This window comes from Aulonocara sp. 'chitande type north' Nkhata Bay, linkage group LG9, assembly GCF_057382095.1.
Source record: "Aulonocara sp. 'chitande type north' Nkhata Bay isolate Kocher_YH1m ecotype deep benthic linkage group LG9, A_spYH_male_GT1.1, whole genome shotgun sequence".
NCBI classification, from domain to species: Eukaryota; Metazoa; Chordata; class Actinopteri; order Cichliformes; family Cichlidae; genus Aulonocara; species Aulonocara sp. 'chitande type north' Nkhata Bay.
In genome coordinates this window covers 35,690,827-35,822,994 of record NC_141352.1, presented here as the reverse complement: position 1 = coordinate 35,822,994, position 132,168 = coordinate 35,690,827, and the positions used below count along the sequence as shown (strand labels likewise).

Below are 132,168 nucleotides of genomic sequence, written 5' to 3'. Positions count from 1 at the left end.
CCTCGAGTAGAAAGTAATATTAAATAAATTCTAACAACAGCTTATCAAGCTTAAACGTTCTGCTGTTGTTCAGCCGCTGGTTTCCTCTTTCTGGTGCAAAGTGGGCCAAAAGCAAACAAGAGAGACGTACTCCCGACAGAAAAGCCGATCAGCTGATCGTTAAGCAGTTTCATGATTGAAGTAGCAGCAAGAAGAGGCAGTCGTTTGTTAAGCTTAACGCAGGAATGCTTTACAAACATTCAGAGATGGACTTACACACTTGCTTTACTTCTCTCGGGGATAACTTTGTCGGAGATGAAATGCCGGGTTGCTAGCGAAGCTCCACATGCTATCCAGACCACCGACAGGTCCCGCATGCCACAGCCGCTCTATCACGTGATGCATACTGCTCGACGTGCTAACGTTCTGAGGTGAGTTACGGCGTGTTGCAAGTTTTGTGAGGTGCTTTCGTGATATTTAATGGATCGGATTACATTTTTTATTTTTCTCCGATATCCGATCCAGTAATTTAGGTCAGTATCGGACCGATACCGATACGTAATATCGGATCGGTCCATCTCTAGTTACTGGTTCACTAACGAACTTAATACCAAGCAACAACTTCCACGGGTGAAAATTAAGCCAATGTGGAAGTTCCTGTAACCTTCCTCATTTGGCCAATTGAGGCCCTCTGTTTCGCAGACAGGTATCTGTTTGTGCTGATAGGGCGATTAACTGTGATAAATAGAAGAGGAATCACAAATCTGCTGTTGTCTGCATACACAACAAAAATTGCACCAAATGGAATTTCACATTAGCTTGCAGGTCAAGCCAGAAGCTCATAGGTTTGAAAAGAAAACAAGAGTACAACCTTTTAAGTTGAGCCTCCTATTGCAAAGAGATGCATGTTGTGCAAGCTGACTCTGACTGATTGCAACCCGTTGGCAATCTGTCCACATTTTGAAATTAGTTGGCAATGATTTGCAAACCTTCAACAATCTGTCTGACAGTGATTGCAGTCAGACTGTTGTTGTTTGGAGACAGGTCACTGTAACTACTTGCAATCAGCTGCTGAAAGTAAAAACAAGTAAGAAGAAAAAAAACAAGAAACCAACAATTTTTCCTAGTGGTAAGTAGGCTGCCATTCTATTTTCACTCTAGTGTGACTGAGCTGTGATATTACTTACAACTACGTGCATCTGGCCTTGTTAACCAAGCTTCCTAGTGTTAACTGATAACTTAGCACTCCACCCTCTGATCCTTTAACACACCCCAAAAAACAAAAAGGCAATTCTCAAATCAAGGCTTTAAAACAGGCTATTACAAGCTACAGGTGGTTAAGGTGGGTACATGCATATACAATTAAAGCTTAAATGTTAAAAAATTGCTAACATGTTAAACTGTTAGCAATATCAGCAATCACCGGAAGTGACGCTTTCATCGTAGATGTAAAGAACATTGGTGAGAAATGTGATTGTTGGGTTTTTCTCTGTATCTATGAAGCGCCTTGAGGCGACTTTTGTTGTGATTTGGCGCTATATAAATAAAATTGAATTGAATTGAAATTGAAAAATGTGCGATCAAATGTAGGGTTTCTACATGTAAAAAAAAGAAGAAACACAAAAACGTATATAGCCTGTGTGGAACTGAGGAGATTTGTAATAAATCTATTTGGGTTTACAACAATAAGCGAAACCTCTAATAGTACGTTCAGTTACTTTATTCAGTTATAGTCCAGATTTAAACACAAACTGAAGAAATTTTACATGGTAAGAGTATTTAGAGAGAATGAAAGTGCCGCAAATTACACACAGGAGTGTTATTTTTTATCATTTCAAACGTTTTGATGAGTGAAGAACATGCAAACACAAATTCTGTAAACAGTCACTTTGGGCAACTTTAGCCTTCTTTTGTATATGTAAGGAGGCCAAAGTTTTAATTCCATCTACGGGCCACGGCTCGACACTAAATGTAATATAGGAGATGTTTGTTTATGACACAAAAGGCGTGGTGGTTTTTAAGAGCTAAACAAACTAATCATGACAAACCATTGGGAGAGCTGAATGTACACAGCAGTTAGCTGCGTCAACCGCATACCACACATTAGTGGTTTGGGCCCCAGCGTTTGCTATCTCATGTGTATTTTTGCTACCTTAACGAGAATGTTTGACTTTATTTGTTCAACTTGGGATCACATCAAAATCTGTCTCTTTGCAGTTGAAGAGAGCAGAAGGAGATAAATGGCTTTGAATATAGGTTTCATAAAGTTTTGGTTTTCTATATCCTCTGTCATGATGTGGATACCTACTATAGTCTGCGACTATAATTTGAACATTTGCGGTACGGTGGATTCTGCATGATAAAGCCAACAGACAAAGCAACAAGCTTTTATACAGTGATGTGGCACCTCAGGAAGTCCAGGGGAAAGACTGAATTTATGCCTCACACTTCCGAGGTGTGTCCTTTTCCTTGGGGCTCAGTCCTTCCTGTATATTAATGGCTCTACCATGCCACTGCGTTTCCCAAACCTGAGCTCTGCCACGGAGCTGAGGCCAAGACCTCTCTCTTGGCAGGAGAGGTAACAAGCTAGAGGAAACAAGGCTGCAAGGGTTTTGTAAGATGGTGACAGAGCTTTTACCAAACTGAAGGGAGTGAACACCACAATCTGGCTAGTGTTGCAAGAGGCATCCTGTGGTTTCATTACGAATCAGAACCAATCAGGATGTCCCCTCGGTTTTCCTGTTACACAGCTGTCTCTGGACCTGCGAGATGGCTCTCGCTGACACTTCCTGAAAGAATCCTTTCAGCTTTTTTGACCTCTCATCCCTCACTGCACTTAGCTGGCCAAACCCCAGATTCCCTGAGCAACATTTTCCATTGAAAACCTAAGTGATATTCCACTCTGCCTATAGCTTTCCCAGTCACCTTTTTATCTGTGGCTTCTCTGCATTTGCTGGTGAAGGACTTGACAGGAGGCATGGAAGTGCACGGTTATCTCAGCGCATGAGACAGACTTCTCTGGACTTCACCTTCGCCATTTTGCTGCAAACTAAACTCTCGCTGACACCAGGTAAAACCACACAGAGGGAAATCTAAGAAAGCAGACGTTCTGAAAACCATTTCCCCATTCGATGAAGAAACACGACTCCAGTGGCATGCTGAAGTAATTAGTTACCTTGCTGCGAAGGATGCTTCGAGGAGCCTCTGTTCATTCAAACCAGGACTTTGTCTTTTGGATGCAAATACAAGGGAACCGCTGGGCCTAATTGTTAGATTCCTGAAAGAATTGACTGATTAAAAAATTCATCCGGCCTTGCAATCATTTCAGGTTTGGGACTGTTTTGGATCAACTGGAACTTCATGGGTGTTTGAGAAGGCGAGACATTAAGGCCACCGCTTAGATCACGGACACTGTGTGAACAGAACTAATCACATGGGAGGGAAAAAGGGTCAGCGAAGCCTTATTATTACAAATTAGACCCTATAAATTATTATGTTTTCCCAATGGGCACATCTGTACTGTAGATCAGTTTCACTTTAAGTTTGCATTAGTCTGGGAGCTTTGAGTAGACATGCAAGAATGAGCTGAACTGCACTGCACAGTGAGCGCATAGATAACAAACTAAAAGGATTACTTTCATTATTTCAGATTTTTGTTTTACCTGTAGATATTTCATTTTCACAGTGAAGACAACATTTTTTTCACCCAAGAAGGAATCCGACTCCTGCCTTTCACGCTTCATTTGTCTTGTCTTACGTTCTCTTTCATTATGTATCATTTCCTCAAATCACTCACATTCCGCCTTTCTCTTCTTGATTCCATTATTATATTAAAGCCACATTTCTCTGCACTTCTTCTGCGTTGCGCTTTATTGTGGTGTGGTTTCTGACTCCCTCTCCTTGTTGAGCTAACCTAAGGCAGTTGAAAAATATTTCCTGTCTTCGTTTCTCATAATAAACGTCTTCGCAAACCACCGAGAACAAGACGGAGAGAGCCGTGCTTACACGGAACCGCAAGTAAACACTGGTTTTGGCCAAACGAGGACACGCTGGGTGTTATTACAGGTGGACATCATCTCCGTTTTGTTTTGAGAGAGGGTCGGAGGGAAAATTGTGACACATGCCAGTTTGAAACAAAAAAGGTCAGTTGCACTTGTAAGAACAGCATGTGGAGGCATGCACATTGTTCTGACCTGAGAGCACTAGGAAATGGATAAGTGTAGGTGGTTGAGTTGCCAGAGTAAACTCCTCTCACAGAAAAGAGAGACATGCTCTTCGTGAAACGGAACACGAACGGGTCTTCGGGGGCAGGAAATCTATGCTTTGATACCTGGTGTCAAGTTTTTCAGCTTTCATTCACATGATTTCATTGACCGCAGGCGCTCCTACATGTGCCGCGCCGTGTTGTCGGCAAGAAAATGCTTACACAAAGTCCAACCACGCAAATCGTGTGTTCCTCTCCTCCGTAAACTGACATAATCCCAGTCGCAGTCTCACCGCAAAGCCCTGCAACACAACAGCTCTCATGTTCAGCGCTGTTGTCCAGAGGTTAGTCAGATCTTTTACTGTTTCCCTCTACCATCCAAACAAGCCCACCATGAACCGCCACATGAAGTAGAGCTCCCTGTTTGTTTATTGGAGGACAATGCTTGTGAATTTCCTCCCTGGATCCCTCTTTTCAGTCCATCCAAGTGTCACACACGCACACAGTGATAGTAACAATGCTGCACAAGCAGTTAAGCTGCCTGCACCTCAGCTGTTTCCCAACAGCCTAAATCCTGGTAATTGGCCTTCCCCTGAGCTCCTGAGACAGGCCGACTAAACAGCTGCTACAAACAATGACACCCCTTCCAGAGGTGTTGTGTTCCCAAGCCAACATACAGCTGCCAACAAGGGATCAGGGACAGGCAGGATGACATGCAAGCCAAGGGGTGAGAACTGGTACTTTTACTTGTGTTGGTGCAAACAAAAGTCAAGAAGACATATCTATTTTCATATACACATGAAATCCCCCAATGGGAGTCGGTATGTCCATATTTCAGCACTTAAAATTACCCTGAGAATGTTTTGAACTCAGTTTCTCTTTTGAGTTGGACTTGAGATTATTCACAGTCATTGTTTTGGAATTGATGAACTCCAAACTTGCTGCTGGCCTTCCAGCATCCGGCCTCATCAAAGTACAATGCATCTCGTTTCAGATCCAAAGGGGAACCGTGGAAGGATTTGAAATGCCTCAGGACTCAATGTTCGCCCCAAGTTTGTACTTACTTTCACAATGCGTTACTAACAAACACGATTTTCTAGATCTGCTGCTCCATAGATTAGCACCATTATGATCAGCAGTCTAAATGCTAGGACACTGGTTCCCAGCCTGGGAGTCAAAATTGGCAAAGGGGAGAGATTAGAATAAAAAAAAAGTTCTCTCTCCCGTCTAACCCCTCCAACCAGACCAGCATGTGCATAGAAACACCCTATAAATAGTAACGCCAAACACTACATAGACATTTGGCTTTACAAATGACAGGAACTCCACTTTCTTTAGTAAAACTGCTCTGTTTAACCCATTCATCCACCACATCCCACTGCCAATGTGGACACTTTTTCTGAAGCCTGAAACCAGATCCCACAGGAGGTGCACAAGTCAAATTTCCTCTCAGACAACTTTAATCACAGTTTGCTGAAAGGTTATTACTGCATGTTTCCCCAGTGATGCCTACCCCAGCTTTAAGTGTCATTTGTTCAGCTGTGTACTTTTTAATGCAAAGCTGCCATTATTTTGTGTGTGTGTTATGACAACCTGACATCAATCAAGGTTTAAGGTTAAGGTTAGACTAGTCTAAATTCAGCTACTGTAGTTAAGGACACAATAGCACAATTATCGCTGTCTTATCAAAGGCACTGTCAATGTCATGTCACCTAAAACAGTGTCAGCTACTGTCGAAAACAACTTTTTTCTAGGCCTTAATATAGCAGTCGTATTGGAACATGGAAGAGTTAGAAAATTTGGTGTACAGGCAAAGGACATGGTCATGAGGTTTCATAACTTTCATTACAAACAGGCCTTATTGTTCCGCAGGAAGAAACCTTTCATTTAAGTCTTATTTCGGTTCCTGTGAATGAACTTTGGGTGTTGCCAGTTAGCGAGGCAGCATAATTCAAAAATAACACTCATGGCGGCACGATAAGCCATGATTGCATGATTGTTGTTTTCGCATTCTGTGGTGTCACCAGCAGCCACTTTGCCCTCCAATGCTGATATGGCTCCCCATTCCATGTGGGGTAAAACCTCAGCCAGGCACTGAAATGTGGGTTTTAGCCTGATGTATTGAGCAGTTGAGGAAAGTGGAATCTTGCAAGGTTTGCAATTTGCACACAGAGTGCCTCATTGAGGTGGGTGCATCATGGTCCCACTTTCCACATGTAAAAAAAAAAGGAGTTCTTGGATTTTTTACTCAGATGGGCACACAACTTTAACTTTTCTCTCTCTCTCTCTCTCTCTCTCTTTATTTTTGCTTAGATATAGTTAATAAATACATTCTGTTGTAAGGTAATGTCGAAAAGTCTTGAGCCACACTAATGTCTTTATATTTTGGTAGAAAAACAGGAAACAGGTGCTATTAAGCATACAAACATACATGAAAATACAGTATATAGAGTTTGCACAGAGGGTTTGTGCAATTCTAACAAGCCTGAAATTCTCAGTACAGCCTTTAACAATGTTGAGGCTCTGGTGAGGCCAATCTACGACTGATACTGTTTCATTGTGTCTTCTTCTATCCAGGTATTCTTTTACCGATATGACCGTGTCTTTGGGATGATTGTCATGCTGAATAATTGGGCCCGTGTGTATCTGTGGTATTTTTCACAGAGTCTGCTGAAGAAATAGGAATAAATTATATGTTTAATGGCAGCTGCTAGTAACAAAGTGTCTAAAGATACACTTTAAGACACAAGTTGTCTGTTATGTGTGGACACAACACCAGCTCATCATTTAAGTTAGATGGGGATTTTTATACTTATGCATTGCCGTTCATTATAAATCTGGGATAAAATGATCTCATCTTGAGGTGCTAGTGTTTTATACTGGCCAAAACATTACAGTCATTTTTTGCCACTGATCCACTGGATGTACCATTAACTGATATTTTTAGGTTGTTGATGGCATTTTTTGTTTTTTTGTTTACTCTTTATGTATGATTATTGTGAGCATAATTAGAATTCAAAAGCATTTTTACAAGTTTTTTAACCACAAGTTGCTGTATAAAAAATAACAAAAAGACTCGTTTAGTGATAATAAATGTACAAAATACTCATAAAGGCTTACGTTGACTTATGTTGTTTCACTCCAGAGTAAAACAGAAGCCACAACCACCCATAACATAATGACAACTGGGGGATCACAAATAAGACATAGAGGAGAGCACGGCCTGGTGTCTCTGTGTAATATTTCATCATAGAAAATCTAAATAAATTCCTTACTACAGTCAAGTGTAACCACGTCAATGCAGCAGATGTAAGAAATGGCAGCTGCTGGAGGAATGTGGTTTGGCAGCAAGTGAGGCCTGGAGAGAGACTGGAAGGTCCTGTCACGTTAACACTTTCTGTGTTTGGGAACACAAAAATACATTGTTGATAGACTGAGCAGGATTCAGTCAGGTCTGCCGGGGGGGGGGGTGTTGGTTGTGGGTCTCATCTTTGTGGTCACATTGAAAGAAATCCCACACAGTCCTGATCTAGTGAAACATACAAACCCAATTCCAAAAAAGTTGGGATATTGTGCCCATAAGTGTAAATAATCAAATCCAATGATTTGCAAATCTCATAATCTTATATTTTAATCACAATGGATCATAGAACATATATCAAATGTTTAAACTGAGAAGATGGACGATTTAAGAAAAAAAATATTGGCTCATTTTAAATTTGATAACAGCTTTTCTCTAAAAAGTTGGGACAGGGAAACATCTGCTCTGTTTTTTACCAACAGTCATTTCTCTCCCAAAAGAGCAGTTTCTGTTCTTTTGGGAGAGGAGTGTTGTCCCACTGTTCTCTGATAGAGGATAGTTAAATTTTTCATTTCATGATATGCCAAATTTTGCACGCAGGCTAGTTCAGCACTGGAGTCTTCTACCACAAAACCATGCTATTGCAATAGCTGCAGTAGGTGGTTTAGCATTGTCTTGCTCAAATATGCAAGGCTTTCCCTGAAGAAAAATATATATAAGCTCTTCTGTCTGGAGGATGCAGTGTCCAAAAATAACTTCAAATTTCAATTCGTCTGACCACCTTGGGCAAGATACTAACCCCAAATTGCTCTCCGATGCATCCATCGAAGTATGAATGTGTGTGTGAATGTTACTTAGAAAGCACTTAGAAAAATGTGCTTGTGCAAATGGGTGTGAATGGGTGAATATACAAGTTGTGTACAGCGCTTTGAGTGCTCAGAAAGAGTAAAAGGTCTATATAAGAACCAGTCCATTTACCATTTACCAAAGATCACAGTCATCAATTATCGTTTTTCAGTCTTATCCTTTGTGCAGATTCTCAGAGTCTTTGGCTGATATTATGTACTGTAGATGACAACAGTTTCAAAGTCTTCAGAATTTCATTTTTAACAGCATCGTTCTGAAATTGTTCCACAATTTGTTGATGCAGTTTTTTACATCTGAGAAACTCTGGCTCACTAAGATGCTCTTTTTATACCCAATCATGTTACTGACCTGTCGCCAGTTAACCTAGTAGCTGCAAAATGTTCTTCCAGCTTTTTCTTTTTAGTACTTTAGTTACTTTTCCAGCCTTTTGATCGCCTCATCACAACTTTTTTGTTACTGTCATCAAATTCAAAATGAGCTAATACTTTTCAAAAAATAGTAAAAAGCTTAGTTTAAGCATCTGACATGTTTACTATGTTCTGTTGAGAACAAAATATGGGTTTATGAGATTTGCAAAATCATTGCATTCTGTTTTTTATTTCGGTTTTACACAGCATCCCATTGGAATTGGGTTTGTATTTTAAAACGATGGCATTACAGAACAATCAGAGTGGTATTTAAAAGGTCTTAAACACAGATGCTAAAACATATTTTACCATTTTATAAGAACATATTGTGATTTTTAAACATTCTGGGAGGTTGGAGGAGAGACATAGCGACAGTGTGTGAGGCAGCAGACCTGGCAAACTGCATGAGTGTGGCAGGCAGTTTCGAAGGCCAGCAAATAAATAGGCTTCACATTGCTCAAGCACATACCCGGAGCCAAAGCTGTAATGTTACCATAAATCTGGAATTGAGTGGGCACACTCGGCCAATGCAGGAGCTCATTCTTCCAGATGTTAGTTATGGATCCCCTTTGTTTTCTCCCCCTACTCAGATAAATGTGTACACATGTTAGGCATGAAATTGCACAGAGAAGCTGTCTGGATTCAGAATTTCATCAGTTTGATGAAGTCAGGTTACAAACAACCGTTCTGCTTAAGCAGACTGCTGACATTTATCAGATATCTAGCCTAGTCCAAAAAATGTGAGCATGTGACTTCTGGCTATAGATAAGCCCATTAGCATTGTTTTTCTATGTTTATGCAGGGATAACATATAGAAATGCATCTGTGTTCCTTGGCTGTTGTTTGATACGCCATGGACTTACTTATCATTACTTTTTTGATTACTTCTTATTATTAATAATGTTTAAGCTATCTAGTACATTTAAAAAGCAGAGCTAAGACTTCCAGTTCAGTGTTGATATTTCTTAAAAGAATCTTTTATTTGTGTTTAAAACTGAATGATTCTTTTAATCTTCTGGTGATGTGTGACTTGCTATCTTTAATTGGAGACTGTAGAGACGGTTGCTGGTGTTTAGCAACTAAAACATTAACCGTAACACCGTAATTTATAAACCCTGTTTATGTGTTTAAACATACTTAACACTGCTTGTATATTTGTGCTATTCTTATTTTTTAGGAATCATCCAAAAGACTATTATTTATATCACAAACCATATGTAGAGATCACAATTAGCTATTTAAGTAACAAAGTGGGTTCATTCATGACTCCAGTCTTACATTTATAGTTGCTGTTGTGATATTTTTAATCATAAAAGATGTTTTCAACTTTCCACCTTCTTTGATTTTCTTACATGAACTGAAAGTTGTGCAGGGTAAAGGAATAGATGCATTTTAATATTATAGGCTTTGAATTGAATTGAATTGAATTGATTGTATTGCAATTTGTTTTGTCTATTTACAGTAAAAGAAAACAGATGTCATAAATGACCCCAATGAATGAGGGCCACGTACAATCACCTGAGGGTTAAAAGCCTGATTTCTTTTTCTTTTCTCACAAATACTGTTGTTTGGTTAAACAAAAAAAGAAGACCTACATGGACTAATCACTATTTAGACTGCATAAACCCAATGTACACAGTATTCCAGGACAGAAGTCTGAATTCATGGGGGGAAAGCAATCAAAGTTATTCTAAAATCTTGGACCAACCTGACTCATTGGAAATCCAGCGGTAGCCAAGGTAGACGTTTCAAAACCAAGACCAGTTTCTTAAGTGGACATCTGCATGGTTTCTATCTTCAGCTGTGGTTCATCTGCCTCTAAGGAGACCTCAGTTACTGTGTACAGTAGCGCTTTATAGCCTGCTGCGTGACTTTAGCACCATTTGGCAAGGACTGTACAAGACCTCCTGAGGCCTTTGGAAAATATGATCCTTTCACTGCTACAGAGGACACTCTGTAACAATTCTTCTTTCCGAGTTCAATCAACATGCTTATAATGCTTATTATAATTTTTGGGTGCAGATGGCCACGGGACCACTGCTATGGGACATATATGGTCACAGACAGTATCGCTTTTATTCGGAGCAGTCTGGCTGTGATTTTTATGGGCTTCTTGTTAGTGATTGTGAAAAGACAGATAGGAGATACTTCCCTGAGTCGGCATTACAAAGAAGGGACATTCAGAAATGAGGTTGTATTTACACTGCAGCAGAATGTGCACAAAGTCTTACCTCACAGCTTTTTTTTTTCACCCAGTGCATTCGTGGTACCAGGCCACAACCAGCATTAGCTTAAACGCTTCTTGTCAGCGTTGCCATGACAGAAGGTAAATATGATAACTGTCAGGTTCCTTGCAGCTGAAATAGCTTGGCTGAGCAATGTTAGAATGAAGACCAGTAAAATATTGAATTAAAGCCTAATGGCCTGTTTGGTTTGTATTTAGGGAGACAGATCTGTCAGTTAATAGGCTACTGAAGCAAAAATGTGTCTGAATGGCACATTGTCTGATTTGAAGGGGTATATGGATACTTTGGTAAATGTGCTCATCTGCTTTGTTGCCAAGAGTTAGATAAGGAGTGCTTCTGCACATTTTTACCTTAGTATTTTGAGTGGAAACAGCTAGTCTGGCAAGTGTTTATTAGTGAACTCTAAATATGCTGGTAGGATTGTGTTACCTTTGGAGCCGGGCAAGCTGTTTGCCCCCTGCTTCCAGTTCTAGGCTGACGTTTATGATATACCTATGTTTACATTTTAAGCTAACTAGCTGTTGGCAGTAGCTTCATACATGCCTGAGAGGTGTATCCCTATTCTCATACCATTCAGCGAGAAAGTGAAATAAAGGAGTCAGACTTTGATCTCCACACAGTGGAGGTGGTAATGGCTGGCAGCTCATGAGCTCAATGAAATATATATACGTGCTACTGTCTGACACTTGATTGGATGAATGTAAATATCTGAGTGCAGGACTGCTGCCTCCTGGGAAAACGAGCCCAGAAATCCATCTCCATAAGTGAATTTGGGAGTTGCTCTGAGCCCTGTGAAGAAGTCAAGGTTATAGCTGTGGGGAAGCAAGAGGCTACCCCTCCACCAATCCCATACACACTATTGTTACAATATCAGTTCACAGCCCCAGGGGAGGCACAAGGTATTAGTAGGGTGTGGTGCTGGTGGGGGGTCTGTTTTTTTATTACAACCTGCTCTGGGCACAGTGTTTGTGAAAGCTGATGTAAAGCAAGACATGCAGACGGTACTGCTCTGCGTTAACACAAGCTGGAGCTCAGCAGGTAATAACATGAGCCATATTGCAACTGGGGGATCCCGAAGTAGCCAATCTAGCACTACAGCTTCCTTTATACCTCACTACGCTCACACACCAACACAGCCACAAAGATATTGCAGGCAGGCATACAGGAATGTCCACATGTATGCACATCTGGTTACCAAGTCTATGGCATCTGAAGGTGTCGGTTTCATCTGACATCTGAAACAAACAATCAAAAACAGTTCCTTTCCAAATTCCAAGAAATTCACAGCCACCTAAAGCTGAAACACAAGATGAAATTCATCAAACGTGAGTGAAAACCAAATATGGCTTCTTGGCAGTAGAATAGGCAACAGAAATGTGTGCTCAAAAGAAAATAAAAATTGCATCTATAAGTTATAGAACTCACTAGAAGTCAAAATCCAGAAGCAGAACCTTTAGTATATGCTCACCTCACACAATCAATCCAAAGAAAGTTGGCTCAAAGTAACATAGAATTGAGCTTAAAAGGGTTTTTAGTTCCTATAAGGATTAATTTGAACTGTGAATCATGCAAAACAACTCTAGAAGTGTCCAGAAAAACTGTAGTGTTGGAAATAACATATCAGGCCCACTAGCTGGTGTAAATCTACCATAGGGTAAGAGGGGAGTACACACTGGACGGGTCATCAATCTGATGCAGGGCTAACACAGAGAAAGATAACCATTTACACTTACAGGCCATTTAGAATCACCCACTAACCACATGTCTGTGGAAGGAAGCACAGTACCAAGAGAGAACCCACACAGACACGGGGAGAGCATGCAGACTCTACACAGAAAGGCCCCGGCCAAATAGTGGAGTCAAATCCAAGACTTTTTGCTGTGAGGCAACAGTGCTAAACCCCACACCCCTAGTTGTCAGGTTCAAAAAATTAAGCCAATGCAGAAGTTTCTTAAACCTGCATTCTGTCTGATATGCAACTGTGACTGTGAGAAATCTGCCAGGGAGAGGCAGCCATCTGCCGCCCTGGTTCTGCTGGAGTTGTCTTCCTGTTAAAGGGGAGGGTTTTTTTCCCACTGTCTCCAAAGCGCTTGCTCATAGGGGTTTATATGATTGTTTTCTCTGTATGTATTATTGTAATATCTACCTTACAATATAAAGCGCTTTGAGGTGACTGTTGTTATGATTTGGCACTATATAAAAATGGTAAATGGCCTGCATTTGTATAGCGCTTTTCTAGTCCATAGGACCCCAAAGTGCTTTACACTACATTCAGTCATTCACACATTGGCGATGGCAAGCTACATTGTAGCCACAGCTGCCCTGGGGCGCACTGACAGAGGCGAGGCTGCCGGACATAGGCGCCACCAGGCCCTCTGACCACCACCAGTAGGCAAACATGGGGTTAGTATCTTGCCCAAGGATATTTGACATGCAGCCAGGAGGCAGCCTGGGATCGAACCACCGACCTTCTGATTAGTGGCTGACCTGCTCTGCCACCTGAGCTACAGCCACCCCACCCATAAATAAAATAAAATTGAATTAAAAAGAATTAAATGTGCTAGTCAAAAAACATTTATTGTGAATCAAATTTGTGGAGATTGCTAACGCTTATCAAATGTAACTTCAAAATATTTCCATTAAAATGTAAATTTTTTCATAACTGGTAGTTTCTTAATGTTTTGTTTTTTGCAGGTTTTTTTCTCCTCAGTATAACAAAGCTGCTAAAATGTGGTGTACTCCCCAGGAGGAGTGAAGTGGCAGATCTCCACCCAAAGACCTGCTTAATTATGATCGCTATAGCCTTAGGTAACATAAGATCAAACCACGAATTCTGTCAGGCCATTGAACGGACAGACATACCTGTACTTGAACCCGCTAAATGACTCTTGTAAGCTATGTGGTTACAAAACAACTGTCATGTCTCTGTTATTCCATATAATCTGATTGAAAGGAACTCCTGCAACAAAGTGGATCGCGGAAGACACACAACCAGAATGAAATGAAAGTATTTTGTGTTTGCATGACCTGGCTGCGATTTCCCTGGAGAGAGCTTTATTTGACTAAAGGGTGCTGGTAGGAGGGTGGGAGATGTAGGTTGGCTTTGTGTCTTCAAATTCAATTGTCCACTATACAGTTAAGGAGCCCAGGTTTCCTGTGGCGTGTAGTAATAAACTTAGGCTCAGGTTTCATCCAAGGCGTAAAGGACAGCAAATGGTCAGAAAAAAAAACAAAGTGATCTGGACTTCTATATAAGGTTAGGGACGTAAGCTACAAGACGCTGGGAAATCTCGACAGTGTCTGGAAGTTTCAACCTCAGAAATCTCTCCCTTCTTTCAAGCTAAGCTCTGGCCTGGCGGAAAAACGGCTTCTGTCGAATAACTGTGGATCTTCCAGGACCTTACAGACCTCCTTGCCTCTTCAAAGAGAATGAAATTGGGGTCTTTTAGTCTTGGTGGTTTACAACAAAATTCTCTGGTCTGGCCCCAAAATTAAGATCAGCTTGGAAAAGAAAAATAAGCAGTGAAATTACTACACAGGGGCCCAGATTATTTATACAAAATAATGAATTTGTTTCTATACATGCCAATCATCTCACCCAGAAGGGAGTTTATTAATTTTTTTTCTGCAGTGCTGCAGTCAAACATGCGTCCTGTCCATGAAAATGTTTGAGGCATGTGGAAAGCTTACACCCAGTCCATGTTGATACAATGTGATTAGTTTATTATAGAAGCCGATGGCCTGAGTACATGGCTGTTTGCTTCCATGTTGCAGCGGTAGCATCTGGTGGGGCGATCTGACACGGCGGATGATGATGACACGGCTGCGGAATGCGAGACGCAGAGGCAGTGAGTGGCAGGAGATATGCCACACGGGATGGAAGTGACGTGAACATGGGGAATTATGGGTGGGGAGACGATGAATGAAGTTACTCATCCTGCCAGCCTGTCCTCAGCCCTCCCGCTTATTGCCACAGTAACCTGAGGCCGGGATGAAAGCAACCCCAACAGCAAGAGGACTTTTCTTTTCGAGGTTGAAGAGCACCCATCTCCTGCTTTCTTTAGGACTAGTACACACGGTGCTGTGTTTTTGAAAATAACAGGAGTGAGTTACAATACAATCATTTAGGTTCAAATTAGATTGACAGGGTATCAAATATGAGGAAACTCAGTTACAGATCTATTATGCGCTGAACTGACTTACATGCATCCGAGGCCAGAGGTTCACGCTGAACAAAGACCGAGGTCACCTGTTCACCCTGGGCCTGTTCTTATTAGGTTATGTGGAGCCTGATGTTATTATACACATATGCAACAAACATGCTGCTCTTGAGGATGTGTCGACAAAATCTATAGAAATTCTGGTAACACTATAATACACCCAGGGACTAATGTCGCAATCTCCCTATAATTAAATAGAATTTACTTTATTTGTTTTGTGATAATATTTTACTTGAAATTATGATATAGTTATATTTACAAACAAATACTTAAAAGCAGGTAAGTAGTGTTCACTATGCTGTACATTTTGGAGAGGAGGTCATATTGGGGAGGGGCTTAACCTTAACTATTTCCACATCTTTTACAGAAAAGGTGACACAAATTATCCTGTGAATAATTTGAAGTTTATAATAACCTGGTCATTTCATGGCAAAACCATATTTCATCTTACATTGTAAGTATGCCTTCCATTTCAGGGCATGGGCTGTATTATGGAGTAACTTATGCTTGCCTTTTTACACCTTTATTTAAGGTTTTGTTGTAATGGCGGAATTTTATTTAATTACATGGAAACTGTGGCCTTAGTTGTGAACCGTATTGGAGTTTACCATTCAAGTACTTTGCTTAATTCCAACAAGCCCATATAAGGTTCAAGATTTTGTAGAATGTAGGTGGTTGAGGTGGTGGGTGTTCTTTGTGAAGCAAAGGACACAGGAGGTTGCACAGTTCAAGTTCAAGAGATCAGGCCTGAAACTGGATTCTACGGCTGCCTGACAAAAATGTCAAAGGGTCTAAATGTGAACGAGTGCAACAATGTAAACACTAGGTTCCTTTTAATCAAAGTGTTTCCACCTGCAGTGCCAGAGCCATCAGTTCTGGTCATGCAGGTCATTACCTCCCAGTTTTCTGGGACTCAGTGGCTTACCTAAGGGAGGCCTGAGCTCGACTTTGCCCGACTTTAGAGGAAGGAAAAGGAGCAAAGGGGCATTTTCCTCTAACTTACCTCAGAAAGAAAATAGTGAAACAATCTGCAGACCTACGGGCTCCTTTTACAATCAACAAGTGAGGTTAAACCCCTAAGTGCAGAGGACATTGAGCTCTTGTCCAGAAGTTCTGTTAAACTCAGCAAAGGCCTGCTGCACCTTTCAGCCCTATCCCCTACCATATCACAGCTCCTCACTACAATAGTCAGTGCAGGTGGTTGTACTAGAGGATGATCTTTTTCCAATCACCTTCTCACTCTCTTCCTCACTTATATAAGTTAACATGGCAAAACAATCACCTGATAGCAAAATGGCAATAAGCATGACGACGTGAGTGCCGTCTGGGAACCCGACACCTTATGAAACGATGCCCAATGTCTCATAAGGTTTTTACACACGACAGCATGACTGCTCTCCTGAGGAGCTCATCTGAACGCTAACCCATAAGGCCTGCTGCTCTGGCAGGCAGAGGAGGAGCAGGAAGACCAGGTTGTGCTAATGAGAGCCAGATCTGCTCTGTTAGCTTTGTGCCTGGCTGCATGCTCAAACACAGGCAGCAGGACAGAGAGCAGTCTATCAAGCAGTGCCCCCCAGAGCAGCTTTCAGGCTTTCTCAGACAGCGAGGTGTGTCAGGACATGAGGTGTTCTGGGTGTTTTCATGTGACATGTTGGGTGCCAAAGAGTGTTTAATCCTCCTTTCAGTGCTTTTCTGTTTGACCAAGGTTTACCAAAAACTCTTTTCCCCAGGGAAACCACCGTCTTTCATCCACCCCTTCAAGCCATACTGTTGAATCTTCTGCTGCATGAATTGCATTGAAACCACAGACACTGAGGGTGATCAAGTTATTGATGTGGTAATCCAGTCATGTTCCTGCAATGCCAGCACAAAGTTTGACTTTTTTGGCTTTAGGTGGATAAATTTGGAACATCTACCCCAGAGGTGGAACTGTTACAACTAAAGGCTTCTCAGAGGTTAGCATCCTGGGTATCGCTAGACCCATTTTACTCAGTCGCAGGTTTGATTGTGATGAATCTCTGAATTTAGCCTGACACTTAAAGTCATAAAAATACTTGATTTGACTTGATAGAGTTCCACCCCAAATCCAAGCTGCTACACTGCCCTGATATCCCTGTATTCTGAATGTAAGTTGAGCCATTGTCAACACATTAACCTTTTTGCCAAAAAGACAATTTAATTTTTAATCATCACTTTTTTAACATTCAAACACTTTCCAACTCACTTTGGAAAAAGGTGACCTTTTTTCTTTTTTTTTTAACCTTAATTGACATGAGTCGTGTCTTTTTAGTCAAACACTACGGTGAAATTCAGATATACCATAGTTTTATAGTTAGTCTACTTTTTTGCATGGGCATGCAACTATTCAGTAACTGTTGGAGTGCAGTGTCCATTTATGTAAAGGCCATTGGTGCTTCAGTAGAACCTCGTCTTCTAGTGCCTCTGGTTATGTGTGGAGTTTGCGCGTTCTAACCTTGTCTTCACAGTAGATCTAATATCTAAGTTGTCCATCTGTCTTTGCCAAGGACAGTTTCACAAAAAACAGATTCTAAATCGCAAAAAGTTCCATTTCCTTCTTTAAATAAAAGGTTCAGGTTCTGATGCATACAGCATTTGAGGTTGGGGTGGGGGTTCGAAAATTACCATCCACTGCACAACTTTGCACAATATGTCACTAAAAGGTAAACCAAACAAACGTATTCTCCAAAATATATAATCTCTCAGCTCCTCGAAGACTGTTTTTTCAGTGTAGGCATGAGGAAACAGTGGTGCTGCAGCTCAGCACATGGTTGGACCACAGGAAGACTTTGGGCTCCGCGTCTCTTTTGTTTGACTGGGACATACAGCTGCCCAGAGTGTGGCAAGAAATGAGGGATATGCTACAAGGGAAGAGTTCTTGGTTTAGCTGCCAACCCTGACCCTTTTATAATGGCTCAGGAATTATTCACATCCCAGTTAAAGCACTGATAGAGTGAATTATGGCTGCGGCGGTGCTTCCTGAGGAGTTCGCCAAAAAGATGATTTAGACAGATCTCACGTCTGGGGTCTGAGGGCTCCTCGGACACTGTTTAAACACCAAGTCTTTATTCTGAAGACACAGGAATGTGACGGGTGCCGGGTGAAAACCCATCACCTAGCAGCCACATTTCTAACATGGCAATGATGACAGGGGCACGTCAAGTAACACATCAGCAGCAACACATCCATTTATATTCACTTAAAAAAAGAACTTTATTTAGTTTAATACATAGGGCAATTTGTAGTGAAATATGGATACATTCAGCTTTACACAAAGGTTCCCCGACAAAGTCTTAAAATACAACGTTTATAAATGTTTTGACATATTTCAACACAAAAGAGACAGCTATACCAGTTTAATAAGTAAAAGCCTACTTCCTTTTTATTGTAACCATTAAATTTAAATGGTAAATTAGCATTTATTTTCAGCTAAATATAAGTAAGCCTCTAAACGTCATTCACCAGCAGACAAACTGGGGAAAAAAATGGCACACAGATTTCCCATGCAATTAAAAAAAATAATAAAAATCAATGTGTGATGAGACATGCTCAAATTCATGTCACTTTCACTATCCCTGTTAGGAGATCAAACCCCCAGAAGTACATTTCCTGGAACATATGCCAGCGCTTGAATACTGCAAACATGGTCAGAGGTCAGGGGTACAGTACATTTATGAGTGTTTCTCAGATGCTAACACAGAGATGGGAGAACTGCGAAATCCATTAGCAATGTGGAGCGCACAGCTTTTTCTTTGATTTTTCCAAATTCAGTGGAGACACCCGTATGACTCACTGCCCTCTTTAATATTGAACACTTTTCCTTTGTCTCTGTCCAGTCAAAGGGATCTATATGAAAGACTAGCAGTGGTGGTGATATTACTGATATTATCTGTCTGAGTGAATGAGTGCCAGTAGGTCGCACTCCATTAAAGCAACTTGTTACACACATTTAAAAAAAATTTTTTTTTAAAAAGGCGTGCAATTTTAAGAGGTCCCCTCTTCTTCAGCACCCAGTGGAAAGCATGTTGGTGCCAGTCTCTTTGATTTATGCTCTTTTCAAAAAACACAGCACTAGTTTGAAGTCCAAGTCAATAAAAGTCATAAAACACCATTCCAAACACTTGGAAAGAAATGAGGCAGTCATGTGCACAACAGAGTCATTTGATCCAAGCCTTTGACCGAGAGTGCCGAGATAAAATACAAGACGGCTCGGCTTGATAAGCTCCTCCATAAGCAGCATTATAATCTTAGAGCCTGTGCATGGGGAACAGGACAAAGTGCAGGGCAGAAGAAAAGTGACACTAACACTGGAGAAAAGTCTGCCCTGCTTTGATGCAGCTGTGCTTGCTAAGGCGAGGTACGCCAAGGACAAAAAGCATGCTTGATACGAAAAGAAACCTAGGTCAAATACAAGAGTTTCAACTCTCATTATCATACTTCAGAGATTTAGCCATATGTCTGACAAGCTTTGGCTCACGATTCTGGACTCGCTTTACTGCATCCCTATAACTAAATCACACGAGTATCAAGCGAGAACGGTTAATGTGTTGACCGTGGCACTGCGACTGCACAAAACTGCGACTCAAAACAAAACAGAAAGAGAGAAACACTCAAATTCCATTAACAGGAAAGCTGAGCTGTATTTGCATTTTAGCGCCGCGTTGTCACTAGAAAGTGTGCAAAAGGTCTGTGTGTGTGTGTGTGTGTGTGTCTGTCTGCGAGAGAGAAATAAACACTTTCACCTAAGAAGAGAGGAGAAAGTTGGATCTCTAATGCCTTGATGTGTGAGGACGGAGCTCAGGACAGCACACAGCAGGAAGGGAAGCTGTTCTTTTAAAGTGTGTATGCTTGTGTGTGTGTGGATATGCTTGTATTCGAGGGTATTTGTCCCGTGTAAATCTTTAAATGTGTGTGTATAGGTAGTCTAGACAAGGGAGCAGTAGCCGCCGCAGGTTCCACCTCCTGCGTCTTCGTCGGTGAGCTGGACTGCTCGGCCGTGGTTCTCGCTCTGCCATAAGCCAGGAGTCTGGATTATCTTCTCCACCAGCTCCTCAAACGCACACTGAACGCCGTCCCTCGTCTTTGCACTCGCCTCTGGGAGGACAGAGAGTGCAGAGGGAAGGAGAGAGGAGGGGAGAAGTGACAGGGACGGGAATGGGGAGGAGGCAGAGATTGGAAAAGGTGGAGAAAAAGAAGACAAAACGCAGAAACAACAACTGTTAATGTCTGCGTCTTGATGTCATCATCTGCTGGCCCCCCCAGCAGGAGTGCAGAGTGGTGGAAAACATCTCAACAGTAACTGTCAGCTCCACGATGCTAATACTGGACCATAGCAGGTTATTATTGGCTCTAGTCAGCACCTGCTGCGTAGCATGATAACATCCAGGAACATTTCAATTGTAATAACCATAGCATAAAGAAATAAATCCTACTATGACAAATCACGAGAAATATCTTTGAGAATTGCTTGGAAAACATGTCAAGAAATCTTTACATATTACCAAATAACACTTTAAGTGCTCAAGATAAAAACTAGGTGTTAACTTTTAAGTTCCCCCTTTTTACTGACAAACCTGAAAAATAACAGCAGAGGGGGAAAAAAGAGAGTGCACTAAAGATGATATATGAAGCCTGCTTTATAAATAGAAGTATGCAAGCATTCCTCGGCGAGTATGATAGTTATTTCAAACTCTGCCTCCCCTGTGAAACAGTCTGGTGTAACTCATGTGCCCGGCAGCTCTTTGTAGAGCGGGGAATCCTCCTGACTTACCTATAAAAAGCATGGAATGTTTTCTTGCAAACTTCAGCCCTTCGGCCCTGTCTAACTCGTGGTTTTCCTAAAACAAAGGAAAGGTAATGGATTATTTGAGGTCTGTCGGGTTGGGCTGTCAGCTACTGTGGTCGTCACGGGCCAGAGAGAGAAAGTGGTTTTCACAGACAAAGATCAGAACGCAATGAATTCATAACAGTACACGTTTTTAACTCCACTTACTGATTCTGGTATCCTGGCAAAGGACCAGCTGCCAGAAAATATGAAAGTGCTACTATCGTTTAGCTTAGCAATCCATCAGCTGGTCGAGGGCTCACTTTGTAAAACACACTTATTTTTGGGGCAATCCATCTCCCTGTTCTGTGTGTGTATCACATATATATCTAAAGAGCATAAACCAAGGGAAGACTGCACTGAAGCTAAATATTAAAAATGTCACGCGCACCCTTAACATCACAATTTTATAGACAAACACACTGACCTTATCAATTTTGTTCCCTACAAGCATTTTAACAAGGTCATTCCTTGTACAGTATGTCTCCAGCTCACTCAGCCAGTTGTCGAGCTTTGTAAAGGTTTCCCGTCTCGTGACGTCGTACACTGTGACACAGAATGAACAGGGCATGCTCAGAATGCAGGAAAATATTCATTCACAGGATGAGAAAAAAATATTTTAAGTGCAGAATGAGTGAGTGGATTTTCTGGATGCACGATTGAGAGAACTGCAATAATTATGCAAAAGTAGTTATGGTGTGTAAGGCAATAGGACCATCTGACACACTAAAATTAATCTGACAGGTGTAAGAAGTCCTTGACTGCTGAACCTTTTTGACTGGTTTATCATTGAAAATCACAGAGCAAATGAAACTTTACTGACAATAACACTGTAATTTCCACTTCGGTAATAATAATATTAATACTAATAATAATCCTCATTATCATCTAACAAAAAAGTTAAAATAAATACCGCAATAAAATAAAGGAACATCAACTTAAACACATGACTGGTTTATTTGAAAAAACAAAAACAAAAGAAAAACGCGGGGGGGGGTGTCAAAATCCCACTGATACAACGAGGCGCCTTCTGTTACTTTACATCATTAGTGTGGTCAAAAACCATGAACTGTAGAGGAAGTCTGCTTTAGAGGTTTAACTTTCCGTAGTGTGTGTGTGTATACATGCTGCACATGCATGACCTTATGAAGACTCTGATTTAAGAGTATAAACTAACTTCCAGAAAGAGGCAGGCGTATGTGTGTGAGTCACAGGATGAAAAGCCATCACTCACTTTACAACAGGGGCATGACTGTAAAGTCAAAGGCCGCACACATGTGCGCTTACACACACACACACACACACACACACACACACACACACACACACACACACACACACACGCACATGCACGTACAGGTGTTTGAGCAATGACGGTGCTAATAGCTTTGCTTACCCAGGATGACTCCCTGGGCACCGCGGTAGTAACTGGGCGTCAGGGTTCGGAAGCGCTCCTGTCCCGCGGTGTCCTGCAAAACGCACACTACTGCTCACACTTGCAAGGAAAAAACCAGTGGCTACAAACCAGGGCAGACAAACACGAACAACACAGACACACTCCTTGGTATCAAGGGGTGGAAATAGTGTTACATAAGCGCCATCTTCTGGTTACTTGAGAGAAGAGCCGGTCTAGACCTGAGCTGGAGCTGTTTCATAGTTAATTTTTCTGCTCTGACAAACAAGAGCTGCATGTTTGTTTAACCGAGTGATACTAAAGCACTGGAATAATGATAGAGTCTGTAACATACCCATATTGCCAGCTTTGCCTTGTTGCCATCCACAGAAATGGTCTTCACTTTGAAGTCAACGCCTAGACAATGAAAAAAAAAGAAAACAGAAAAAAAAGAAAGGGGCAGTTAATCACCGAAACCCACATGATTACCTCATCCTGCTTCAGGCCCAATATGATGACTCCTACAGGTTTGTTCAATTACTGCCAACAATATCATATCATGGTGACAGACCATAATTATTGAAGATGAATTGTCAAAACACAATGTCTATGAACTTGTGTTAACCTCTGGTTATTCAGACTGGCATTACGCCCGTCCCGTGTCCTGCACTTAAATTACAGTGTGACCGTGCATTCACATACACGACGAAAGGACAGTACGGTTTAACGTCCTGAACGAAAACCGACGAAAAAAAATGAAAGGCCGGCACCTGTAAAATGGCTCAGTGAGCAATGACTCAGTCTTAAAAATCCCTGCCAGGTCCCAGAGGAGCAGACGTGAAAATAACAATGTTGCCCCCCCCCAACAAGTAAATCTCCTCTATTGCCTCTTTGCAGTGTCTCGGCGAGCGGAGCGTGCGGCGTCTGGATGACATATAGGCCGTGTTTTAGCATCCACTGACAGATTTACCAGGGCAATGTACACTTGTGATGGGCTTGTTTTTACATCTGGGACTGAGGAGGGGAGTTCAGCTTGGAGCCAAAACAGAAGAGAGATCGAGCAGGAGAAAGGGGACATGAAGACAGGCTGATATATGGCACCGCACTCACACACAAATACACAGTCTGTTCACAAAGCCCATCACAACAACTAGCTCTTCCTCTCGTCCAGCAGGGTTGCTCAGATACTGCTGCCAGGCGCATGTGGAGACGAGTTTACACTAAACATTTCCCTGAACCTGGACCAGTCTCTTCTGCTCTAATTCACTACATATACAGACGGGCCTTGCCCAGGGAACGCACAGTAATGCATCTGTTTGCAATATCACAACACAACAAGATGCTACTAGTGCTACAGGTCAAGGCTGGGCTGCTCTCTGCAGGCCCTTCTCTGTACGATATAAATACACCAAAGGCAGAGCAGCACAACCCACTAGTTCGACACAGAGAGAGTGGTGGTGGGGAATGACACATCATTGTTAGCCTGTATTCTCTTTTGTCTGTAACCTTTGGCAACGATGGCACCGAGAAGAAACAAGGTGCTTTAAGCCACCAGTAAGAGTATCATAAATGCAAAGCTGCTAATGTGCCTGCTGATCATCGTCGCAAAAGATCATTTAACACTCTGTGTGCTAGTGTGATGATGTGTCGAGACAGCCTTTGGCAATGGGAGAAATCCAGCCTCGGGGTGGTGAGATGAAGAAAATACTTTAACTGAGACTGAATGATACCAGATTAAAAAAAACTGAATCTCAAGTCAAAGCACAGAACTGACTCCAATAAAGACATCTGTTTGGCAGAGAATCCCAGCTGGCCAAGTAAAACAGTAGCGGCCCGTGCCTTGACCTTGACAAAACAAAGTATTTTCTCCGTTCCAACCCCTCTTGGGATCTGTGCTTTTCGGCCGTTTTAACAAAGACAGCATTGTGAGCTACAAGCGATTCACAAAACCACATTAGTTTGGTCTGATATTATTTGCAGATACACAGTTTGGGGTTGCCACTACTTCTAAAAACCTTTACCAGATAAGATGGATAGTTTGGTCTGCCACAGATTGTTTTTTTTCTCCACACAGCATTAACTTTAAAATTAATCTGAAAGCTTTGTGGCTGTCTCAGTGTGTGGGATTGTGGTGACTTTAGTTTTAGCTCACCAAGTGCTGCAGAATCTCCTAAACGTCCACATTTCTGCCTAGCGACCCTAGCTTGACTTAAAAAGGAAAAAGAAGAAAAAAGCTAAACTTTAACGTCTCTTTTACAGTTATCTGCAGTAGGTACTGGGGGTTTAGCAAACACATGCAGCCAGTATGCTGACTGAGCCTGGAACAGATAACATAAAAAGTCCGTCAACTTGTGGCTGCGTTGCTCCAGACCATGTACAGTATCTGTCAGCAGCCTCAGCCAGGCCTGCACACTACAGGCTGGGAAACAGAGTGAAGGACAGTACATTTAGCTGAGCATGGTTGTCACTTTAGTCTACTGCAGTTGTTTAAAGTTGTTAAAAACTCCAACTTTGCGTGGGTGTGTCACAGCACAAATATTCTGGCAGGCATCACTAACATCCTTACATTACTGAGGTCCTGATAAGTGGTGGTGTTTGCAAATAGTGCTGAGCAACAGGATTGAAAAAAAAAAAAACCCGTAACCTCATTGTTACTACAGCTAATTTAAGACCTTTCTGATATTCCTAATCAAAATTGAATACCACGATCTATGAAAAGATCAAATGCATGTGTCAACTGAGGGTGTACTTCAACTTATGTGTTGTGGTGAGCTAGAGTTTAATGCTGTACACACAACGGCAGAAGTTCACGTCATGTATGACCACGACTGGCTTTCGCATTGGGACAGCGGGCATCTGGTCTGGTGGTCCTCCCTCAGCATATTTGGTCTTTTGGACACCAACTGTATCCATTTATGGAGAAAATATCCTCATGTAAAGCCTAAAACCAGGCACCAGTTGAATGATTCAGTATGTACTAGAAAATAGTGCAGCAAGTCATTCTGTAGAGTTTCCAAATCATCCATTTCAACGTTTCTAATTAAAAATCAGTACTACAGATATACAGCATAACTGTCTCTTCTGCCCTCTCATGTTTCGCTGGTCTAAGAGTCTGAGTGCACAAACATCAAATATCAGACAGTTCTATCTGGTATCACGCTGCTTTTGTGTGTTTAATCAGCTTAAATGGCCATATTGCAACTGTTTATGACAAATTCATTTATTTTAATGTAGAAAACGTTGTTCTAGAGCCCGACTGACATCCATCACTTCTCTTCCGTTTATCCAATTTTAGGGTTGCGAGAGGGTTGAAGCCTATCCAAGCTGTCATAGGGCGAGAGACAGGATACACCCTGGCAATCTGTCCAGGGTGTATCCTGTCTCTCGCCCTATATTATTCTGTGTAAATAATCATTCTGTACATACGATAATTTTTAATCCTACAACTGTTTATAACTTGCATAGTTCACATTTCTGTATAGCTGTATATCTCCGATTTCTGTATAGTTTTTCATATTTATATCCTGTTCATAGCCTGTACTCACTACAGCCTGTACATACTTATAGTTATAGAATATTCATAACATACTTCATACCGTGTACATTATAACATACCATAATAGACCCATTTCTGTAATATACTTACATATCTATATTATTGCTAATATATATTGTAATATATCTATATCACGGCTAAAGCACTTCTGGATGGATGCAAACTGCATTTCGTTGCCCTGTACCTGTGCATGTGCAATGACAATAAAGTTGAATTCTATTCTAATTCTATTCTATATTGCCAGTCTATTACAGGTCTAACACAGAGAGACCGTTCCCGCTCACCTTCACACCTATGGGCAATTTAGTTACCAACTAACCTAATCCCACCAACTGCATGTCTGTGGAATTTGGGAGGAAGCCAGAGTACCTGAAGAGAACCCACACAGACACAAGGAGAACATGCAAACTCCAAGTCTCAAACAACAAGTCTTTAGAAACTACAAACAACTACCAGCCTGAATTACAGACACGGACAGCTGGAGTACGACTGGCTGAGTAGTCATTCCTGTTACACTTCTTGACGTCTTCTCCCTGGTTGCATGTGTAGTTGATGCGCTGTAATGTAAATTCTCTGAGGACAAGTCCACGTGGTCAAAAAAATCAAACAAAAAAAAACTGGCAGACATGTGGATGTCTGCACAGACCCTCACACTAACTGACTGACGACAGAGGTATTAGGTATAGACAACACTTTAAGCACAGCATAAATGAATAATCCACAACCTGCTGTGACATTAAAACAAGTTCTTTTTTAACCTGCACTATCATACTGTTCGAATAAGGACACATAAATAATTAACAGACAAACAAAACAAAACTCTTTTGTATGCCTGAAGAAATTCAAGAAATGTCTCAAGTCACAACAATATTCATATTGATCTTAAAGTCCTATACTGGTCGGGCTCTATGCTGGCAGCAACCTGCTGCTTCATCAAACTTTTTGAAAATCTACTCCTCCTTTTCCTTCCTGGCTCCACCGTGGTTATACAGCTGCCTGCAGGAGCTGTGCTGCTGCTGACTGAGATCACAACAAGTGTTGCATGTGAACATTAACCACTAAAGATTCAGTGCTGATATAAACTCATAGTCATATTTGATAGTATTTTGATAGATAAAAGCAATTTTTTTAATTCCTCCTATTCTTTCATGTTCATCTTGTGGAGGACAAATGCATGTGTTGTTCTATGCAGCATAGACCAAAAGCACCCCTATTTTAGTCTCTACTCCTGACACTGGTTGAATGCTAAAGTGTTAGCATACTCATATGTAATGTGGACATCATTACTAACCCATGAGACAACAGGTTTAAATGAGCTCATGCTGTTTGTGCCTCAGATGAATCGATGTATTGCTTATTATTACTCAAATTCAAGATCCTTGTCTTTGTGACTGTTTACTACTCTACGTCTGTGTCTTATTTAATCTCTGCTGCTGCTGATGATGATGATCCATTTTACCCTTTAACAGACCTCACATGTTCAACTCACCTATGGTTGCTGATTGTTCCGGGTCGAATGTGTCTTCTGTAAATCTTAGTAGGAGGCTGTTGACAAGAAGATGGAAATAAGAAGATTAGACCTCATCATGACTCACACGTGTGTTTTTTAGTAATTGTATTCTCCTCTCTTGAGGATGCTTTTGAGCTGAAGTCAGGTTTCCAGTTGCCCTGACTCCTGCGGCAGGAGACAGTCTCTTTCTCTATCTCCTTCTATTGATCACTCTGTCCTTCACTTGCAAGCAAGAGGTGATGTCAAGCTCCAGATGACATCACCACTAGATTGCAGTCAGGAGGACAGGGTTCGTTTCTTAACCATGACTAATCGAGTGCAAAGGCCTTAACAGCCCCGCTGACGATGGCAATATGCTCGCTCCTCTCCCTTGACCCAGACATAATTCTCGTACTTTTTCCTCACGGGCCATCAGAAGAGATGCTGAAGCAGTAAGTGTTTATTGTTTGAGGGCCATATGGCTGATGAACTCATGCAGGGAAACAGCCAAGTTAGAAATGTATTCTGTACAGGTCAGGAAACATGAAACACATACATTCCCTGCCAAGCATTCAAATCTGTCATGATTTAAGGCCTTCAGATTGCAGGGAAACAAAATAAATATCTGTAAACTATTCAAAAATAAGTGTACCTATTTGATATTACCAAAGCTGGCTATGGATGATTCAAATTAGGACATTTGAAACTAATCATGGTCTGATTTTGTTTATTGTATTAAGCGAAATCCTATTTAATAATAATACTAAATTGCTTTCTGGAAACAATGCATCACGGCCTGGACGATGCCACGGCAGACAGCATGCAGTACAGCCGTCTAGATATTCTTCTGTTTTCTGGAAATATAAGCAAACACAGATCTGTGTTATGGTGTCGGCATAAAGCCAGTCCTTCCTCTGGGCAGAGCTTATACAGACCAGCCATTAAAAGATGCCAACTAGCAGTACAAGCCCTGTTCAAAAAAAAAAGGGAACTCTTTAGTATAAGTAGACACATGTTGCACATCAATGAACTGACCCAGGAAATTGGAAAAATTTCAGCTAACAGCGGACACAGTACTGGGCGTTAAAATATCAGCTGCAAAGAACATAAATTACTGCAAACTTTTTATTAATTATCATCTCTGCTTTCTGGTTTAAAACATAGCTGATTTTAACTTTAACACTCTGTCCTTGTTGATGCTGAAGTTCCAAGTCTTATTATTGCCTCTCTTTGGTCTATTTTCAATAGATGGGTGTACTTTTGGTCAAGAACTTGTTTAAAGGCTTACAATGGCATAATTTTCTCGGAATGTTCTATGGCTATGGAAGGCACGCTTGTAAACACCATAGTCTACAATGTGATGGTTGATGGCTCAGGAAGGCTATCAGAATTCCTCCAGCAGCCGGGACCACTGTTATGGAGACCTGCAAACCTGGATCATGATCTCTTTTGGCAGGGACACACGCTATAAACTTCCATGCTGATGTGGGTAAAAAGCATTTTACCCTGCGTGGAATATTATCATGTTGTTAATAAGGACTCTGATTACCACATGACGACAAGAGCAAGTGTATCGTTTACATGTTTTGAAGTCCCATCTGGAGAAGGGGTACGCTTACTTGAGCGTGACCGGTTCGGATCGATCCTTCTGCTGGGTTCTTAATGACGGAGATGCTAGCAGTACAAGTAAATGGACTTAAAAGAGTGTCAGCTTCTCGTTTAGCCATCAAATTAGTGTGAACAAAAACAGCCTGTTTCTAGCAATTATGTCAGACGTGCACATAGTTGATGTCACGTACAGAGCTTCTGGCATCTGACTAATGCGTTAGCTAAACAGTGTGCACACTGTAAGCATTTCTTGTACATGTTGTACCAAGACAGTCTGACCTCTGTTAGAATAAAGAACAGGACAAACCAGCACTGAACCGTCTACATCGTTTTAAAAACTAAATTCTCTTTATCCACCTGCTACATCCCTGCTAGCGCTGGCTAACGTTAGCAGGGAGCCACGACATCACTTTGTTGATCACTTGGTCTTACCTGGACTTCCCAACGCCGCTTTCTCCTATTATCAGTATCTTCAGCGTGGTAAGCACGTCGTCTTCCATTCTTTCTTCACTGTATGCTGTGTTACTCTCAGTAAATCTCTAAAAGAGACTTGTTAAAGTGAAGCTGACTAACTTGCGTCCCTGTTTACAGCTCACAGCACAGATAATAATATGACAGCCCTTTGGTGAGACGTCTCACTCCAACCATTTCCGGTATGACTTGTCACTACTTCCGCTGGAGATCTTACAGGATATCTTGGGAGAAGATTATGTAAGACAAAGGACGCAGTGTTGCAACATGTCGACGTCATGTGTTCGTGTCATTTTAATAGTACTGTATATTTGCTACTGGACTCTTTAAACGGGGATTTTTCACACTCCGATACATTTGTTACTAATGTAATTTCAAAGTCAACCATTTGAAATTCTTATGTCAATGACAGTCACAGTGAATTGATCGTGACTGGCAATTTTGACATTTTGAAAATGGCTCATTTGTTTACATGAGGTATTTATGCATGTCACCGAATTTTACTTCTTGCCCTCTGTGTACCAAAAAAGTATTGGTTTATATATGAAAAATATAGGCTCCTATGAATTTTCCACTCATGTTCACCAGTATCACTGAACATGATCTTATTAATGTTTTAATCCTATTCTAAAGACAGGGAAGGTTTTTGGTCAGTATTTACACATGTAACTGTACAAAACAATATATGTTGTTTTCAAAGGCTACATTTTTGGTCCTCTTATGGTCAGGTCCATAACTAGCTCGACAATGGCAAAAGGTAATTACATCTATGTAGAATACCAAATACAATTTTATTTTGTCTTTAGTCAAAACAGTCAACTATACTCCATCAGCCTTTTTTTAACCTCCTAGGACCTGGCGTCCACATATGTGGAAATCACATTTTGGGTTGTATAGACCAAAATGCTAAATTTTGCTCTACAAGGATCTGATATCCACTTATGAGGGCGTTATACTGCCACTGTTCTATCGAAATTTAAAGTGAATCCTCATATGTGGATCTCATTTTTCTCAGAAACAAAAATAAGGTAATAAAAAAAATAAAAATCACGCAATTCTTTGTTTTTACATTCATCAGTTCCTAATCAGCCCAAATAGCAACTTTGCTATTTACATACATACTTACAAATCATCATCATATCTGAGGATACACCATTTACCAATCAGCTCTGGACTTTCCCACTGGATTTCTTTTTCTGGATTCCCCCCACTGCCTGCCTGTGATACAGCTGTTTCTGTCTTCTGGCCAAAAGTGAAACACTTGGTGTTGCAGCACTTGCAGTTAAACTGCACATGCAGCTTACATCACAAACCATCAGTTCTCCTGGAGCTCCAGTAATGACCTGGTGAATTCTCATGGTTCCAGGAACAGCTGGTATCTGCTTTGGCATTTTCTTCATAGCTTCCTCAACATCTTCACTTTTCACAAAGAACAGTTTCACACTTGTGTTTGTTTCAGAAAAGGCCCTGAATAACTCTTCTGCATCTGGGATGTCATGCCCCATCATGTCAGCTGCTCTTTTTAAGGCTCCCCCGACACCATCTGGTGCTCCTTTTCCATTACGAGCCTCGAAAAAATTCCAAGAGCCAGCCTTGAATCCTCTTCTGTCCAGTTCTGTAGTGAAAAGGTAGAAGTTTCTTGGTTGTTTGTATTGCGTACAGGCTCCGTCGCTTAAAAGGTGCAGCACAGACACTTGTGGATGTTGGCCTTGAAGGTAATCTAGTACAGGATTTAGGTGCTGCCATATTGCTGGAGGGCCTTTATGTCTACTGGGGGAGATGGTGCTAAAGCACACAGGCACTGAGAGTCCACCAACATACAACACACAAGTATGAAGGATGGCCTGCTGATGTGAAGCCCCAAAGTGGACTGCCTGAACTTGAGAACTGTATTTACAGCTGTAGTTTTCTGAGAAGTCAACATGTATCAAAGTCTCCTCCCCTGACATGCTGTTCTTCAGCTCACGGCTCAAAGATAAATTAAAAATGCTTGCAATGAAAGTGTTCAGGTCTTAGGAGGATACGAATACAAGATATTTTTTGGGGGGGTTTACTGAATATGGACAGTGAAGACAGAGAGGAAAGTGGGGAGAGAGAAATGGAAGACATGAAGCAAAGAGCCATGGGTCAAACCGGAACCCAGGCCTATTGCTCTCCGGCTATATTGCATATGGTCAAATGCTCACACCCGAGCTAAACTGGTGCCTATCCCAAGATGCTTGCAGCTGATGGGATAATTCGAATTTTGGAAAATAATTCAAACTAACTGAAACGATACTGTGAACTTGGAAAACTAAACTCAAATAAAAATATAGAAGAAATATCAAACCTTTGTGAAACTAAACTGAATTGAAATAAAAAAAAAGAAATAAAATAAAATAAAAACTAATTAGAAAACACAGTTGATTGATACTTCTCAATCAACTCCCCAATTACTTTTGACTCTGAAATTTTGTGATTGTGCATAAAAATGTCCATAATTCCTAAACAGTTCATGCAAGCTGAAAAGCTGAAAGTCTGCGCTTCCATCACATATTGACTTGACTGTTTCATTTACACTCTGCTGTGATTGCTTACACATGCAAACTTAAAAAAAACTGAATTATCGTCCACAAACTTTATGAACCTAACAGTATTTACAGCCCTTCCACAAATGAAACACCTGAAAGAAAGAAAATACACTTTTTTTTGTCCATTATTTAATAAATAAGTCATAAACAGCACTGTGGGAGAACATGATACTGAGATAAAAGGCACTTTGAAAATAATACTGTAAAAGGCTTGAGTGTGGTATCAGAGGCATTTGGGTTTGGGAAACATTTCAGAGGTTCTTCATGTGACGTTTCAAAGACAGTTTCAGCCTCACAGTCTCAAAAACAAACCAGCACGATCGGATCAAATGGGCAACTTCACCAGTTCACTGACAGGACATGCGTTTGGTGTACTTGAAAAGAAGACAGCAAAGGACCTGAGAATGAGTGTCAAAGTTACTTCATTTACCATATACAATCATATCTCATTAGTTAAGCAGTAATTTATTTTATAGTAATAAAAATCCATTGATTGTTCATTACCACCACATTTTCAAAATCTGAACAAGTGGTATGCATTCCCTTTAATGATATTTGAATCACTAGATGTTCTTACGCCGCACTCAATATAATATATACTGTATAATAGACTGTGCAATAGCCTAATCTAAGTCGAATGCTCAACATTACTCAGTACTTCCTATTGCAGTTGTTTTCGATATATACACACCGGCATACTGTCCTGATATGGCCAAGAATTTACATATTAAACTCAGGCCCTGTCAGCAAACATACAGAAACTCACAGGAGGTCAGTGCAGACAGAGTCAGACGAGTAGAGACAGACAGAAGCTGAAGGAGTGTTGTGCACGTGTTATATTATCCATGGCGTCTACGCTGTGTTGCTAAAAAAAAAAAGCCAAGTCCTCTGCCCGTACCAGTCCAGCGGCAGGAGAACTAATACGCAACTTAAAAGTATATACACATACTGTACATCTAAAATACAACAAATGCATAAAAATCATATCATCAAGTGTTAGTAAAAATACTGAATCAGTGGGCAAATGTATACACTGTAATGATAAAGCAAATAGGAAAAAAAAATGCACATAAATTCCTCCGCACGCTCCTGTCAGAACTCAAAGCTACGGTAAAGGCTGTGGCTGTTGGATACTTGATAGCAGAGCTGAACTGTGGAGCTAACATTTGCCTTCATATTTGGGATTGACCACAGTCGTCACGGCGCTTTTGTAGATTGGATTTTCACCCTGGAAAAGAAAAGTTGAAATTTGGTCAAATTCTAAAACTCAATCAAACCATGCATGTTTGTGTGTGTGTGTGTGTTATTCTTCCAAAAACACCGGTTATGATTAAATATACAACAACTTGGGATATTCACAGAATTTAGTTTCAGTTTTTGTTGTATCACACTTTGCAAACAGACATGCTTTTGTGACCACATACTAAACACCAGAAGGTAAAAATCACCAAGCAACTTTGCTTGTCACAGCCTGTTCATGCAGTCTTCATTAATCTACTCTTAATGTAGCTGCAGAGTCTGTAGGTCTTTAAAAAGACAGGTGAGAGAGAGAGAGATCACAGCACACACATAAACAGCCCGTGCAGGGAAAACCAAGTGGAAAGTAAAAGAAATACAAACTTAAAGAACAGCAGCTTTACGTCCATAGTTTGGGTTCTGGAACTGATTGATGGGACTCTTGTATATGGGGTTCTCTTGCTATGGGTGCAGATGAGCACAGGGCAGAGATGAATGAGGAAACAAAGAGTGACAGTACAGGAGAGAAAAAAATACAAAAGGCGAGATAAAATGAAAAAGCAGGAATCAGGTGCGGTGACAGAAGAAAAGACAGCATGTGAAATAGAAGGAATTTAGCTGGAAGCTCTTATTAAGCAATGAGCCACCAAAGCATTTTTCCTAACATAGCTCATCTATGATTCACTTGTTCACTTGCAGTCTTTCTTGTCTTTTTGCTTTTGGTTAACCGGAAGGTGCTGAAGGTGCTGAAGCATTTAATCCTCCCCTCCCTGTCTGGCAGTTTCCCACCTCTCAAATAAAAGGATAAAAAGAACTTGCCATCAGATTAAAACATTTACAGAAAAACATGAAGGGCACCCGTGATGTTTATTTTCAATTGCACCTAAAGACCTGTACTGAATGTAAGTGTTGTTGCAGCTTAAATACAACTGTATCATGTCAATATACACAATATATATATATATATATATATATATATATATATATATATATATATCATAACTGATGATAGATACCTAAAAATTATAGGATGAAGATAAAAACATGATGTTTGACACAGACGTCTTCCTTTTATCTTGTCAGGGAGCAGGATTACATGCACTCTTATTTTTCAATATTACAGGGATGTGGAGCTTTAGGCCACGCTGCCTGTGGGAATAAGAAAGACCCCAAAATGCAGAGCAGCTTTACTGCTGCTGATTAGAGACATCTGCACCATCAACCCCATTATTCACTGCAGGTTTGACAAACTCCTGCCACTAGATGGGGGAATATTACTGCACATGGAATTATGCTGAAATCCAGATTTTTGTTATATAGATATTGGCAGATGATGTGGAAGAAGCAGGGAGGGGAGGAGTTGTGGCTACTCCCCAGAAAAAGTCCAGCTATGCTCAGAGTGCATAGCATTCCCAAAAAAGTCCACACAGTCTTCAACATTTTTCCCTCTTTATTTTGAGCTCCGCTCAAAAGCAACAAATACAGTCTGTGTGTGCAGCTGTGGGACGGTGGAGAGTGAGAACAAGATACTTCATAATGATTTCGAAAAGTCTGCAAATCTCGTCCGTTGCTAAAAAACAACAATGATCTTCGCAACTTAATTCTCTGACAGCGGCTGCTGTTGCTGAGCAGCCAACCGACACCTGTTTTCCACATTTAACTTACTAACCTCATCCAAAAAAACCAAAACTAAAACAATCAAAAACATTTATCCTGCTCGTCTTTCACAGAGCCACTTCCTGTTCCAGGCACTCACCGTGTCCCATTTGGCGTTCATCTTCTCCTTTTCAAACTTGGCGAACTCTCTTCTGTCGTGGATGATCATCAGCAGCTTCCAGATCAGCAGCAGGGCTAAGCCAATGAGGACAATGCCTGCGACCACGCCGGCCACAATGGGGATGATGTCAGGACCGGAGGGGCAGTCTGAAAAAGAGCAGGGTTCAGCAGGCAGCTTGAAATCGCAGTGCAGCAATAACACCATGGGAGTAACATACCATCACACAGCTATATGTGAGTAAACAAAAGCTCTATTTTTGTAAGCCAACCACCATGGCCCCTGTAATTAGCTTTTTCTGTAACAGAAACCTTCCACACCCTGTTCCCAGTGAGCCCAGCCCTCTCCTTACCCAGCTTGTCGACCACATGGACTTCCCTTTCCGTGTCGTTGACAGCGTAGGTATAGTAGAACCAGCAGTCATTGGCATCCCTCTCCTTGCAGTGCATCACGGGGTAAGGGTAGTCATTGGGCTGCGGCAGCTTGTTCCTGTCCTTCACTGTAATCAGGTTAAAGTAGCTGCACTCCTCTTTGCATGTTTTCATCTTCTCACCGGTGCCAAACGCCCGGCACTGGACACACAGTCTGGAAAGGACAAGGAGTGTTGTTAGTAAACACTCAGTTAGATTTGCCACGTGACAACAAAAAAGAAACAACTGCAGCAGCCCATCTACCTCCTTGTTGTCATGGAGTCAGTTAACGTAGCCTTATTTCTATATTTTATTTAGATTTTTGATAATTTTCTTTTTTTTTGTTATCTTTTTTGTTATATGTTGACATGTTATTATTAGCAATGAATATATGACAGATCAGCTATTACTAAGTTCTTATTTGCAGTGGATATGCAGTCAGATTTTACTCAAAGCTGATTTACGTACATGTACTTGCATAGTACAGAGACATTATGAGAGCAAACACTTAAAGAGAAGTGTTCAGCAGCTGAACAGGAACACACATGCCAATCACCTATTATTTTAATGCATGCACACAGTAGAGGTTTGCAATAATTTCAGTGAGCATGCACTCACAGCCGTAGTAAAGCTGTAGATATCTGCACCAATCACTACAGTATCTTGTCAGCACTCCCAATTGAGCCTTTAATTACCTTGTGATGCCTTGTGATTTATAAGTATATTCTTTTAAACATCAGACATATTTTTCTTTTCTATAGTAAATAAAATATGGGTTTGTAAATCATTGCATGCTGGTTTTATTTACATTTTACACAACTTGTCATCTATGAAATATATGCAAAACCAGAACTATTTCTACACATCAGACTTACTTGTGTTCAGCGCAGACTCCTGGACAGGTAGGGCAGGTTTCACATGTGGGACCCTGGAACTTGGGGTCTGTGCACTTGCAAACGCCACACTCACATCTTCCTCTGCCGTTACAGATCTGCTTGTTGGTGGCCAAACATGTGCTGTTGTCCAGAGAACAGTCACAGGCTCTACCGCTCCACATGGGGTCGCAGATACACTCCCTGCACACACATCGTCCATTCCCTAAGGAAAAAAGTTAAAAAAGGAAAATTGTGATTAAATACTGTAAATGGCCTAAACACTTAAATGAAGCCACAGATATAATCTGTAACATTGACACACTCACCTCCACACAGTTTGTTTTCAGAGCGATCACAGTTGAAGTTGTCACACTCGCAGAACTGGCCGCTGTACCTTTCCTCTGGGTTGGGTCTCTTCTTGCACTCGCATGTGCCGCACACGCATTCTCCGTTGTTGCTGCAGATGTCCGTGCTGTTGTCTTTACGGCAGGTCTGATCCATGTCGTCTGTAGCCATGTCGTTGCTGCTGCATTCGCAATTTCTACCCACACGGCCTTCAAAACACCTGAGACAATAAAGGGGAGGTTGTGATGCATTTTAAAAGAAGTCCAAGTACATGCGAAGGCGAGAAGTGAACGATGGCATTTTTCAGCAAAATATCTTTTGAATTAAAGGCTTACCTGCACGCTCCACACTCAAAGGTCCCATTTAAGGAGCACTTTTCGCTTTTTTTAACAACATCGTTATTCTGGCATTGACAGTCACAGATGAAGTTGAGGATAATCTCCACCTCCTCTGTGAATCCCAGGGGCTTTATCTTGATGGTCTCACTCTTGCCTTCATTTGGACAGCCCTTAGATGTCACAGTGATGTTAAAGTTGACCTGAGTAATGGAATAAGAAAGAAAGCCTAAATGAGAGAAGAATGGTGTGAAAACTGAAATGGAAAATATGAACTGTGAACTGCAACAACAAGAAGTTATTCTGTATTTCCCACCTCATCTCCAATTGAGATATTGGAGCACTTTCGTCCATCGTCCTTGTCGTTAACCACTCCGTTCTTACACTGTGATTTGTATTCTATCTCCACTCCCTCTGGGAGCTTGCTGTTGTCTAGAATAACTTCAGATGAGAGAGACTGCCAAAAACCAAAAACATAACAACATGAAGGTTTTTTCCTGCTTTGGAATTTCATCTGGTAGCTTTGTTTTGACAGAGTACAACACACAAAGGCATGGCTGTAGGTTAAATGAGAATACAAGTACAAAAAAGGAATGTTCCAGCTCAGTAATCGCTACAAGATTTTAACAGAGTTCATAAGAGGAAATGATAACTTGATCAAAGTTTTATGACATTATGCTAACAGCAAAAAATCTCAACAATGTACTTACATTGTAAGCGTCTATGATGAGGTTGATTACATTGCTGGAGTTGGCAGACAGTGTACCCACTGCAGACTTTGGTATCAGATTTTTCAGTTCCTGTGGAGGAAGAGGCATGTTCAGAGCAAAACTTCAGAACTCTATTAATCTCATGGCCTCAGAAAGAGACACAAGTTGTTTCAACTTACACTACAGCCCACAAAATAATATTTTAACCATTTTATTGCAGATTCTGATCACACAAATTTCAACTATTGCTTTGATGGGTGTTCACACTTCGAAAGGTGGACCTAAAAAGCAACAGCTTGTTAGCAAGAAATAATGAGAACTTCAAGGGGATGGTAGTCTTAACTTAGCAGATGGCTAAGCTTTTTGCAGATGTTTTTGTTGCACTGGACAAACACATGCATGCTTAAAAAATGACAATGAAGAAAGACGTGAATGAGTATCACAGGGATAACAAGAAGAAGAACTAACTTGGTACACAGGCTGAAACTCCTCTGTGACTGCAAAGATAGTCTGAATGTTGTTGTCGCTTAGCTTCTGGACCAGGTGAGCAATTGAGGGATAATCCTTAAAAAGACCAAGGAAGAGAAAAAGCCATATTTACAAAATCAACACAGCTAACCTGTACAAAACAACCAAAGCACAAAGGAACTACTTACATAATAGTGGCTCATTGTGTACACATTGTCCTCCAAGTGACATTTTCCATCATTAGGCAGTACAATGCCTCCCAGTTTGCCATCTCCAGCAAAGTGGAAACCGGCATCAGTGGAGAACACCAGCAGACGCGTAACATTCCTCCAGCCAATTTCCTTCTGATAAATAAAAAAGAAAATATATTAAGTAATTACCAGAACAGCTTAATATGTGACACATGAACTTTTGACTACATCCACAAATCTCCTTGTAAACACCAAGCACTCATAAAATACCTTTTTGACACTACATCTAAACACTTTTACTGGCACTATATCCCTCCAAGCAAGCCCCATAATGACTGGAAAATTACTTGAGAGTGAAAATTTCCCACAGGATCACTTTCCTTTTCTTGATGCTTACCCCGCAAACAGCCACTTGCATGATGGCGTCAAAGCCCCCCTCTGGAGAGTCCAGGTTTCCTGAGATTTGCTGCTTGCCCACCAGAGAGTTGAACATATTGCCGTCACTGGTCAGACTCAAGACATTCTTGTAGCTGAAGGGGCTGGTGCAGTTCTGGTCCCCTGTGCATGGGTTTAGCAGCTTGGATGGAGTGGTGCTGATGTAAGGCATGACCGTCTTCTCCACAAACGAACCAAAACCTGCAAAATAAATTTTAAACTAAACTAAACTAGATGTTTGCTTTGACAATGCGTATGTCTGTAACTGTGGGGTTAGGTGTGAGGCACAACGGCCTGATTATCTTTTAATCCTGCATATGATTAGTTGTTTGTTTTTTTTGCTTGTTTTTAAATGAGAATTGAATTGAATTGAAAAGAACTTCATCCAACCTCAAAATTGCTTTAAGAGTATACCTCTAAACTGTCTATCTATTTATTTTTATAATTTTGAGGGGGGCTACAAATGTATATTTGTGCAGTTATAAAAGTCTTTCTTTACTTGTGTAATTACATTTTATAGTGAGAAAATTAAACAGGTGTTATTGATAATCCCCACCTATATGAAAGTCACTGGTGATCTTTTTCATCTCCAACATGAGACTGGTTCCCAGGTTCTTGACATTCTCCAGATCATCCTTCATTGAGTAGGACAGGTCCATCAAGTAGTACAGGTCAATGGGATAATCTTCAGCTCGTTTGAACTTCAAGTCAAAAGACTGGGGCTGACCTACATAAAGAGATCACATTTAAAGTTTAAATAAAACTGAGGTTGCTCCAGCCTGGATGCACTTCCAGTAACAGTATAAAATGTGTTCTCACCAGATCGAAGGTTGAGTCTGAGTTTCTGGGGCTGGATCTGAGTGATTTCCTCTGGCTTTGGTTTATTGGTTTCGACCCCAGTAACCTTTTTGCGATTGGTCACACGCTTGTTTGTGATGATCCACTTCTTGCCGGTTGGATTCTGAATTTGCGAATCATTACAACCCCTGTCTTTTAAAGACTCTACCTCATCACAACGGGTTGACAAGGCTTCACCCTGTTTCAGGAAGTTCTAAGAGCAGCAGCACAGAGAGAATTAAAGGAGCAGTCTGTCAGTTTAACAAGTTAAAATCTGTTCATATGTAGGCATCTTTGTTATGTGTAAACAAGGATGTTCTACAATGTACAACAAGCCAAATGATCACTTTGGAGAGAGCGAGTGGAGACTAGAAAAGTATAACAGACTACAGCCTACCCTGCGCTCCTAGGTAGGAGCAGTCTTTGTAAATTGGATGAGTGTAAAATACTGGCTTCTTGCTCCTCTGTATATCATTGATATAAAAGATTGCTAAAAATGCCACCCTTCTCTTTGGGAATTGACGAATCTATCGATGTTTCAAAGATAACAAAGAGTATAAGCCTAACATAAAACATAATGTTAGGCTTAACAGCTGTTTTCACTTCCGCAGCAGTGAAAACAGCTGACCACTTCAGTTCACGTACTTCCTGTTCACACCAGCCACATTTGGCTCCAGCCTGGATGCATTCCCCACAGTGTTTGGCATTGGCACTGATGCACTCGTTCCCCTCTAGATGGAAAACAAAGAGAGAAGAGAGAGCAGAGTCAGAGGGAGGAGAGGTATAGCGCAGTCGCTGCAAAATAAGCAGTCCTGTTAAGCCCCCGCCTGCGCGCTTACAAATCGGTTCCTCTGCAACACTCCGCGTCTCAATGGTAATGGGAGACAGAGACGGATAATTCCATTTTTTCCATTATCCTCTATGCCCTGATGCTGAAGTGGAGCTCTGCTCAGCAACATCATTAACCCTCCCTCGCCACAGTGGGACTCATCAAAATAAACTGCATGTTTACTATACGAGCTGACATCAACAAAATGATATAATTGGGACACATGAAGGATGCTACGGAAATATCAAGAGGAAAATCTTACCTTTCTGAGGATTACAGTAGCAAAAGACTCCTAACAACAGAGATATCAAGATCACCTTCAGGTCCATCTGAAAAACACACAAGGGGAAAAAATATATACATCAAGGTGTTCTGGTCTTGACATAAACAGAGCGACTGCTGTTTTGAAAAGCACAATGCCATTTTGACTGTGCCTTTATTTCCAATAACAGGATCTGGTGTGCTTGGTGGCCTGAGTGTCTGAATTAATAATATCCCTGGATAAAAAGGTCCACAAGAGTGAGAACGAGTGTCCAAGAGATGAGAGATTAAACCTGCAAATAGCTTGGTTATAATTGGAGGTAATAAATTATCCTGTTATAGCGTGCTTGGCTATTCTCAGATGGTCATAGGGTAACAGGCCGCTCATTTAAATCAAACCACTTTCACTCACGCACACACACAAGATTACATCAACTCATCCTTAGCTTGGACTGTACCTATTATTTATTTCTCTCCCACAATTCCTTTTACTGTAAATAGCATCAGCTCCCTAGAGTCATCCCCTCTGTCGTCGTGTACATTGATCCCTGTCTGACTGCAGGCCATTTGGTTGGCTAGTTGCTGTGTGTGGACATATTTTATCACAGATAGCTCAAAGCTGCTAAAATGCTCAACAACTTATTTTAGCAACAAACATGCTAATGCCCAAATAAGTAGGCACGAGCTCATAGCCTAGCTAAAAACAGCTGAGTTCGAGTTTACAGGCTTTATTTTTATGTATTTTACGTTTTATGGGTTTTTTTTTTACTGTTTTCACAGTGTTTCGTTTTTATGCCTCTGTGTCACTATAAATTCTGCATAACCGATGATTATATTAAGATATAGTTTGTGCTGGCATTCTTTAAGATTCGCAGCACCTCTTACTGGCAGACCTACTCAGCCGCAGCTGAGAAAGCTCCTCGACAGAACTGTCAACCAACCACCAGCCAGCAAAGGATCAGATCATGTTGAATCTAAAACATGTGGAAGGTATACCCAACACTCCATCTGACCATAAAACACAAACTGATGGTGAGTCATTGCTAAAATATTCACAGAATATAGAAGTCTACCACACTACAGGTCAAGGATCCAAATTAGAGACTGACAGACAGACAGCGGTAAAGTCACAAAACTTTGATTTTAACTTATTTAGACTACTGGCTGCTGCTGGCTATTCATGGAGGCTGCAATAAAAGACTGCATTCCCTCACACTGTGCTAAAGGAAGCTCTGATGTTCAGTGTTCACTGTGTTGACTGATGCATTCCTAAGCACTTGTGTGAATGTGTGTGTGCGTTTATCCAGACACAGAGGGACAGACGGCCTGTCTACAGCCCCCCAGATTAGATCAGCTGGCTTGGCACTGCTGGGCATGGGCAGCATGTTCTAGTTGGTGTTGGAGCTGGACATTTAATAGAATAAAAAGATCCCATAGCATCTTCTATGGTAGAATACAGATCTATGACCCAGCTTTAAATGTTGCGAATGATTGGTTTATGTGTAGTCAGTATACAGGATAAAGAAGTGACTCAGGTGAAAATCCTGATCTTAAAATCAAAGAGGTTCACAAACATGATATTTCTGTGTATGTTTCTTGTTTGCAGTCAAATAAAAACAATGGCAATAAGACTCTTTTCAGGTGTCAAGTTAGAAAAATAACCATGCTGTCTTCAATCCCATGAAGCTTTGCAGCTGTACAGAGGAATGCTTAGTAAATAACTACAGTAGGATATAGAGCTGAAGACTGAGAGCAGCCCAAGGAAGGTTCAGGAACAGGTCATCCAGAAACGTCAGACTTCCCAGACTTCTAAATCAACTAAATAACTTGTCAATATTTTCCTCACACACTGTTATATGTTTTAGTAAAATAAAAAGGTAGAAAAACGATTACTTCGAAAGCAAAAACCCACCACTGATAAGGTAGGACATACTTGGTGGAAAGTTGTTTATTATATAAGCATGAATGTTTAAACTCAACTGTAATCTGTCTGTTTGCATTTCAGAAATGCAGTTTATGCAATTCATAAATGATAAAATTCAGCGTAGAATGCAATCAGACCAATTTATCAGCTGATATTAGCCATCTGGTCTATTGGTGTCTGCATGCGTAACTGCTGATAAATGAAAATTTAACAGGTAAAGAAATGGGAGAGACACCCTTCAACTACTCTTTACTTTTCTTGCTGGCAGTCAGCTGATCCAAGCAGAGTTGAGCAGAGTAAATATAAGAAAACAAAAAACTACACAACAATTTTTGGGGAAATGCTTATGTTTCATGGGTCTGAAAGCAGCCAAGATGCCCCCCCCCCCGCACGCGCACACATCCTCCAACCACACACACCCATATTTTGCTCCATTGCGGTTTATTTCACACCTCAAACATTTAGTAAGCAATTAAGCAAATACAAGTAATCTGCAATAAATTACAGGTAGTAATAAAATAAACTACTAACTCTTTTATGCTGCGTCCACACCTACACAGGTATTTTTGAAAATGCAGCTGTTTCGTCCACACGTAAACGGCGTTTCGAATCACCGAAAACTGAGATTTTTTAAAACTCCTTCTTTGCGTTTACGTGTGGATGAGAAATACAGAGTTCGTCACACAACGTCAAAGGTATGTGCCTTTTTTCACATCACACTGTGCGCCACGTTATTGTTTACATGAGATGAATTGCAGAATAGCAGATAGAGACAAAATGTTAATCTATCTTCAGTTTTTACAGGCTTACATACACACACGCAGTTACTGTCCCTCCATTTACAAAGGCAGAGGCGTCACGGTGTGATTATTTTACGTGTAGTTGTTTTTTTTTCCTGTGTAATAATATTCAACATTGCTATCAATACACTTTTCAAAAAATGCCTCTCTGTGCAAAATGGGTTTAAAAACATAAACAGCTGTGAGATACTGTTTGTCCGTGATTTAGGCTACGTTCACACTGCAGGTCTTAATGCTCAATTCCGATTTTTTGATCAAATCCGATTTTTTTGTCTGCTCGTTCACACTACAAATAAAATGCGACAGCAAACGCGCTCTAGTGTGAACGCTCAAAGCGGCCCGCATGAGCAAAAGAAGATGTCACACACAACGCGCTCTGTTTAGACCCAGAACAAACTATATTGTTTGACTGATGGCCCTTAATATAAAGACTTCGGACTTCACGTTTCCCAATTTTGCTTTAAGTTATTTTGTTATTTACATAATAATGTAGATAACCTAATAATGATCCTTTTTTTTTTCTTTTGCCTGTCCCGTTTGGCTCTTTTGCCATCAGAATTATTGTCTAAAGGCAAAGAAAGATACCCAACGGATTTACTTTACCAAATTGACCATCCCAGCCTTGCCATAATGGTCCATTTGATTCACCTTTTATTGTTTATTTTATTTTCACTTGCTGAATACGGGACAGACTTGACTGGGGGAAAGAAGGGGAGAAAGAAAGAGGGAAAGAGAAACAGCTGAGAAGAGGGACGGGGGAGAAGGGCAAAAGACAAAAACCAACAGAATGAGCAGAAAAAAAATGCATCTATTAATCACCTGGATCACCTGTTGAGAAAGAAAAAAGAAAACAAGCAGAAGAGAACAAGAGTAATAGAATAAACAGCATCACAATGATATATGGGAATATGACAGTAAATACTAAATATTAAACATTATTGTGCAGCACATAAGATCAACAGAACACAGTGTGCTTTGAGGTAGGAGCCAAAAAGGGTGTAGTTTGTGGGTGTGATCACCCGTTTGTACACCTGTGAGCATGGACGCGCTTGTTTTTTTAAAAGGTTCCTTCATGTAATGATCTGCTAGAGGGTGTGGGGGGGCCACAGCCCCGTCCTCCAGGGCATGAAGCAGGTATGGAGGAGATCAAAACTCCAGACATCCAGAGGCCCCCAGAACACAAGAGACCAAGGAAGACCAACAGAGGGGCAGCCGCGCCACTGTCCCAGAAAGAGCTGAGGAGAGTCCCAGATGAGGGCTCACTCAGCAGCCGCGGAGCAGAAGCCAGGGGGGGTTGCAGTGACGCGCCCGTGAGCTCCGCCGGCAGCCAGCCGTGCCTGAGTGACCGAGCCCCAGGCCGAGAGGCCGGGGGCACCCCACCTCCGAAGTGGCCCGAGCGAGCCCCAGGCTCCAGGCCCCGATAAGCGGCCGCCAAGGAGTGAGCCGGTGTGTACCTGGACGCCCACCCCCAGACACAAAGAACCACCAACGCACCGACACCTGAGGAGTCCGCCACTGGCAGGGGAAGTGGTGGTGGGGGGAGATAGGCCTCCAAACCTTGGAGGGCCTGAGATGTCCCCAGAGAGGTGGCGTCTGATACCCAACCTGACATATAGACACAGACATACAGGCACACACAGATACAAACATCCATTCCCACCCTCATGCTCTCATGTGCACTTACTCCACACTCAACCAACGTGGAGACAGACATAAAGAGACGCTGTACACACGATCACACTCCCCAAGCGTACTCTAAGAACCAGGTCTAGGTACCCTTGCCCCTGGAGGGGGTAACTGCACCCAGACCCAGGTGGTGTTACCCTTTTCCCTGCGGTGGGGAGAGGCAGACTGCCCCGACTCCGCAGCAGCAGGGAGGCCCCACACTCCAGACCGCAGTCGGACGGCCAACTCCTCCTCCTAGCCCCCCCGCTCCAGCAGGCCGCAGAGAACAGGGGTTAGAGAAGATTCCAAACCTCCCACCACCTAATAATGATCCTTATTGCTGTTTTAGAGAGGAGCGGTGCTTCAAAGGATAGTTGCAGATTTCTGTCAGAATCTGCAGATTATACAGTACAAATAAAATGTTCACGTTTCTCCAGCGTTGTCTTCCCAACAGTTTCACTTACATCTACACTGGATGGCCAGGAAGCGTTCGTGATGTCTTCTCCAGCGCTGATAATTTCCATCGGTCTTGTGTCAGTGACGTAAAAGACGGATTTAATGCGACATGACCGTTCAAACAGCAGTCGCTTTCTAAAACATCGGATATGTATCGGATTCAGGACCACATATGAAAGTGACCCAGATCGGATTTGAAAATATCGGATTTGTGCTGTTCACACTGTCACACCATGATCGGATATGGGTCGCATAGGGTCAAAAAAATCGGATTTGATGCGCTTTTGCCTGCAGTGTGAACATAGCCTTAGACAGGGGGAACAAATCGTGGCAGGATCAGCCTGATATTATTTGTATCCCACCGTAACTTTACTGTATAAAGAGCTAACATCTCCAAAATGTCAGGAGTAGTTAGTCATTACAACAAGTGTTTGTGAACTAAAAATCAAGAATGTGGGATACTGTTTGTCCGTGATTTCAACAGCCCAGCGCATGCTCCGATAAAGGGAGACCCAATTATGCAGGGGAGACCTACCTTGGCACTTGTGTAGGTGAAACCAAAGGGAAGATATGCTTCACCAAGACATGCTTCTAGTCTTTGGCTTAGCAGTGTCCAAGCGTTTTTTTTCCCCTTTTCATACCGCGCCCCCCCTGCAATGGCTCTGCGATACTGAGGTGCATTCTTGAGGATATCATGAACTTTTCCTGTCAGTAAGCCAGTGTTACTGAAACTGTCTTTGAAGTAGAAATTATATTGTTGGTTTCAGACACTTTCGGACAAAACTCAAACAAACTGAAATTGTTTATGAAAGGGAAAATGTGATTTCTAGGTCACAGCTAACATTAGCTGGTATAATGTTAGCGCGGTGGTTCCCAAACTTTTTTTGTTAGGCCCCCCCTTTGTTTTACAATAAAATGCCCCCCCCCCCCCCCCCCCCCACTCCCCCTGCAAAAACACATCCTCCAAGCGTAAAATAATGGTTGTTTTTTCTGTTTTTTGAAAGAGATTGTAGTTTTACACACACCCATATGGGTGTATGTGTAAAACCACTACCTCTTTTCAAAAAATGTCTCTCCGTGCAAAATGGGTTTAAAAACATAGACAACCATGGGATACTGTTTCAACCTCTGCTTTGCATTTGTCTTGGAGCCCCGTCAAAAAACTTGTCCATTATGCTAGTAGTGTCCAAGCATTCTTTTTTATTTTAAATTCATCCCCCCCTAGTAAGTAGAGGATATCTGAATATCAGATTTTTAAATCACAACATATTGATATTGGTCTTAAAAATCTTATATCTGTCAGGTGCTGCTACAGGATGAGAAACACAGTTAGGCTGTAAGAAGAAACCAAATCATATTTTTGTAATTAATAAAATTGCTTGAGAATTACTATTACTATTCACTCAGACATGTTTTGATATGGTGAAATGTAAAAAGCATACCCACAAGGACAGAAGCTGTGCAAATAAACGGCAGCACATATTATTATTTATAAGTTCCTAGGAAACCAGGCTTTTAACACACTGTCGTTATCCTGCACTGGTGTGTGGGAGAACTGGTTCCAGGCACCAGGATGCTGGAACCAGGATTTTATGAACATGCAAACTAATGCTAAGAACACGTTATCATCTATAATTCTCTTTGCGCTAACTTTGCAAAATTCATGAGGTTCGAAAAGACCGTACACCTAGAAGTATGCTTTCACAAACAACCTGGTAATTTTTACTATGAAAAATATATGAATCAAACTTGGTAATGTGTTATTACGTAACAAATGTAATGACATGTGTGTGCTTTAATGTGTGAGTAGATGGAAAGGGTAATATAGATAAATTCCCTGACTACAGCAGAAAGAGCAGTTACTTTAACTCCCTGTCTCTCCCCCACTCAGACGTCTGCATACATACATGGAAATTTAACTCTTCACACACACCTGAACTGTGACTAGTGGCAGCCCAGCGTTTCGTAGGCTTCTGAAGGCTCTATCAGCTGGCAAGAGAAAGTGATGTATGGCAGACGCTGTGGTGCGTGACTAAAACGGGCTGAGGCATTCCAGAGAGCCTGAACATTGCCTGACCAGGATAGTAACCCATAACACTGTTACTGCACTTTGGGGAAATGTGAGCTGTTGTGACACCCACGATGCATAAACAAACTCCCTCCATCCTTGTCTCTCTTCCTGCCTCAATTTTCCTGATTAAACCCGATTACAAACCCACTTTTTCCATTTTTCCACGACTTTTCTCATCTGCACATATTGTTTATGACTTTTTTACATCACGTTAACAGATATTAGCTTGAGGTGAGTGGGGGGTGAATCCCTGCGTGAAAATCTGTGGTGCAGAAATTAATTGAGCTACTTTAAAAGACTGGATTTACTTCCCTTCAAGCTGAGCTGCATTTGCAAGTACTTAGGACTACTTACTTCAGCAAGCACTGCCATGAATAATGACCACTGGAGTCAAGGGAGAGAAACAGGGAGACACGGTAAACCATACAGTGGAGCTGCAAAGAACTGGTTGCTGCTCAGAGTCACAGCTCTCTTTGTGGCTAAAGGCTGGGTGCTTGGTTCCCTCAGAAAGGCTGTTCTTCTAAGTTTGTGAAAAGAGGGAATGGAAAAGAAGGAAAAACAGGAAAGGGCGGTCCACAGCTCAAAGGAAAAAGGGTAGCCTCAAGTCCAAAGGAAAGGATCCCACAGACTTTACTTCTGCTCATGTATCTCCTAATCCTCTCTCCTCCATTTGCACTTTTACTGTACTTTTACTGTCATTAACTTTAATTGGTAATGACAATTACGTAACTTTTAACAGGTCTTCACAGCTTAAGACTGATACATTTCATAGACACTGATAGCTTGGAGTTTTTAGTTGATATTTAATTCCAGCATTCCAACATGTGTTCAGTTTCCAGAGTTGCCTGTGGCATATCTTTGGCATCCTATACTCCCATCCCTCCCATTTTCTCTCCCTCATTTCCCTAACGCACTCCCTTGCGCTGCCTCCCTCCTCCCTCATATCCCCGGCACAATCGCTCAGTTCACTCCCTCCGCTGTGAGTGGAGCCAAGCCGGTGGCCCCTTTGACTCCACATACCCTTCAAACACAGCGGAGTGGGGAACATGTCTGAGCTCTGAGACGTACAAGCCGCCGGACAGAACTGAAGGAGAATACCAAACAGTGTCTGCCTGTGTCTCTATCCACCCCCACCATCATCCGGAGGACCCTCTCAAAAGTAATGAATCAGGCTGCCCTCTGAGACCACGAGGATCTGATACTTAAAGTGCTCCCACTCACCATCCAATTTTTGGCTTAAAAGGGCCTCTGTGCGCTAAATAATACTAATGAGACAAAATACAATATCTTTTGGTGCTTCTTTGTTTCAAGGGGATTGATAAGTGCAGACAATCCAATTTAGTAGTCGATGTGAATTTTTGCACAGAAGAAAAGAGTAAAACACTCCAGGTGACAGCGGCTGAGAAATGTCATAGTTTCCACGTTACATCAGCATGTTAGTTCTGTGCGATTCCTCAAGCGAAACAGCTTCCAGAAATGGAAAAAACACTAAAAATAACTGGCCCGAAGAGTGAGGCTGAAAGGCATGAGACGGGATGAGCAGTGAGTTTTCTTTCCCATTTTTAGTCTGAAAAACATACAGTCAATATTCAGCTTCCATTTCTATTTTCCCATTGCGAGAAAACGATCCAGGGGTTCTAAGAGCGGCTAACAAGTTTTTCATTGATTATGGGTAAAATATGTAATATAAAATGCATACTGAATATTCAACTAGGAAACTGACAGAAGCAACAATTACCCAGTAACTGTAACATAAAAACTGTAGCGGCATAATAGTGATGCGCAGATTTGCTAAGATCCTGACCTATAACGGCCAGTATTAGCTATTTGACAATAATTTCTTATCTACATTTATAAATTAAGAGATTCAAATTCAGAGAAGAAAAACACCCTGCAACCATGTTATTGATGCTGCATAGTTTGTCTCTGCAGCTTCCCTGTTGGGAGCACATTTGAAACACAATGACAAGCAGCATCTGATCCAAGCAGAGCCAGGCAGAGCCTGAAGAGAGTACATGAGTAATCCACCTATTGTGCCTAAAAACAATATTAAACTTTATTATCATACTCACTAAGTGAGACAGTATCAGCTGATATATCTGATTTTTAAATCACCAGATATTAGTGCTGGTATCGGACTTATAAGTATAAGTCAGGTTCCTTTACTTATTAATTCAAAGCCGTTGAAAGAGTTATTTTCTGTAGCTAAAAGCAGTCCATATATCAGCAACAGTCACTGAATTCCATTCAAATTAGCTAGCTTTAAATGCTAGTGAAATGCACTAATGTGATTTGTATAAGATAGAGAGCACATAATTTCAAAAACCTTAACAGTTACAGGCAGTGGCATTTTAGGCATCTTCTTTAGTGAGTAAATAAGAAAAAATGTGTATTTATGCACTTTCTGCTTCACTGCAAACCCAACCTTGAATTTGTTTTTGCCATTATAACCCTAGCACCTTGCTTAAAGCAGTGATGTGCCATTATATAACAACAACTGCTCACATTTTGGCTATTAAAGGTGATAGCTCATTTACATAATACCGGTAGAAGCCATCTAGTTGTTTTCTTAATCAGGAATCCTGTTAAAAAGTGTTTCAGGCAATGTCAAAGTTTTCCAGAATATTTCCCTGAGAGACCTGTAATTATGCACAGTGTGATAGTTTAATAGAGTAATAAGGATAATAGCTACAGCCTAAAAAACAGTTTTATCAGCGATTCGACAGAGAGCCTGTTGCTGGCCTTAAAAATTCTGCTGCAGCTTTTCACACAAAACACTTAGCCACGCATGCTCTCTTGAGCCCTGCCAACATTCTCCTTGTGTGTGACAGAGGCTAAAGATATACTTCTGAGAAGGGATACTGCATTTGAAGGACTTTTCCACTCAGATAATCTATAACACTTTCATAGGACTGGTTTCTTTTTTTCTTAAAAAGAAAAGTGCACATCAAACTGGGTTTGTATCTCATCACATCACGTCCTCGCATGGTAGCTAAGTAGAAACAATCGAAACCCAGCCACAGCCTTTGGTGGAGGGCCAAGACCATATCGCTTTTCAGGGCTCTATCCCTGTGTTGAAAATAGCTGTGCAATGCTAACGTTATTTTGGACTCGTCCTCCCTGCCTGGCCTCTCCAATCTCTCTTTGGTTTGACACAAAGTTAATCATAAATCTCCCTCGAGCCTACAAACATATAACCAATTTAATACTTGTTTCTGTAGAAGTAACGACACACTTTATTCTGTAGCATTCTTGAAAAAAGAATTGCTGTTGAAGTAAGGCAGATTTGTTTGACAGAAGACAAGCTTTGTTTAGTTTTAAGGAGCCATCTGTTTTACCATTTACAGCAATGCTATAAAAGCAGAGTGAGACAAGGCAAGAGGGTCCAGTTTTTACCACTACCAACCACCAGTCTAAACTGTAGGATGGCTGTGGAAATCTTGTGGGGTTATCTTGCTGTGACAGTGTGAGCCTTGGGCTCAGTCTGTGGAGCTGGGAGCAGCTGCACAATAAGCCCTTCCAAACTCCCTGTCTTTGCTGACTCTGTCCTTCCTGCTCTAAAACACAGGAAGCTAAAGAACGTACAAGAAGCCTGCATCAATATGCCTGGAAACCAGCCAGGCATGACATATATGGATGTTCAGTGGGAAATAGGAGAACAAAGAAAGTTAATGACAAGCGAGAGCCAGGAAAAGGCTACTTTACTACAAAGAGGTGAAATGGTTGTGATCTGCCAGAACAGCAGCTTATTGACTTTCTGAATGAAGCGTGTCTGATCTAAACCTAAACCAGTCCATCACTGTAATCGGAACTGTGCAAGAAGCTAAACAAACTTGGAAACTGCTTTAAACAACAGCAGCACTGGAGCCAAAGGGAGCGACTGGAAATTAACTGACAGCTGAAGCATTTTTTAATTCTACAAAAATCAGAGCAGAACCTGGGCTGACAGCAGCCTGCAGTCTCCCATAAATATTTGCAGCTGTGAAATGATTAATGAATTGTCTGTTGGGATGGAGACAGGAATAAACATTATTTCTCCAGTAGAGTCAGTAATCTGGGCAACTGCTGACTAGAAATAGGTCAATTCTCCAGGTCTATGCACTAGATGTGACAATTGCAGCAATTCCAAGAGATTGACATTCTCTTTCTTACAGAAAAAGGACCAACATTGCCAGCTGCAGTCAAAGAAGGTGGTGCTTGAGTATGTCTGGCTATAACCATGAGATCCTCTCTGGGGAAGCAGCTGGGTGATATCAAGGAGTCACACAACAGCATGTTAGTTCTGGAGGTGTGAAGCTAGTTGATTGTCAGTGACTTACTTGCAATACTAGAGTGAGGCAGTTGTCCAGTAGTAACTCAATCACAGATGATGTCATTCTCTCAGACAGATTGAAAAACAGTAAAGTTTTGTTGATCCTGTTCATCTGGACATTCAGCCGCTGTTTAGGTATTTTAATCAAGGCTATGAATGTAGACTACATGGTGGTAATCAAAGAGAACACACTCAAAGGGAAGAAACTACAGTACCAGCAATCTGACATTACATGTTTTTTTTACAGATATGTGGACGGACACATGTAATAAAGAAACTTTGACATTTGGTTTCACTGCATGAGGCCACCCATGGACACCTCAACTGTTTTTCTATGGAGAGCCTGCTCGAAACCACAGCTCATTAAAGACACTCAGATGTCTTTCATTAGAGCTTCATACTTTACACTAAAAGTGAAGGACCTCCCCTTCTGCTTCCAGGAGAGACTGGAGCAGTAAACACTTCACAGCTCAAATTGTTCCTGTTTTATGTGTTCATGCATACATGTGATTTAGACAGACACATGGGGAGAGATTATTGCTCAAAAGAGGACTTGAGCACGAAGACAGATTGTGATGTCAGCAGTTTAACTATTTAATAACTGTAGCTAAGAGCCTGCAAAAACCTCTGTATACAATACATTTAACAGATGTTACCCGCTGTATTATATTGTAATAGAATGCACCCCCTAAATATCTCCTACTGTTGTGGTAGAAAAAAGTAGACTCTCTTTTAATTTTAAGGTTTTATGTTAAACATTTCTTTTGGCTGCTTCCTTATTCACAATGGATCATCACAGTGGGTGGCTCTGCATATCTGGCACAGCAATAACACTTCTGGTGCAACCCTTCCAGTGTGTCTTAAAATTAGGTAAATACAAAGACTTCACATATTATACTGTGCCATTATTTATTTAACACATTTTTAAGCCAAAATTTAGAGGGCTTGTATAAAAATGAAGTACAGCCCACAATTCAATAGCTTGTACCTTCAGCAGCAGTAAGTTGAAAGAATTGTTTTCTGCCAGTCTCTGGCATCGCTGTGGTGCTCTCTTCTTTCCTACGTTGCTACAGTTTATTGAGGTTTACGGGTATTTGTTCATGCACAGCTCTCTTTAGGTCCCATTGCAGCATTTCAGTTGGATTGACGTCTGGACTTCGACTGGGCCACTGCAACACTCAGTCACTTTATTGTAGACTCTTGGAAGCACTGTCGTGTTTCAGGACCCAGTTTTATTTCAATTTTGGCTTTTGGGCAGATGGCCCCAAAGTTATAAAATGCAATATGCTTATAAATGTTATAAATAGGCGTTCATGGTCAGCTCAATGACTCCAAGGTGCCCAAGTGCTGTAGCTGCAAAACAAGCCCAAATCATCATTCCTTTACGGCCATGCTTGATAGTTGGTATGAGGTGTTTGTGCTGATAAACTGGCTCTCGCCACATGGTGCTCTGCATTACAGCCATACACCTCTGCTTTGGTCTCATCTATTCAAAGGACACTGTCCCAGAAGCCTTATTGTTTCTTCAAATTTGCAAACCAAAGCTGTGGTGCCATGTTTTTTTTTTTTTTTATAGAGAAGACACTTTCCTAGCGTGCAATGGTGTTCAGTTCAGTTCTAATTGTACTGTCATGAGCTTTAACATTTAAAATGACACCTTTAGAGTCTCATGTTAAATGCCTGCAGATCAGTTAATAACAATTATTAGTTAAAGTACCAACGTGCTGCTCTGTGAGATGTCAGCAATCTAAGACGTAGTATGTTCTTTAAAATTACAAGGAATAAACTTGGAATGCTGTAAAATTGCAAGTTTGAGTGCAGTTGGGGATGTTTACTGCACGCCATAGCTGTCTCATCTCTCATTTCCTGTCATTTCCTTACATTTGCTTATCTGACAAAGAAACCCAGCGCAAACAGCGCATGTAATTTTTCTGTCCTGCTAAACACAAACTGCCTCTATTTGTGAGTTACACAAACTCACGGAGCCTTCCAGTTAAAAACTCACGCTGTCACAATAATAAACAAAGAATGACAGAGTTTACAGCCCTGCAAATGTCTGCTGTCATTTACTCCCAGCAGAACAAATTCTTCATTTTCTCAGCAGACCTTGTAGAGCCGAGGTCAGCGTTAACCGCTTCATACCTCCCTGGTGTTTCCGGGGCTGATTTTAGAAAGAGGAGGCACCCCATCTAAAAAAAGAACAGGGAAGAAAAGGGGCTAGAGGTGCACTGGCGTTCAATGTGGTGAAAATATGAGTGAACAAATGTATTTGTGCCAAAAAACTGTGCGCTAAGAGAATGGCACCCAGTAAAGGCAACAAATCAAAGTGATTATATTGTTTAGAAATTGTTGCTCTTATAGGATTTTTAAATCTCATAAGGTTGGAGAGCACTTGTTATAGAAAAGACTGCTGAGGTTGGTGCTGGCTGATCGCATGTGAATGTCTCGCTGTTTCAGAGCTCATCAGGTTGTTGACCCGCTTTCAAACTCAAGGTAGGATGGGCACGTGTGCAGGCAATTGAGGTGAATGGCTTTAAAAGGCAATTATTTGTGCCACGTTACATCTTTCCGCTTGAAATGTTCCCCTACGGCACAAAGCATGTCTCGCAGGGGGCAATTGTACACATTCATCACTTATGTCTCACAGAGCAACACAAACACACACATTGATCGCATCTATCTCAGTGTAACAAGTTCGCACATAACGTGTGTGCCACTCCCCAACAAAGAAACAAACGCACTCACGTTCATGGGAAACATCACACATCCAGAAGAAACGCCTGGGTGTGGCTCTGAGTCTAAGTGGCATTATAAATCAGCTGGGAGCCCCCCACCCCCACCCCCCAGCAGCTGCTCCCCAGGGAACCTGAGGTCACATCTATTCAGCTGGTGGCTACTGGCTACAACTCCCCTCATTGTCCTACATTTACCCTCCTCCTCAGTTAGCATTCCTCCCCCATGTCCTTACTGTCCTTCCTCCAGCCCCATCACCCTCCTTCATATTGCCTTCTACCCCCTCCCCCCTCCAAACTCCCTCCATCCTTGTCTCTCTTCCTGCCTCCATTTTCCTGATTAAACTTCTAGGATCTTTACCTAGTGGTGGTTTCAGTGCAGTGGGCTATATTATTTACAAGGCCTTCACTCTCCAGCTCTCCTTTAAATGACTGGGGGGTTGGGGGGTTACTCAATAAATGGAAGTTGTTCAGCCTATCAATCACGCACTGCATGGGCAACAACAAGCAGCAGACAGTAAACACTTATAAAGTCTTATAGCTCTGTTTTTAGGTTTCTAGCAGTTTGTTTGTTTTTTTGCGTATATTGGTAAATAGACTGAGGTCAACAGTATTTACAAAGTGGTTCTATATAAAATAAATTAATTAATGTTTTGGAAGTTATGACTTTATGTGACATTGTACCTACATTATAACTAATTCAGACCTTTGTGGCCACTTAAAATATCTTTGTAGAACTATTATGTTTTATTTGTTGCAAATTCTCTTTAAAAAGCCATTTTTAATGCCAACGATACTTTTTAACTAGATAAATAAAGAATACATTTTAGTCACTTTGCCAAAAACTGATTGCATGTTCTACCTTGTGACAGGAATGTTGTTTGTGTCTGAAGATGATATCATTTATTATGATATCATCTATTATTATACATTTGGCACATGTTTTGCATATCATAGGCCAACAACTCATCTATCTAATTTTAATATTATTTAATCACTTTTTTGCAAATACCGGAAATCACTTTTTGACGATCAGATTTCTGGCACAACACCGAACACATTAGTACACTTCAGTTTGACTATTAATGACAATGTAACACACTGACACATGGCCAGTAACCACAACTATGCCCCATAAACAGCCAGAATCTTTACATTTTAAATCTGCATGTCTGTCATGTCAAATTAAACCACAACACAATGCCCATGATTAGATTATTGCAAACGGGTTCAAGTATCAGTGAAAAAAAACGTGGGCGATGAGAAAAATAATAAAATGTTACAAACTTTATATACCTGCCATTAAAATGTAACAGTGACAGTATAAACTTAACCGGGCTGGTTACGTTTATAAAAATAAAGAAAAAAGAAGAAAAAAGAGGAAATAAATGAACGAATGAAGTTTACCTTGGCGCTGTTATTTCATACAGGAGACATAAGCAGAAGTAAGCTAGCGTTTGTAGTCCTCTGCCCGCAGCAGCGGCACAGGCAGACAGCAACTATCTGCCCTGCTGGCACCGGGGACCACTCTCTCCTCCGAAAAGTCACTGGAGATTTATCCTGCTGCTCATTCCTCTCTGCAGAGAAATATGTCGGCAGTATATATGTTTAAAACCAAATATTCGGTAGTTGGAGAGGGGGACAGTATCCGCACACTGCCTGGGCGGACCTCTTTACCGCGGACTAAATGAAGGGGACGAGCGAAGAGTGAAATCCTCAGTCCTCCGCCGCTGTTCCTAAAAAAAATAAATAAAAAATGCAGCAGCATCGCGGACAATGGCACACCGAGCGTTTCCGGTTACAGCTCCTTCAACATAAAATCAAATTCAAATCTTTTTATTTTTTTGTTTATTATCTTTATATTTTATAATTGTATATATAACAAAAATGGGAAAAAATTTCAATAACTTTTAAGTTAAAGATTTTTATAGCCCCTTTCGAGAAGGACGAAAGCTTTACAGAAGAGTAAGAATTCTCTGGTAAATGGAGATTAATGGGGAATTCCAAAAAACAAAGACGGTGGTAGAAGTCTTTAATTTTCTTTTCTTTCTTTTTTTGTTTATATGGGGTTAAAATTTTTGTAATATCTGGGGTAAAATCTAGACCTTCTTAGTACTGTATCTTAGTACTTTCTAAGATACAGATGTCCTGTTAACCATTCCAATTAAAGTTTCACTTCCTCTAATTAAAAAGTTTTCCCAATGCGTCATCAAAGTCTTTTTACGTATTCAAAAAACAAACAAACAAGCTTTGATATTTTTTGTTTTGAAGGCGCGCGCAGTCGTTTAACCGTCTTAATTTTGCTCACTTGACCCTTATGTTGCCTACGTCAACGCTAGAAGACAGCCCCACTCACGCTCACACATACACAGTGTGTCGGTATAATACTAACTCAGTCCGTAACTCCAATTAAGTCCACATCTTTAATCACCATCAGCATCATCCTCATCACTATAAGGACAGTTGGCTCTGTACTTGTACCTCACTGTCCACTAACAGTTTCACACTGAAGCTAAACAAAAGAGTAGGCTATAAAGTTTAAATACATCTGATTAATTATCTTTTACTGTGTAATTTACTACAAAACATTTTTTAAAAATCCAGTCGTAATTTCTTCTACTCATATTTTAAATATGATAATTTATTTAAAATGTTTTTGTTGTTAATCCAATTTAGTTATATAATAAAAAGTTATATAAAACCAATAGAAAATGAAAAATGAAAAAGAATAAAATCAAGGGTTTGCTGTAAAGTATCTATATTACTGAAAACCTGAAATTCGAGTGGACTCTTTAAAAATGTGTAATACTTTTTTTTAACAACCACAAAGCTGAAATTTATTTATTTTTTTATGAAAATTCTTTTAGAGGTATTAGATGCCACAAATACAAAATGAGCCACTACCATTACTTTTTTGTATGAGTTCTAGTAAAAAAATAAATAAGTAGCGTAAACTCACTCAGCTATTTATTTACTTTAAACTTTCTGATTTGTTATTTTGTGCCTGAGCACTAGTGGACACAGTGGGGGAAAGAAAGTGAGAAAAAATAAACAGTGGGCCGGAAGACCCTCAAATCCTGTTTAGCCTCCTGGGAGTGTTTACAAGAGAATGCAGCTCTCTATTTCTCACAGAAAGATCTGTTCTAGAAACTACAGCTATTTCTTTCTACTTTTTTCAGGTATTCAGCAGTAGTTTTAAAACTCAAAGTATGTTTTTTTGTATTATTACAAGGATAAACGTTGATATGACTTGTGATATGGCTCATATAAACGACATGGCTCATATCATTCCAGAGAAACAGAAATTGCTGCAGGTTCCGATTAAGTTGTGATTTTACTGATATACAGTGGGGCAAAAAAGTATTTAGTCAGCCACCGATTGTGCAAGTTCCCCCACTTAAAATGATGACAGAGGTCAGTAATTTGCACCAGAGGTACACTTCAACTGTGAGAGACAGAATGTGAAAAAAAAATCCATGAATTCACATGGTAGGATTTGTAAAGAATTTATTCGTAAATTAGGGTGGAAAATAAGTATTTGGTCACCTCAAACAAGGAAAATCTCTGGCTCTCACAGACCTGTAACGTCTTCTGTAAGAAGCTTTTCTGTCCCCCACTCGTTACCTGTATGAATGGCACCTGTTTGAACTCATCATCTGTATAAAAGACACCTGTCCACAGCCTCAAACAGTCAGACTCCAAACTCCGCCATGGCCAAGACCAAAGAGCTTTCGAAGGACACCAGGAAAAGTATTGTAGACCTGCACCAGACTGGGAAGAGTGAATCTACAATAGGCAAGCAGCTTGGTGTGAAAAAATCAACTGTGGGAGCAATCATCAGAAAATGGAAGACATACAAGACCACTGATAATCTCCCTCGATCTGGGGCTCCACGCAAGATCTCATCCCGTGGGGTCAAAATGATCATGAGAACGGTGAGCAAAGATCCCAGAACCACACGGGGGGACCTGGTGAATGACCTGCAGAGAGCTGGGACCAAAGTAACAAAGGTCACCATCAGTAACACACTACAACGGCAGGGAATCAAATCCCGCAGTGCCAGACGTGTTCCGCTGCTGAAGCCAGTGCATGTCCAGGCCCGTCTGAAGTTTGCCAGAGAGCACATGGATGATACAGCAGAGGATTGGGAGAATGTCATGTGGTCAGATGAAACCAAAGTAGAACTTTTTGGTATAAACTCAACTCGTCGTGTTTGGAGGAAGAAGAATACTGAGTTGCATCCCAAGAACACCATACCTACTGTGAAGCATGGGGGTGGAAACATCATGCTATGGGGCTGTTTTTCTGCCAAGGGGACAGGACGACTGATCCGTGTTAAGGACAGAATGAATGGGGCCATGTATCGTGAGATTTTGAGCCAAAACCTCCTTCAATCAGTGAGAACTTTGAAGATGAAACGAGGCTGGGTCTTCCAACATGACAATGATCCAAAACACACCACCCGGGCAACAAAGGAGTGGCTCCGTAAGAAGCATTTGAAAGTCCTGGAGTGGCCTAGCCAGTCTCCAGACCTCAACCCCATAGAAAATCTGTGGCGGGAGTTGAAAGTCCGTGTTGCTCGGCGACAGCCCCAAAACATCACTGCTCTCGAGAAGATCTGCATGGAGGAATGGGCCAAAATACCAGCTACTGTGTGTGCAAACCTGGTAAAGACCTATAGTAAACGTTTGACCTCTGTTATTGCCAACAAAGGTTATGTTACAAAGTATTGAGTTGTATTTTTGTTATTGACCAAATACTTATTTTCCACCCTGATTTACGAATAAATTCTTTACAAATCCTACCATGTGGATTCATGGATTTTTTTTTCACATTCTGTCTCTCACAGTTGAAGTGTACCTCTGGTGCAAATTACTGACCTCTGTCATCATTTTAGGTGGGGGAACTTGCACAATCGGTGGCTGACTAAATACTTTTTTGCCCCACTGTACATCCCAAATCACACTTAAGTAAGAATGAAGACATTGCTGAAAGGGAGCAAACATTCCCCAAAGAGGCATTTGTTTTGGATGGGCATTTGAATGCAAATCTAGACAATCCTACAGGCAGTTCCATGAGACATCCTGCAAAAAGAGACATGAGTGGATATTCCAGCAGTGATCCACTGTCTTTCCACTGAATAATAGACACCATGCTATGAAATAAACAATAAACAATAGAAGCAAAAAAACAAAACTTTAATATAGCAATTTTTGTAAATATATACATATAAAGATATAAGCTATACAGATTGTCAGTTGCTTTTTTTGCCTATGGTGCCAATAGAAATTATTGTGAGCTGTTATTATTTTCCCTGAGCTGGGAACTACAACAGATCTTAGTGTTCCCCCACTTGCCAAATCTCACTGACTGTTCTTGTTTTTCTGTTTAGGTGTGGAGGCAAAGTCAACCCCTATTTTTGTATTCTCTTGTGCTGCTGATTTTCTAAATACCAGATTCAGATTCAGGTCCTGCATGGGTGGCTGACATTTTTTTCAGATTAATATAGAAAAAACAGAAGTCCTTGTTTGTGCCCCTGACAGTTTTGTGCTTTAACTTTGGATGATCATGATCACATGAAATCTCACGCTGTGATTCTCACGCTGTGAATTAGAAATTATGGCAAATACTTTTATCTCATCCTTTCTGGAATATTGCAATTGCTTGTTCACTTGTCTCAACAAAACCTCCTCAGAATGTATGCAAGTTGTTCAGAATGCACCTGTGAGTACTGTCAGGTCACTTTCTAATTCAGATGCACTGGCTCCTCGTCAACTTCAGAGTCCACTTCAAGATTCTGGTTGTGACTTTCAGAGCTCTCTGTGGGTAAACACTGATGTACATCACTGAACCTTTACAGCCATTTGTCTCCAGCAGGTCTCTGATATCCTGCGATCAGGATATCAGAGACCTTGTGTTATACAAGAAAACTAAAGGAGACACAGATTTTCCCACAGTGACCCCTAGACTCTCCCCCACTGAGCCTTAGATCTACGGATTTGGTGGTTTCTTATAAAAAACAACTAAAGAGCCATCTTTTTAAGTAAAGTTGCTTTTGGGTAACTTTTTTAGACAATTTTTTGTGATATTTATCTTAAAAGGTGCTATATAAATAAAACTGTGCATACATTCCAGCAAAATTCACATGATAAGATCAGACTTTAGCTTTAAGAACATAAAAGCACGGCTCCATCCTGCCTTGTATGAACAATTCAAGTTGTTGCTTGTGGTGTAATGTTGTGGTTCCTTGGCACATCTTGGGCTCCTTAGTACTGAGCATCATTTAAAATGCCACATCCTACCTGAGTAGCTACTCTTGCTGATTATATCCATCCCTTTTTGGCAACAGTGTATAATCTACTAATGACAACGTGCCAGGTCACAAAGCTCAAATTATCTCAAATTGGTTTCTTGAATATAACAATGAGCTCGCTGTACTCAGGTGGCCTCCACCACCACCAGATCTCAGTCCAAGAGAGCATCTTTGGGATATGGAGGAATGAGAATTTCAGATCATGGATGTACAACGAACAGATCTGCAGCATCTCTGTGATGCTATCATATCAATATGGAACAAAAAACCTGTTCCTAATGAAGTGGATGGTGAGTTTTTGTAGCCTTTTTTTTTTTTTTTTTTTTTTTTTACAGCCAATGGTATAAAAGTGATGGGCCGTAATAGCTGAGGTATCCTGGATAAATGCCATAGGACTTCTGTGGATTCTGGAGCCCCCCTGTGGTGGGATTTGGCTACTGCATGGACAGGGGCATAACAAATACGATTTCAAATCTAAGTTTTTTTCAGAGCTGCACTTTGAGGGCAGACGACTTCGTCATGGAAAAATAGCGAGATGACAGACACAATTTCCTCTTGTTATAGCAGGAAAGGCGCAGATAACTAACGGTTCTGTTTTATTTGGCAGTACCAGTAAAGACTGTGTAACACAGCAACTTATTGAAGTCAGCCAGTCACTCTGCGTCCGTGATAACATATCACAATGCCCACAATAAAAAACAAACAAACTGTGTATTATGTTTGCACGTATTATAACTGGCAAATCATTCCTAGTCCACTAAATCATTTGCAGACATTAAACAATATGGAAACAAAAAAGAAAAATAATGAAGCAAATACACATTTACTGTAGTGCTCTACATTAATACATTAGAGACCGTTTCATAATAATGTTCCTTTTATTTAACAAACGTGGAATATGATACAGAATAAAGAACTCAATATTACTCCACAGAGCCACCCAGTGGCAAAATATAAAACTACAAGTTTCAGATGCGAGCCTGTCCGGGACGTTACTAGTGCTGTGGTTATGCTGCTATAACTTCTTTCCTGCAAAGCTAAAAAGCCTTTACAAACTAGTAAGTCAAACATTTTCAAATTTCTAGTTGTGACAAAAAACAATGTGAGTGATTCTCCTCACAGTGCGACTGTGGCTTTGATTTTTTGGCTCCATGTTACGTTTGACCTGGAGAAAGAGATTTTTTTTTTTACTGATTGTAGCTACAGCACTGACTGATTCTTAATAAGTGATAAACTAATAGCCTTTTAAGGAGGTGATTCAATAATGACTTCTGCAGATTTTAATAAGAGCGACTGCACTGGTATAGAATAGAAAAGCTAAACACAAAAGGGATTTTTCATTATCCCCAAAATTAATAATTAAAGACTAATCTTTAGAATTAGTAGATAACATATTCACAAAGAAGCAGCACTTTAAAGCCTTTGGAAAAGAAGACTTTAAAACCCAAAGAAGTACTGCTAAATAAAGTATCCATATCAGACACTTTCTAATTGTGGTGTATATCAAGCTACAATTCTCCATCAATCGTGCCACACAGATAAATGACTGATGATACTCTGTGTGTTAATGACTAATTAATTAATCATTAATTAATGTTGAGCATAGTTTTGCAAGATTATTAGTTTTCAGCAGTCTGAGGAGAGATAAAACAACGATGAAGTTGGGTTTGCATGCTCTAAGCTCTCATGTAGTCAATAGCGTGTGAAGGATACAGCAGCTGAAAGATGTTAGGACTCTAATTTGCTTGCTAACGATGATGAGGGTCCTGCTATGTCTTTCAAGATGTGTGTATAAGCATTCCTCAATGAGCTGCTTACATGCTGTATCTCACGCTCTAAATTGAAACTGACACTGAAACCAGAGATTTTAAAAATCTCTGTGGTGATACTTTCTGTCTCATTTCCTGGCCTGCCAAAATAAGTGGCAAAACGATATGACCCCTGTAAATTTAGAAGAAGAAAAAAATCAGTGAAAATGCAGTTTGAACTAATGATAGACCAGGATCAAAATCCAGCTGAGTGACTGATCCCAGCTCACATCAGCTTCTCATTAGTGGTCACCACCCGCCCTTTACTTTATGCCATCAGTTTCACCACTGTTAACTACTTCAGTAAGGTGGAAACTCACATTAGCAGAGTTCTGATCTGGGATCAGGAGGTTAATTTTCACCTGTCATTGCTCAGTGTCAGGCCAATCGAGCCGGTGAGTTGTTTCTCTTTTATTAAATGCAGAAAAAAAGCAAAACTCCTCAGCAAAGAAAAGTTCATCCTCCTTCGTGTGGAGACGCTTTTTTTTTTTATTGTATCTTTGGAAAGCGGTGGCAATGAGACAGAGACCAGACAAAAAAGTTCTCTTTTAACATCACTGCGTTGCCTTGATAGTGCTTTCACATCACTCTCAAGCAAAAACAACAACAACAAAAAAGATGCTGTTTCAAAGAGCTGCTTGCTTATGAAGCTGCTGGTTTAACCCTTCACAGCAGGGCCGTGGTTTGGATGTCCGACTGGAGCAGAAAAAGAAAGAAAAAAAACATTTCAAAGCCTGAATTACAACTCACAAATTCCCTTTCCAATTTTTTAAGGCCTTTGCTGTTTATTCCTTTCCCCTCCCGCCCTTAACAACAGTAAATTACAGAAGCAGTACTGAAAATAAAAATCTTAATTCCTTGTTATTGTAAAAAAAAAAAAAGAAAGAAAGAAAGAAAATCTGCACAAAAGTCTGAATGACAGTACAAAACGAAGGGTTAATATGCCATGTAAATGTACGGGGGAGGGACATTACTGCTGGGAGGAAAAAAAATCTCCTCTGCCTTTTCAATAATGAAAACATCTCATTATTTTTACATTTCAGAATTATGTCACATAATCTGAAACTATATATATATATGCATGTATATATAAAAAGAACAGAAAAAGAAAACAGTTTTTGATTTTCTTCAGTTTCTTTTCTTTTTTTTGCAAATGAATGCTAGAAACACATAAACCTCTTAAATATATTTGTCAGTGCAACATTATTTCTTTTGAGTCCACGCTACAGTATCCTTTCTCCTTAGCTGCTGCAGCTACAGTGCTCTACAGCTGAAAGCACAGGTGGGGGAGGGGCAGGGGGCGGTGTAAAAGCTGAGGGGAGAGAGGGTCGCCCGGTCCTGAAAAATAAAATGAACAAGCTGAGAACGTGTGTTCACCACGGCACAACATACAAAGCACATCCATGTAAAAAGACTTCACGCCTCCCAGGATTGATTTTTTTTTTTTGGATTGTTTTGACTGTGGCACAAAACCCCCCCACTGAGTTCAGGGGCCCCAGCAGCCTCGTGGAGGGGGGGGGGGGGGGGGGGGGGGCACCACCACCCTGGGATTGAAGAGTTCACACCTGGGCGACGTTTCACTTCTTTTAAGCTTAAAAAGAGATAGAAAAAACAAACACGTTGCTGTTCTCTGTGAGTGTCCTGCCATAGGCTACCCCCTTTTTTTGATTTTTTCATGGGGAAGGGTGTGGAGAGGAGGGACTGTGGTCTCACGGTATTTTGTGTTGGCGAGGAACCCCTCCTCCCCCTCCAGCCCTCCAACCGTATGTATAAGGGGGCAACCATCCTTTGGTAAAGCCACGGAGAGAGGCCTGGGAGTCTGATTTAGGTGACGATGCTCGATTCCCACCCCCAACCCCACCTCACCCCCACTCCAACCCACTGTACCAGCGTCCTGTCCTTTTTGACATCAGCTCTGACATCACAACATTATGGCTGCTACACGTGAAACACGTTAAAAACTCTTCACAGCCCCCCAAGAGGAGGAGGTCGGGGCGCTTGAGCTACACTACAGCATGTGGACAATACAAACTGGGCTTTTTTATTTAAAAAATTTTTTTTCATCATGAGACACATGTGTCTGGCTAAATTACTGATAGCACCATTCGTCAGTTAGTGTGTTAACCCCTCTTTTTTACAGGTTTCTACCACGAGGGGCTCGCAAAACAAAGTGCATTCAAGCTGCATTGTCCAGATAGCACTGCCTGGGTGAACAATCCACAGTGACAAGACAGTAAGGGATTTAGATAAAGCAAAGCAACTAGGATTGGTGTTTGTTTGTTTGTTTTTGCCAAATATTTGATATATTTTACCACCTCCTCTGAAATTGTCACGAGTGTGTTTAAAGTTCTGGAAAACATCACAGTGACCAGTTCAGCTCACAGCAGAGATATGGCGTGGTCATGAGTGATCAGAAGAAGAAGAGTGCTGAGAGTTCATCTCTTTTTTTTGTTTTGTTTTTGTGCGCTTGCTACCTCTCGATTCATTCATCCTTGGGGCTCTTTTTGACAAGTGGATGTTTCGGTGACAGATGGCTTGAATGCACATTGAAATCGCTGGAGCGTCAGCGAGCGGGCGAATCATGCTCAGCTGAGCGACTGAAAATGAAACACTGCACCTTCCACGAAACAGTCCAGGAGATTGTATTTACACACACGCACACGCAAAAACCCATGACAAAAGGGATACTGTAGCTTTTTTTTTCCTTTTACTTTTTACTTTCTTTAAAAAAAGGACAATAAAATATATTAAAACTTATTTACAGTGTGTGTGTTTTTGTTTTGGACAGAAAACAAACAAACAAATACAACAACAAAAAAAAACCTGTGATAAACTCTTGTCCTGTTTTGCAGGTATTTCTAAGGTCATGTGCCCCTGTTTCCTGTCATTATAGCTTAAGCCAAGTACAGTAAAAAACACCGATATCAACAGAGGATTCCAACAAAAACGTATTAAAGGCACTGTCAGAACCATACATTGCCATGAATGGGACCCTTACTTTAGAGTGATAGGGGTCAAAGGGGGGGAAAGGGTACATGTCTCACGGCACACTCTGTTTGCCACGCCATGGGGCGAATCTACAGTTTTTACCGGATATGGTTCACTTATGATGTCAATACGTCTCTTTCTAAAAGGTGAAAACAGCCGTTACCAACTGATGGTAATAATAAAAAGACGTTTCTTTTTTTTTTTCCAGAAAACGATAAATACTTTAAACATCATTAATAAATTGGTCTCAACACCAGCATCCGATTGTAAAAATGAATGAAAATCAAAATAGAAAATTAAAATATCATCTGTACATATTTTTTTTCCTGTATTTTATTTGTACACAGTGTCCCTCCCCCTTTACTGGTAGGCTCTGTTTTTTTTTTTTAACTGCAGCTCCTGAGAAAAGCATGGATCAGTCCAGACCTCCTGTTGGTTCCTGAACCTGTCCCTCGTCCAGAGATTCGAGGGCATCGGCAGCCCGTCTGCTTGCAGACAGGCGGGATTATATGCCTGCAGACAGTCTCGTGCGAGAGCCCGGCCCATCGCACACAGTCACATGAATGCGCTCTGTCCTGAATCACGCCTCCGAGTACGAGCTCTGTACGTTGAGTTTGTCTTTCTTTAGCTTGACGCCGTCCACGAGCTCAAAGTTGTAGTTCTCCAGAGCTGACAAGTTCCTGTCCGACATGCCTCCGTGTGAGCAGGCGCAGTACAAGACCACGCCGCAGATGGCCCCCAGGAAGACCCCGAGGGCAGACATGGCGATGATGGTGATCAGGATGGGGTCAAGCGTCTTTAGCATGCTGCCTTCAGGGATCTGGTTGTTATCCACAAAGTCTGGATATTCTGTGTTTTCCGGAACTAGAGAGGAAGCAAGGAGCAGAAGAGAAAAAGAAAAGTGAGAAAATAAACTATAAAAGGTTAGAATGCACAACAAACCTGATGTGTGAAAGGACTTACTGATTTCATTAATATCCTCCGGCAATATTGGCTCAGTGGGCACGTCGGGATCTTTAAAGAGAAATTCATATTAAAAGCAGAGCTAAATGACAAAATGCAGTCAGAGCTGTGTGCCAAAGTGCTGTTTTAGTTCAAAAACTGAAGGAAGTCACTGAAACTATGCACAAAGCTTCACCTTTACAGTCTAGCAGTGTGATCCCATCGAGAACCTTAATGTCATCCACAGCAATATCTCCCCAGCTCTTTCTCTCCACTAGACTTTCGATCACCACCTTGGCAAAAAAAATAAGTGAGCCTCTAGAGTGACAGCACACACACAAAAAGCACAGGTAAATTAAAAGGTGGGTCAGTTACCTGATAAGGCTTGTTGGTGCGTGGCACGAGGACACGACCTTCCCTCCAGCGGTTGCCTTGGTGGCCGCTGACTGTCCACAGTAGGACATCTGCAGGTCCCTTCTCCGTTTGCTTGCGCTGCTTGATGTGTAGTGTGCCGATGTGTGGCCCAAACATGTGGTACCAGAATGACACACAGAGGTCCGAGTCCGGGGAGCTGACCACGGGGCTGACGAGTCGAGCCACCTCTGTCTCTTGGGGGCTGGTTGCTAAGGTGTAGATGAAATTCCCCGGTTCACCTGTAATGTAAAGCCCTTGTATCAGCAACACAGAGGTAAAATGCCACATGTACTGTGTCAGATGTTGTGAGTCTATCATCTGAGGTACTTACCTGTGTGGTCCATGTTGGGTCCGATGTTGAGGGTAGGTGTGCCGCTGGACTGGATCTGCCACCTAGATCCCGTGTCCTCCGATGTCCAGCTGCAGAAGGACGGATCATTGGCTCGGCCAAAGTCGCAGGCAAACCAGAGAAAAGCTGTGTGAAGAAAGATCAAGATCATGTGTCACAGGAGAAAAAAAACCTTAATCATTCTGCTTATTACAAAAGGAGAAGCTGCCTGTAGCCCTGGGCTCTATCCGAACAATGACCGCAGGGCCTGTCATGGTATAACTACAGGCTACACTTTGGAGCTTCCTTCTCTTATTCTGCTCTGGAACAGACCACTAGAGGGCAGCAGATAACTGTGGGACATAAGCCTACAGTCCTACAGGTGGGGGTGATACAAGCAGCTAACTCATGAAGGAGAAGCAGGAGTCGGACAAAAGGTAAATTACAGTTCTGACATGAGAAAGAGTGTGAACCAATGGCACAGACCTCATGCAGTCCTTGTGTCTTGGCTGTATTTAATGATCTCTTCTAATGAATGCAACAGGGTATGTAAAGAATGCATTAAACGGGAACACTGAGAAGAGTCAAAACCCCCAATGGCAGGGACAGGAAGACAGATGCCTGGACACCGTGCCCAGTTGGGAAAGGAAACATTCATAGCAACCCGCTGCGAACTGACGATTTTAATGAGAGCAGGGACATGGGATTCGAAGACAGCTATGGTAACAGCGCCGGGGCCCCACTCCAACAATGCCATCCCCTGTGGACACACGCCGTGTCGAAGAAGCCTTCATCGAGGCCAGAAAATGTGTGGGAGCTCGGGCTTTAGTGTTTTCCAAATTAGATAAAGAAAGACTTCAAGGAACACTGGGGAAACGAGATGTTTGGGAGGCCAGCCATAGCTTTATTCTCCAACATGAAATGCCTTTAGAGATACCACTCTCTGAATGACAGAATCTATGAGCTAATATTCCCTTAAAAAATGGGAAGGATTTAACTAACTTCTGCAGGCAATGACGCTATTTACCCATTAAACACAAAGGATGGAATTCCCATCACATATCAACCACATTTCAGGGTCCAAGCCACCATTTTCCCCATAGAAACTTCATTCCCAATTAAAACGACTTTGGCTTTTTTTTCCATTATGAGGAGCCTGTGACTCACTTGGCCATTATATATGTATATATATTTATTTCTCCATGAATGTGAGTGGAAACTATATCCCCTGAGATGCATGGTGCATGACACACACACACAGCTTATTAACATGCATGGTTTGAGAGTCTTGAGATGAAAAGTCAAATAGATAGGCGTTTACCTGTACTTCATTAGACTCATACAGACATACACACACAAAAATGTGCATAAATGCATACACACATTTGCATCTTAGAGCTACTCTAATAATATCGCTCGTGCCCCAAATCGAAGACAGACCGCAGAGCCAGCTGACTGAGAGAAAGGGGGTTGGGTGGAGCCTACGGCCCATTAGCCAAGGTCAGGCTGGGGCACTGCTTCTTGACTGCTGCCTCATCAGCCCGCTGTAGGAGACACTGGCTATGTGTGTCTGTCCATGCATGTGGGCCCCAAAGTGCACCTAACTTCCTCCAGTCATTTGCATCTGGCTTTTACAGGTCTGTGCGCACTCTGTGTGTGTGTCGGTGTCAGCCTGGTGATTAGTGATTATGCTGAGAAGGCAGCAGCAGAGCACCAGTGCTAATCATCGGCTAGCCTTGCATCACGTAGCCTCCCTTTACCCTGTCAGCGGGAGCCTCTCAGGGCCATATCATCAGCTTTAATAACAGACACACATCAGAGGAGAGAGGCTGGCAATCATTATCTCAGGTGTGTCTCTTGATGAATTCATGAAATTAATTCAGAACAAACCATGAGCAGTTAAACATTTGCCCCGCTGTATGTTTCATCGCTCTGATGTGCAAACTTTGAAAGCACTGACCTTAAAAAATATGTATATATGGTATCTTTTGCTCACCTGGGATGGTATCCATTTCAGCAGTAGTGCTCTCTGGCATCATGTTACCACCTGTCACAATACAGAATGTTAGCACAGTTAGCCTAGGTTTGCAATGAGCTAAGTTTCATTTTAAATAAGTACCCATGCTAACTAAACTTGGCGTATCAACGCATGCCTTGTCTCTGGCTTCTTTCTTATGAATGCCTTTTTTCTGGTATTCCTAGCAGGAAGAACTTATACAATACACATGACTGAGACGGTGCCATGCTCATCATTGGAGACTGCTGGTTAATGGGGGGTGCAGGCTGAGATAGTTGACTGGTTAGAAGGAAAAGTAAGCTAGGAGTGAGTAGAGGGGGGGGAGCCAGAGCAAAAAGCAAGTGAGAGATGAAATGATAGAGAACAGATGTGGGTGAATTGATTTCAGGTGCAAATGCAACAATGCTTTCTGGTGAGCGCTCAGAGCTTAAGGTAAGAAGTGGTAGACTGAAGAGGAGGAGGTGGTAGCAACGGGGGCGCAGCAAATTAGAGTTGTGTGGCTGCCAGGACACACGAGGGTGCATGCATGCTTGCCAGTGTGCAGGGTACAGTACATGGAAGACTGGGTTTGGTATCAAAATCTGACTGCGGCAGCGATGCTACAGAAGCTGTGATGGCGCAGAATCGAGGGAGACGATCGAGCGCCAGCCACAGCAAAAGCAAGGGGAAATTAGGGAAGGGAGGGTTTAGGGGAAGGGGCTGGTCGCAGTCTCATGAAGGCGATGTTAGCACCTGTCACGTCGTAGTCATCACCTGTGCCACTGTGGCAGCTCGCCTGGTCGTCATCACACTCGTCAGACGGGGTGGTGCTCGGGATTGCGGTGGTTGGCGGGAGTGTAGGAGCTGGAGAGGGAGAGAGAGGAAACAATACAGGTTAGATTACAGGTTAAACATGGAAAGTGCACTGATTTTAGCTTAAGGGATTTTTCGACTACTTAAAAAAAAAAGGTTACAGTGTTTTCCTTTGTTTATAAGGCCAGTATCTATTGAATAGCATCGCATTTCTTTTTGTTAATTGTCTGAAATCCTTCTTTTCAAGCCTACGATTTTAAGCATATAGTTTAAACAAAAACAGAAAAGGAAAGAAAAGAAGAAGAAACAGTGAAATATATTTCTGTAAGCTCGATTGCTGTGCTCACAGTTCCATGCTGAGCGTTAGTGTAGAACTGAGCTATTAGTATCCATCCTTTCATCAAGCTGTGGAGGTGTGGGTGTATAAATAGAGCTGAAGCGAATACATGGTGCGTAAGGCTTTGAAACTAGAAGGTGGAGTAACAGGACTTGGGACTGGATATAAGCAGGGCCATTCCAGTCTATCATTATGGCCCTGACATGAGAAAGAGTGTGAACCAATGGCACAGACCTCATGCAGTCCTTGTGTCTTGGCTGTATTTAATGATCTCTTCTAATGAATGCAACAGGGTATGTAAAGAATGCATTAAACGGGAACACTGAGAAGAGTCAAAACCCCCAATGGCAGGGACAGGAAGACAGATGCCTGGACACCGTGCCCAGTTGGGAAAGGAAACATTCATAGCAACCCGCTGCGAACTGACGATTTTAATGAGAGCAGGGACATGGGATTCGAAGACAGCTATGGTAACAGCGCCGGGGCCCCACTCCAACAATGCCATCCCCTGTGGACACACGCCGTGTCGAAGAAGCCTTCATCGAGGCCAGAAAATGTGTGGGAGCTCGGGCTTTGAAACTAGAAGGTGGAGTAACAGGACTTGGGACTGGATATAAGCAGGGCCATTCCAGTCTATCATTATGGCCCTGCTTCACTTGGATGTGGGAAAGGCCCAAAATCCGCTCCATGGTCCAGTGCCACACAGCGGTGTGCCTTTTGGAGATTTCAGACCCAATATTTCTCAGGACTCCTTGAGGGTATCTGCACACTGAGGAACTTCCCCAACAACTACATGTCTTCTAAGGTCTTTTTTATATGCTTTCCCACTTCTGTAGGGCCGCTAATGGTGTGATAGCAAGCTAGCAGCTGACAAAGAAACATCTGCAAACAAAACAAGACTGAGCGTGTGTTTGTTGTGTTGTAAGTGTCAGGATTACAACAGAGTTGTAAAAGCAGGGTATAACTGTGTGGCGCAGACAAAATAGCCATTTGTCAGGACAAGTTTTTACACACACAGAGCTTTGGGGATTTTTTACTTTCTTCTCATCAGTCACTGCTTCACTGTGTGGAGAAGCTCAAGGTGAGAGGAAATGTGGGAGGACAGTTTTGCTTTGACGAGCGAACATTGTGTTGCATTTTCCCCCCGTCACACATAGTCTTAAAAAAGCTTGGACTTCACCGTTGTTCTGTTTTTACATGCTTTGTTTCAACTTTACAGCTCTTCCCTACACAGCTGACATGACATATATTGTTGGATGATTTTAAATTTATATCAGCCAGTATCTGCAACGAAGTATGCTTACATCTAAACTAACCCACATTCATTCATGTCACTGACATCACTTCCTGTGCTTGGAGAGTCCAAACCCTGAAGTAGGAGCACTGGAAACGATTTGCTCATTGCGCATCAGTTTGAAACTGCCAGCTTGTCTCTTGCTGGTATTTCAGGCTCAGGTTGCCTTGGTGACTCTCTGTAAATCAACAGTATTCTTCACTGTCTTTGGTAGTTTCACTTGCTTGAAAGTTTATTGTGGGTCCCGACTACAGCCTCTGGTCTCTGGTCACTATGTCACCACAAATTCCTTCCAGTTTGTATGCAGCTTTGAAACGCTATCAAAGGGTTCCAAGAACTTTTGATAGTCCTTCTTCCTGCACTGTATGGCCGCACAAAAAAGTGTATTTCCTCCAATAGTTATAGGAGCTACAAAACACTTCCTGTAGTCCAAACCTTTCATAAGTGTTTGCACTGTCTGAGGATTAAACTGGCTTCCTCAGTGCAGGCCGAGGAGAAGGAATGAGGAGAGAGGCGACAAAAGGGAGGTGAAGACAGACAGGGGCAAGCATCTTGAAAAATGTGTACAATATCTGTAGTTGTGCGTGAGAGCGATTGAGTGTGTTTGTGCATGTGTGTGAGCCAATGCTCTTGCTCGCTCTCTCTGCTAGATGAAATATGAGGCAGATCAGCTCCTGTCAGATTCAGGGTGGGGAAGGTCAGGGATGGGGTCAGCGCTGCGTCAGGGGAGCCTCTCATAGAAATGAGGATTTCGGCCTCCTGCTACGACTTGCTACACACATACACACACAAACACATTTGTACACACTAGGAGATGCACCTGCCTGTGCACTCACCCGACTGTGTACAGTTTACTGTAACCACATGTTTGGCAAGGTGATTGCGGTTGGTCTGTGTGCATAAATCTGTGCGAGTTTGTGTGTATTTGGCATTAACAGCGAAAACAAGCATTATCATCTGACTAAAGCTCCCGGTGGGAGTCCATGAGGCTTACAAGAGAATGGGCCTCCCTGAAATCCAATATGCAAATCCACTTAGGGCTAGGATGCTCCGTGTGCTTATATTGCTGAGCGTTTTTTGTGCTACATCAGCTTTGAGAGAGGCAGATAAAGAGCTGGAAAAAAATAATGGTAATTTTAAAGATAGCAAAGTGGGCGCAGTCCTTTGAAAGAAGAAAGACGTGCCGAGGTTGGGAAGAGTGCGATGAGGGCCAGGATGCAATAATCCTAGTGGGCCAGGTGGGCTTTCATTTGATCCCCTGTAGAAGTGGCTAGCTATTGGGGGCAGCTTTGATGTTACAGGGAGACAAGACAACTATCCCTTGTAAGGATAAAGAGCAGGAGCTGGACAGCTGTGGGCTCGACATAGGGAGCGCTCATGCACGTCTTTAAATAAACAGGACTGTGGCAAAGACATGACGCGCTAGCTCCTCACAGCCATGCCATTAGCTAGGATGATAGACTGCTCACCTGCGTGTGAGTCAACACACGTCAGATGTGAGCATGTAGTCTGAGAGGTCTAGGTGTGCCCACTAAGGTTATCATCACGGGGAGAAAATGAAACACAATCGAAGACAGTCTTGGCGTCAACTACGGGAGTGAAAATGTCATTTTCGTGACTAAAAACATCACTATAGCTGAAAATGTCAACTGCTCGAAGAAAGGTTTCACTCTGGGGGAGTAACTTTGCCACCACTGGTAAACACATAATTGTTGCTGGTGGAGAAATGAGCACCACGGGTGGAAATGTCACCAGCGTCAATAGAAATACTACTCTATTTCTTTTATAGTTTTGTGCATCAAAACAGAAAGGAGCATTTTAGACAGAGGACACACAATGCAATCGATTTTATTGAAAGTCCTACATGTTTTTGAGCTTTACCTTCAATCTCGCAGCCCAGCAGCTCCAGCCGCAGGCCCATCCCAGCAGGAGTGGCCCTCTCTGGGTAAATCCTGACAAAACGGGTCAGCAGAGGCTCCACGGTCCTCAGTTCAGGAGTGTCATAATTGCTGTTGCCTTCAAATATCTGGCAGGGAAAAGGGCAAGAGTGATAAAGATTAGTATTGACTGCTACAGCCCCCCAAATGCAGGTACCCTACAGCAAAATTACTCCTACGTTCTGAAAATGGATACAGAGGGTTGGTTGTTTTGGGTAGGTGGACAGATGAAAAGTAAAATAAATAAATAAGCTGACCAGATGTGTAATCTTGCTGATATCCAAAGCACAGACTAGGTGAGTGACACAGGAGTCCAGTGGCAAAGACAGCATGACTCACACCTCTGACAAGGGTAACTTTCTGCTCCTTTAACTCTTTCTCCGGTCCTCCATGTGGGAAGGTATAAACGAAGGAAAAGAGGAGGCAGTGTGGGAGAAGCAAGCCAAGAAAGAGAGAGAGGAATGACGGAAGCGGATTAATGGGTTTGATCACGTGAAGACGCCTGGTGAGCCTTAGATGCTGGGAAACTCTTAGGCAAGAGGAGAAAGGACACTAACTAGGACAGCCGGGATATGGATCCTCCTCACTCCCTTCATAAATCAACCATCAGCCCATCTGGATCAGATTTATGCCCTGTCAGGGACACTTGTAATTGGGGACGAGCTGTTGCAGCTCTTCTCGGAGGTGTGTGTGCCTGCATCCGCGAGTATGCACACACTTACATACTTTGTGTGTAAGTGTGTGCATGCATCGAGCAAAGTGTTGGCAAGTATGCCTTCAGCGCAAGGCAGTGCCACTGGGAGATAAATCTCTGGTCACTTCTCGACTGTTGCCCGTTCTTTCCTCTCTCATCCCTCTGACTCCCTTTCACCCCTCCTTCCTCTCTGGAGAGGTTTCACTATCCATTGAAAGGGTTGAACGGTGTGTGTGTGTGTCATGCAGAATACAAAGCAGGAGGAGAGAACAGGGGGAAGGACTCTGAGAGACTCAAGATGCTTATCCTAATGTGATTCAAAGCACTCCTAAAATTGACTCACAATGACTGTTCAATGACTCACAACTGCCCGGCGCGTAGTCGGGTGAAAATTGACTAAATGCGTCATAATCACAATCGATGCTCTGACGTGTCTAAGAGACATTTTTAGAAGTTGGTATTCAAATCATTTTCCACAGTGCTGAAGGTAAAACCTCTGTTAAATCAAAACGTCAATTCCAATCCTTGCTCTTGAAAAAAAAAAGTCCTGGGTGCATGAATTGAAAAATGATACAAGAGAGCTTTGATTAAGACTAATCTTCTGATTTGATAGCAGAACTGAACACATACCCAAGTATTGTTGGGCACTGTGCAAGGTAAGAGAGAAAAACCCACCTTCGGCCTGTTTCCACTGGTGTCGAGCACCATCCTCCAGTCCGAGCCATTGTTGCTGTAGCCCAGGCGGAACTTCTTCATGAACACCTTGTTTTCTCGGTGCTTCCCTCCCTGGATGATCAAGCCCCTCACTAGCTTCTCCTCGCCGAGATCCACCTGCAGCCACTCGTTAGTGAAGGGCTGTGGCTGGGGCAGCAGGGTCCATCCTGTCCTACTTGTTAGCAAGCGAGCATTCTCTGGTACCCAGCTCCGGTCTGTATGGGAGGACGCGGTGATCTGGTTGTCATTAATCAAGCCTGATACCATGCCCAGCATGCCTGAACACGGGTACTCTGAAAGGCAAATGGGAAAGCAAAAGGTGCTTAGCTTTTTGACACAAACAAAAGAAAACCTAGAGAGCGGATAGATGGAAAAATAAAACATGCGATCTGCATCCAAAGGCTTGAGGTTCAGCATCAGGCTTGCCACGGCTCTGCTTCAGTGAATTTGAGTTCATACAGGGGCATCGTCATGGATAGTCAAAGTCAAAGTGAGGACAACTATTCCCCAAACTCGTTGTGATGTTACTGTGATCTCTGCCTCTATTCTCTTTCTCTGTGTCTCTCTGCCTGCAGATCTCATGCATACTAATTCTTCTGCCTGAAGCGGTTGTCTCCAGGCAGCCAATTAAAACCCTCCTCTCTGTTGGTGTTTCCATCTCCTGCATTCTGGGAGCAGTTTTTCTTTTCATCTCTCTGCCCCTCCCTCTATAGACTCATATACACACAAAAACACATTCTCTTTGTGTTTTATCTGCTGCTGCTGCTGCACTCGTCTACCTTCTGCTCCGCAGCTGTTAACATCTGTGGGGCTGCATCTTTGAACACCTTGTTGTTTCCTGTCCAAAGTTCCAAACTTTTTTCTCCTCTTTCATTGTATTATTTTTTTTATTCTACCTCTGTGATCATCTCTAGCTTAACTTTTTGTATATTTTATGATCTTTGATTCCATCTCCAGTTTGTTTAAAAGAGAGAAAGCTGGGTTTTTTTTTCATTTTCTTTTCTCAAGCCTTGTTTCCAGTGACATCCCCTTGTATAATGAAGTCGAAGGGCACCAATTCGTCGCTACTGCTTGTAGAACCATCTGAATGCTTTAACCTTAAACTTTTTTTTGTCCATTTTCATGTTTTTGCCTTGATATTACACGAAAGGTGGCCAGATATAATTCCAATGAAAACTTATTGACTGTACATGGATGTAGAAATTTCTGGTTAGAACAGTCAAAACCCAGCAAACTCTAACACTACATGTGAAAATAAAAACAAATTTGTCTCAGATAATAAGTTTTTAAAGCTCTGTCACACTGGTGGGCTGCTCTGAATTTAGGATTACTGTAATTTTTAGCTGTATGAACTGACCTAAGGAGAAAGTTATGCTTTATCTGTAGATAGACATAATTATGTTCATATTCTTTTATCAAATGTTTTCTGTGAAGTAATTTTGTACCATGCGAGTGATTGATAAGGACACAATAGTTCTGAACCCAAGACGGGATTGTCTTTTTGAGATGTTGTAAAAGTCATGCACAGCAACTTACTTATGCTGTAAACACTGTAAAGGAGAGTGATTACACTCTCTTCCAGCTTTGCATTTACATTCTCTACTAGAGTAACTTTGCATGATTCATAATTAAAAATAATCCCAATGTTTGCTGGGCCTCAGTCCACATTATGTCTGAAACAAGCCATTTTAGCTCTCCTCTCTCTTAAAGTGAGAGGTCACCTTTACTTAAAGCTATATGTCCTTTAATTGGCTGCCCCACCCAAACAGAAGGTTGAACTGCAGCGCGATAGAGAGACTGCAGTAAATATTATATACTTCAGAAATTCTTCTTTGCATAGCTAGAAAGAATCCACAGGAGTCCACAAAACTTTTCCACGAGCTGCCACTCGAAGTCTGACACTTGTATTAGCAGCTTTTATTGGGCTTAAATCTTCCTGTGTGTCTCGTCCTATCTTTCCTCCAGCACTTAATCCCAAGACACTGAGTCAGAGACCTGTGCTAAGCAATAATATATTTACTATCTGGCTCCCACGGAGGGATAAATCCCAGCATTATTACATCTTCTGTGTCTGTATGAGACAGAGCGTGCACTGTACCGCAGCAGGAATCAATAGCGTAGCTGCGTCTGGGAAAAGTCAGCGAAAACTTGGAGAAAACAAGGCCCCGTTCAGACTTGTCTTTCTCTCTCTTTTTCTCTGTCTCCAGTTATCTAAACCGGCTCCTGTGAGAACCCGTGGGACAAATCTCTGCTCCCGCATTCTCGAAAAGGTCCAAATTGGAGCTCATGTAACAAATGCTGGCTGTGCGAATGCTCCTCGACTGTTTTATTTTTCTCCCACTTTCTTTCATCTTTGGCCAGAATCTGTTTGAGAGCGATCAGTGAGCTGGGCCCTGGCAGAGCAAAGGCATACTGAACCTCCTTTGAAGTGGGAGGATACAGAGAAAGGTACACATGTGTGATAGTGCGTGTGAGAGACACTGATCTGAGCTTAGACGCTCTGCCCGAGTGCCTGGGTCATCTGGAGCTGTTAATTGACTTCAGCTGCGATGCCATGCACGCAGCGGCACACCCAGGGGAGCAAGCACAAGGTGATACGCGGCTATGTGGGCCATGCACAGGGTTTGGGTGGAGCATCGGTGGTTTATCAGTGATATTTATACACCGCGGCATATTTACTAACAACAGGGTGGCGGATCTTGTTCATTAATGAGTAGCTGTTTAGATCGGCACGCGACCATGATGATTTAAGGGAGAACATCTTGCCGCATTCTGGGATTTTACTCCTCCTCTCCTGTGATGCCTAAGTTATGGCTTTAAAGAAAAACTGGAAGGGGAAAACTTGGAAAAAATGCAGATTTGAAAAGTCCTTTATTGGTGAGAAAAGCGGCGATGAACTTTAAGAGCACTTTAAAAGCACTAGTTACTCAAGATCTTGTATCAAGGATTTGTAACTAAGTGTAGAACGGAGTGAGTCACTGAGTTTATGCAGCCCTCAAGAGCCTCAGAGCTTCTCGTTCTCTGCTAGCATGCAGTGAAGCTGGCAGTGTCTTCAGAGCACCCAGGGGTGCTGACGTCATTCCCGAGGCCCTGTGGTGACTTCGATCCTGTGATGTGTTTATGCTCTGCGCAGCGGTCTGGTCGTGCGCCCCAAAACACACGCCCCATCTGTAACCCTGCTGTACCCACAGTGCTCTGCATATGTACCAGAGAGCTACAAAGCTCCATTAAAAGTTTTTTTTAAAAAACAACACTCGACCGGCTCACATTTAGCTGGCTGCAAATAATTCCACCCCTAATTTTAATCCTGGGCGCTCACAACATTGGAAAAAATACAAGAGGCTTACTTTCATATATTTTGTCCCTGTCCACTTCATTTGTAAGTGCAGGGGAACAAAACACACATCCAAGTGCTAATTAGAATTCAATACACATGTTCATAATCCCGCAGAGAGTCAGGCAGATGTGCTAAAAACCATACGAAAGGGAGCCGCACACACATGCACATACCACACATTAAAATAACATCAACAAAAAAAAAAAGGCAAAGATGAGACAAACAAAATCAAAGCTTTAAAAGCAAAGCCAGACTAAAGAGGAGGCTGAGGAAAGATCTGCAGGAGGGATGGGCCCAAACAGAGCCCACCCGGCTTCAGCTCACTCTGCCTGCAAGCTGTTGGCTTCATATATATTGGATGAGGTACATCTAAACATGGGGAGACATAAATAGGCAATCCTCCTTCATGCACCACTTCTCTATTATGCAACAGCTTGCTTTAGCCTTAAAGGAAGCAGATAAGGAGGGAGGTGTTTGCACCAGTGAGGCCTGGATGGGAAATATCAACTAGGTTGCCGCAAGAGAGCAGAAATTCTGACTAGAGTCTGTGGTGTAAGCTGATTAGGCGTATGAAAATGGAATATGGAGTCACTGTATGAATGTGTATGTGATCTCAGCAGCAACCAACCTGATATCTTACAGCCGTACACCTCGAAGCGCAGTGCGATGCCTGTTTCCCAGGTAACGGGACGTATCCGAACGAAGCGCGTCAGCGTGGGCTTGGGAAGCTTCGTCTTGGCAACGTCAGTTGGGTTGGTGTTGCCTTGGAAAACCTGTGAAAGATGCAGGAGGGAAGTAAGTTATCAATAGAATATGCTGAGCTGCTGAGATGCAGAATTTCTACGAGACGGAGACGGAATTCACTGGAGCTCAGAGATCGGCCTTCATCTGCATTAAGTTTACACAAGATGTAGCATTGGAAGGCAAGCTTTATGGCCACTTTTTTAATGAGATGGTTTAAATGTTTCCTCTTTCTCCATATGTAGCAGCCCCCACAGGCTGGGTAATGTGACTATGAAACCTGAGACGAGATATACCAGATTGGCTCAAGATGCTCTTTCACTGTCCTCTGTTTCCTGATCAGTTGGAGGTTTTACTGCAGTGTCTTGTTGAAAGGTCACAGACGTCACTGTCCCCCCCTTAGGTCTGTTGACAGTTTACTAGCATCATATGAGTAGGCTGGCCACCCAGCCAAACAACTCCCCGCAGTCCGTCACAGTTCATTCCGGGTAATTGAATCACAGCAGTGACCACATGACCTCCTGACCTCCGTGACTTAGCGGCAATGAGGCAAAGAGGAACCCAGCTGAAGTAAGCAGGATGGAAAAGAGATAGAAAGGCAGTAAGTTTGGTAGTTTGGCTAATCAACTCTAAAGTAAAAAACTAAGAGTAGTTCATGCAGCTGTGTCCAACTGCTTGCCATGCACTCCTTGAGTACAGGGACATCACTAAGGGGAACCTGTAAGAAAACCTTCCACTCTCTCAAAAGTCATGCTGAGTCTCCACTCGCTAACTGTAAAGTGGCTTTTTCCGGAGCTGCGCTAAGATGCCAAACTGCAGTCTCAGCATGTACCAAATGGTGCCCCTCTGCACAAAAGCACTTTAGAGCCTGGAAAACGCAGGCTGAGTTTACCACGGTACCTTTAAGCTGCCACTTTATAGAAGTGACAGTGAACTTTGGAGAGGGCTTGGGGGACATGTACACAGCAGCACAAACAATCGTTCTTGGATGCTCTGTTGCCTTTGAAAACTTCTTGATATGAGTGGTAGCCTCACACTCTTGATTGGAAATTGTGGTATTTACATGGACACACACATTCTTCCCTTGCCCTCTGGACACCCACAGAGAGGCTTCCAGATGGACAAAAACCTGTTTGACAGGCTGATCTGCAATCAGTGGTCATCGCCTGTCTCACTCCGGTCAAGCATACTATCCCTCTCTTCCTTCCTTTTCTTGTCCCTCTCTGCCAGCTGCTCAAACACGACAACCATCGCTCCCGCTCCTCTTTATCTCTGGTCTGTCAAGTCTTTGTTTTTCCCTGCTTCTTAAATGAAAAATTGACAGGTCCCTGACATAAAACAGAGGCAACATTCCAGCACGGTCCTCCTTGCAGGGACTTTATTGCCGTCGTTTTTGCTGTAAATGTCATGCGCTTACACGGAGAGTGGGTATATTACCCTACTGATTTAAAGTGTATAATTACATGTTGGGAGAATGTGGTTTAAGTACATACAGCCCGGTATTTCCCCTTTAGTTGAGTTCGTAAGCAACTTTGAAAAGACCGCAATTTAAATCAGCTAGATGTGCTGTTTGGACGGGATATTCCAAGTGTAGCACATGTGCATGGGTGGTTTTTCATGACACAGTCACTGGTCAAGGAGGAGTGAACGTCAGCTATTTTGATGATTTAGTTTCTTCCAAAACAGTCTTATGAAGAGCTACAGCCAAAGCATCTAGAAACACTATCAGAAAGTGAGCACAACATTAGTTCAGACAGGTCATGGAGTTAAGCTTAGTTGTAATCCCAGCCTGTAGGACACGCTATTAAAGCTTCTTTAACGAGGGCATAGTTGCAGCAGTTGTGGAAGCTGACCATAAACCTCCTTCACCTCGGCTCCTTCTTTCATGCTGCATCTGAACTGATCAATCTCACATTGTGATCACTGGTGCCTGAACTGCTCTGGGTTCTGTTCATTTATCTGAATAAATAAAGCTTTTTCACTGCAAAAATAGTTCATAACACAGAGGTGGTGCCGGTACACCACTCGTGGCTCAAAATAAACTTTTAATTCTTGAGGAATATACCTTCTGTTTGGAGCCTTCTTTCAAAGTGATCCAGTCCTCTCCATTAGAGCTGACATCCACTTTGTAGGACTTGACAAAGTAAACCCTCTGGGTCTCCTGGGAAATGGCGCCCTGGGTGCCGATGGCCGAGACGAACCGCAGGAACCCAAGGTCCACCTGAAAAGGGTGAAGAGAGGAGAGACAAGTTTACAGTGAGTTTGCCCATCACTTTACTTTCTCCTTTAGTGTTTCGCTGATTAGCCTGGGCAAAAAGTGCTACAATGTAAAGCTCTTTGCCTGACAACTTTTGTAAAGACGGCTTTCAGCGCACAGCCTATATTAATAATACACAAGACAAGTTGGAGAGTTAAAAATGAGTCCCCGCTATCTGATTCACCTCCGGTCATAGCCTCATCAGCAGCTACCTGGAATTTAATAAACAGCAATAAAATGATATTCGCATTAATGAAGCAGAGACAGGATGACAACTTAATTTCCGGCGAAGGGACGCGAGAGCTCATTGGATAGAAGTGAATAAAACAGGGTCTGCAATCACATCATCAGAACCTGTGAGCGGGAAAGAAAGATACAGACTGAATATCAAATGATGTGTCTTTAAAATATGCAGGGCTTTATAAAGTAATCATGAACTGCAGTACATTACTGCAGGGCTATTATATTTTCACAAGGAGACAGCCAGAGGTAGCAGGGTCAGAGAGGTGGAGGAGTGAATGTCTGTGTGTACGTATATTTTGCTCAGTGCATGGGTGCTGCACTCAGAGATGATGCTGGACAGAAAGTGGGGCTGGTTTCCATCAGACCTGGAAAAGGGAGCGCAGTCTGTGTCTGCCAGCCATCATGCCTGTTTAAAACCATCACTATCACTGCCAGGAAAGACAGAATCCTCGTCCTTACATATATATATGTCCCCGCGGCTTCTGTGTCTGCGGCAGGAACGGCCTTCAAAACTTGCTTTGATCCCGTTGATTCGTTTACCAGCGGGATAAAGGTATAATTTTTCAGCCACCAGCAATAATAAATGAGCTCGCTCTGACCACTGCAGAGGCTCCTTGGACCTCACCTATCATCCCATCATCCACAGCAGAGGCAAAGAAAAAGAGTGGGTGTGGTGTCGACCTGCAAAACTTTCAAAGAATCCCAAGCCCTCGGTGTAAAAGTAGCGTGCTTAATTTTAACAAGCACTAACACCGTCTTTTGACAGGCTGAGCTGACGGTAATGAGGAGTAATGGTATTGCGTGCGGACACCGTTTAACCCCCCCCCCCCTGAAAAACAAGAGAAATGCAAGAAGCTTGGGCGTTGGTGGAACAGATTTCCAAGATCACGGGGAAAGACGAAGCCTTTGATGTTGACGTGAGATGGGCTTGAGCCCCGACGGATGGCGACCAGACTCTCGAGCAGATTACTGCATCGACTCAGAGGAGATAGTCGGCTTGAGCATGTGCGACAACAGTCAAATCCTTTATGGGAGTGTGAGCAGACTTTAGCGTGTGCATTTTTTAGGCAATCAGAGCCAGGGTTATCTTAGCAGGGCTCCAGCTCTGCTGAGACTAAAGCCACACAGAATCTACCTACTTTGCCTGCCAACATTATATACAGTAGTGTGCTTCCCTTAATGATTCAGAGCGAAGAGCAGGGAAGGAATATCTGCATGCCACAGAATGCCGGTCAATCCCGCTCCAGAAATATAAAGACATAAACAGATGGGAGCAATAAATGAGGTTCCACTCTGCTATTCTCTCACTCTGTCCTGGCCGCCCAAAGGATGTGGATGGATGAAGACTAACAAAAAAGACAGTCAAATACGGAGACAGAATACTTTTGTTCCTGTCTACAGGCTCAAGGGGCTTTTACAGTAAGTCCCCCTGATTTCTTTTGGTCTGCAAATAGAAACAAAATCAAATCCTGTCAGCTTCAGCCAGTTCCCATTTAATAACAGAGGAACTTACTTCCTCTCTGCTGGCTAAAACGGCTGCATGTGCCAGTAGTGGATGGAGGAAGCTGGGTCTGTGCTGGCGTTTAGTGCATTAGCCAAGGCAGGTCTTTAACATCTGCATTCAAATGGCCAGTCTGACATATTTTCAGCCTGGACCAATAGCAAAGCAGTTTACTGTAAAGGCTTCACTGAAAATGCTCTAATAGGAAGACTTGGCCTTGGGGTTGTTTTCTCTGAATGGATCTCATTAAGTTTAATGGAGGAGAAGAGCCTCTGGGAACGAAATGAGTGGCGGGGCTAATTGGGAACACTCGTGGGTGCTCAGACTCAGACAATCTCAGGACATGTGCGTGCCAAAATATTTCTGATTAGCAGAGACGTTTTGTCGGTGGGTAAAAATGAGCGTTCGTGATTGTGCAATCTCACTTCCCAGTTTTACATACTTTAATCACCTTACGCTCATTTGTTTTAAACTCCTACAAACTATCACGGTGGTGGGCATAACCAAATCGCTGTAATGCTGTAATGAAAGTAAGTCCAACAGTGGAATTGAGGTAAAAAAAAAAAAAAAAAAAAAGGGAAAGAGGAGAGGTGAAGGGCGAGGAGAAGGTTAGGAGGGGAGGGACAAGTGGCTGACAGCGATGCCTCGCAAGATGTGAGGGACACGAGTGCAGAGTCTCCCGCGAAGAAGTGCACAGACTAGATCAATTTCACAGACACAGCCTGATAACAGGGCCTGGGTAATGAGCAAAGCATGATTTATTAATGGCTGCTTGTTAGAAGCAGAAGAACGGTGCTGAGGCTGCGCTAACAGACCGGGGTTGCACGGGTCATGGAGAGAAGGCGGGCTGCCAGGGCGCTTGGATGCAAAGCAGAGTCCATCCTACGCCGCAGAGACCGCAGTGAAAACAAACAGGCCCAGATAATGATTACTAGTGGGACTCCTTTTAGCCCAGAGCACAGGACAGAACTTGCTGACCTATATACATAAACCGATAGCCAACATTTAGAAAGTGAGTGCACAGCGGAGCTTGGGTAAATAGATCACTCACAGATGATAAGCCGTTTGTCATCTGCAGATGAAAGGCTGAGTCATGTCTAATGGGTGATGTAATGACTGCGAGGAAGGTGTGAATTATGACTCCTAATCGCAGGCCTAAAGGGAGGCTCTGCGTTTCCAGACTCTGCTGATCAAACAGAACGAAAGCTTGTATCTGCTGCGCATTTGCCATATTGTTATTCTTTCCCCTTGCATAAGTGTTTGGACTCGAGCCCACCTATAGATAAATGACAACACACATTCTGGGACATGCCGGTGCACAGTAACTCATATCTGGTGGGACACACAACCTGAGCCATAAACATGCCAGGCGGGGTAAGAAATCACCCACAATCTTTCCATAAAGCAGTGGCAGGCTGATATGTGGGCAAGGCTTCAGTGTGTCCTTGTCTCCCACGAGTTTTTCCTGCTCCGGCACAGTCCAGAATATGTGTGACTTTCTCTCTGAGTGTGCGTGCGCCTGAGATGTTTTCTCCCTTCCTGTTATGAGGCAAACTGATGAGTCAAAAGCCCTATGCCCCACAAATGCCAGTGCGCGCAGCTCCGGTGGTTCCGCAATGTAATGGAAGCAGAAAGGCAGAAAGAGAATCAGTCGTGGGCTCGGGCTTGTAACATCAGCCAGTTAAAGCCTGGTGTGAATGCAATCAGGCCGACACACTGAAATCAACAGAAGGCGTCTGGATGGTCTGATTTGATTACATCTGATTTGGTGTGTAAGTTTGTGGGTGTGGAAAATATTCACTTGCTTCGCATTTTGTCATGTTACAGCCTTAAATTCAATTTCTCACCTCAAAATTCTACACACAATGCCTCATAATCACAAAGTGAAAAAAGTATTGGGAAATTCTTACAAAAAAGATGAATTTAATCCATGTGAAGAACAAGTGAAGCGCTGTGAAGACTTTTCGGATGCACTGCATGTGTTCAGATAGACGTTGTATTTCTGTATCTGTTTGCGCAAATGTGGCTTAGTTTGAAGTTTTCTAATTATACCTCATTGGCAGTAGGAGCTGTAGGCGTGATCATTAGGTGTATTGTCTCTGCATGACTCAGATGTGCAGCAAGGCCACATGATATGTATTTCGAGGCTAAAGCCTTGTCAGTTTTATGTAGGTGTAGAAAGAAGACGTGGTTTATAAGGCCTGGGAGGGAAGGAGGGGTGTGTGAGAGTTGGCGGGGAAGGGGGGGGGGGGAGCTTTAAAGAAACGGCAAAGACTCAAAAGCTCTATCTCTCGCTGCTTGATTGGCTTATAATTGAGTTGCCAAGGAGTTGCATAGAGCAATCCGTACTCTGCGAGAAGAAGTACTTTTCTTTGAAATCCATTTCTCTGCTTGCCCAACAGGGGGGGGGGGGGGGGGGGGGGGGAATAGCTTCCTATCTGTGTGGGCTGCTGACTGAATAACCAAGGCCTCTAGGGAACAAGTTTATTCGTTTTCCCTCACCAAAAAACAACAACAAGAGAAATGCCCAGGGTGAGAGAGAAAGGAGAGCTCCTCTGAGTTCCAAAGTCAACGAGCAGCTGGTAGACACAGTTAGAAGCCCCGGTCAAGGAAACAACCCCTGGACATGCTTTATGGATCTCAAAGGGTAGTATAGTCAGAAGTGATGAAGCAGGCGGAGAGTCTCGAGTCACTTTCTTTTTTTTTTTTGCATACAAAATCTGATTACAATCTTCTTTGTATGGTAATGAGAGGAGGCTGACATTTCGGTGAAGCTGACATTCGCAAAGATACCTCGCCACGAAGCTAAAGAGACACGCTTCCATTCCCAGATGCAGTATTTCTAAACCAGCTTTTGGCAATCTCTTCACTAATTTCTTCCACAGTCACTTTTGGTGTAGCAGGAGCTTTGTAGGAATAGCTCAATTACCTGGAAACTGTAATTAATTTGTTCTTTCATTAAAATTGTATTACTCAAATGCTCCGGGACCTATGAGCTCCTCTCACGAACTTCCATTTATCACAGTGTTCACCTGACAGGATTACAGTTTATTTTTAGCACCACGGCACCTCTTTGGTGGCACTGAATTATGCAGGTCTTCCCATACGCTGATCATCTGTTTTCTTGACAAAGAGGGATGTACAGGCTGGATGACAGCGATAGTTAAGTTAAAGGTTGCCTGGTTTGTCATGCGTGAGGTGGGGGTGAGCTTAAACATATGCACTGTTGCGTGATTGGAGAGGGAGGATAACAGTCTGGCTTCAAGTTTTTCCTTTGTGAATCATCATTATCACACTAACTCCAGGGTCATTCCCAGCCATGCCACACACATGACTAACGTGCTGAGTAATGATTATGAAACCCAGAAACAGTGATAGGGATGGGAAGCAGGGCAGACCTGAAGGTATGTCACGTCTGGAAGTGGCTGCATGATCTGATCTCAGGATACGCAGCTGCACGTGATCGCTTGGAGATGATGACCGGCTACGGGACTTTCAGGCACTGAAAATGAAGCTGATTATGGTTGAGCTGAGGTTTTGTCTCAGAGTACTTATGCAGCACTGTTTCATTTAATTACATCATGCTATCCCTCATGTTTCGATTTCTAGTCTGACTTTTGGGCCGCTCCAGTCGAGTGTGGGTCTCTATTCTCTCATTGATTTTCCAATTGAGCGCAAGGCCTAGAAGGAGCGAGGCACAGACAGCATCCATTGTTTCCATTTGTAAGGCACGATGATGATCTCACCAGCAGCTGCATGCCAGCCTCCGCTCCTCGGCTCTCACTAGACTTCATCAACTGAGAATCTGCTGTTAATTACTAGTCCATATTCTAATTACTTATCACTTGGTATGGGAAGTAAGCCCAAACAGAGGCTGAGGTAAAGAAGCAGACAATAGCAATGAAGGAGACATTTTCACAAATCATTGATCTAGGGTTTAGAGAACATTTTTAGATGATGGAAAATAGGGTGTGTCAGATCCAAGCTGCAAGAGAGCTAAAAAAAAAAAGCCAACGCCACAGTATTTAGCTAAAACTAACGATATAGACATTATGACATCATGCAGTGGTTTCTGGACTCCTCATTTTCAAGTGTTAGCTTTTCTGCAGATGACATATTGGCCTTTCCAAACCAGAAATAGCAACATTTGGATAAGCGAGTAGATTAATAAATTATCGGCTAAAGCTAGCATCCACAGTTTGCACATCTGCCCATCAGCGCAAATTAACAAATGAGTAAGACACAAGAATTTGACTCACTAAAACTGATGCACGAACCTCTTGGATGGTCTGCACCACATAGTTGACCAGCTGTTGGTTATGGCTCCCCGTGTTAGCATAGCCGTCAGGTAAAGATAAGCCTGAATGCTTTTTGGGGTATTGGTGATTTTTGGAGCATTTTCTATAAAATTAGCAAGCTCAACTCTTAGGAACGGAAAGTATAGTATTGTAATTTAGCACTTATTAGTGGGAAATTATGTCTGTGTCATACACATATGATGTCTATGAAATCTTTTTCTTACTAGCATTAGCATATATGGTTACTTCTGGCTGTAAAAGAAAATAAACAAACGAACTAGAAGCAGTTGCCCATAATGTTAACTTGAGGCTTCAAAGTGAGACTTTACAATCTAATCTGACATAACCATGCCTTTGTCCATTTATTATATACAGCCTGTGGGCAGACCACATGGATTTAGCGTTCATTCTTGTCTGATTGGTGGAAGGAATTGCACCATTATCAAGGCTCTCTGCAAGTGTTTGATTGGTGAAGGTTTATCTGGCCTCAGATTCAAAGCACAGTTTGCTGTATGGCTTTGCCTGGGCAAATACACCCAGGAAGGGCTGTGCCCCCCCGTGTTTCAAATTGCAACTTAAACCTGTGACAATATCCCCCGCAAACGGTTGACTTTACCATGAGATTAATATTGCATGTGGGAGATAAAGAGGCATATTGTGTCAACAAAACACCGATATGCTTCTGAACCTTTGATGTCTGCAACAAAGGTGAGATTAAAGCACGCATGACAAGAGTAAAGGGACTCATTATCTCCATTTATGATTAAACAATTTAGCTTATCAGAGACACATAAAAAATACATAAATACTGACAAAGTAGTCAGGGATAATGCATCCTGACAAGAAGATTGAAGATAATGGCAGGATCCGTTCCAGCTAAATTATAGATATGGAGACAAGCTCAAGCTCATGAGCATAAAAAAATAAAAAATAAAAGCCCCAGCTGTATGGGATAGCGTGTACTGTATATTGCCATTATGAGATGCTCAATAAAGAGGCTTTCAGGTATTGACAGTTGGGTTCTCTCCAAGACAGTCTAAATTATTCATGTTGTGTGTATGTGCAATCAATGGCAGCCGTCTCACAGAGATTCAGTCTTGGAGTGTCTTTTATTGAGTCCTTCAGATGCTTTACTGACTCTTGGTGGCCATCAGATCCTTCCTCTGACATCCTTGACAAAGCCATTGTACACTATGTGAGCTTCTCAGCAATTTCCCTAATCACGCTCCCCGAGGAACCATTACACCAATCCATAGACTATACCTCCCCTTCAGAGTTAAATGTGTTGTACAGATGCGGACATTTCCTCACTGGTGCTGTGTGAAAACTTGTGGTGTATCCTCATTTATTATTTTTTTAATACCTCAACCTGCTCCAGAGAACCCCACTGCTAAGCATCTGAAAAAGACACACGTCGCGCAGCAGGGTAATTCGTACAAATCTCTTTCTACCTTGATGTAGATTTGTAAGCCTAAAATTTTCAAGCATGAAAAAAGAAAGACCTGTTTTGAGGGATTATTGTTCCTTCCTTTCCTCCCTCTTCCCTCCCCTGTAAACCTCCTCAAAGGACATCTGTCCATCTCCGTGTAGACCAAAGGGGCTGATTAATGACCTGGCTAACCCAGCACTCAATGCTGTACCCACCACACCAATCTAATTACCCAGCGGAGAGCGCACAGACTCCAGCATCTCGCCCTCCTCCTTTCCATGCATCAGAATGAGGCAGTATTAAAATGGATGACAAATCTGGATTATGTTCGGCAAAGAAGAGGCAAAGCAGAGCAAAAGAAAATGCCCAGGAATCAAAGGCCGGGCTGTCATGAATAATAAAACTGTCTGCCTCAAACTGCAGTCAGGGGTTGATAATGAAATAAATAATGAATTGATTACTATGCATCTGACTGCGCACTGAGATGATTTGTACGTGCCGCGAGGGGGGACTGAGCTTGTTGCAACACCACGGACAGGCTTAATGAAAGAGGAATGAAGAATTCTAGTCTTTTAATACCACTTGTGATAATTGGACTTCTGCTCGGAGCGCTCGGCACAAGTACATCCTCGGAAAAAAAACCAAAACATAAATTACGTGGCAAGCGCAGACTTGGCTCTTTCACAGAGTCTGAAATTAGACAAGTCTCATTCTGTGTTTTCATCTGATTAGTATTGGGAAATCAGCATGCTCATTAGACCACATCCCTCCTTTTAAAAATGCAGATTTTACTGCCAAATCAAATCCTCAATATGATCAATACTAAAACAGGGGGAGGCTGGAGTGGCAAGAAATCATTGTGATAACTCACAACATGACATGGAAGAGAACCAGAGCGGCGCAGCCTTCAAGTCTAAGCTGTTACACTTATCGGGCTGTGAACAATGGACTTTCCTTTTAGAAAGACAAATGCTGTAATGCAACAGACCATCCAACCGCTGGAGGAAGTGGTAAAGGAGCCCGTGCCTTGTTCCACTCTGACACATGCTGAGTTCCTCTGCAGGACAATATGGACCCTGCCAGACAGTCCCACTCATCCACAAACTCAAGTATGAACACACGGACACACACAAGCATGGGAGAGTGCGCGTAAACCGGCGCACGTACACACACTGATTAAATTAGTCTGAAGGAGCAACAGGGGCCCCCAGGACAATATTTTCATTGCAATAATAAAGGAAAAGCTTGCTTATGGCCCTCCCCAAGCAAATATTTGGCTTTGGGTCAGCTCTATTATTCATCCCCCGAGGAATATGCCGGAGCCAAAGTTTTCAGCAGTGAAGCAAAGACTGTAGAAAAGAGTCGAAAAAGACAAACAGTCTGGGCATTTACGAGGCCTGGAGGCTTTCGGTTAATAAATCAAACAAGCTCCGAATGCATCTCGGTAGTGCCTCAGTGGGTATGTCACTGGAGGGGGGGGTTGTGCTGTGAGTGGACTTGGAATATGTGACTTATCCCAGTCTAGGGATGGAAGAACTAAATCCTTAATCTTCCCACATAAAGTTCCCTTGGTGGGTGATGATCGTTTTGTGCAGATAAGCTGACAGTCAGAAAAAAATATGACGGAGCCTGTTTGTGTGTTTGAGAGTGTCTGTGTGTGTGAAGCCAGGCAGGACGCCTGGAATAAATCCCAGCATCCCCCAGAGGCGGTCTCTGTTATCACGGAGAAGGAAAAGTTATCAGATAGGACAAGAAGACAGAGGGAGGGAGAGAGAGATAGGCAGGTAGGTAGACAGTGATAGAGAGAGTGGACTCGCAATTTTTGTAAGGCGTGAACTTAACCACCCCAGAGGTCCATCAGGACAGCTGACATTCATCATCGGAACTGTTGGGTGTTATGGAGAAGCTGCACCTCCAGAGGCCGAAGAACAAACACGGAGCACACCGACTGTGCTCGAGCAGGCAGCGGTCGCGTCAAATACACAACACACCCTCAGACTGTGACGCACTTCCAGAAAGACAGACCACAGACAGCTGGAGAATTGTTCCACGCTGCCTTTTGATTGAACTTCCTGTTAAAAATTTAAATGTTATCAGTGATGTGCTGTTATCTTCCTGTTAGTAGGTTACCTGTATCCACTCTTTGTTGGAATCCTCTGCTGGTGTCCATGCATTTTCATAGTAGTTGAGTCTGGCGCGCTCTGGGGACCAGCTAGGATTGTACTGGGATGAAACCATGATCTGATCTGATGTTATCTCTCCCGATTCCATGCCTAAAGGGTCGCTACAGTCAAAGTCTGCAAAGGGAAAATGTAAACAATGTTTATTTCTGAGTCAAAATGCGACACAGCAATGTCTTTTCAGTGCCCCCCACCCCCGCTACAGAATCAGAGCTTATCTCAAGGGAGGAGGCCACCGCACGACAGCCACTCAGCACTGCCGGCCGGGAAAGAGGAGCACATCAGCAGTGCCTCGGTAAATCCTTCCCGCGTCTCTCCCTCTACTTTTTAATGGAAGAAGGATGGAAGCGTTCCGCATTAAGACGTAAAAATGTCCTCATAAAACATTCAGTGTAGGCTGGTATTACGCGTTAGAGTGACTTTCCCTCCAGTAATTTTTTTTTTCCACTGACTGGATCAGTTTCCCTTCACTTCCCTGTGGGCAGTTTATCTTTTTTTTTTTTAACCTTTCTCCCCATTTTCTCCCTTATTTGGTCTCTTGTGGGAGTTTAGGTGTGTTTAGTGTCTGTATTTGGGGACCATACATCACACTCAGTGGTCAGCCCCATGGGAGGAGGTGCTTCACTTGTTAGTGTTAACTCTGGGCAGCTGATTTGTGGTATCCGGGGCTCCGTAAACGAAAAGACTCCGCTGGGTCAGATTGGGGTCAGCCCCTCTAACCTCAGTTGGCTGGACATACTGACCCTGCTGTAGAGTGATGAAGAAAATGACCTTTTGATCCGGGCAGTTTTTCATTAAGTTCACCACAACAACACAGAGGTATGCGAAGGCACACTTACAGCCACTCATGTAAGCAGCTCTTGTTTATTTACTTCCTTTTTTTTCCCCCAATGGGGAAATTGGTCATAAAGCAAACTGGCAATCCTTCAAGCAGCATGTTAGCATAAATGTAAAAGCTTATGACCAAAAAAATACAGTCATTTGCTTATATGCAGACACACATGCACAGATTCAGAGGGCTCAGGATGGAGAGTAGTGTGGAACTGCTGTGTGGCTGCTGCCTAAAAGCTAACACAGATGGTCTCCCCATCTGCTGGCCTGCTCACATGCCTCAGTCAGTGGGTCAGCGTGCATCCTTGTGCTTTACAGTGTCGACGTGTGGCTGTATACGCATGTGTTCGTGCACAAAGGTATGCCGGAGTCTCCGTGTGAGGCCGAGAAAACTGTCTCGCACCTCCCGCATTCATTGTCGCCTTTCTTTGAAGGCCGTTCTTGCCAGACTTTTGTACTGGGACCTACGTCACCTAGAATACAGACCGCGATCAACGAAAAAACACAAGGAGGTTGTCTGTTCGCTTTCAAAGGTGGTATCTGATCACGTGGATTAGCGACCAAAGCGGGGTTTGATAGCTGAGGAAAATGGCGACAGTTGATAGAGGGGATGAGTGTATGAGAAAGAACAAAAGACAAGGCCTCTTTTCAGCGCCTTATCGCCTTTCATCAGTAGCTTTCAGCTGGAGCGTACCCATCCCCTCGCCACGGAGAAGCGAGAAAATCCACCGTGTATTATGCATAAGGGGATTATGAATGATTCAAGCAGTACAAGCCTGGAAAAGCAAAGACAGGGTCTGGAGATTTTTATTTTCATCTCGGATTTGTTTGAGTTGGTGACGTATCCCAAGCAACTGACTTCTAAATGAAGGTGTGCGCTGATCACAGGTCAGATATTTCACTGGGCCTCTTAAGGGCGAATGTGAAAAGCTGCTCCGCGTAATCTGATCTTGGACGCGTGATTAAAATAGCCCGCGTGACTCGGAGTAAACTAAAGAGAAGTGACATAAACAGTCACAGCTCTTCTCGTTGCTGCGAGGTGGCCTTGTTTTCATTTGCAGCATGTGTACAACAGCAAAGTGTGCCTTCCCCTTTGGGTGAGATAAAACGCTCTTTGGAGATGATTAGTAGATTGGCTGGATTTCATCCATCTCTGCTGCTATTCAAAGACCAAATGTGTGGGTGTGGGTATGTGTGTAGGGGGTGGTCTTGCCTCTGGACAGATTTATGACTCCTACCAGGACTTTTCCTCCTTGATGAAATGTTTAGATGGAAAGTTTTGCAAAACGGGGTCAGGGGGTCAGGCGCCGTGACAGGGACACTGAATGTGAAAGCCCCAGGGATGTGTGTAAGTGTGCGTCCAGGGTTGTTACTGGTGAGGAAGCCGTCTTTTGGAGCCCGTCTGGGCTCATGGTGTATAAATGTAAGCCTTGTAAACCACAGGAGGCAGACTTGTAACCAGTAACACATTCCCCAAATGAAGAGGCAGGAGGTGTTTATTTAATAACTCTTATGAGTTCTGCTTAACAAGTGGGAACTTGTCACAACAGGACCCACTGAAAGTAGCAGACAACATCTGCTTCTTTGTGTAATATTCTCCGGCTGGTTACATTCTTGCCCTCTAATTCTTTTACAGCTAGTAACTTTTAAAGTTTTCTTTCACTAAACAAATTTACATTTCTGCCTCAGTCATCCCACTTGTGTACCAATGTTCTTTGTCTACCTGTGATTCAGCCTCCCTGACATCCCCATCTGTCTGATTTTAAGTGCTTTTTTCTGGGGGGGGGGGGGGGTTTGGAGTGTATGCCAGCTCACCCTCTGGAACAGTTCTTTCGATGACGGTGAAGTTGGCAGAGAAGCCTTCCTTTGCAATGGCGCTGTCGGTGTTGATTGTCAGGGCCAGGATGCCTGTGTAAGAGATGATCCTGCCCGGGGTGTTCTGCCCGCAGTACCTTCCGACATGTGGGCCAACTGGAGAGAGAAAAAGAGGGAATAAGTGCAAACATATAATATGTTCCTCGAGTTAGACTTGGTCACACATAGCTTTTAACTAGCCCCTCACCCCCACCGTGGAGGTGTGAAACCTGGTGTGTCAATCGACCCAATAAAGAAGAGCGAGAAAAGACTGTTCGTTTGCCTGCCACAGGGGCAAAAAAAAAAGCAAGCGCAACCTGTGGCGTGCGGGGGGGGGGGGGGGGGGGGGGGGGGTCATGGTCTCTATTTGCTGGCTGTAAATACCACAAACCTCCTGTACCCACAATTGTTTTCTTAGACCTGAGGCAGACACAGCCGTGGCCCAGCGAGGCCAAACAAGTAAAGACTGGAGCGAGACAATGGGGAAGCATTAAAAGTCGGAAAGCAATAAAAGTGGGAGAGCGATGTGTTCGGCCGGGCAGACTGAGCAGAATGGGAAAACAGGATGGATGAAAGGTTGGAGGTGGAGAAATGCAGGGAGAGTGCGAACGATGGGGGTGATGAGGGAGGGAGAGAGAGAGGGTGAGCGCGGGAGCACAATGACCTTGCCCTGCGTCTCTGATGTGTGTTGTGATCCGTGTGCACTGGTGAGTGTGCGTTCCTGTTGGGGGAGCTGGAGCTTATCTGTGATTAGTAATGCTGTGATCAGCAGCGAGTGACAGTCCTGCCTCCCCGTGGCCTCCTGTCATCCAAAACATGCCACTTCCAGCCCGGCTCCTACATGAAAGGCAAAGGCCAGACTGCTGGGGCTCGGGGGCGGGAGCAATGTGACGGCTCAAATTAATCTTCACAGACCAGGTGCCTGGTGAACAAATGTGCAACTCTACTGTATGTTTGCTTTTGAACCTGAGCTGAAAAAACATCTCCTGGATTATCTGCATGAGTCCCCAGCACTATGATATTTTCAAGAACCTTGCTGCCTTTTCTCCAGCCTTTCCCAGGGAAATGGCTCGCTGAGGTTCCACGACACACCTGTTGAGCGAGGTGCACTTTAAGAATAGGGGTAAGGAGTAGCACAGATCCTCCTCCCCCTGCTGCTTCACGAAGACCTGCGCCTGCCCAAACGTCTCCCACCTCTGCCTCCAGTCTTCCGTGCTAATGCATAATTATCGATCCTGCACGCACCACAGGAACCACCTGGCAGAAGCCGACATGCTGCTTTCCTCCCCTGGCTTATTTTTATACAGGACTGTGGATCACACGTGGCAACACTTGAGTGACGTGACGCTACATCAGTTCAAAATGGCATTTTCCAGTTCCTGCTCTCATCAAAGCTTCCTGTATGCAATGATGAACTGAGACAGATCTGAATCTTAATCATCAAGCAGTGCCGGAAACGTTACTTTTTCTAGACCCCCAGTGTCTTCTGTAAAAATATGTACTAAAAGGTGCTAATAATGTGACATATTCTCAGCTCCCAGAGTCTTTGAGAATCGACTTAATCAACACCAGTCTTGAAAATTAGACATGCGTCACCTCTGGCAGGGAGGAGGGGTTGCACAAATGAGTTGTGGAAATATTTTGTGGAATCAAAGGTCAGCTTGGCAAAAGTTAACATCTACAGACACAGGGGCTCAAAGAAAACTGAGCTTTAAGTAAACTTACTTGAAAAGGTGCCGCGATTTGCGCTTCAACCTTATCACCTCCGACGTGAAAGCAGAGAATACTGATGTGCACTGTGCTGAACGCAACAAGATAAAATTCTTTCAATTTTCTGCCACTGATGGCTAAGAGAAGCTTTCATCTTGTCTGCACCCTGTGTTGGAATAGCCAGGAGAAAAACTGAAAACTTCAAGAGGTGATTTCACTTGCCGAGTTCAAAGCATCATCCCAGAGCAATGGAAGCCTTGCTTTGAACGCTGCTTGCTTGCTCTCGCTCCGTCGCTCACCTGCTGATTTATTTATTTATTTATTTTTAGATAGATGGATTTTAGAACGCCATTTTATGGGGGAATATTTTGATTGTGTGCCTGGATCCACGTGAACGTTGTGGCCTGTGGTAAACCAAGAGCAGCAGACGTCCCACGGAGTGCTGTTTCACTCTAATAAGCACTTCTGGTGAGAAACACAAAGAATCCTGCAAAGGAAATTCTTTTTGGAGCAATTTCCTGCAAGATCAGACTGTGTTCTCCACATGTCAGCACCCTGAAAAGCATCAATTTAAACATTACAGCCTAGATTGGACATTGAACTCCCAAATGTACAGGCACTAGGCATACGGTCTGTGACTGAAAAAGGAAGTATGGGAGGATTGTGACAGGAAGTGTTCAGCATTTGGCAAAGACAAAGCATTCTGTTAGACCACTTCCAAGTATGGTTAAGGTAGTTAGCCTTCTTGCCCAAAGAATGTCATCTTATTGTTTAAAGTTGCTCCTTTCCTTTTGGAAAAACAGTGAGCAGCGAAGCTGAAACTTATCACTCCACTCACCCGCATTCTCACGCTCCCACCACAGGTTAACAGGTTTTCAAGAATAGTTTGAGTTTCACAGTCAGTTTGAGCTTGTCTGACTTGGCCTCCAAATTCTGCAGATCTCAATCCAATCAAGCATCTGTGGGATCTGCTGGACATAAAAGTCAGATCCAATGAGGCCCCACCTCACAACTTACAGGTCTTAAAGGATCTGTTGCTAACATCTTGGTGCAGATACCACAGCACACCTTCAGGGATCTAGTGGAGCCCATGCCTCGATGGGTCAGGGCTGTTTTGGTAACAAAAGGGGGACCAACACAATATTAGGCAGGTGGCCATAATGTTATGCCTGATCTGTGTATATTAAGTGATCTAACGCTGCCCAGCAGGTAGGAGTGATGCCCTAAATTGTTAAATGATGCATTGCTGCAATGCCTCACACTTTCACATTAAATTGTATTCAATTCTCTGTTCTTCCCATTCACTCACCTCCAGGGAACCCATCCCAGATCTCCAGCCGGTCATAGCGGCAGAACACACCAGTAGGGGGTGTTGGGTCGGGCTCCAGCTCAAAGCTCTCGAACTCCAAGATGATTTCCGACATTTTCGGGGCAAAGATCATGAAAGTGCAGTCCAGGTTGTTGGGGTATTTCTCGGGGAACCCAGGTGACTTAATGATGCCGCTGTTGGAGGTGAAGTTCCTGGAGCATTCTGGACCTGCAGGAAGGATGACAGGAAAAAGTGAGATGAGAAGTGAGAAGATGAATGGGGGACAAAGGAAGACATTTGAATGACTATTGCTTAAGTGAGTTGCTTAGGTGTTAAAGTAAGTTTTAGAAGCTCAGCCTTCCAGCTGCCCTACTGAGGGGAGGACAGTTTACGGCCCATAGGTGCAAGACCACCTCAGTAGTTCTTGTTTTCACATCTGGATCTCTACATCTGGATGTTCAAAAGCTCAGAGCTTTTGAGCATCACACTCCATCACTGTATGTGTGTTAAAACTGGAGGAACATCTGGGCTGAAAGTGTAAACATTAGTGAAAGGCCTCAATCACCAGAATCGGGGGAATGATGAATAAAGAGCTTGATTTGTTCTGATGTTCTCATGTCTGCGAAACATATGAGAGGTGCTCGAGCAAAATTACAGCGTCAGTGATGGAAGGCAAAGTGAATGACTGCGCATTCATCAACACGCACGCACGCACACCTAAACACACAGTTTTACACCAGGAAAAGTCAAAATATTTATGCACAGCTCCCCGGAGAGCTACCTTTCAGCTGATGAGGAGTATTAACGCATTTCCCATGGCAGACACTTCTCACAAGCACAAAATTATGATTTAAGAATGATTGACATGTGAGTCAAAAAAACAAAAACAAACTGAGACTAGCAGCTGCTTGAAAATGTTTAAATGTATGTGACAGACATTAGGATGCGTTCACTATGCAGACTCAAGCATCAGTCCCAAGTGTTAGAAAGCGCCTGTTTTATACAAACATATACACAGAGATAGAAAATCAGAAAAAAAAAACAGAATTACTGTTGTTCGGGGCAATTATTTTGAGCCATTAGTTGTAGAAATGTACCCAGGATAACATCATTTTCATGCCTGTCTGGCAGCTGGCGTGATGGGTGCAGGTGGGGCCAATCGAAACCAAAATTGCAGGGAGTTATCATTAGACAGAGCCACTGTGCCGCAGTCACTGCAGCTTAAATGAATGTGGCAAACTGCATTTTTTCCATCGCCACTCAAGCATCTTGCTGGGCCCCTAATTGAAGACCATCAACCCCACTTGAGCCTGTCCACCGGTGCTTTGAGTGAAGGGACGGAGAGCCACGTTGATTTTCTCCCCTCGTCCAAAGCTGAAAGCCACAGCGAGCCGGCGCTTTGACTCCAAAAAGAGTTGACATTTAGTGCGGCGGCTAAAGTGTGGCTTTCGCGAACAGTGGGCGCCATTAATTTCTCAGCTTCCCCCTTCGTATTTACCCCAGGAAAAATTCGGATTGATTTTTGTTCAGGGAGAGTGCTCCCCGGGATGAGAGGGTTGTTGGATGCTGGAGATTTGCACTTTGCCACATTTGATATTAATGTCACGCAGTTCTGGGGGTAAAACTATAGATGCAAGCCAGTTCTTTCTGTGGTGAGTGTTCTAGACAGCTGTAGCATCCAGAGTGCTATTCAGGTCAATGTGTTGAATTTATTGGCTCCGAGCTCCACTCTCCATCCATTTCATCAGCTTCTACCATGACCCTTATCTCAGCTCAGCAGTTGACCAGAACAGATTTAAAGTTTGGAAATGGTTCACGCTGAAAACCTGTCGAAATCCAAGCAGTAGGCTGGCAGTCAAAGAGCACAGTACCACTACAAATTTTTGTTAGTAAAACTACAGCTCTTACAGTATCATTTCTACTGGTTTCTGATTATCTCGGCTAAACACTGGTACATGCTTCCCTTATCATTAGAAGACATAGCATACATTTTCACTGCTATGCAGATGACACCCAGCTCTATCTGTCCATGAAGCCAGATAACAAACACCAATTAGTTAAACTGCAGGAATGTCTTAAAGACATAAAGACCTGGATGGCCGCTAACTTTCTGCTTCTTAATTCAGATAAAACTGAGGTTATTGTACTCGGCCCTGAAAAGCTTAGAAATATGGTATCTAACCAGATTCTTACTCTGGATGGCATTACCTTGGCCTCCAGTAACGCTGTGAGGAACCTTGGAGTCATTTTTGACCAGGACATGTCCTTCAATGCACATATTAAACAAATATGTAAGACTGCGTTCTTCCATTTGTGCAACATCTCTAAAGTTAGAAATATCCTGTCTCAGAGTGACGCTGAAAAACTAGTTCATGCATTTATTACTTCCAGGCTGGACTACTGTAATTCATTATTTTCAGGATGTCCAAAAAACTCACTGAAACGCCTTCAGCTAATCCAAAATGCTGCAGCAAGAGTCCTGACAGGGACTAGAAAGAGAGAGCATATTTCTCCTGTTTTGGCTTCCTGTTAAATCCAGAATTGAATTCAAAATCCTTCTCCTCACATACAAGGTCTTAAATAATCAGGCCCCATCTTATCTTAATGACCTTGTAGTACCATATCACCCTATTAGAGCACTTCGCTCTCGCTCTGCAGGCCTACTTGTTGTTCCTAGAGTATTTAAAAGTAGAATGGGAGGCAGAGCCTTCAGTTTTCAGGCCCCTCTTCTGTGGAACCAGCTTCCAGTTTGGATTCGGGAGACAGACACTATCTCTACTTTCAAGATTAGGCTTAAAACTTTCCTCTTTGCTAAAGCATATAGTTAGGGCTGGACCAGGTGACCCTGAATCCTCCCTTAGTTATGCTGCAATAGACATAGGCTGCCGGGGGATTCCCATGATGCATTGAGTTTTTCCTTTCCAGTCACCTTTCTCACTCACTATGTATTAACAGACCTCTCTGCATTGAATCATATCTGTTATTAACCTCTGTCTCTCTTCCACAGCATGTCTTTATCCTGTCTTCCTTCTCTCACCCCAACCGGTCGCAGCAGATAGCCCCGCCCCTCCCTGAGCCTGGTTCTGCCGGAGGTTTCTTCCTGTTAAAAGGGAGTTTTTCCTTCCCACTGTTGCCAAAGTGCTTGCTCATAGGGGGTCATATGATTGTTGGGTTTTTCTCTGTATCTATGAAGCGCCTTGAGGCGACTTATGTTGTGATTTGGCGCTATATAAATAAAATTGAATTGAATAGTTACCAAGGTCCCCCACACCAGACTTCTCCTCTGAGTGCTAAAAGGCATTAACCAGAGATACTGTCCCCAAACTGAACCAACCTCACCGTCAACATTTCTGTTGCTATGTTCTTTCTGAACTGTCATAACTGAGGCGAAAGCAAGGACAGACCTTCTTATACTGTCAGCTTTTTTGTTCCTGGCTGCATGCAACTCCCTCCAAATGAAAAAAGAGGAGCGAGAGAGACAGAGCACTCTGGTTGCTCCCACCGGTGAGATAATCACCCAACAGATCTCTTTTATCTGCCGTCTCCACATGGGAGGGCTTCTGTCCCCAGCTCCTCTCACTACGCCCAGGATGTTTTGTGCTGATGCGAGCGAGAGGCAAACAGAAAAGCAGTCACGCTTTCCTGTCACATCGCCCCTACATGCGCTGCGTGTGTCTTGACAAGGAGCTTCAGGAGACAAATATATCCAGCTGTCAACCAAAGGCTAACACCCTGCACCTCAGTTACTCCCTGTCTCTCCCTGTGCTGTTTTACTGCTGCAGTTGTGGGTGTCTCTCCTCGTAGATTTCTTAAAAACAGGAAAGGTTAAAAAACAGGTTTGCAAACATGAAAAAGTGTGACTGAGCAAGCACGCGCAAACTGCAGCTTTTAAACTTAAAGCAGAAGGACGGGACAAAGAAAGGAAGAAGCAACCTTGAGCGCACAGCATTTAGTGGCAGCCTCCAACCAGACACTCCACTGTTTACCGCTGGCAGTAATGACTTCTGTTAACTCTCATTTATATGGAGTCCTTCTCTGGATGGAGGAGTAAACAGATGTCACTGGCAACTTGCTTCCTGAATGATTTGAATTTGTTTAACAGGGCAAGTTGTAGCTGGCAAAACGATATCTAATGGGGATTTGATTTCAATCTTTGCTAGAGTGAGAGATTCATAATGAATGCTAAATAAATGTGGTCTGGACATTAAGGCAGTGGTGCGCCTTTCAACTCTTAAGTCTCCCCTGATTGCTTGTGCTCTGTGTTGCTCTGAGTGCTGAGAGAAAACCGGAGACTGTGCGTTAATCATTAGAACAACCAGGGAACGGGTGTCAAATGTGACAGCCTCTTGCTATTTTCCTGCTGTCCCCCTCTTTTTCTTTCTGCTCCTTTAACACTTCAAACTTTTTTCTTTGCATCTAATCATCACTGCCCCCCACCAACCCACCCAAGTCAGGGTGGGTTGGCTGGAGCCATAGAAGCTGAAGGTGTTGTTCTTAGGCTGTTAAGTAAATCACCACTGTTTGTGTTCTATGTCGCTCTCCGGCTGATTATTATCCCAGTTCTGCCCCCCTGCGCCATTAATGCCCCCCACCGCCTTCACGCCTGCCCCCACCCCTTCCCATTTTGTTCTCATGCCACACTGACAGAAGGGTTAATTGCCGGTGGAGAATTAACTCCTTCCACACTAAATCAAACATTGACCTGGAGCCTGTGGAGTGTCTGTCATTGAAACAGATGGAAGAGGCAGGTTTGCATTTACCCCCACACACTCACACACACATCCTGAGGCTCTGCACAACTGACGTGGTATTTAGCATGCGCCTATGACATCACCCTGCCTTCCCCACTTACAGGGATGGATGACACTGCACTGATAGGATGGGGGTGGGCTGGGGACACAGTATCCCTCGGGCTCCCCTGAAAGAAATTTGTTGTCTCGAGTTTCCATGAGGGCCTTGCATGTGTGTGTGTGTGCGTGTGTACAATGACAGTGCGTCTCCAGATGTGACCTCTGCCATCAGGCATCAGGGTGTGTCGTCCACAAAAGCCACCCTCCCATTAGGTCCCACTCAGCACACGCACACACCTTCAAAGTGTTTTCACAGGTGTGTGCTCAGAGTAAAAGCAACCACATCTCCATGACATGATAAACAGGGCCTTTGCATGAGAACATATATATTTTAGTGTGGCATGGTAGGCCTCACTCCAGGCTTAGTCATTCTGCCGAGCAATTAGGATGAGCTGTGTGCGTGTGTGTGTGTGTGTGTGTGAGTGGGGTGGGGGCTACCAGTGGCACTATCTCTGCCTGCTCTCCCACTTCAATGGGAGCTCGGCCAGCCTTGGAGCAGCTCTAAGCAAACTGAGGAGCTGCTAAAAGAAAACATATGTTGCGCGTGTGCGCACACGCGTTCACTTAAAGAGGACGGTTCTTTCAGATGACAGGACAAACACGGATCTTCTTCTTACAAAAGCAGCCGGATTTCATTGGTGGGTAATCCAACATCAAGTCATTTTACACTGAGGGGGGGGACGCATTACTGCTTTTCACTCTCATTGTTGCTCGATTTTTGCAAGTCGAGGCCATTGTTTTCCCAGCGCATTCTTTTTAATCGACATTTTATTTTTATCTGGGCGTCAAATGCCTCTGTAGAGACGCACAAACACTAGCAGCTTGCTGAACTGCTCCCTTTGGGCCAAACACTCCTCCCTCTCCGACTTATCCCTCTTGTCTATCTCTTTCTTCACCACCATCTAGCTCTTCCCGCCTCTCGCCAGACCTCAGCCAGCAGAGCGAGGCTGCCAATTTGTGGGCTATAAAATAAATAGCCCATGCTAATTAAGATGGTTGGATGGGACTGAGGAGTGGAGAGGGGGTAGAGACTGATGCAGAAGCGGCCATAGAGAGCCTGCAAAACAACCTGTTCTCTACCAATTAGACACTTTGCAGGCATGCCGCTGATGAAAGCCAGGGGTACAGATGCCAGGATTTTTCAAGTGTTTCTGAATTTGTAACTACACAGCTTACAGCTGACGTGAGTGAACCTGCACATATAAACATACTTGTAAAAGTTGGCATATGATCCCAAAGGGGGGCTGTGCATTTGAATATGTTTGCCTTGTGAGCATATTTATCTTGCACACGACCTTTGCTTCTGTTAAACCCAGGATGAAAGGCAGCGGCAGCCCCCAAGGTTGACTTCCAGTGAGCCGGGGCCTATAATCACAGTGATAAACAGCCTGCATTCTTTGCATTTCCCTTCATTGACATGCACGGGCGTGAGTCTCCCGTTTCCCCGTCCGTTATCGGAGCATCTGTGTATCATCATTAACGTTACATGTGTTAGCCAACACAATGTTTTCCCAACTAATGCCGTGCGTGTTGATAAGCTGCGCTAATCAGCTAGCTTTGTATCTCTCTTTCTGCTCGGTCCTCTCTCTCTCACTCTCTCTCACTCCAACAAACAGAGCTGCTAATTGATCTCAGAGCCCATTCTTGGCAGGAGCCAGCACCACAGTAGTCAAAACACAAAGTGAATTCAAAGCTTAACGATGGTCTGGATCCACTAAGAAAGTGATGGCGCACCCACGGTGCTCTTCTCTGCAGGGGGGGATAGCACTGGGTGAAAAATATTCATATGAAAAAGTTCGACCCTGGCCCCGATTTGCTCTCTGTCCACGCTTAGACTCATGTTTCTTGCTAGATTCCCTGTGAGTGTTCAGCAGTTCTTCCCTATCGCCAAAGGGCCCCTAACACGCCTCATTTATAATCAGTCCTGGCTAATAGATGAGACTGGGAAATACCAAGCTAATCGTGGAAAGAATGTAGCAGATTTAACTAGCCTATCAGGGGGGAATGTGTGTGTGCGTGTGGACCGGTTTGCGTATGTCGAGGTGTGTCGCTTTGATCTCGTAAATGGACCCACACTCCACCAGCTGCCCTACTGTGATGGTGACACGCACAAACCCAGACATACAAGCACAAACACACACTCGCTCAGATTAAAAGCAAGGAGGAACCTTGCTGGGCTATTTATCATGTCTCCTGGGGTCACGGGGGGCTGTCCCATAGACTGCTGCTAGGGTTAATTAATAAAAGGAGTCTGTCGCACCTACCTGGCCACTACTCACTCTCTAGATATGCTGTTCTCCTCTGCCTTCTTCCAGTCTAAACAAAGGAAGGCAGCAACCCAACAGGAAATTCTCTTTCTTGCTATGCTTCGGTCTGATAAGACAGACATCCCCTGATAATATTTTTGATTTAACATACTGGGCTCTCACCTAAAATTACCCAGAGGTCCTATTTTTAAGTATTAAGGGAGGAACATGACTAACTGCATACTACTGTGGTGCTGAAAGTGTTTCCTCAGCTAGAGCCCTGCTAAGTGGATTGAAATAATTTTCTCCACAACTAGCACATCAGAGGTTATAATAGCTGGTTCATACCCTTGCTGTGGATTGCCATCTGACAATAAACCAACACTTGAAACAACATTTGTTAAATCAGCGCTTAGAAAATTATGCCCATGCTTATTGTCTAATAATTCACACCAGATGAAAACTGCTACAATTATGGAACATATGGGACTATGATTCATTGGTTTTGAATGAAGCATATTGCTTGCCATATTGCATTTGCATAATTTGATGCTCTAATGCCTTGACTAAATCACAAACAAACCATGAAATTAGATGGAGGGGCTCTTTCTTGCTTCATTATCAGAATTATTCCTCCAGCTTTTATAGCGTGTTGCACCGCGTTTGATAGATTTGACAAATTAGGGGACTGGGACAGCGTTCCCTCAACTTAAAGCAAGATGTCAACAATTACTTTAAGGTGTCAGCTCAGACATTTTAAATGTAATACCAATGCAAATAAGAACAAAAGAAAGATCATCACAGAGTAAGCTTGCTCGAAAAAGGAGGAAAACACAACTTTGAATTCCGGGCAACTAAGTTTCCAATGGTTTAGCGAACCACAGCTGATGCAAAAAGTGCTTCAAACTGCAGTTCCAATAATGGCCACTTGAGGTTGTCTTCAAAAAGCGAGCCTCATACATCAGTGATAAAATCTCAAAGGTAAGAGAAGAAATAGGCATGTCAACAGCCAAAAAACATTTTGGATCTCTAATGCAAAGTTTATGATTAACAAGGGTGGACGTTGTTTTTTTTTCTTACCCATCCATTTAAAATGTTTCAGGGCTTAAAGCACTGTATGATTGAGAACATCTGCAGTTCAAGTGACAGGTGTAATAATAATAATGGATTGCATTTTTATATCGTGCTTTTCGGGGCCCTCAAAGCGCTGTACAATTCCACTATTCATTCACTCTCACATTCACACACTGGCGGAGGCAAGCTACAGTTGTAGCCGCAGCTGCCCTGGGGCAGACTGACAGAAGCGAGGCTGCCATATCGTGCCATCGGCCCCTCTAGCCATCACCAGTAGTCGGTAGGTGAAGTGTCTTGCCCAAGGACACAACGACCGCGACAGTCCGAGTCGGGTCTCGAACCGGCAACCTTCCGGTTACAAGATGAACTGCCAACTCTTTGAGCCACGATCCCGTGGTTATAACAGCAGTGGTTATAACTGCTAGCTGTCTAGTGAGGTATTACCTCAGCTAATTGAAGCCACAGAACGAGGCCCCTTGACAGTTTTTGTGCTGTTAATCGTCTTTTGGAGAATTTTGTGCGCAATTATGTGACAAGTGATATTGCTTATGGTTTCATTATTGTACTAACAAATCGTCCAAGAGGAATTTCAGTGAGTTAAATTCCCAGAAAGGTGCTAACTAAGCTAGCTAATATTTGGTAATAATAACTCACTGAAAAATGGCCCCTTCTGGCTCCAAAAAACAAGCAAACAATACAACTGGTGACATCACAGCAGCTCTGTAAATCTTTAATATACAGTCTGTGTTCAAGAAGAGCTACTAAATTTGCTTTGAGGTAAGTTTTGTCAGTTGCATTTCTGTTTGTTACTCTGCAGCATCCCCTTTTCTTTTTGTTAAAAAGAACAAAGGAGAAATGATTTCCTCCATCCTTGAATAACAGCATGCACAATTTGATATTGCTGATGTAAAATATGCAAGATAGCAATTTTTAAATGTAGAATACAAGATAAATATATTTTTAACATGAATGTGAAAAGGGCAGCATGGTGGCACGGTGGTTAGCACTGTTGCCTCACAGCAAGAAGGTCCTGAGTTCAATTCCACCATCAGGCCGGGGTCTTTCTGTGTGGAGTTTGCATGTTCTCCCCGTGTTTGCGTGGGTTCTCTCCGGGTACTCCGGCTTCCTCCCACCGTCCAAAGACATGCAGCTTGTGGGGATAGGTTAATTGGATAATCCAAATTGCCACTAGGTATGAATGTGAGTGTGAATGGTTGTCTGTCCCTATGTGTTAGCCCTGCGACAGACTGGCGACCTGTCCAGGGTGTACCCCGCCTTTCGCCCTATGACAGCTGGGATAGGCTCCAGCGCCCCCCGTGACCCTGAAAAGGATAAGCGAATGGATGGATGGATGGATGAATGTGAAAAATATTGCTATTGTGCAAAAGATAACTGTCACCTACCTGTCTTGAAGATCTCGTATCGGATAGAGAAGCCTGCTCCGTGGGTCTCGTAGTCGGACACAAATTTGATGAAAAGCTGGTTTCCAGAAGAGACGACTGGAGAAGGGGCAATCTTTCCACAGTACTTCCCCACCAACTGACCGCTCTCATCGGTGCCATCTCGTACCTCCACATAGTCATATCTGAACAGAGAGGACACAAGGGCGGGAGTGTCAGTCCCACAATGTTGTATATGAATCATATTCTTTTTTGAGTCTAGTGTTTAGGTAATAAGGTTGAAAATCAGACTATTACTGCTATTATGTGCATGTGCACACATTCTCAGAGGACCACAGAGCAACACAACATACTGTGCAGGTTATGTAGTGGAAATAACACACTGTGTGCTAATGAGGTCTCAGGTTAAAACTCGGAGAACAGGTGGGCAGAGTTTGCTTTCATTATATCGGTGTTCAATGAGCACACACACACACACAAACGCGCGCACACACTGCAGAGGTTTTTCTGCTCCCAGCAGCACCGGGGTCAGATTTATGTAACTGCTTTAACTGGTGAACTTGAGCTGAACAGTTGTCTATCTGCTGTTTAACCACAGGATAACAGCCACAGTGAGCCTGTTCTATAACAGAATAAAACGGGACTCCAACGTAATTATATTTTGGCCTTTGGCTTAGATTGGTGTATAGAACGAGCAGGTGCTAAAGCTATTAAAACACACACACTCAGAGAGACACACACATGTACACACACTTGAACATCACATTCAAATGGAATTTCAGACCCACGGCTATTGAAGGGAGCAGCCACTTAATTGAGTCAGCGCAGAGTTTAGGAGTCGAAGAGGAAAACAGCTTTGAAATAGGACACACACACACACACACACACACACACACACACACACACACACACAGATTCTAGCATGTGAAACTTAAGTTGGTAGAGGAGAAATCAGAGTGCTTGGCAATCGGGGGTGGTCTAACTAGCCCCTGGTTATCTGTGGGTGCGAGTATTTTCAGGCACTTGTTAAAGGTGTACATTAAAAGCATTTGAGTTGCGGTTTTCACTCTAGTGCCTGCATATATGTGTTTGTGTGTGTGTGTGTGTGTGTGTGTGTGTGTGTGTGTGTGTGTGTGTGTGCAAGTTTGAACGATGTGCAGGGATGAGTTTTCCGTGCTGTGTTTTGACTGTGAGTGACAGATTGAGTGCTCCTCCAAAAGCAGATTTCAGTTCAGGTTTCCAACATTCCTAATTGCCCAGAACACGAATATCCTGCCAAGTTTTCCGCTCTCCAGGCCACTTACTGTGGATATCCATACCCAAACCACAAGGGCCTGTGGCACAGTTCCTCCATCTTAATCAGGAACCAGACGAATAAAATATAATTCACACATAGTACATTTAAAATAAAACAAAAAAATTGATATATGTGTGTGCAAGGCGCAGCGAGTGTGTGGTCACAATCAGTCGTGCACATGCTCTGTCTGTCTCCTTAGAAGAAAATATGTGCCTTCTGGCGAGCAAGAACTCTTTTCATAGTTTTCCTTGATTCCCAAATTACTGTCAAAACACCGGGGCTCCTTAGTGATTCCAAACTCCCTTAATGCGTGGGATTTTACACAAAAAGGCGATTTACACTTTGAATGATGGCGAGGGTGAACCAAATCCCTCAGGTGAGACCTCACATGTATCAACATGTACCCTTTGACACCTTTTTCTGCTAAATGGTTTACTTCACCTGCCTCAAATTTTTAAAAATGTTTTTGTAAAACAGGAATTGAATTACCAGCGGTGGTTTGGGATTAAGTGGGAAGGGGAGTGCCCGCCGGGTTTTCATATGCAAAACATTAAGGCGAGCAAGAGGGACTGGCATGTGAGAGGCGAGGACAGAGGGTAACTAACTGTGGAGCTGGACAGAAGTGTCAGCGCTACAAATTAGGTCTCCTGAGGCAGCGCGGTGGATGGATGGCTTCACTTGTCTTTCGGCTCAGATGGGGTGATCTGGGGTGATATGGAGCTGTCAAGACACACTGAGCCTTGTTCTTCTTCTTTCCTTTAAATCAGCGGTCCCCAACCTTTTTTGCGCCACGGACCGGTTTGTGCCCGACAATATTTTCACGGACCAGGTGTCGCGGATAAATACAACAAAATAAAGCTAGTACCGGTACAGAAAAAAAAGAAGATCTATTCAAAACAAACGTGAAAAGACCCAGGAAAACCGAGTTAACGAAAAAAAAATGATAACAAAATAACGCTAAAAACTGATAAAAACCCTGAAAACCATACATTTCACACCCGAGTCTCACTCTCGCGGCCCGGCACCAAATGACTCACGGACCGGTACCGGTCCGTGGCCCGGGGGTTGGGGACCGCTGCTTTAAGTCTTTAGCGTGTCAGGTTAAAGGTTTGATACCAAGAAAGCAGCTGTCTGCCTGCCAACAGCCTTGGATAGCCAGATGTTTACACTCGAAATCTTTTTTCAGAATGACCCCACACACAGGCGACGTCACTGCATTACAACTGCCATCAAAATCTGACTGAAAAGATTGGGTTCACTTCATGTATTTTTAATATGTATTGTATTTATAACACCCTGTGGCTCTATAATATTTCTGAGGATGGGTGTGGTCCAGAGAGGTTGGCACATGGCTGCCCCTCCCTTAGCGTGGTTCTGCTGAACGTTGCTTCCTGTTAAAGGGAGTTTTTCCTTCCCATTGTCACCAAGTGCTTGCTTGTAAGGGGTCAACTGATTGATGGGGTTTTCTCTGTACTGTTGTCTTTGCCTTACAAAATAAAGCACCTTGAGGTGACTGATTTGGCACTATATGAATAAAACTGAATAGATTCTAAACTGATTGAGTCACCTGAGAAAACAGAGTTTATTTTCAAAAGTCTTACTGGCATAGGCATTTTCTTCATTTGAGTTTAACTCTTGACAGAAAGCTGCAACAATAAGATTTCTTCCCACTTTGTTTCGAGTCTACACACAATCAATTTCTTCTCTCCTCTACTCTCCTGTCCTCTCCTCTTGGTTCCCAGCTCACAAAAGAGAACATCAATCTTCCCATGGCCCTGCTCTGTTCTATCAGCAGACTTATAATTCACCTCAGAGCCTCTGTCTCTGCAGCTATCCCCCCCCCACCTCCCTCCCCCACAACTGCCAAAAGCTGAGCATTGCCAGATGCCTAAAAAATTGATGCAGAGATGCATCACTGCGATGAAGAACGAAAGAAGAGCAAGCTGCAGTACAGCCGATTTTCTGCAACTGATTGAGTTTCTGTGTTTGCATGCATGCATGCATGCACACGCATACACACACACACACACACACACACACACACACGTGTGCAAGCTCAGCATTAGGCGTGTGAAAAGAAGCTAGACAACTAACTAACTAATGTTTTCATCTCATCAGCCCTCACAGACTGCCTTCTCACCCCTCCAAGCAAAGAGAGGAAAAAGCTTGTTTTGGACTTCTATTTTGATTCCGATCACACCGAGAAAAGCTGTTTACTGCATTTCCACCCTGGCACATCATCATCATCAGCTTGGATGGCCCTCGTGAAGACGGCGCAGCGGGAGCGAGACTGCAGATGGAAGAGAGAACACGCCCCGGGGGGTCCTCGCTGTGGAAGAGAACGCGAGAGGAGACCTCCTACTCCAAAATGTCTCTATTTGTTCCTAAATGACTGGTGCATCAGCCAGAACTCCAGCGGTTCTGCGCCACCGGGTCCTACATGCTCCGCTTCTCTAACAGAGAATCCATCCGGGCCCTTATCATCTGGAAGACATTACGGGAAACGCTTGGCCGAGCACTTTGACGCCTTCAGAAGTCACTCCTGTTGCCAGCTGTGTTAAATGCAGCTCTAATCTGCTACTCTAAACACCTGTGGGTGCTCACCTCTAGGGGCTAAGAATCCTGAGGGGGGGGGGGACAGAGGACAGTTAACAACTTTGATTTTAGATATTAAAGGCAGCACATGAACATGGCCTACTTATAAACCTCCCCATAGTTTTGGGGGGTTTGCCGCTTGTCTGCGTCCCACTGACCTGTCGAGCTAAACCCAGATTCCTCCTCCCAGGAGCCTTTGCGATGACCTTTTATGCTGCATCACTGCTGCTCTTGTTGTTATTCCCCATGACAATGCAATCTAGTTGAGCTGTGCACCTATTTATCTGTCTAGTCTGCTTTGGGCCTGGGTGGGCCTGCTAGCACACCACAACACACACAGATAATTACACACACACACACACAGTTAGCTGCCTACCACAGTGCTAATAGTGAAAACGGTTTGCCAATCCAATGGGGAAATTAAAGGAAAAAAGAGAGGGAAAGAAGCGGTGGGTGGGTGCGGAGGTGGTGGTGGTAGGGGGGCAATGTAATTCTCAACGACCTTCGCTTCACCGACTCAAATATATTAGCCTGCCTTCTTTCTTCAGGCACAGAGAGAAAGCAATCCGCTAGTGTCAAACGAGAACATTAGCCCTCCTCACAAAGCTAAAGAGAAGGCGACAAACCACCGGCCTAACAATATAACAGTTATATTGCCTGAAGCTTTCCCATGGAAATAATCTGTCCTCCCTCTATAAATGTCTGCTTGATATGGTTCTACAAAAGCAATGCAATCTAAGGCAATGCAATAACACTATGACAGACTGTATAAGGCTCACACAATTGGTTAGATTTCTTAATCAGACCATTTATAAGCTCATGCTTGCTGCGGGAACCCCCCCTCAGAACAAGAGCTCTTTCTTTGCTATCGCCCCTTGCTTCAACTGCATAAAGAACAAATGCCTGACCTCCTTTCTCAAGCATTTCTCTGTCTGCAAGCTGACATGAAAACATGTCACCTATAACATGTAAAAACAGCTCTGGGGAACATAAGTGGAACTGGCTAAAAAGCAGACCTGGGACGGCTCTGCAGGACCTGGGGAGACTTAACAGGAAAACGGACCTTGTTGTAGGCTGTCAGAAAATTCCAGGCCCAGGGACTCAATGTATTAATGAGACTTGTCGAACAAACTGCCACTTGGGGTTTTGGTAAAACATTGTTAAGGTTTGAATAAGTGAGCGGGGGAGGGCAAAGATCAGTTGATCTCTGAGTTACTTTTTCTGAGCCTGGGGGCGGGACATGCCTCGCTCAAATAAAATGATCTGTCGTTCTCCACTTTCCATCCCTCACTGCATCCCCATTGCATGTGACATTCATTAACCTAAGCCTAGAATAACAGGTTCCATTTTTCCTTGGGCACCAGTCCAGCTTTAATGACCCTTGTGTCAGCTTGTAAGGAAGTAAGGAAGAAAAAATGAGGCCGTAAATGAAGCTTACGTCTTAATGTTCGCAGCTCAAAACATTAACCTTAATGAACTTTCTGACTTCAAGATTTCGATTGGAGGGAGATATCTAATTATTTAAACAGGAAAAAAATAAAAAACCACGGGGTTGTTTTAAGCTAATCTTAACTTCTCAAACCACAGAAAATTATTGCACGAGTTTAGGTTCTTGGAGCATGCCAGCACACCCAGTGGAATAAACCACCAGCCAATCAGGGCCGACGGCTTCAGAAGTGGTTCTCACTTGCGAGGGGCGGAGGGCATGATTGGTTAACTCGCCAACCATGCTTCTGTATAGATGGATGGAGATAAAAAAGATGGATGAAAAGTTGGATATTCCCCACCCAGATGGCCCAGCTGCAACCATCAATGGGCCTCTCTGGGTGTCACCCCCACACGGTTAGACGTATTTTTAGACGCTGTAGCTGTTTCGGATTTTGCAGCGGCCCTGGCCACACGTTCGTAAGCATATTCGCTTTCCTAAACTGCAATTATCATTAGCATTGATGGATTTAGCATGCTCCCATCCATTAGCTCTCCTAATTACACTGTCGAGAGATCTGCCATCGCCAACAATCAAATTAATGAATTTGGCTGTTTAGACTCAATTATTGCACACCCCCACCTCCCCACCCCTTCTGCAACAAGCACAATAATCCCTTATTCAGAAATATGAGCACCCAGACTGACAGGAGGGAGATTTCTGCCCCCGGGGGGGCTCCTTCCCCGCTTAGCACAGAGCAGGCTCACACTAATGTGAACTTAAGGGATGATGGGAGGAGACAAGAAACAAGTGGGGGAAATAAAACTGACCACAAAAGCTCCCACTGTTAGCAGGCTGTCTGAATTGCCTGTGCTCACCTCACAAGTGAGGCCCACTGCACTTTGAACCCTGGGGAAGTATGTTCAGCTGATTCGCTTTCTGCTCCTATGAGCCACTGACGTGCCTTCAAGGCCAAAACAGAGTTGTGCATATTTCCAGTAATTCTCCATGGACACACTTGGACTTTATTCCCTTACTGGAGCAATGAAGCATGACCAAACGGTCATAACTACTGACTATCTGTCAGTAGTTACCTTGTAGTTCCTTGTACTAGTGTGATACTGCTAATTTGGAGGTTTAGGCCTTTTAAGGTATTATTGAACCAAAAGTAAAACAGGTGGTTCTTTTTAAGTAATGCACTCAACAAGATTTGGTTTTAATGCATCTGAAAGTTAAGTCCTGCTCCAAGACAACTCAATGAGAAGAAAAATGTGGATGAAATGCAAAAAAAAAACAAAACCCTGATGACTTTCCCTTAAGTAAAGTATTAAAATAAGAATGAGCTGGGCTTTTTCCCACATATAACTCAACTATTTTCAAATATTCTCAATAAAAATGAAACTTTTTTTTAAATGTTACATTTTTTATCAGGATGCAATAATGCTGTGAGCGGTGCTGCCAATATTTCCTTTCATAGTACACATTTTGTTATAATGAATATTGTGGGAATGAGTAACTACAATCAATTAGAAAACTGCCCATGGCAAAATGGGAACACACATTTAGCACAACCCCCCCCCTACTTAGTATGCTTGGGAAATGAATCTGTTTTGCATACAGCAAATACAGCATACATGCTTCTGAGTGCAGATCGGAGCGTTCGCACGCTGAATGTATGCGTTTCCAAATGAAGCGACCAAGCCTTTGGGGTAATTTCTTGAAACATTTCTTGGAAGTAAAGTAGCTATATCTGTTACGGCCTTATTATGTAGTCAGCTTGACTTGGAGCTATTATGAAGAACTATGTCAGCGATACACCGGCTCCTGAAAAGGTTTAACATGGACAAAACACAGTTAGAAACTGTGTGATATCATTTACAAAGGAACCAAAAAAGGCCGGCAGGAAATTAGTATAACATTTTTTTTTTAAGTATGAAAAGAGAGCAACCAAAAAAAAAAATACAAAGGATGAAAAAGGTGTGTGATTTCTTAAAGATAGCAGAGAGAAAGACCGAGTGAGAGAGGGGAGAGGAGCACTCCAGTCCATTTCTGGGGCCATTACAGGAGGGAATGACTCCCATTTGTCCCACCTTGACATTTGAGAGGATCTCTGATTACACATGAGAGAGGGGCAGGCAGAGGTGAGCGAGGAGAGAGTCCTCCACAGGGGTCTGTGGCACGGCTCAGATGATACGCCGCTGTTACAACAATGAGAAGTCAAGGGTAAAAATAACAGGGCATCGGGAGAAAGGGGTGATGTGGCACAGCAGGGCCGACTTGGATACTGTCTTTTTTTAAGTGTGCTATCCCTGCCCTTCTTCTTGTCTCCTGCTCTACCCCACGGAGCACCTCGGTGACATAAGTACACGTGCACCCTGCTGGGAAGGAGGGAGCAAATGGGCCCTTTATTTGAACCTGTAATGAAGACTCGAAAATCCATAACCCTCAGCTGACAGGATATATGCTGGTTTAACATTTCATCTCTTTATATGGCTATAAGCAGGGGTCAAATATGTTGTTCAAGTGTGGGTATTCGAATCATCTCTAAACACAATTTAATTTAAGAGCACAAAGACTCGCGGTTCAATGCGCTTGAAACACGGAAACATGCCGTTTATTGCATATGAATGTTTCAATAAGCAAAACACTTCATTGTTGTAAGCATGCTTGGAAAATCCCAAGACTGTACGCCTCTGCTTGTGTTGAAAAATTTCATGCAGACACAATGAAAAATGCCCGATTCCGTCTGATCTAACAATGCTAAAAATGACTACACCCTTGCGATCATTTGTTTCTTATCTTGTGTCATTGTGCTTGTAGCTAACTAAGTACAGTTATGGACAAACACTTTGAATTAAAAACATACCTTTTGAGAGTGGTACGTGGTATGGTGGTACACCGCTACTCAGAATATGACTTTCTAATGACTGACACTGGTGTTTGCACAATGCAGGAGAGACTATAACCATGACACTGATCCGAAGGGTCAAAGAACAATATCCTGTTTATTCATGTCGCAAAAGGGTGTGTGCATTTGTGTGTGTGTGTGTGTGTGTGTGTGTGTGTGTGGTTTGGGGTATGGGTTAGGGTGCTTGTTAGAGGACAAAGTATTACTAGATATCCTGTTCATGACTGGATGTGTAGGATGTACAGTACATGATTGGGGTCAGGCTTGCTGGAACCATGTGAAAAGAAGAGCATTCAAAAAAAGAAGGAGATAATTGTAAACAACTTTGTGCTAGTGACCCACTGAACTTCACATAGGACAAAAATCAGCTATGTGAGCTCTTCTTTGCTTCAGCTTTTATGGCCTGACAAGAAAAAAACAGAAGCAGAACCAACATCCAGCAGCATCTACAGAGGTAATCATCTATCTGCTTATAGCAGCGCTCCCTGTCGAGTAATGAGCATGCTGCTTTCAAAGAAGAGGCAGGAGGAACCTGACAAGGAGAGTTAAAAAAAGGAGGAAAGGAAGGGAGGAGGGGAGCTGAGTTTGAGGTCAGCTAGAGGTAAAGCCTTCGGGTGCTGTTCAAAACTCTCTTGCCTCTCCACAATGGACAGGAAGGGGAGAAAGAGTGCGGCGTGGGTGGGGTGAAGGTGTTGGTTGTGTTAAGAGGAAACAGCTGAGGGGAGATAGAGAAGTTCAGTTGGTGATAGAGGGAGTGGAGGACAAGCCAGAAAAGAGAAAAGCAAAGCATGCAAACAGCTGATACAGGTGCCAGCACGAATCCAGTAAAAAGGTCAGTGGCGTGAGTTCTTACACATGGCTCAGCAATGCTTAGGATGCTTGAGGGCAATGGTAATAATAACTGCACCGGGAATTATTCAATTAAATAGCCCATCCATCCCCACTGACAATCTCCCTCCTCTTCCCATTCTCTGTCCTCCCTGGAGTGGGTCAGAGAGCAGTCTGGGCAGGGTACTTCATGACCCGGTCATCTGGCTGGACATCTAGTCACTTGGCTGGGAGCAGGACAGAACTGTGAACATGTGAACATTCCCCCTCCCCCGTGGAGGACTGGGACTGTGTCCTCTTCGGTATGAGCGACCGATTAAAAAAAGAACAAACTACACCTGACCTCAGACTCGAGACAGCACAACCTGAATTTCTGAATGTTAACAGGAAGAGGAAGGAAGTGAGAAGAGGAAGAAAATAAATGAGGGAAGTGTTTCTACGGTTGGGACATATGTTTGCACAGTGAGGAGATCAGGCGATGCCAGATTCGGGGCAGTTTCCTTTCAATGTAAACCAGCCCTTGGATGGAAAAGCTAATGTTTAAATCCTCGTACTTTATTTCACTTTGACAACTGCATTGTTCCCAGATTGTGCAAAGAAGTCAGATTTTCCAACGATGCAGCACTCTGAAAGCCAACCGGGCCGTGCTGTGAGGGCCACACGCCAAGCAGTGCATCTCTTACGTGGCGATGGGCAGAGAGGCTGAATTCTTGGCATTGCAGAGCTGATTTAAGTGCTGATGACCGGCCAGCTTCTGCCAACATTTGGAGGGCAAGGTGAGTCCTCCATTTACTTGCCTGACAATTGAACGTTACCGTCGAGCTGGATTAGCTGCATTATTTCCCCCTGCTTTCTGGTAAAGCCTGCGGGTGATAGACATACGTATAAGAGAGGGGCCTCCTGGTTGGTTATCCCCTCATGAGCGAGGGTCATGCTAGCGCCAGACACCCCAGCTACTTATATTACTTATAGTGCTACCCTACTGAGATAACACCACAAATGATTGCTGCTAGGCCAGATATAAAGGCCGTTTTTACAATTACCACCAGCTAACAAAAGAAATACACTTGTGAGGAAAAAAATGTAATAGTGGTCATAATAAAAAAAAGAAAGAAAGACCACAACTACTCTTGCCAATTTAGTGAGGGGAGATCAAGCAAAGAGCAAACAAAGCGAGGGATTGTGAGTGGCTCTAACTCAATCAGGGAGCAGTGGGGTACCGCCCCATCAATCACTGTCTGCTTGCTGCCCTCGCCGAATCACGCTGAGTTGAGTGGTGAAGAACCACCAGAGAGCCAACAACCCGCTGTGGCGCAAACACAGTGACCGAAAATGACCCCAGGGATCTATCTGGGGGCCCTTGGCTTCCTATTTCCTACCTACCTACCTACCTACCCTCTCACCCACTGCAAACAAACTTTACCTTAAGAGAACCCCCTCTGGAGACTTTGGCTTGATTGTCTGAATAGAGAGCCCTGTGGTCGCCGAGACCACCCCCTCCCACCTGCTGCTCCTTGTGGATCTGTACGCACCGTGGCGTTAGGACAACAAACAAGCTGAGCAGGCCACATCAATCAAAATCACGGGCCCCCTTTCAAGGTTAGACCACTGAGTGAAACGTGTCTGACAAGCCCGGCCACGCAGCATTAAAGCGTCTAGAAGTCCCTCGTCTATTCAACTAAAGGGCCTCCTCTCCTTCCTTTTCTCCTCTTTTTCTTACATTTTCTTACAGTTAATAGATGTAGAGAGCCGAGATTACCAAATGTTCTCCTGTAATCAGGAGTCGCTCTATTCGGCTCCCTTTTTTTCTTACAATCTGTTTTGGATAAAGAGGTTGAAAAAAAAAGCATAAGGCTGACATATCTAAGCTGTGTGGGCCGCAGCTCCACTCCACAAGAAACTTCCATATAGGGGAAGCTTGTACTGGGTTGGAAAGAAGAAAGAAAGAGCTGAGCAGTGTGCCAGGAGCAGCTTAGGGATAGTAGACCCTGGCAAACACAAGGAGCTCACTCCCACACTGAGATGACAAACAAAACGGGCAGACATGTGAGACGCTGATGCTTTTGTGCTGTCACAGATATGTGACTGCTGACTTGAAATCTGGAGGTTTGTTCATGAGCCCGGAGCTTGTCGTCTCCCTTCCCCCCCCCTCTTTCCCTTCCCTCCCTCCTTCCCTCATCCCTCCTTTCTCCCCTTCTCCTCTGCCGTGAAGTGGACCTGCCTCCTGCTGTGAGGCAGAGTGGCTCACCTCCCGGTTGTGGTTAGGTTGTTGTGCATGAATCAACGTGGTGACAGAGCAGCAGGGAGGATGGCAGATGCCACGGCCAGAAAGCTTTTCAATCAGACTGCCCTTCCAAGCTGCTGCCAAGGTGAAACACTTCACCGGTGGATGAAAAAAAAGACCCTGAACCCCACGGTCACTCTCACTCGCTCGCACACGCATACATGTGCGAGCACACATGTGCCCAGACCTACTTTAATCCCGCTCATTAGCTGGGGAGTAAGCCCTCCATGTTTAAGAGAGATGAAGAAGGGGAAGAAAGAGAGTAATGAGAGTGAAGGTCAGTGGTTTTCTGATGCAACATCTCTGTCTGCTGTCTGTTCTGCTCTGCCCTCCTGTTAATTAACTGCGGCTTTCATTTGCTTTTTGCTTTAAAGGCTCACCTGCCTCATTAAGAGTTGCGTTTTTTGCACCGAGAACACTCGTCTGGGGAAGTTCTTTTTTTGAATCCTTGCTGGCAAAATAAGGCTCCGTATAATTACAGTGAAGTCCAAACAAGACACATTCAAAGTGCTCTTTGAGATGCTGCTGACAAGCTTTTTTTTTTTTTTCCTAAGGTGCAGTGTTTCCATGTAATTTCGCCTCTGATTTGATTTCCATTGTTATGAGCTGTAGGAGTCTGTTGCTGCAGAGAATATCAGGTGCACAATTTGAGCTGCCTTTGTCAAAGCCGCTAGTTAAAAGAGGCGGTGTCGCCCTACGCACTCCATTTTGCAGCGCCGATTTCACGGTGCCAATTTGACCTCCCCTACCCCCACCCCACCCCAGCATGGATGCTTCAGTGACATGCACTTAAAAAAACACACACATAAAGAACAGAGTGACAGCAGAAATAAATGCCCTCTAACAGGCTGTAAGTATCTCTAATAATCCATGTCAATTTAGAGACCCAACTGGCAGCACTGTGGATCACAGCGCCTCCTTTCAGAGTTACCACCGCCACCACCACATCACCACCTGCCAACAGAACATTTCTGTTGCATTCCTGTTTTTTTTTCCCGTTTTAATTATTTTCCTCTGACGGCTACTAAACAAACAGTCCACCTGTGGTCCTTTGCCTGCAGTTACCTTGCACAGCCAGTTTTGAGAAGAATAAGCAACACTTGTTGCACGTATGAGCTGTAGTGTCAGAGCAGCGTTTTGTTGTTGTTTTTTTTAACTAACTTTTTGTATTTGCTTAACTGAAGTCTTTCCCTGCACAAAAGACACTGGTGCTCAGGGGAAAATGAAAGCAACAATGCTGGAAAAACAGCAGAACAGCTTCAGGGACTGCGACACTCAAGCACCAACACAAGGGCTGGTTGTTTCAAGGTTTTGCAGCCCTCTTCCAGAGACCACGCGGGGAAAAGCAATGCATGTGTGTTTTGGATCTCATAAGATTTGATTTTTCGTGCTATGATAACTTTGTATTTTTTCCATCCATTTTCATGTGAGCATCAGAATTAAGTACGAATCTAGTAAATGTTATGTTTGTTTGTTTTTTAATGAGGAAATCATAGTACAACTTGTATAGAAAATAGAAGCATTCCTCTCATGTAGTGGCCCTCTGTGCAGGCTTGTGCCTTGGCATATGCCACATCCATTTTTTGCGCCTCGCCTGCAGCTGCAAGATAAGTTACAGAGTGATTGTGAGGTGGGTAATCAAAACAAGCAAGCAGCAGCTAAGATTAAGGGAGGAGCCCTTGTCCCCCACCACCACCAGCCGTGAAGCTCTGCTGGTCTTTATACTGTAGCTGCTGTGTGCTATTAAGGCTGGAATGGTAACAAGGGAATTAGGGAAAGTGGCCAAGAGGATCTTGTCCCTAAATCCCCTTCTGTCCTCCACTCTCACTTCCTAGAAACAGGTGGCAGTCACCTTTGTTGGACACTGTGCCCATGTTGAGTGGAGTTAGTGGGATTCCACATGACAAAGAAAGAGCCATGGTTACAGGGTCAGTTAATACCCCCACCCCCCACTTCCCCAAGTTCCTGTCACCTCTGGAGCTCTGACTTGGTCCCCATGCCACAAGGGGTAGGATGCCTATTATAAAAGGGACATAACAGAGAATGTTTGTCTTCCCAGCAGGCCAAGCAGCTGTGTGTGTGTGTGTGTGTGTGTGTGTGTGTGTGTGTGTGTGTGTGTGTGTGTGTGTGTGTTGTCAGGGGTGGGCTGGGCTGGGGGGGACTCAGTAGGAGACTGCAGCAAAGGGGCATAAGGACAGAAAAAGGAGAAAATTATAATTAAAAAAGGAAACTTTTCCAAGCTTACAGGCACCTGAAGATTTGAGGGGGAGCTTGATGACTTTTGAACTTTGTGTTGAGGTGGGATGTTTTCGATCTCACGCACAAAGAGCTGCTCGAGAAGGCATTCCTTGAATATCTCCTCCGCTTAGTACCATCCTGTAATACGTGTCATCTGAACCCCTCCTCATGCTACTCTGCACGTTGGAATTTCAGCAAGGTCTCAGGAAAATACCAGGGAAAGGCAAAGAAAGAGGAGGCTGTGTCTCCTTCTCGTTTTTATCCCTCTCTCTGTTCTAGCATGACTTCGACTAGCTTACAAACTGCAAGGGAGCTCTCAGTGAGCTGAAGACAGAAGAGCTTTTTTGGAGGGGGTTTGTTTTCTTGCTTTTTTTTGGTTTGGTCAGCAAATCCAATGCTATCAATGATTCATAATGTTGTCAGGAGTACATCATATCTCGAGAAAGTTGGCTCCCCTCCTCGACTCAGCAAGAAAGTAGGAGGAGGAGGAAGAGGAGGAGGTGGAAAGAACAGCCTCCAGCTTCAGATGAAATATTTCTAGGTCTTGGTTTAGATGAGTTTAAAACTAGAAACATTCACCAGATTTACTTGAATCTCACAAAATAATAATAATAATGATGATGATGATGACACGAGTCTGTTAATCAAATATAAAACCTTCCCATCGCTTCTTTAGATCCATCTCCACTTATACCTCCCCACGACAGAGCTAGTGGAGCCAGATGAGCCTGACAGGCCTTATCAGATAACCGTGAATAAAGAGAGAGAATAGGTGCGCGGAGCGAAAGCATATCTGTTTACTCCAGCTTTTCACTCCGGCTAAGCTCGCTCATTCCGACGACTTTCAGATCGAATTGACTTCAAATATTTGCCTTGATGCGGGCTGCGCCTTTGCCTCAAACTTCATTAGCTGCGTGAGGCAAGTGAGGGCGGCTCCAGCTCCCCCCAACCCCCACCCCCATGAAAAACTCCACTCTGTGAAAGTCTACAACGGTGCGTGAAAGGTAAACACGTTCTGCATTCAGAATCGCAGGGCTCACTTAGTCGCCTTATCTCCGTGATGAAGTGTTTTCCTCCTCCAGCTCGCAGGATACAGGCCCCTGCACTTCCCCAAACAAACCTGTCAAGGGGAGCGAGCACGTGCAACAACAGCAGCAGCAGCACGGCAGCCAGGCTCCACTCACAGGGAAGGCTGTTTTTCTTTTCTTTTCCAGGAGCACCACTTTGAGTGCTTCTTGTTTAGTTTGCTGATAAGACCCATGTTGGAGAACATGTGGTGCATGTGTGTTCCATTTGCCCACTAATTAGATTGCAAGGCAGTGCACTGAAGCATGCATTGTAACCCCACCGCCTCCACCTCCACCCACTCTGCAGGTCCATCAGATAAGGAAGCCATTCTGGGCTCTCATCAGTTTCCATTATGTAAAGGGTTGACTTGGTGAGTGGGGCTCCAAGAGGGGCTCTGATGGTTCAACACAAATCGCACCCAACCCAACTACTGTCTGCAGATACATGAGTCACTTATGTTCCCTCACTTATAATCAAGTTACCCATGGACATTGCCATGTCAGCTATTAGGCCAGCAATCAGCCTTCACGTTGCACAGTGCCATAGTTTTGAAATTAAGGAGGGTGGAGTGGAGTGTGTGTGTGTGTGTGTGTGTCTGTGTAGAATATGTTACGAAGTAGAAGCAAAGTCCCATGAAAACCACTCCATTAACAGCATTAAAAATGAAACGGCACACCGGGTTAAAAATAGGAAAAAAGCTGTGGGTTAGGCTGACCCCATTTTCAGGTGCAATCTCTGTGAGGCCCACATGAATCAGAGAATGACTCAAGTCATCTGTTAATTTTTTCTTTCTCCTCAGGACAAGCAGGTTATAGCCTCCTAACCACTGCAGACTGAGTCTTCTTCAAACGTAATGAGAAGCAAAAGAAAATCAGAAGCAGCAACGAGGCGCTCCTGACACCCACTGCACAACATTCATTTGCTGACAAATGTATGAGCGACCGGTTAACTGGAAACCACCAAATTTGTGGCTGCTAAATGAAAGAGCAGTGCTAATTTGCAAATGACACATCAGTGGCTCACTAAGCTCAATGTCCTCCCTCCTTTCAAAAAAAAAAAACCTTCCTTGCTCCCACAGCAACTCTATTCTCCTTGCTGCATGTGTTTAGACACAGGAAATTCATTCCTGACTAATTTGATTAACATAAGCATTGTCACTGCTGCCCCTACTCCTACTCCAGTCCCTTCCTCACTCTCAGTTTCTAACTAAGGACCTCAGACAGCTTAATGGCCTCCCTGGTGCTGAAATCGAACCCAAAAGAAGTGTCAAAGGAGCACCCACACTCCAAAGGACACCAGCATCTGCACTAAACCCCTGTCAGCAGTAAAGAAAGGCTAAAGTGGGATTTAAATCTGGGATTAAAATAAATAAATAAAAGAAGCCTGCAAGCGTATACACTGGGGCCAATTCAAGGAGCACAAAAGAAAGTGTAGGGTCCAGGTTTTGGGTGGAGCGCAGATACAGTAACAGGATCCAGCAAAGCCCTCTACTCTCTGGAGCCCTGCAGCGTAAACAAACAGCTGAGACAGAGACAGGGCAGAGGCACCGACACACGTGCACACACACACATACACACAAAACACCACATCACACACAATCAGACTGAGGCAGTCTGCCCAGGCAAGGCTCACCTCAGGGCACCCACACTGACACCGGCTCATCACATTACTGTCTGTCTCTGGTTTCATCGGCTTAAACTATCTATCTGAAAACAGCTTAGCCTTTTTGCTGGATGCAACAGCTCACAGCTTACAGGTCAAATAAGGATCGGTAAGTAACCGTCGCTGAGAGCGCCACCTTAAAAGAGTGCTTTCAGTAAGTTTGGGGTGAGGTGGAGGGGCACTAGTGAAAGTAAATTTTAAAAAATCCCATGTCAGCCAGATAATTTCACTTTGTTCTGACTTTATTAAAGTGGTTGTCTAATTAAAACAAGCTGTTTTTAATGCAATCGCTTCTTTTTCTTTCTTTGTTTAGAAAGTAATTGGATTTCGAGTCACTGGTTTACTGCTCAGACACTTTTAATAGACATTCTTTTTTTCATGCAGTGCAGAAAGTAGCCACAATTAAATGCCTCTGCTGAGGTTTTGGCCTCTTCAATCCCCTCCACTTCCCCCTTCCCCTCGCTCTGTCTTCTGCAGAAACACAGCAGTTCAAATCAGTATTAAATGCTGGTGACTTCACTCCACAAAGATGAAAATCAAGGACATTCCAAAACCAAATGGCAGGAGCGAGACATTCCTACTCCCCTATGTAGTGCCAGACCTGGATTACAATAACACAGTTTTCACTGAACCCACCTCCGACACTAGATGGCGCAGTTTCATGAGCAATAGACATGAGGGGAGAGGAGGAGTGGGATTCAGACTGGCGTTATAGACAGCACTGTAACAGTGCCTGTACATCAAATATAAATAAACATAAATCTGTAGGTGCTTCTTCCACCGCCAACAGAATGAAAGCACACATTTACTGTTTTTGGCAGAGGTCTCACTGTTTTGTTTTTTTTTTAATTCCCTATCTTTCGATCAAATTGGGGCCCCCGGGGACAAAATCTGCCTGAATGAACGAGCGTTTGTATTTGCACATGTGTTTTTCATAGAGAAGAAGCGCGGTGCACGTACTTGCACTCCCTGTCCTCCAGATCAAAATGCGGATTGAAGTTGATGAGGATCCGCTGGTGAGGACCAGGCGCCGAGATCACCCACACGCATCTCTGAGAAGGGGGATAAGACGTGGGGTATCCGGGCGAAGTGAGGTAGTTGGCGGTTGAGATTCTGATGTTGCCTCCACATTTATCTGGAGCGGGGAGGGGAGAGAAAATAAAAGAGAAAAGTTCTTAAAGGATACGGAAACAAACGAGAGTGATACATCACTGGCAGCTCAGAGAGACACAATAGTTTGGACTACTACAGCGAGCTTTACAAGACCATTTCTTTCACACACAACACACTGTAGACAAATCATCTTCTTCTTATAAATAACGTTTTGGTGTAAGCGTGGAGCGAAAATGTTGTTCCACAAAACCAGACCGCTGCTCTGCGAGATGTTGCAAACATGCTTATCTATCTGTAGTGGAAAAAAATAATCATCTTTTACCAGATTGCGACTCTGCAGTGAGGGTTAGTCAACAGCAGAATAACGCAGTGATGGAAAATTATCAGTAACGAGCGAGTGAAATTCACTTAGTCGTTAATTTCATGCTGTGACATGCACACGCTTAAATTACACTGCCACACATTACGAGGGGAAAATGATAAGCCTTTGCTGACTGATCCATATAACACAAAGGACCGAACAAGAAGACGCCCTTTTATTATTTACTGTTTATTTATTTTTATTATTTGCAGTCATTCTCCTTTAATCTTGCATATAAAAGTACCCCCTCGTTAAAAAACAAAGTTCCTTTTGCTTTTATTTCTGTGTTATAAAAGCTCATGTGTGCTTTCCTAACGCATTCCCCCTCCGAAGTCTTTCACAGCGGAAAATAAAAGCTGAAGTGAAACAGAACCTCCGAGAATAGAAACCGGGAAAGTTGTGCAAGCCGAGCGTTTGGGCTGACTTTTTGAACTTCATCCTGACTTAGAAATTCTTTACCAGGAGCACAAGAACCCGGGTGCCCTAAAAAAAGTAGTTGAATTGGTTTAAAAACTGCTTAATTGTTGGAATTAAGTCTTTTAAAAAATATCTGCAAAGAAAGCAAGTATTCAGGAGTATTTTTAATGGAATTTGGTAGAAAATATTTGAACGGAAACAAGGTAACAACCCTAACGCGCTGGACAACAGGAATATCAAAGAGATCCCATAAATACAAGTGAAATCATATAGCAGTAAAAACGGTTTTAACGAAGGCTACAGATAAGTGTCAGTGAAGTCACTTTACTAAGTCTGTGTGGAAATAATATCAGAGGGGTTTTCTTTAGGCGTTGGTAGAATGAGCAGGTGAGCGCCTTGTGAGTTTGCCCGGAGATCAGCGAGGGCTAATCTTTAGAAAAAACACCGGGATTAGTAGCTTTACAGTGTACATAAAATCTGTATTTATAGAGAGATCAGATGTCACACTTACCGTTTTTGAAAGCCTTGGCCACCGAGAGGATTCCCATAAACAGGATAAAGACTAATCCACAATGCATCCTTGTTTTATCACCAGGAAAAAAAATAAAATTACGTGTATATAGATATAAAAAACAAAAACAAAAATCCTCTGAAAATAAACTCCTCCAGAAGATGTTTTTTTCCTCAAGGGAAAGTATTCTTCTCTCCACTCTGTCCAACAAATAAAGCTGAAGTGTCTCTTAACGAAGTTAGGAGTGATCTGAGTGCGGGCTCAGGTCGCTGGCATCCTGTCATTCAGCTCCGGTTTCCTCTCGCCTGCGCCGTCTGCTCTCCACTCTCCAGTGCCGACCTTGCCATATCCTCTCCAAAAGAAGCCAGAGCGCAAGGCGGACGAAGAATCAGCCACTCCAGCCCTGTCTTTTGCGTCCTTTGCCCTTCAGAAGGTGCCCGGGCAGGATGTAATCCTTGGCTGTGGAGTGCACAAAAAACAAAACAGCACAAACGTGAGAGGTGAGCAGACTATGAAAGCGTGTCGCCTCCGTGCTCACTGGACATTCCCCAAAAGTGTCTAAAAGCGCCTTATCTGACACAATTAAGACTCCGAAGGCACGGGTACACCCCTTTCCCCCAAATTGTGACCCGCTTTGCTTCAATAGGCTTAGAGTAGAGAATGGGAGAGGTTGGTGATTGGCTTGATTACAAATAGCCAACCTATGTCTGAGAGTCTTTATAAGTAAGGAGAGCGGCACACTGAGTGTCAGAGCACCAGCGGTCCGTTAAGTGACACTACTCTCTCTCTCTTGCTCTCTCTCTCCCTTTTACTCACTCACGCTCTCTTCCGCTCTCTGTGACAACAAGCAGTCTGACATTAATGCAAAACGTAGCGACACAACACAACCCCCCCCCCCCCCCCCCGCAACTATCTGAGATCTCGCCATAAACAGCAGCAGCAGCAGCAGCAGAATGCTACTCCTGGAGGACAAGCTACCACTCAAGCCTGGATTTTAGGCTGTATTGTAGAGGGCATTTCCCCGGGATGTGGTCATTAGCTTGTGTGTGGGACCGATGCCTTTATGTGATAAACCAACGGATAAACCTGATCTTTTCATCCCAAGTTCCCCTTTGTGGGTGCAAGTCCTAAAAAACACAGAAAACAGAGCTCAGATGTAAGCCAATTTACATCGAAGTGCTTATCGTGGGCCTATTTTTTCTCTCTACAAAGTGTTTCCATCTTTCTTTTATTTTGATTTTATTATTATTATTTTATTTGCGTGCCTTTTATCCACCAGGAGCTATGTAACGCTACTGTTCTTAATAACCACCCCACATCAGTGACACCATTTAGCTGGCACCCTGAAAATTTAAAAAGAAATCAATTAAAGCATAAATTACGGTGTAGCCTCGAGTCGGTTACTCAAGGCTGCCCTTACTGGGTCACACTGCACAAAAAGGAACGAACCTCAGCAAACACAGCATGCTCTACTCTAAATTCCTGCATTAAAAGAAAGCAAGCCAGTGTATGAATAACAATAAAAATCGACGGTAAGATAATAAGATGGTCATATCAGCCAAATGTGTAAAAACTGTATTACATTAAGTGGACTCAAAGCAGAAGATTCCTTTCAGTCTCTCACACAAGTTAAATACATTTACAAAAAAAAGAAAAGAAAAAAAACCTGCATTCACCTGCTTCTTCAGGACTCGCAAACCTGCAGGCATCCAACCCTCCCCTCTCCACTTTCAACACGAGTGGAGCGGAGTGTAGGATCCGATAGGCTTCCCCCAAATCCTATTAAAATGACACCAAATCTTCTCCCGAGCTTCCAAAAGAAGCAAGCCAACGTATCCTCCCCCCACGAAAAAAGAAAAAAAAATCCTCCCTGGGCTACACGCCGTGGAAGATTCGCACAGCAGTCCAATCCAAACCGCGCAAAGGCGCACAGCCGACACCCGGAGACACTCTCCCCTCTCCGCGTACAGACGGTCCCTTCGCCGCGGATGTCTCTGGGTCTCCCGGGCTGTTTAGCTCTCATTCACGCGCGGTCCAAACTGCAATACGACCAGCGTGTGGAGGAACAGTGTTGAAAATTCTTCAGTGAGAGAGGTGGGATAAAAAAAAATATCTACAGAATAAAAATAAAAGTCCTTATTGGTTTAATTCAACTTGTTTCCCGTCCGTCTCTCTCCGTGCGCCACCGCTCTCGGCTCCTCCACTGATGCAAATGCAGAGGGTTTGAGTCCCTTGCTAGCCACACACACACGCCCCTTTACGAGAGAGGAGCGCGCGGGCGTGCGCGTGTCGGTGTGTGAGTCTCTGCAACGCTTATGCAGATTTCATTCAACTGCCTTTCTCTACCTGCCCGTGGGCTTCCTTGGCCCCTTCGGGATGTCACATTACAAGTGAAATACTGAACCGACAACGTCTCTGCGCACGTGAGCCATCATGAAAAAAGGGGTTTTATTATTATTATTATTATTATTATTATTATTATTATTATTATTATTATTATTATTATTATTATTATTTATTTATTCATTCATTTATTCGTTCCTGAAAATGTTAACCAGCTTGATGATGAACTTATAATCCACATAGCAATGTCGCTTTAACACAATATAGACACTGTGTGGTCCTGTACAGTTTCTGGAAGCTTATAGAGGCTCGACGAAGTTGTGCTGCTGTGATCAAAGAAGCTGTGAGCTGGTCGTGAAAGACATTAGGGATGTAAGAAGCAACACTGACAAGGGAGATCAAGTTGACTAATCATGGACAATACAGTCCCTTCATTTCTTCATCCCTTTATTTTTATTATTCACTTATAATTCATGAGAAGCGAGACTTTTCCAGATCAACAGATTGTTTAGCGGAGAGCGGAGTGACAGCAAAGGTTTTCCTCATGAATGAGGTTGTGAAGTCATTGAAAGGAACTCCTCTAATGACATTTCATCACTTAGTTTTGTCAAAACATCAGTGGTCTATTCAATTGTGCAACTTTCCAGAAAGAGGAACTCAAAGCAAAGTTTCATTGTTTCACACAGATTAAACTTCCTGCATTCTGCTTCTTTTGCCCCCGAAGCCTTGCAAACGGGCTTTCACTGGAGCTCTCTCTGCTGTTTTTTGCTCAATTAACTGCAATAAGCGGAGGTTTCCGTGCGCAGGTCCGTGGCTGGCAGTTTTCTGCCCTGTAGGGGGCAACAAAGCAGGCGAGCAGCTCAGAGAGAGCAACCCATTGCTCCTCAGGCTCACCTCACTGTGCGCCTTTGAGATTGCACAGCTGTGTTTATAACCAGAGCGCACTGATTCAAGGATTTTGCAGACTTAATCATTCCATTCACTATAAATTCAGCTTACCATGCGTCAGCATTAAAGTTGCTCTCTCTTTTTTCTTCCTAGCATTAGTGGCAGCACAAGAATCTTAATATGGTGTATATTATATTCTGCTTGTTCTATGAGAAACACAAGCAGCACTTTGTTGCTTCAGAAACCTGATGTGCAGCTATACAAACTGTATTAAGATGTTTCCTGTTTGAAAAGTTTCTGTGGAACAATTCAGCACAATAAGCTCGCAAACCTTGTCCGTTATTATTTCTTATTCCTAGAGAGAGACACAGCAGGAGGAAAAAGTGGCTTTATTCCCACCCCGGCCTCAGTAATTCTCTGTCTTCCTGATAACACAAATGCTAAAACGGTGCCGGGCATCTGTATCAAAGGCAGCACTAACTAGCCTTTCGTGTCTCCAGGATAACACAAGGAACAATGGCTTAGAGTCATTTCACAAGGGTGCCTGTGAGTGCCATATCTAAAATGAGCTGGGGGATTGTAAAGGAACAATAAAAGAGCAATTTAAAGGATTTGCTTCTTCATATATATCCTCACTAATCTTTAGTACAACCTCGATGAATAATTAGCTCGGGTACAAAAGCAGACATCTTATGGCTCCTGTGAGTAGTGGACTTGATTTCATTAGCCTGCCCTTTATTCACCAAAGTGAGTGAGTCCAAGTGAAATGTACAGACTCAAAGCGTCTGGCACAACGTCAGAGCGAGCACTCTACCTCAGTGTCTGATTGAAAAGTCACCTGTTAAGATTAGCTTGAGAATTTGGACATGGTTTCATACTTTTTGTGATATTTCAGGTGGGGGTGGGAGGGGTTATAGACATAAAGGAATGATTCAATAATTAAATGAATAAATAAAATGAATAAGTAGTGTGTCCATGTCAAGAACAAGCTCTGAGTGAATATTTTTGATGAGTGATTAATACATAGTAGTTTAAGAGACTGGAAAATGAAATATGTCAAACTCGGTTAGAGAGAGGAAGCCAGTGTTGCTTACTTTCCATCTCTCAGCATAATTAGCACATCTCTTCCCGTGATGCCCGACATTGGCATCACAGAGCAGTGCAATTCATCCATTCGAATTTTCAAGACCTTTCTGCTTCCTCACACTGGCTACATATGCACTTAACCAATGAGCAAAGTGAACATGATGACATGGAAACGAGGTCTAGCAGGTCTGAACTCCTATGTCAACTTAACTGACCACTATCCTAGCCATCTGATTTAGCCTAACATGCTGACTTTCTGCATTTTCCGATTTCAGCTGCACAGCCAGGATTGATGTTTCCTTGCCGCCCTAAATAACTGGTTGCACAATGCTTGTCCTGATGTCATATCTTCAATGCATCTTGCACTGATATCAGATGGACTGTGGGTCTTGCTTAATGCCATGACGCAGAACATCGAGACTTTTGGATTCATTCAATAAAAAGTCAAAAAAGTAAAAGTATTTTCTTAGTAAGAAAACAACAAGTACTCAGACTGTCAGAGGGGATATCACTGCGGTGCACACTTTGGTCTTTTAAGTTCAGTATGAGATGACAGATACGGTATTTACCTCAGCAATAGGAAAGCATAAATGCATGTTCCCACCTTACCACAGTACAGACCGGATTAGAGACACAGCCTGAACTTTTTCAAAGACTTTGTTACCTACTAATCATACAGTGTTCCAGTTTCACCTCCATGGCAACTGCTTCCAAAGGCAGCCTCAAGCTGAAAGGTTAATGTGCATGTGAATAAGGGGCATACAGCTCTGACACTATAGAAGTTTCTGTACCTGTTTCACACTTTTGGGAGCTGCTGATAATTACTTGCCAAAGAATCTTTCACACACTCTCAAACAGGCTTGCTGGAATAAATGACATACCTTCAAAATGTGTCTAATGCTGTGGGGCTTTTTTCTTTTTGTGAAAGGGGGCAATGTTGAACACGCGTGTGCATGTTTGTGCGAGGCAGCGGTGGGAAAGAACCAGGTGAAAGAATTCAAAAACAAAGCAAACAGAGATAAACAGGAACCAAAGTCAGCTTTGTGAGGACACAGGAAACCGAGGAGACCCAGAAAAATCCATGCTGACATTTGAGGGGTGAGTTTGCAGTGGTGGTGGTGGTGGTGCAGGCTCAGTCAGATCAAGGTCTGGTGTAATTGCTACAAAGGCAGCGTTTCTCCTCTGGGGCTTTTGCTGGAGATGAAACTAAGCGTGAGAGGAATTAGCAGAATCGAGCACTTCTGAAGTTTCGAGACCTTCAAGAAAGAAACAAAAAACCCAAAACATGTTTGGGGATATTTGTCATTTAAACAGAAGCTGGAGGGAAGGGAACAGAGGAGGAAGGTGGTACAGGGGGAACAGAACAAAAACATAAAGAAATGGTTTTATTAGATGTAGAAACATTTACAGTGACATTTAGTAAAGCGGGCAGGATGTATGAATAAATATGCATAATGTTGCCGGGAAGCATTGAGAGCTTCTCAGGGGCAGAAGGAGGGTGAGAGTGATGGCTCCTGAATTAATGATGAGGGAGCCTACTGTCTGTCTCTGTGTGTGTGTACGTCTGTATGAGTGTCTGCACATGTGACAGCATTTAGTTGCAAATGTGTATGTCTGTGTGTTTGAAGTTAGGACACACAGACACACACATCCAACTCACTCTTGCAACACCCCAATTTCACATCATCACTGATGGAAATTACCCATTCCTAGATACCTAATCAAGCGATCATTTTTTGGGGGGAGACACACAGATTTGCAATTGTCTCTGATGCTTAATTACATTTCTGGAAAGCTAAAGAGCAAACCTCCCGGCAAATTCCAATTTTTGGGGTAGATATGTTTTTTTTTTCTATTCAGGTCGGGTAATTTTCGATTCTCCACTTGTTTTTTCTTCTTCTCCACTTTGGAGCCTGAGATGATGAATATTGTGCAGCTCATCATCAAAAACGCAGGGAGAAGCCCCAGAGATCAGGCCAATGGAGGGGAGGGATGGGTAAGAGCGGGAGGGAACTGTCAGGAAGAAATGCTATGTAGGTCAATGAAGAATTGCACTGGGATATTGCCTCCTCAGCTCACAGTCTGGGAAGCTGATTTGATTTCCGGTGAATCCATCTGACTTGAATTATGAGAGATTACCCTACCTAAAATCACCTCAGTGACTGCCGTAGGAACCCTCTCCTCTCAGGGGGATCTGTACCTTGAGATCATTACTCTACCTACTTTAGATCTGTCCAGATTCTTTAAAGAACCCTTCATCAAACAGCGTCTGTAACGCGGGGGTTCCTTCAGACTTCCGCTCAATCAGTTTACCTGGACTTACTTTTCAAACTGACACACATTACTACTTTGCATGGTAAACCTACAGACTTTACTGAAAAGGAGCTACTGTCACCCATTGGTTAGTGATGTCCAGTTGTATTCAGCTGAGAATTTTTGTAGAGTAGTCACTTCCTCCTGGCTTCATTTTGCAGAACTGAAAGCAA

General features: G+C 43.1%; 3 protein-coding genes and 1 pseudogene across 6 annotated transcripts; all 4 read right to left on the bottom strand.

Annotated features, from left to right (window-relative positions):
- Window positions 1-18,430: 18,430 nt before the first annotated feature.
- On the bottom strand, window positions 18,431-29,760 carry LOC147322733 (ras-related protein Rab-18). The gene is made up of 7 exons (XM_086307279.1): window positions 29,545-29,760; window positions 27,505-27,560; window positions 22,815-22,876; window positions 22,463-22,535; window positions 21,494-21,612; window positions 21,013-21,079; window positions 18,431-20,336 (listed from the first exon to the last, which is right to left on the bottom strand). Exons 1-7 carry the CDS (start codon window positions 29,610-29,612, stop codon window positions 20,167-20,169), a joined length of 615 nt encoding a protein of 204 aa, XP_086163405.1. The 5' UTR covers window positions 29,613-29,760; the 3' UTR covers window positions 18,431-20,166.
- A 765-nt stretch (window positions 29,761-30,525) lies between these two features.
- On the bottom strand, window positions 30,526-32,596 carry LOC147322732 (uncharacterized; annotated as a pseudogene).
- itgb1a (integrin, beta 1a) lies at window positions 32,275-56,542 on the bottom strand. Of its 2 annotated transcripts, XM_086307276.1 has the most exons (17): window positions 56,227-56,541; window positions 40,861-40,927; window positions 40,415-40,500; window positions 39,752-39,983; window positions 39,489-39,659; window positions 38,895-39,133; window positions 38,495-38,650; window positions 38,307-38,402; window positions 37,839-37,928; window positions 37,445-37,585; window positions 37,129-37,331; window positions 36,775-37,013; window positions 36,449-36,671; window positions 35,516-35,748; window positions 35,146-35,312; window positions 33,774-33,851; window positions 32,275-33,381 (listed from the first exon to the last, which is right to left on the bottom strand). In XM_086307276.1, the coding sequence occupies exons 2-16, from the start codon at window positions 40,925-40,927 to the stop codon at window positions 33,774-33,776; spliced, it is 2,421 nt and encodes an 806-aa protein (XP_086163402.1). In that variant the 5' UTR covers window positions 56,227-56,541; the 3' UTR covers window positions 32,275-33,381. The 2 variants fall into 2 exon arrangements, with proteins under 2 accessions (XP_086163402.1, XP_086163403.1); XM_086307277.1 differs by lacking the exon at window positions 33,774-33,851 and having other exon boundaries at window positions 56,227-56,542.
- An 8,674-nt stretch (window positions 56,543-65,216) lies between these two features.
- Window positions 65,217-127,564, bottom strand: nrp1a (neuropilin 1a). Of its 3 annotated transcripts, none has more exons than XM_086307273.1 (18): window positions 127,042-127,564; window positions 125,366-125,824; window positions 123,924-124,098; window positions 106,661-106,842; window positions 97,088-97,315; window positions 94,030-94,185; window positions 91,334-91,500; window positions 81,541-81,696; window positions 79,363-79,507; window positions 75,359-75,690; window positions 73,934-74,078; window positions 70,362-70,472; window positions 69,609-69,659; window positions 67,616-67,759; window positions 67,246-67,523; window positions 67,067-67,163; window positions 66,892-66,942; window positions 65,217-66,792 (listed from the first exon to the last, which is right to left on the bottom strand). In XM_086307273.1, the coding sequence occupies exons 2-18, from the start codon at window positions 125,430-125,432 to the stop codon at window positions 66,509-66,511; spliced, it is 2,769 nt and encodes a 922-aa protein (XP_086163399.1). In that variant the 5' UTR covers window positions 125,433-125,824; window positions 127,042-127,564; the 3' UTR covers window positions 65,217-66,508. The 3 variants fall into 3 exon arrangements, with proteins under 3 accessions (XP_086163399.1, XP_086163401.1, XP_086163400.1); XM_086307275.1 differs by having other exon boundaries at window positions 70,383-70,472; XM_086307274.1 differs by lacking the exon at window positions 127,042-127,564 and having other exon boundaries at window positions 125,366-126,088.
- Between the last annotated feature and the right edge of the window lie 4,604 nt (window positions 127,565-132,168).

Excerpts from the sequence above, each read along its gene's own strand:
- LOC147322733 (XM_086307279.1), bottom strand. The coding sequence starts at position 29,612 with ATGGAAGACGACGTGCTTACCACGCTGAAGATACTGATAATAGGAGAA. Across the intron at positions 27,561-29,544 it reads AGCGGCGTTGGGAAGTCCAG|CCTCCTACTAAGATTTACAG; the intron begins GTAAGACCAAGT and ends TCTTGTCAACAG. Across the intron at positions 22,536-22,814 it reads AGGCAAAGCTGGCAATATGG|GACACCGCGGGACAGGAGCG; the intron begins GTATGTTACAGA and ends TGCGTTTTGCAG.
- itgb1a (XM_086307276.1), bottom strand. The coding sequence starts at position 40,927 with ATGGACCTGAAGGTGATCTTGATATCTCTGTTGTTAGGAGTCTTTTGC. Across the intron at positions 40,501-40,860 it reads CTACTGTAATCCTCAGAAAG|AGGGGAACGAGTGCATCAGT; the intron begins GTAAGATTTTCC and ends TTTTCCATCTAG. Across the intron at positions 35,313-35,515 it reads CCATGTGGTCGACAAGCTGG|ACTGCCCCTCCGGTCCTGAC; the intron begins GTAAGGAGAGGG and ends GCTCTTTTTCAG.
- nrp1a (XM_086307273.1), bottom strand. The coding sequence starts at position 125,432 with ATGCATTGTGGATTAGTCTTTATCCTGTTTATGGGAATCCTCTCGGTG. Across the intron at positions 124,099-125,365 it reads GGCCAAGGCTTTCAAAAACG|ATAAATGTGGAGGCAACATC; the intron begins GTAAGTGTGACA and ends TCCCCGCTCCAG. Across the intron at positions 70,473-73,933 it reads GCTGGGCTGCGAGATTGAAG|CTCCTACACTCCCGCCAACC; the intron begins GTAAAGCTCAAA and ends CTCCCTCTCCAG.